The sequence below is a fragment of the Diplotaxodon limnothrissa genome, linkage group LG19 (assembly GCF_057381915.1).
Source record: "Diplotaxodon limnothrissa isolate DT_005_m linkage group LG19, D_limnothrissa_male_GT1.1, whole genome shotgun sequence".
Classification (NCBI taxonomy): Eukaryota; Metazoa; Chordata; class Actinopteri; order Cichliformes; family Cichlidae; genus Diplotaxodon; species Diplotaxodon limnothrissa.
Genome location: NC_140614.1, coordinates 22,747,898 through 22,892,076, shown reverse-complemented (window position 1 = coordinate 22,892,076; position 144,179 = coordinate 22,747,898). Strand labels below are relative to the sequence as shown.

Below are 144,179 nucleotides of genomic sequence, written 5' to 3'. Positions count from 1 at the left end.
CATCAGAGCTATGGGATTTATGTGCTTGGTACAATCAAAGCTCATTACTGATCGCCTGAGCTGTACTCTGGGTGTAGTGCTTATTAGCATGCATGCTAATGTGCTAAATTAGAGTGGGAAAATAATAAAAAGGCTTCTGCCCGAACACAGAATAAAGGCGCTACAGAATCGTCGCCCTTTTGGTTTGGGGGTGGGAAAAAATGGTTTTCATTGGATTTGTTTTGGAAACATTATCAAATATTATGGTAGAAACCTAAAAGAAACACAACCACATCATCTTTTGTGGCTAAGGCGAAGGACTGGAAAAAATACATTAATATGGGATATTCCTCACTGCCATATTTTTCACTTTGAGTTTGTTTTCCTCTGAATTTCCTTCCTCACAATTGGTGGCTGACATGACAACAGGATTCCTTGCAATCAGCATTACCACTTAGCCTCGCTGGTTTCCCAGTCATTGTCTAGACCTGGTAATCTTGGCTCCATGTGATCCTGACCATGTTGTTTTCCAGGGAAATTAAGGGAATGAGGTCAGTGATGAACTCACAAACAATGAGACAGACCTGGTTACTCACTCTGCCTTTGCACAGCCATTCACACAGCACACTGCTACTGCAGAAAACCCCCAAACCTGTAATTCCAGTTCTCCTAACCTATTTTCCATCTAGTTCACTCGAAAGGTCTGTGTATGTGTGCGTGCCTCTTTGCTCGTTTGATTGACAAGTCAGAACAGCCTGAGCAAACATTAAAAGATCCCTGTGAGCGGTAATGAAAGGTTGAAGGGTGTGTGTGTGTGTGTGTGCTTGTGTGATATCAATCACTAGCGTAAAGCATGCTGACTCACAAAGGTCAAAAACAGCTCAGTAGAAACAAAAAAGGAGCCTCAGGTAAAGTTCCCACTGTTACATCACAACGACCGTCTACTGTCTGGCCACTGGATCTGAGCCAGTGAGCTTGATGGAGGGTAGGGCATGCCAAGATGATGGATGAGAATTAAAGACTATTAGGAACTGGCATCAGTCTAGGAAAGAAAAAGACGCGTGCTCAATAACAGGTCAGATCATGCCTCAGTTGTTTCTGTCTCCTGTGAGCTTGGAGATTTAGTGGTGCTTTATAGTCATGTAAAAAAGAACGTTTTTTCACAGGACTGTAAAAAACCTCCACCCCAGGATTTAAGAACCACCTTTAGCAGCAGTAACTTGAAGTAATCATTTTCTATATGAATTCATCAGTCTCTCACATTCTTGTGGAGGAATTTTGGCTGATTCTTCTTTACAACACTGCTGAATTCATTGAGAGTTGTAGGCATTCGTTTATGCGCAGCTCTCTTATGGTTCCACCACAGCATTTCAGTTAGAATGAGGTCTGGACTTTGACTGGGACATTGCAACACCTCAATCCTTTTTGTTTTATTGTGCTTCACAGTTGGTTTGAGGCATTTTTGCTGATATGCTGTGTTTGTTTTTCTCTTTAATTATGGGGCTGTTCAATGGCTAAACATTTCCACTTTGGCCTTATCTGTCCAAAGTACATTGTTTCAGAAGTCTCTTGTTTTTTTGTTGGTTTTTTTGGTGGGGTGGGGGGGGGTTCAGATGCATCTTTGCAAACATAAACAATGCTGGCATGATCTTTTTAGAGAGACCTTTTCCAAACATGAAATACTTATCCATTATTTTCCGATCGTGCTATAAATGTTAATGGTAACTACTATTTTTTGCATTTTCTCTGAGCATTGCATGGTATGACCTTGCAAAGGGCCAGTTTGCTGGGACTGCCTCTCCTGGTAAGACTGAGCCATTCGGGTGTGTTTCAGGCTAGCAAAACATCTGCCTTCATGACGGAGGTCACGCTTGCTGATGTTCAGTAGCTCTAGCAGCTGACTGCTACCTACTCTCTTATTTCCTATGGAAGCAATAAGAGAGTGCTCAGTTTTTACAGGACTGCAAAGAATCCTGGGAAAACTTTGTTTTTCACGACTGTATAATAGATGAAATATCAATCCTAAAATAAGGTCAATATTTTTTTCAAGTACATTTGAAAGGTTTTTGCGGTATTACAGCTTTTTTTCTTCTTTTAAAGTTCTGAGCACTAGATATGCATTTCAGTTAACCTGCCAAAGGCTGTAACTCTCCCAAAACTTTTAATTCGTATGTCAAACTGAACACTTCGTGTTAGTGAATAAGGAAAATAAGCATGTATAATATGTAAAAAATATATTATGATCTAATAACATATAGCCCTATGACCACATCAGCCTTAAACCTAATGCAATCCTTTGCAATGGAACAGGAGAAGACCGGGGAAGAGCCAGCACGTATGCCACAGCCATCTTCCGCACTCTTCTGCATCTTGTGTGTATCAGTGCAGGCTGGTGACTCATAAAACTGAACAGGAGGAAAGCCAAGCCACAACGTTATGTTATTTCCATTAGTTGGCTACGTATCTACACTCCTTATGTTCAAATGAAAACTTGGAAAAAGCAGCATGACGTTTTAAAAAATATATATATTAATATGGGTTGTGGAGAGGAATGAACTCCATGAGAGGTTTTTGTGTCACTAGAAGCCTGGCAGCCTTATAAACTTAATAGTCGGCGCTAAAATTTAGAGAACCTGGCCCTTTAAATAGCCGAGATGAAGAGATATCACTCTGTATTTGAGAGTAAACATCACTTTTATAAAGCCAGAAGTGCCCAATTTTAGGTAATACGTAATGATAAGCAGACATGACTGCTATATATATATAACTATAATGACACCATATTAACAACTATATATACTAACTTTGGATTAAAGAGGGAAAAAATGGGGGGAAAAGTTAAAAGTCATTACAGCAGTGGAGAAATTGGGGCTTACTCTAAAGATGCATGCTGTGGACCAAAGTATTAATGTGCTGCACAGCAGATCTACACATCTAAGGTGCTCACATAACCTGTATATAAATGATGGATGTAGCCACAGTTGCATCACCAGTAGGTTAAGGAAGTGCCAGTTTTGGTGCCAGTGCCAAGTGCTTGTATTTTTTTTTTTTAATCATGGTCTGTAAGTTTGTTGTTGTGAACGTACTTCAGGTTTATCCTGTAGTTTATTATTTCCTGTTAGGATTCCAATGCTTAGTTATAGTTTGTTTTTAGCATGTGTCCTCTTTGTCTCCCTTAGTGTTGAGCTTCTGTGTGCATGTACGTATGGCCTCTCATTACTTAGTCTTACTTACTTACTTGTCTCTAGCGTCTTGTGTTTAGTTTTACTTCCCTTATCATCTCATTATATTGGATTATTATCACTTGTATCGTGTTACTCTGCTGTGTCCGCTTCTCCAAATTACCTTCATGTGTACAAACAGTCCTATTTTCAATGTTCATCCTCCTGATGTGTTTCTCAGCATTACTCTTGCATGTATCTTCTTTTTTTCATGAACATTGATTTTTGGACTGGCTTCTCATCCACCAATAAAGGTGTGCTTTTTGTTCACTCTGCCTGCAGAGTCTGCATTTGGGTCCTAGTTACACACTTTGTGAGTGTTTTCACTGTTATACGGGAACTCTGTGTGCTCATTGGCTGATATCTTGTGATGAAACATTAGTCAATGAGCATACCCTGTTTTTTCTTACCCTGTTGTTGTTGTTTTTTGTCACAAACAACTACAAATTACAAGTTAATTTCATGTTGTAGTTGGTGTAAGCTGCAGCTTGTGACTGAGTCATTAGTAAATATGGAAACAGGTCTCTGTCACTGAGAAAAAATTTTTGTCCATCCATAAGTCAATAAGAGGGGGTTGGGCTATCTCAAAATGTAATTGTCGGGCTATAAGCCGCTACTTTTTGCACAAGCTTTGAACCCTGCGGCTTTTAGTCAGGTGCGGCTTTTCTATGGATTGTCCATGATTTTTGTCATATCGTAAGACAATTTGTTTTGTTTGTTCTGCTGTTGTACGGCACTACGTTGCCTGGCGGAAGGATCGGGGTTCAAGAGTGGTATGTTGGTCACATGTCCATCCACCAGGCAACATAGTGCCGTACAAGTAGCGCGAAAAACAAACTTCAAAGTAGCGCTACGCGTTCAGCGGGAGTCGTGGATGACCAGCGGCGATAAACTTGCGAAAAGCAAGTTATGCTCAACACCACCAGTGGATTCTGACAGCGTGGAAAAGTGTGAAAACATCCACGATCACCAACGGATTTCGAAGGGCTGGACTGCTGCATGATGAAGAGGAGGACACCGCCACGGCCCTTCAGAGGGTGTTCGACTCTGACACTGACAATGAGGATTTCTTTGGTTTTGAAAGTGACAACGAAGGAAAGAAGCTGAGAGTGGATGACGAAGCCATCCTGAGCCTGTTCGTTTCCGACACTGGAGAAGAGGACTTTGGTGGTTTTAGTGCGCAGGAAGATGGTGGTGAATGACTGACTTTTCTTCTTGTTAAAGCCGTGTCACTGCACCTGAGCCTAAAAGGTTTTTCTGGTGTGCTGTAGGTTACTGTTATGTACTACATTTGTTACTCATTTATGAAGCACAGCACATGTGCAAATATGTACCCATAACTTGTTTTTCAAAATATTAATAAAAGGGGTGTGTCTCCAAACAGCCATCTCTTTCCTGACAATTCGCTTTGTGCATATTCTCTTACATATGATAAGTCAACATTGAAACACCTGCGGCTTTTGGTCAGGTGCGGCTAATGTATGTACAAAACAGGATTTTCCCCTGATTTTAGCTTGTGCGGCTAATATTCAGGTGCGCTTTGTAGTCCGGGAAATACGGTAATTTTTTTAAAGAACTTGAAATTTTCAAAAATTTTTGTTATTTTCTCTTATATTTGTCTTATATTTTGAGACAAAACCTCCAAATTTTGACTTATACAGGGTGTTTTTTTCTGTGTCAGAAAAACTTTTCTTTACATGAGGACACAGGGCAAGGGCGCCAAGGGAAGTTTTATCATACTCCTCTTTCCGGTCTTTAAGCGATGACATGAAGAACCCTGCTTCTGGGCCCAAACTACTCTGCGTTTAATAAGGCTGTTGTGTTTTTAACATGTTTTAATGCTTTGTATCTTGTCCTACGTAATCTCAACAAGCCCCTAAAAACAGTCAGTGATCACTGTTGGCCTCTCTCGGTTTTTATTACCACTGTTCATTTTAAAGCTCAGTTTTTAAAACCTTACGATGTAACTACAGCCCAGCCCATGCAGCAGTATATTAATGATTAATCTTATATTGCAGTTGTTTTCCTGACTGAAGTTTGGTCCATTTACAGCATCCTGCCATGCAACTGCATTTGTCCCTAACCATCAGGAACCCTCCCGTTAACTTTTATCGAGTGGAAAAAAGTCAGCATTCATCCTCCAGCTTCACTGTTTATATTATGTTAACACAGCTATGTCGCTAGCGATCACGTAGCACATCATTATATACCAGCTAGCCAAACTTCAGTAACCCCACAAACATCACTGCTGTTTACTTTGCTGTCTTCATTTATGTCGGAAATGGAAGCTAACTCTCTGCTAACTTCTAACTCCGTTAAATTTCATAAATTCTGTTTTCATGGATGCCTGGATGTTAAACTTGAGTGTTACACCTGGTAGAGCAGCCACACTGATCATTTTATTAGAGATGAAAGAATTTAGACAGGTTTTCTACTTTCAGTAACGCCACAGTGATCATTTGACTTTGGGACCTGCAGTGGAGTTTGGGACCAGACACGTCTAATGACATCAGACTAAAAGACCAGATACAAGTGGAAATCATCTGGTAACTAGAAGAGATCAGAAAGAATTTGATTTGGTCTTTTTTGTTTTTCCTCAAAAAGAAGTGGAGGATCAGCCTGTCTGTGGAGCAAATGTTACCATACTCACAGGAGCATTAAGTCCATTAACATAGCTATAGAATTGTCGTGCAATAAAACTATATTTGAGAAGCAGCTGAACAACAGCTGCTATCATTTATTATAGTTGTGTTTAGGCTGCTGTCATATGAATTTAGGAGACTTAAGCAGAACGATTTTAGTGTCAGTGGATGGGACTTTCTGCCGCTAACTATGTGACAAGCACGTCTCACGAAGCCCACTCAGTCATGCTGAGCTTTCCCTTTGACTGGATTTCCAATCTTACTATAATAATGTGTAGTTTGCCTTCTTTGAAAATGTAATCATAATAAAAAATGTGTTTAATTTGATTTTGTATTTTTCATTATGCTTTCATTCACTTGTTTATTCTTCTGAGTTTTATTTTGCAATTTTCTTAAGGTGTCTGTATAATAACTGTGTTGTTTAAATTTGTTCTTAATGTCTGTGATGCAAAGCAAAGTAAAAGTAGCTTTATAAAATGACAGCGAAATGTAGCTTTTTGAATGCTGATCTTTACAGATGTGACTGGAAGGCATGTGTAACATCTGTTTTTTTTTTCTTTCCTAATGCTGAATAGTTCCCGCATGAAGCTTTCAAAAGGACATCTGAGCTGTGACCTCGGCCATTTGTCATAATTACACCCGACACTGGAAACTTCACCTGTCACCCTGAAAACGGCTTCTATCGAGCACTTTGTACAGCAGTCACCTGCGAGCAATCACTCATCCACCTTCTCCTGTTCCTTCAAAAATCACACTTCTGCACACACTCGCAGCCATACAGTACCCAAGTCGTGGCCCACAGAGGGCCATTCTATTGCCAGATGCTGGCGTGCAAAGCTTCAGCTTAGGACTATTTTCATAATGACAAGAGAGATTTGTAGAAAGGGGGAGAGTTGTTTGGGAGAGTAGACATGATGTAAAATAACTTAACTGCTTCATAAAATGCATTAGGGGAGGTGGGAGGCAAGTGAGGAGCATGCAAGAAGAAGGAGAAGCTCCCATGAGAGGAACATGCGAGCTGAGGACCACATTAAGACTACAAAAACCAAGCTGCAGTTTGGGCCAAAATCAACACGAGTAAACTGACCAGATGGCGTTTTTGCTTTGGCCAAATTAAACTTTTTTGGTGCTTGATGTTTTTGGTAGCTGGGTAAACATGTACGACCATTTTTCACCCTCTACTTTAACCCCCTGTTACTCATTTACAGGAGGTATAAAAATAATTGATAAATGTTTTTTAATTCTAATTAAGCTGAAAACATAACTTTTTTACTGTATTAATTGCTATCCTAGTGCATACTGCCAACCTATTAATAGTTAATTAAGTAAATATTGAAGTTATCATAAAGAGTTCTACAACAAAGTTTAAAACCATATAGGGTGCTAATTACATTAAGCCCTGCAGCGCTACAGCAAAGTGTGTCAGGGATAGCTCAGTAGGTAAAGTGGTCGCCCCATGATCGGAAGGTCGGCGGTTCGAATCCACTTAACGGCTACCCTGAGGTACCCCTGAGCAAGGTACCGTCCCTACACACTGCTCCCCGGGCGCCTGCTTAGTGGGCTGCCCACTGCTTCACTGAGTGAATGGGTCAAATGCAGAGAAAAACAAGTAATTTCCCCATGGGGATCAATAAAGTATCCATTATTATTATTATTATTATAAAGTTGTCTTCTCCTGTGATGAACATTTGTTCTGACAGCTCAACTGTGGCCTGATGCCAGCAGTACAGTACAAGCTTCCTCCCCACATCGCCACGGCCGCGAGAGGAGGAATAACCAAGCAGCATAGCTCACAGGTGGCTCTCCGCAGAGTTCAGCGGGTCGCCCACAGTTTAACATTGTACCTTGGAAATATCAGCTGTCAGTCTGCACACCAAAGCAGCTCCATAAATAAACGCTGACTGTGCCCCTCTGCGTTCCCCTTCCCCAACTTGAGAAGGTGAAGGGGGGTTCTGGCGGTGCAGGAGTGGTTGGAGGCTAAACCACAAAATTGACCCATGCCGGAAATCACACTGTTTTCCTTTACTCTCAAATGGGGGCTTTTCTGATCACAGTAAATGGTTGAACAAACAAGGGCAATGAATGTCCAGCATATTTCATAATCACACGTCATACTGCAGCACACCTGCATAAACAGCGGCCGCACTGTAGCCTCCTGCAGAGCAGCTCCAATGCCAGTGGCTCATATACACAACATACAGTAATAGCCGTATTTGGGCCTCAGGCATGCTCCTATATAGTTTCAATACTGAGTGAAAACAGAGCAGAGCTGCAGCGCTCACTCCTACATATCCCAATCAGTGCCATGTTAAGACTTTAGAGCAGAAATAAATATGCTTACACACTGGAATATAAGCAGCTTTGGTCTCCATAGGTAACTGTGCCGTTCATGTACAACGTTTGCAACGGTGAATTTTTGTTTTTGTTTTTTTGATCATAGACTGTACATAAAAGATGGGCACAGTCACTGTAGCATTAGATTTTCAAAGGCAGTAAAAGACAAGCTTGCTTAGCAACGTAAATATCTGCTAATTAATGCTAAAACAAAACAAAACAATTTCATTCACGAAACTTGGAGCAAAGACATCTTGGATGGGTTTTAGTGCAGTTAATGAGAGCAGGTTATATTATTTGTAAAATGTTTCATTTAAAAATGCTACCAAAAAGCACCAACACCGCACACAAGGTCGAGTGATCCAGTTCAGTGACTTAAACTAGCTGAGTTGACCCACTAACTTTAGGCCTTCATGAGGTTTAAAGGTGCGAGTTAATCTTTACTAATAATAAAATCATTCTTTTATTTTTACCAGAAGACAAAAAGCCAGAATTAAGGTTCTAGTGTCAGATAAGAATCAGCTACCATAATTAGTATCACAAAGAGCACTATCTGTCAAGTTCTTCTTATCCAAATATGGTCACATGCTTAAAAAACAAAAAGCTTTGCCATTGTCATATGAAACACCAGACCACAAACCAGTGGATGATGTCACGGTGGCTACATCTATTCTTTACGTACAGCCTGTGATCTTTACTCATGCTCTTCCTGTTGGTCACATGAAAAAAATCTAAGAGAGATTTTTTTTTCTTTTTCTTTGATGATTCTGTTTATCAGGCTTCAAAAGACATTATTTTTATATTTTCATGTAAAATCTGGATTTAAGAAAATACAAACTTATTAAGATTTTCATAAGGCAAGTGTGATTTCTATGTGATTTCTATAAAACACAGCTTCACCTTTTAAAAGTAGCTCAAAGAAAAAAGGTTTGACATTTCTCAGACGTTTCCACTACATTATAATGTAATGCAGTGGAAACCTAAAGTAGCATAAAAAAAAACATAAAAGTCAAATTTTCATGCAGAGTTTAAGTGTCTCGACATGAAACTTAAGAGCAGTACTTTAAATGCAGGTAGCTGCCCTCGTGCTGTGCATATAATGTACCCACAGCTGCAGTAACAAATATATTTGTACAGTATATCAAAAGCTAGTTAGTTGTTTCTACACCTGGGTGACAAAAATAAAATCAGGTCATGGGTGCCGAGTGGTGCAGCGGCAATGATCCAACATAGCAGAGACCCAAACACACACATACATACAAATAGACACACAGTTATAGCCACAGTCACTCAGCCTAATAGTATCCTGGAGTTCCTCAAGAGGCCTGTGTCAAACTTTGCCAAAACCACTGCCAGCGGCTTGGAAGCGCCACATGGAAAACACAAACGCTTGCCTCTACGGGCGAGTCATTCCACAGTTGGAAAACATGAGAGGAGGAGTATGACCCAAGAGGCTTATGCAACAAAAAGCATCTGCATCACCTCTGTGGGGGATAAGTAATACTGTTAGATTCTTATCTTAGATTGTTTGAATAAGAAAATAATGTGCACGGCCACATACGCGTATCTGCACCCCAGCTGTAATTAGTGTAAACAGACAGGGGAGAAGATAGTGTTGCCGTTAAATACAGTTAAGTTGTAATGTCGAAGTGGCAGTTTGCTTGTACCTGTATGCGTGCACGTTCACGGTGCTGCTGTTGGTCTTTCAAGTCAAGTCAAGTCAAGTTGGCTTTATTGTCACTTCAACCATATACAGTTTAACAGCACACAGTGAAGTGAAACAACGTTCCTCCAGGAACCAAGGTGCTACATGCAACATAAATTTACAACATAAATTAACAGAAAACACTAAACTAGCTAACTAAGAGGCCTAGTTAGCTGGCTAGCAGAGACAAGACAGACTGACCGAACATAAATTACAACGTAAATTAACAAAAAAAAAAAAAAAACTTTCATAACATAAAGGGAGAAAAGTGAGTGGGATGTTTGTGCAAGTGCACAGAAACCTGTTCCACCACATCCCAAAGCTGCTCTACTGAACTGAAATCTCGTGGCTGTTTTAGTACAGTGAACCCATCCGTCATATTAAAGAAACCAGTTTGAGGTGGTCTGAGCTTTGTGATGTGGCGTCTTATCCTGCTGGAAGCAGGCATCAGAAGATGGATCCACCGCCAATAGCCTGAACCTTGAACCTGAAACATGATGGATCCATGCTTTCATGCTGTTTATGCCAAACACTAACTCTAACATCTGAATGTTTCAGTGGAAATCAAACTCATCAAACCAAGCGACATTTTTCCAATCTTCAATTCCCCAATTTTTGGTGATCCCATCTAAACTGCAGCCTTTGCTGAAAGGAGTAGCATCCACTGTGGTCTTCTGCTGCTGGAACCCACCTTCGTTAAGGTTTGGCTTGCCGTGCATTCAGAGATGCTTTACTTTATATCTTAGTTGTACACATTGTTTACAGTTGTTTTTCTCTCACTTTGCAGTTATCCCAGCAGATCAGCAGTTTCTGAAAGACTAAAACCAGCCTGTGTGATAACATCATCCATGCCACATTCAAATTTGCTAGAGTTTGCTCAAATTTGCTTCTTCCTCATTCCCCATGATAAAGGATTCACAATAAATATATTATTCATCAGTGATAGAGGAACTGGTTAAAGAGTAATTGGTTGTAACATTGTTTGTTTTTTTACCCTTTGTAACTGTTAAAACTCATCTGAGCTTCGGGGAAACAGTCAAGGAGAACAGTAGACTAAGAGGACACATCAGCTACATAAGCTAACTTAAAAAACAAATCTAATATGACAGAATTCCTGGAAGGTCTCACATTTTCATAGGACTGCCAAATTCTGTGGCAGTTCATCCAGTACATCCTGAAATATTTCACTTTAAGCTGCATGTTACACCGACACAAAGCAAAAATGACACAAAAGCCTTTTTAGTCACCATATTTTTGTAGTTATTTGTTGAGATGAAAATGAAAAATGTCACTGCTAACTGGCATAGCGAGAGCGAGCCATCTCTACTCCATCTTAGGTGGCCAAATGAGTGTCGAAGGTCATGTTTGGTAGGTGGAAAACTGTAGTGTAGTTCAAAAGGAGCAAACACAACAGAGCCAGACTCTCCAGTTGGATGCCATCAAAACCAAACTATGATGGTACGACGTCCTAAGTGCAAGAATTCCCACTTCAAAGTCGAGAGCAAGGAAGAACCCGGGCTCCAGCACAATGTGGCGTCTGTTTGAAACTTAGCGGAACATACTAAGACACAACGCAGACTGGGGCCCTTGGGCCTGCTGGTGTGGGGGAAATTGGCATCGGTTGTGTTGGACAGCTAAGACACTCTGATCGGTGCCCAAAAAGCTGGATTTGAAAAGGCCAAGTGGAAACAAAGTTAGACTTGAGATTAAGCAGGGATGACACATGTAAGTGCAAAATAAAGAAGCATACACACCAAAGCTTCTGAAGTAGAGGAGGGGATATATGTTGAATGTGCATCCAAACACAGCCACATCCTCGGCCCAAATGAGAAGCAACAGCATTCATTTTAATAACTGCTCCCATTTTCCTTCTTGCCAGCAGCTATTACCATAATTCATGCTCCGCTTCGTACCTGGAGAGCAGAGCTGCTGTTAATTGTCCCGGACATAGAGAAACTACACAAACAGAGAGCAGGAAAATTAAGGTAGGGTGGTTTTAATATCTTTCACAGTATATAATTAAAACAATGCAACAATGTTTCGCTACACTATAGAAGACCCTGCAGTCATGTTTAAGAGTTTTAACAGAAAATTTGACTTACTTACAAAAGTCCCTATTCTGCAGAAAAACAAACATTAAAAATCAAGGAACAACCAACACTGAAACTGTAATTAGGTTCAGTAGTCAAATAAATGCTCTTTTTAAACAAAAGGCCTGAGTCCTTTTCAAACATGCACAGTCAGGGATTAATTCAAGAGGATTCATTGAAGACATATGAGAAAAATTTGACATTATTTTCCTCTGGTGCTTGCTTTGTTGTGGGATTATGATTAATGACATCTCTTTTCTGAAGGTATTTGAGAAGTTTACAAGGAAAAGCACTCAACACTCAACAACATCCGATCTCTTTTGTAAAGGATTATAAGCTCAAAGAACTGGGAAACCGATGGTTTAAACATTAACAATCCATTGTGTTTTAAGATTATTGGTCTTTCAAAATGAAAAGTAACCAGAGTTAATAATAAATGTGATTTCTGACCTCCATAATATAGTAGTGGAAGTGTTCGAAACGAACTAAAAGTAAAGGAAAAGAAAATCCTTCACCGCTTGTTTCAAACATGTATTTACTATCTGATATACTAAAATACAGGATGTTATAAATTGCTTATTTATAGTGCAAACAATGTGAGTTTGAATATGGAAAACAGTTTGCGCAAAAATAAGCAGGGCGTTGGAACATTTCTTCATCTTGGCAGCTTCTCCTTTGACCCCGGGCCTAGATCCGTTGTGCTTGAATGTTGCCTGGTTATGAAAGCACGTTTCACCCGTGCTTACACTGACACAGTACATTGCTTAAATCGGATTGCCTGCGAGTTCACAAGAAGGCTTTGTAGCTGTGAGGTTGTTTATGTTGTTTGTATCCCTCCTACCACCTCTGAATCAGAGTTTCACACACTGTAATAATTCAATAATAGCTCACTTAAGTGTTTGGTAATAACACCTTATCTTCAGTGGTTAACTCTGCACTTTTAACTACATTACAGGGACTCATGATAGCTCCTCCACACTTTCATTTCAAACAATTACCTTTGATATAAATACATGTAAAGCAGCGTGGGAAAGCGCTGTTCCATCTCATTATGCAAAGCCTCGTAGTAGATAAGCTGTGACCGTTAACAAAACGGCAGGTTTCTAGAGCGCTGCAGATGGAAGTTCAAACCGTCAACATCAAGTATGCACAAACCCCTGTTGTGGTTTTACACAGGAGCTTTGCCAGGTACTAACTGGCAGGCTCAGAGGCAAGCTGATTATCCTGACAATCCGAAATACAGATAGTTTTTATTCAGGATGTGTCATCACACAGCTCTGGGACACAGCTCTCAAAGTGTCTCATTTCACATGCCTTAAGATGGGATATAAATAATGAGTGCATCTGTTTTAAAAGGGACCTCAGGGAGCACAGCACACCTGGGAAGGAGGAAAGGTAATCAAGACAATCTCCGAGGTGATTAAAACTATGCTGGAGCACTTTTTAGACCAAAATATAAATACGTCTATTTGTTTCTATTTATTACAAAGCTCCCCCAAATAACTGTATATCAGTGGCTGTGCCTTTTAGTTATAGTGAGGAATCTGCAGCCTGGCATGCCATGCATTACTAAACCAGATTGCATAATAAATGTTAAATCTGGGTTTTTCCTGGATTAAAGTAGGCCTTTGGGGCTGTGCATGTGTGCACAATTCAGCTGCATATTAGTAAAATAATAGCCTATATATTAATTTTTTTGAAAGAAAAATTAAATTAAATTTGATGTTGTGATTGAAATCCATCATCCTGTTCAACTTGAAAACATTCAAGACAGCTGTCAGTCTTCCCAGGAATGGACATCCAGGGAACTTCACAATAAGGTCATATGATGTAAAAAAGAGCTACATGTCAGAATCTACAGGCTTTAGTTAGCATGTTAAATGTTAAAATTCATGACATACAACTGGAAAAACACTGCTCTTATGATAGCACAGTTTAGGTTTGCAAAATTGCATCTGAACAAACCACAGGAGTCCTTTTGATAGGAAGTGGAGATTTTTGGACATAATGCATAGGTGAAAACTAAACACAGCATATCAGCACAAAACCATGTGTCAAGCACAATAGTGGACGGTACTTATTTGGGCTTGTTTTGCAGGCAGGACCTGGGCAGTCGAATATGAACTGTCTGACAGCTAAAGTCTGGCAAAAACTGTGTCATGCCACAGGACAATGATCCTAAGCACACCAACAAATATCCAACAAGCCAACTGAATGGCTGAAAAAGATATGAATGATTGTGTTGCAATGAACTAGACAAAGTCCAGACGTCAACCTTATTGAAATCCCCTGTGACAGACTGACCGGTATGTCAAACAGAACATCATTATTGCTGCTAAAGGTGGTTCTACAAGGTGTATTTTTACACACAGCTTCTGCATTTTGGGTTAGTTTTTGCTAAATAAACAATGACATGGTGTAATACGGCATGTGTTGTTACTGTTTATCAAATTTTTAGGCCTACTAAAGACTAGATTTTTAAATTTCTTTATATGTATACTTTAGAATCAGCACTATATATATATATATATATATATATATATATATATATATATATATATAAAACATAATTTTGGCAACCTGGTGGCACTAGAGGCTTAACAAAGTCAATAGTGTCCATCTAGTACTTGATAATACTAAATAAATAACAAAATAAAATTGAATTGAACATTGAAAATTGAATTAAATTGATACATAAATGCAACTACAGCAGTGGCCCACTTTTTAGCTTATTAAATGGAAAAGAGAAACATATGATTAGATGACAAAACTTTATGTTCCCAGTTGCTCTTGGTCACTGGTGTTAACTTGTATCCTAATATGTGGACCAAAGGATTGAAGTTTCCATATTGCATATGGAAGCTGCATATTTAAATATGGTAGCCCTCCAAATTCCAGCATCTAGCCCAAGACCTCAGTCATCATGCCATGTGGATGCCATGGCAAAATCAAACATCCAAGTGAGCAGATTTATTTGGCCTCTCTATTGCAGCGTGAAGACACAGGAGTACAGTAAGGTCAAGGAAAAGAAAAGTGATGAACATGTAGCTCTTCATCCTGTGCTGGTCCAACCCTGACTGCAGGAGGGCCTGACTGCCAAGCAGCCTACATGAGAGGAAAAAGTGACTAAAAAGGTCTGCGATTTCCAGCAGGATCTGAGCAAAAGACCTAAACTCTGTCCAAAGCTGTGAAGGCATGAATGTGCTTTAGCAAAAGCCTGATGCATTCGCTCATTCACACGTCAAACAAGTTTCCCTTCAATGGAGAGCTCTTTCTTCACTGGCTCTGATTCAGTGGAAATGCAAATGTTAAGGCCTTGCCTTGATTTGATGGAACGATTCGTTTTGTCAGTCTGCCTTCCCAACCAAACCTCGGCCTCCGACCCCACCCCCAACACCCTTAATGACGCTCACTAAATGAACCATAGCGCTGTCATTCAGCCCAGTGCTTCTCAATGCCAACCTGACATTCAGCTGCCATCAGTCCCTTCCCTACATGTACACATAGTCAGTTTAGCAAATTCAGTATTGCAATTTAAAAAAATGTAACATCAGACTGCCAGCTATGCTTTGAGAAATGTGTTAAAAGACAGCAAGAAGGTTCTCAAAGTAAACTTACATTACTCTATCTTGATCATTTCATTTACTAATGTTAAACTACCTCATAGAGACCCAGCTTAGTACCCTAATATATTCTCTTAGGAGAGGACTGGGAGTGAAATCTTTTCCTCCTTCAGCCCCCAAAAAAGATGCTTGCCCAGAATCGGTGAGTGTATTTTAAAAGCTTGTTTAGCTATAAACACTGTAAGAATTTGGAATGGTACAAGCAAACAAAAATCAACCAAGAAGAGTTTTCGCCAAATCTTTGAGGAGGGCCTCAGTAGAGGTTGGAGAAACTTTAAGCCCATTTTCACATTCATACAAAATATAACTAATAAACAGAGCTAAGTCAGACTTCATAATTTGCACCTATAAAGACTACTAGCCTGCTTAAGAGTTCTGATTTCTCTCCGGCAATGTAGTTTCAGTGGAGTCGAGCTGTTGCGGATATTCTACATTAACGCTTGGACTTTAATCCACTTCCTGTTAAGCAAACTCTAGACCTGACACAGAGAACAATGAAGTCACACAAGAAAAGCCCGGTGAAACTTAAGCTTAACAAAGTGCGGGGCGCACGCACACGAGCAACACAACACACTCACAAGACAGGTCTTAAATTCCCGCCTTAGGCAGCACACTCACAGGTTCTGAATGTCCTTATTTGGAGTGCGAGAGAGTGATTGGAAGAAGGGTGATGAAGCCACTTGCCGACAGTGCCGATTGAGGCAGGGCCACAGCAGCTTTGTGCCAATTAGTGCATTCGGGCGTGTGAAGAAGACAAACCCTCTTACAGGTAGGTAGGCATGGCTCTGCTGAAGGGCCCCAGGGCCAATTGGAACTCAAAGCCAATTGATTTGACAAGGCATGTTAATGACCCATATTCTCAGTAGCTGGTGCAAGGTGTGGTAGCAAGGAGGGAGGAGATGGAAAATTTTTTCTCTACTTCTCTTCTACAAACACAAATCTGTCAGCGCACCATCATGTAACTAAACAAACTCCAGTTTTATTATGCTTACATAAAATGCTGAAGTCAGAGCCTGTCATAAATAAATTACAGGTTAAAAACAAAGATGAGTGAAACCTTCATATTTGATGGGCAACTCAACTGCTATAAAATCCTACGAGTGTGCATCATGAAAAGTTACATTTTAAACCCATCTTTGTCCCGTTGCTTGGAAAGCACAGCCATAAAAACTGCCTACTCGACAACCTAATCTTTCAGCAGACTGATGACTCAGGATCAACCTGTGTCCTCAAGCTGCCTGTCCGCTCGCCTGTCGTTGTTGGTGAAAAAGAGCCATCGTGTGGTTAAAGAAGTGAGCTGCAGCTTGCTGTGAACACATGAAAAGTACCTGCTATAATATAAACACCTATAGGCCAGGGGTTTACACTTTATAAAGGCAACAGTGAAGATTTTTGGCAGTAATTCAGAGGATTGCTTGCATAATTAACCATGATCCTGATAACTGTGATAGAGGCATGCACTCAGAAACACGGAGTGTATAATCTAGGTCACTGCAATTTACACTCTAAAAATAGGCTAAAAATATAGTATTAAAAACAATAATGCTATAAGACTAAGGTTCTGTGTTACATTACATTTACTACTGTGATTTAGATGGAAATTTGCCCTGAAAACAGGAAATAGGTGCAGTGATTCACTGAAAGCTGTGCAAATATAAATGTGTATAAAGTATATAAGGTCAAATCAAAAAGGTTTGTGGATTTCAAATCAGCTTGAAAGTCAATATCTGGTATGATCTGTGACCATTATTCTTCCACACAGCCTGAACTCTCGCATTGTCATTTCTTTTAGTAGTGTTCAGAAATAGTTCTCCAGGTGTCTTGTAGGACAATCAAAGTTGGCATTTTTCTAGATTCAACTAGAGAAATGTGAACAAATTGTATGTTTTTGCAACAGGCTGCAAGTACTAGTACTAGTTGGTTGCTATGTTCTTAGGTGTAGACACAACACTGCTTTATGGTCCTGTTTTTATGCTTAAATGAGTCATAGGTCAGTGTTAAGTGGCTCAACAAACAAAAGGCATTCCTCTGAAAATGGTCAAGTACAACGACTGGACTAAAAATGAGTGAAAAGGAGTCCAAAGAAAAACTTCAAAAAACCTTTGGACAGCCTGGAGTACCACTGAGTTGATGTGTGTTTAAGGTCTCTTAACTGTAGACTGTAGGCTTGTGCTCTGCCATGAAAAGTCGTTTTAATTTGAATGTTGTTTTTTTTTTAACTTTTCATCACCTCACCTGCTTAATCATAACAACCTTGAAAAATGAAGAAAACCATGACGAATACCGGTCTCAGTCGTACGTGTTTCTTTGTTGCTAATTTGCATATAGTTGGTGTTTGGGCATGTTAGCATGCTAAAGTTAGCATTCCGCTAACAAGCCAATCCGGTTGTTCAGTCTGACGTCACTAGCCGTGTCTGGACCTAAACTCTGCTGCAGGTCCATTTTGTTTATTTATGTTCCCCTTAATTTATTTTATTTTTTGTACTCACTTTTGTCTCACTGTCCTTGTCACTCTTTCTGTTCTTCATTGTACTACCACAATGTCATCTTTTATGTGATCCCTGTTTTACTTGACTGTATGTCTAAAATGTGATAAATAAAGTTAAAAAAAAAAAATCCGCTGCAGGTCCATATATCAAACGATCACTATGGCATTACTGAGAGTAGAAAAACTGTCTAAATTCTTTCATCTTTAATAAAATGATCAGCGTTCTGCTCTACCAGGTATAACAATTGAGTTTAACATCCAGGCATCCATGAAAACGGAATTTATGACATTTAACGGAGTTAGAAGTTAGCAGGGAGTTAGCTCGCTAGCTTCTATCTAAATACAATATAGCATGTCCTGACTGCAGGGTTTTGGAAACAAATTAAAACGTACAGCTCTGCTATCACTTCCAGCATAAATGAAGACAGAAAACTAAACAGCAGTGACGTTTGTAGGGTTACTGAAGTTGGGCTAGCTGGTATATAATGATGTGCTACGTGACCGCTAGTGATACAGCTATGTTATGGTAAATGGCCTGTATTTATATAGCGCTTTACTAGTCCCTAAGGACCCCAAAGCGCTTTACATATCCAGTCATCCACCCATTCACACACACTGGTGATGGCAAGCTACATTGTAGCCACCCTGGGGCGCACTGACAGAGGCGAGGCTGCCGGACACTGGCGCCACCGGACCCTCTGACCACCACCAGTAGGCAACGGGTGAAGTGTCTTGCCCAAGGACACAACGACCGAGACTGTCCAAGCCGGGGCTCGAACCGGCAACCTTCCGATTACAAGGCGAACTCCCAACTCTTGAGCCACAATCGCCCCTTTAGCATAATATAAACAAGCTAACTTTTTTCCCACTCGATAAAAGTTAACGTGAGTGTTCTCAGTGGTCAGGAACAAATGTAATCGCATGGCAGGATGCTGTAAAAGGACCAAACTTCAGCCAGGAGAACAACTGAGATAATCCATCCACAATACGAGGTTAGTCATTCATATACTGCTGCATGGGCTGGGCTGTAGTTACATCCTAAGGTTTTAAAAACTGAGCTTAAATAAATGATTAGCGGTAATAAAAGCCGAGGTAGGTCAACAGTGATCACTGACTGTTTTAGGAGCTTTTTGAGATTAAATAGAAGAAAATACATAACATTAAACATGTTAACAACACAAAAGCCATATTAAACGACTACTTTAGGCCCGGAAGTAGAATTCGTCACGTCATCACTTAACAATCGGATAGTCTTATTAAAGCATCCCTTTGCTGTCTCTCTATAGCAGGTACAAAACCAAGAAGGTTTTCCACAGAATACTCACCCTTATTCTACAGATTTTGAAGTATCCTGAAAAACTTTACTCATTCCCTGGATGGAAAATATTTCGCAAGATTAAAACTATATAAAAATAAAGACAATGACAGAGAGGAGGAGGGATAGCAGATAGTGAACCAGGAAGTGAAGAGGATTAGTAAGGAGGAAGTAGGGAAGCTATGAAGAGGATGAAAAACGGAAAGGTGGTTGACTCAAATGACATGCCTGTGGAGATATGGAGATTTCTGGGAGAGGGGGCAGTGGGCTTTCTAACCAGACTGTTTAAAAACAATCTTAGAAAGTGAGATAATGTTTGAGAAATAGAGAAATAGTGTACTGGTACAGAGTTTTTAAGAGTGAGATGATGTGCAGAGCTGCAATAACTACAGAGGGATAAAAGTGATGATACCATGAAGCTATGGGAAAGAGTTACTGATGCTGAGGATGTTGACGGTGAAGTATAGAGGTTAGAATAAATTACACTGTCTTTGTGGATCTAGAGAAAGAATGTGATTGTGTCTGCTACAGTTTCAGATGTGACCCTGTGAAAATCTTCCTGAAGGAAAGCACTAGAACATGTAGTGACCTAGAAGTTCTCACTCAGAGCACCAGTTACTCAATCACAGGGAAAGTTGCTCATCCCTTGAGGATATGAGCATTTTTGTAAAGCACGTTTGATGGCCTGCTCTGTGATTTCGCATAAGCAGCAATTAGCTCGATGTAAAGAAGTCAAATGTTCAAACAAAGACTTACACCTGCTTAATCTCAGACTGCAGATGTTTTCCAACGCTGAGGGGGGGTTTAATGTGTGCGCTGTTCCCCCCCAAAAAAACCTTTTATATAAGTTTGTTTTATGTTCAAACTGTATGGATGTAAAACAACTAATTTCATCGTCCTATTTACTTTTAATTCTGGGTCTTTAGCCAAGCAGGAGAAAAGATTTAGTTGTATTACTTTTCAGGAGTAGCCATGACCTGATCCAGAGGGAAATCTCTGCTGTGAGCTACTGTACAGATATTCATTGTACCCCGAGGATGAACCCTGAAGAATCCAGAGTTGTCTTTGAGTGAAATGTGGGTAAATGTATACATTTTGTTGACATAGATCATTAAAAAAAGGTTCCATACAAACAAATATCAAGATCCAATAAATATATTTAATCCCAGCAACTGATAAATCATACATGAACAAAAAACAAAATGATTGATATACAGTACAGTGATTTCACTAAAAACCTGTACATTTCTTTTTTTGTTTGTTTCTTTAAAGCAACTGTTACAGTGCATGGGGGGCTAATAATCAGCAGGTTAAAATCTGAGTTTGACGAGATAATTTTTGCACTTGCACATGCACACTGGAGGTAAAAATACCAGAGTATCAACTTTAACACACTTTACATGCACACACAGAGACAGTGTCTCTGTACAACACCCTATGCACACTCAGCACGCCTTCATTCACATATTGCGGAGAATACACTTGCATTTTCTTGTAATTTCTTCCATTAAAGCAGTAGTACTAATTAGCTGCATACCATATTGTAGTTCATTGGATTTTAAAGAGAAGTTAAACATAGCTGGGGCATAGATTATATTGCTTTTAAGCCTTTTGAGTCACATATGAAATAAACATGTTAAAGTTAGATAAAAATGCCATGGGGTTAAAACCACAACATGTTTTTTGTTTTTTTCACAAGTTTTTCTCTACACATTATAGTTTCCATTGTAGCATAATAAAAGTTGTTTTCAGTGTATCCACCGGGTGGCAGCACTTCATCCCAGCTTAGACAGTGAAGGGAAGCCACTGCATTTCAGTGACGCAACACAGATGAAGGTCACCGTTTTACAGAGTCCATCAGTTTCTAATAACTGCTCAAGTCTAAGTTGATCAAGCACAGTGTGTCTTTCCTGTAGAACATATACTTTTCAGCAATCATATTCTATATGACATGCTATCAGTATATGCTATCAGTCCTCCAGTACATTGAAATCAAAGTGAAGTGTTTTACCTCTTTTACATTTAAACAGTTAGCACCACATAGAAAGAATGCCATCGCTTCCTGCATATGGAGGCAAGTGTATGCACTTCTTGATCCTTCTACGTCTAGAACTACCATTATTCTGTGTGGGTTACCTGCTTTTAAGACATGAATGTTAAAAAGTGTCAGAGTTTTGAGCATTTTAACCTAGTTGCGCTGATAATACGGCTCCACTGATGCACTCTGCCTCACATGGAAACATCCAGCGTAATACCAAAGAGGTCAAATTACACATCATGAATTTATAAAACACATGAGCAACTAATTCCATTTTGGCTGAAAAGTGAGTGTTTCTTCAGTAAATTATTAACAAATTCTGCTGTGAACTTCCTCTCCTTCACTTAAGTCGGCAACAAAAACAACGGGGACAGAAATGGAAACCTAAAGACCAATAATTCGATGACTCTTTGTAAATAAAATAAAAAAGTTTTTTTCTTGGAATTCAATACTTCACCTTCGGTGTCCATCCATGAGATTCTCCATTCACAGGCTTCACTTGTTCAGCAAACATATTCATACGTGTGCACTGTAACTGGACAGGAAGGAGTATTGTGTTCCAGTGAATGACAGTTACATACATACATGAGGCATGTGTGGCCTCGACAACATTAAAGAAAACAAAATGCAGACAGCGAGCCGTGTGCACGTTTTTGAACAGCTGCAAAAAAAAAAAAGCACATTACCGAGAAGCTTTGTGCTTTATGCTGATGGTCGTGACTCGTAACCATGACAGCAGAAAGGCGTCCCTGCATTTATTTAGTGCTATCATATAAGCTTGCAGACACACACACCTACAGTCACACACAGTGGCGGAGAAGCTGCCATGCAAGGCCATGACCTCCTCAACGGGAGCAGTTTGGGTATCAACGTCTCACTCAAGGACACTTCATCATGCAGTAAGGAGACAACAGGCAATCAACCCTGATAGCTGGTGGACCAGCTCCACCTTCTGAGCTACTGTCATTAACACACAAGCAGCAGACTGATTGTGGAGACACACAGTATGGCTGCTGAATGAGCTCTGTAAAAAAAATGTCACATTATATTGGAAGACAATTTTTTCATGCATTGTTTTTGTTTTTTGTTTTTTAGGCATTGTGGGTATTCTCTAACTGCAGAGAAACATTCGTCGTGACATAAGCTGACAGATGGCGCATTGCTTCCTGGGTGGACAGTATACTCTTAAGGTGTTGAATACAAGTATTTTATTTTGAAAGTTCAGTCACTGCTAACCACCTCACTCAGGCAAGCACATATATAGTGGTATCATACCAGCAGGCTGTTTCCTGTCACACGCAAAAGCTCCTTATTTTTAGCCGTGAATGACCTTTCAAAATAAAATGCTGGTATACAGCACCTTTATGGATCCTTTTGTAGCTACATTACTACAGTACTTTGAATAATACTAAAGGACAATATGTACATTTTAAAAAAGGACATTTCACAACCAAGCTACTTTTTACTATGATTTCTACACAGCAAGCATTCTGCTTTAATATAGACTGATGTGCCCCTGAAAAACATTAATAATGTATTTGTTCGTGAATTAATTCTTCCACAGGACAATCACACATACTCTTTGCAACAGTAGTTCTTTTACCCAAACACTGTGGGACAGGAGAGAGAGCCCTGATCTCCTTAAGGTCAAGCCCACATGGAAATGGGTGGTGCGTTATGAAATGCAGCAAACACAGCAGCATGTAGTTAACGGTACCCCTGTGTTAACAGTGTGTGATTTGGGCATTTAAAGCCCCAGTTAGGTGTTTGTTGTCTGGCTGTCTGCATACCAGCCCAGTCTGCACAGCTGTGTGTCTTCATCTCACACAGCTGAGGGGTAGGACTGCTTATGAAAAGGAGGGTCGGATTGGGCTGGTTTGGATTGTGTCATTCTATCAATTCCTTGATTCATTCTGCTTTAAGGTAGCCATTAGAATTATTTCCCATCCCTCTGCTCCTCTCTCTCCTTCTCCCACCCCCCACAGTTCCTCCATTCCCTCGGCCACCCCCAGCATCAGATTGATGGTTTGACCAACCATCCTCGGGCCCTTCATGAAAGCGCAGCCTCAGCGTTTTGCGGATGACGAGGCGCTCCACAATGAAGGATGCGCAGAACCAGGGCACCGCGTACTCAGCCGTGATCAGTCCCTTAAAGTTGTAGCGGAACTCAGAGTAGTCCCAAGGGCAGGCGTTGAATTGGCGCAGCAGCAGCCCCGTACCAAACTCCCACAGGTAGGTCCATAAAGTGTAGATGATGCAGCGCAGCAGCACGGGGCAGCGACCGCGCAGCTTTAGGTACATCTGCTCCACAATGAGGATGCAGGTGCCATAGATGAAGAGCGCCCATACACTGGTCACGCCAGGGAACTTCCAGTTGCAGTTGACCACAAACTCCCAGGCTGCAGTAAACATCACCTCACAGAAGTAACCATGGATGGCGTACAGGTACCAGCGTGACAGCGCTGTCAGAGGAACGGGAGCCTCTGGGGTTTCCGATGTCACCATCCTTCCTCCTCTCGCCTTCACACAGACTTTACTGTAGCAAAAAAACAAAGATCTGAAGGAAAAGGAGAGAAAGAAAGAGGCAGAAAGATGACAAGCAGGCAGCAAGACACTGGTCAGGATACATATTAATTCTAACAATTTTCAAGTTGTACTCTTTAGATTCTATTTATAGTTGGCATTCGTTCTGCTATAGTTATTCAATGTATTAACATCCATTTCTCGTTTTTATTGTTAGTGTCTCTTTCCATCATATCAGAGCTGTACTGACTTTTTGATCATGCAAACGTCAAGGTACGCAGGTTTTTGTGTAGGAAGGAGATAAATCAGTCGACCGGAGCAGCGGAACTATTGAGGAGTGGAGATTTGGATATTAATTAAAACAAGAGCGAAATGTGAAAGTGCAAAATGTTCAGGACAGAAACAGCTGCATAAAACTGATAACACAACTTCAGCTCTGCACAGACAGCATGCTAACACAAAGGTAGCAAAGAAGCATGCAGACTCTGGTCCAGCATCCAGAGCCTGTTCTTCAGTTGGTAACAAGGCAGCGATATCAGGCGTGTGACCTTCATTTCTATCTGCACATATTTTGAAAGTAGAATCGCTTTGAAAACTCTTTAGGCTTGTTTTCAAATTTGCTTTGTTTTTGTCCGTTTTGCGTTTATATTTAAAAACTAAAAAAGATCTTGTGTGTCCTCTTTAGGATAGAGATGTAATGGTGTGTGGGGCTGTAGCCTCAGGTTTATGTTGCTAACTGATAATTATCTGATAATGTATTTCAAGTAATATAATAATCAGTGTAACACATTATTTTCTCCGGCAAGTAATTACATAGTAATTACAGTAATTTGTAATAAACTACAGGGTTTCTTTTTAGTGAAACTCCAACCCTGGGTGTGTTGAAAACTATTCACACATGTGTCTCCTGTACTGTTTGACTTTCTACATTCACACCTATTTTTCATTGCAACTTGACCACAGTGTGGAGGTAAGACAGCAGGGATTATATTGTTTTCCAGTTTCCTTTTCATTTGTTTATGAACTTGTCTGCACTCTTTATGAGTTTGGCCCCCAAAGAAACTCTATCAGTATCTTACTGGAGAGTCTGAAAACAACATACAACAACAAACATACATTACTTTTCCTGATTTTAAATATTACAGTTCCTGCCAACTTCTGAAGTAGTGATGACACAAGTGTAAGCTGTCTGGGGTCTACAGCTATTTGCTGTTATCTTTATTAACAACAGTTTGCCAGGACTGTAATCTTGGATTACAACTTTAATTGTAAATGGTACCAAGCCATAGTTCAATTAAGGACAAGGTGATGAAATAGTGTACTGACATCAGGAAGATTAAATTAGAGACTAGAGGGCTGCAGAGCACTTAAACTCTACGCCCTTCCCTCAGCTGATGCTATTTACTGAGTGACTGCGGGTGTTTCTTATGTAAGGTATAGCTTCATCATCTGACTACCTACATCATGTGCTCTTTTTCTAAATCCTGCAGCTTGACACACACACACAGGCTTTGGTATCAGGTATCAGAAGGCCCACGCAGGGCTAGATCCTTCCTCTATTTAAACACTGCACGTCCAATAAAAAAACACACAAAAGGAAAACAGCTCCATACTGGCAGGTTCAAGGACTACATAGTTTATAAGACCACTGTGTGTATATATCATCTGCTATACAATGTTTCCAGAGGAAACTGTGTCATAGTGGCAGTTATTATACAATAGCTCATAACCGGTCTGTTAAATACAAGCTCTGACAGAGGTTAGGAGTACAAAAGCTGGTTTGAAGAACAAAAGCTGATTTTTGGGGCTATTTATTCCTTCAAAGGTTTGCTGGGGCCCAGAGTGAGTCCCTGGGGATTAACACATTTCTCCCAAACAAGAAACAAGGGTTTCATGTGAGGAACTGGGCCACAGCGATGGACCAACTGACCTCCCTAAACCCTTTATACCATCTTTTTGTGGCTCCCTGGGAAATACTCTCCTTCTCATCCCTTCCAGCATGACTGGGTCAGCCAATAGTTGTCAAATATTGTGAGCACAAGCTTTAGCCTTTTGCAAGAACTGGTTCCCGTTAAAGGGTTTACTGCATCAGAACAGCTCCTTGTGACCTTTATGAAAATAATCAAGTAAATTTCCCTTTAGCGCCTGAAAGATAAGGACATTAATGAAATCTTAGCACTTATCCTTAAAGTGGAAAAAACACTGAAGATTCAACACATTCTCACGTTCAGGGTTCTGAAATGACACTGACCTATCGAACATGTAGCGAGTGAATGGTGCTGATGGGTATATGTTATTTGGATGGAGCCAGGCTAGCAGGTTCCACTTCTTTCCACTCTTTGTGCTGAGTATGCTGACTTGATTCAAGCTTAAGCCGTATAGCGGGGTGGGCAACTCCAGGCCTCGAGGGCTGGTGTCCTGCAGGTTTTAGATGTGTCCTTGATCCAACACAGCTGATTCAAACGGCTAAATGACCTCCTCATCATGTCCTGAAGTTCTCTAGAGGCCTGGTAAGGAACTGATCATGTGATTCAGATGTGCTGACCCAAGGTGATATCTAAAACCTGCAGTACACCGGCACTCGAGGCCTGGAGTTGCCCACCTCTGCCATATAGTCTGTGATCAGACATGAGTCGAATGGATCTTCTAATCTCACTCTCGACGTGATAGTGACTTTACCAAAATGTTAAATGTAAAGTGCTATGTTGCACTGTATTCACAGACTATGTGTGCAGGATTAGAGATGACCACTTGGTCTGAAAAAATGCACCATTGCCCAAGTGCACAAACTTGCATTATTTTTAATAACCAGCAGGGGGCAATACCTGCAGATGAAGCCTATGATAATAGGCTTCCTAATGCTATATTGACTTACTTTCTCAGTAGAGCAGACAGGGGTAAGGTGAGAGCAAGATGAGTATGCCTCCTATCTGTCTCCTTCCAAGAGAAACGAGACAGATAGTCCATGGCACCACCTATACCTGACACTTGACCCAGTTTACTTTCCATGTAATTTACAGCTTTTCCTTCTAAAACACTTCAAAACAAAAGTCATCCTTCAGGAGTGGGTTAAATACCTGTATACATACAGTGGTTAGCTTAATGCATTTTATTCATAGCATCACGTAGTGTAATCAGGCACTCATGAACCTATATCCAAAAAGGATTTAAAATCAATTCTGCGTGAGATGACCAAATCACAAAAGTATTGCATACTGTATATATATATATCCCACTGTGGCCAAAGCACATGCCCATGTTTTCTCTGTATTATTGTTGGGTCTTTAAACTAAAATGTAACACGCCTTGTTGCGATTTGGTGCTATATAAATAAAACTGAATTAAATTGAAATGAATTATTCTACTGTCAAGAGGATGAGGGAACATTCAGTAAAGATGCTGTTATTAAGAAACCTTGACTTTCTGGTCTGAATATATTAGAACTTATAAAAAAATATGATAGCACTAATCTTTACCACTGGTGACTGGTTTTTATTGGATTTAAGATTTGTGGCCACTGCTGATACCTTTAAAAAGAAGCTTAAGACCCACTTTTGCAGGCTTGCTTTTATTTAGTTTGATCTATTTATGCCATTTATACCACACATGGGGGAACCTGGATACTAAGGTTTATTGATGAATGCGGGTATAAGTAGCAGGATGAATTCTGTGTGTACAGGAATATACACTCTGCTCAGATTTAGCCAAATGCTGCAAAACTGATCAGACTGTGCTTCACTGGGCAAATAAATAATGACTCAAAGCAAAGTGCAAAAAGCAACATAAGTTTGCAACTTGTCCATTGGCTCTGGGCTTCAGGCAGGCATTGGCTGTGAAAGATTTGCATCCAAATTGAATCTTATTGAAGCTTCTGAAAATGAGGCACTATGCATGAAGATGGATGTAAATCTTTATACTTTTGTTAAAGCTCTTGAATAAAAGCTGAGATCATATTTTTATAGAATGTATGTAGAGGAAAATTTTTTACAAATGTGACATAAACACATGGACCTAAATGTAAATCGTGGTCCTATTTAAAATAAAATTCGCAGGATTTCTTTGAGATATTTTTACTTTCTCACTGAAAAGTCAGCATAATAAGACCACATCCTCAGTTTCTCAGTTGATCCCCCTCCCACTTATGGTAGAGGGGGAAATAAAGAACAAGGCTGTGGTGATGGTCAAAATGTTGAACTGAAAATGGCCTTAAAAGAGTTCACAAACTAATAAGCTTCCCATTCTCACTCGAGTATCACATGCCTTAATTCTATTCCCACACTTTCTTCTTTCAGTTCAGTTCCCCCTTCTCTCTTCTCTCTTTTTTTTTTTTTGCTTCACTGACAGCAGTCTCATGCCCACTAAGCCGCTAATGACGAAAAATATGTGAGACGACATTCAGCCGTCTAACCCTGGACTTTGTGCCAAAGGGCCTGTAGATATATTCGGGGGTGAAAGAAAAGGCTTAAAATGATTAGTAGAGTAGTGCAGCAAACATGACTTGCTCTTAGCTTTATATAAAAAGAAATCATTTTCATTGAAAGTACTGAAAATATGTGGGTTGTTTCTTTCTCTTCAGTAGGTTCCTGTCTCTTGGAAATATATAACAGGGACGTTAATATTATCAGACTCGCTGAAATATTCAGCCGCTCAACCCGTTCTTTACACTACATTTTAGAGAGTTATCACAAAGATAAGATTACAATGGAAATTCTCTGATTGTTTACTGTGCAATACTTGCTTATGCAGTTTCGTAATAGTGCAATCCTTTTTCTTTGTTTTTGTACCATATTGTGATGAACGTGGGGAACATCCTCATCCACCTTCACTACCTCTGCTCCATGTAGCCTCACTGTTACACCTGCCTACCGCTAATTCACACACAGCTTCTACTGAGCTTGATTTCTCACACTTGCACATACTTCTCTGCCACTCCTGACTTCCTCATGCAGTACCACAGTTTCTCTCTTGACATCCTATCTTATGCGTTCTCTAGGAAGCATATGATGGCGCCCTCTCACCAGTGTGTCATTTGGCACACCATGACAAAGAATACCCAGGACTTTTGAGTAGCTATAATGATATATCAGATGAGAATGGGACAACATTCCCTCCCAGACATCCTACAACTGGTCTCTTCAGTTCGCAGATGATTATGTTGAAACAAGAAAGAAACATGAGATGTTACACAGATATGGCCTAACCTTTGTGAGACATGTTGCTGTCATCAAATTCAAAATGAGCTAGTATTTTTTTTTTCCTCAAAAGCTTTTCTGGAATTGAAAACATTAAACTATGACATGAAAAAAAAACTTATTTGGTTCAATCTTTTGTTACTTTGTTCATTTGAATCAATTTTAAATTTGGTGTCTGGTATCCCTAAAATCGCAGGGAGGTTGTTTTATTATACGTTGAATGTTAACACTGGACACCACAGACATTGCTACCTGACCTTTTTGCTCCACTTTTGCTTTTTAAGGCAAACAGTGGGGGGGCTGATGGGAAATCGGGGGAGAGTTACTGGTGATGACACATACAAAGCTCCCTTGCTGGTTGATGTGATTACATTGTCAGCATCTTAAAAGCTGACAGGACACCTCTGCTCCCTCCTTTAAATGTGTGTGCGTGTAGGAATATCTATTGACTTGTTGCCTCAGCATGACACAGTTCACACACTGGGTGCTATTTGATTCTGCTGCTGTTGCAGTCGTTGTAGGATATCGCCCACCAACCCGCAACCCCAACGGTTCTCTCATCGGGCCAAAGTATTGACCAGCAGGACTCTTTCCAGCTCCTGCTGCTGGGACCCGCATCGCCGTTGCACTCTATTGAGCCCCGCGACGGGACATCACAGTCTGATGGTGATCAGAATGGCAGATGTGATGGAGCTGCCTGCTTTGTAAACCTCAGTATGACCATGGGGAGACACAACACAGGCAGGGTGCTCTCTGAACTGAAAGAGGGGGAAGTGTAACCACGGATTAAGAGGGGTTTGCCTGAGGACACGAGGGTAAACACCAGCCATGTGTGAGCTTTTAAATGAAAAAAAGCTGAGGGTCTGGTTGAAAACAAGGGTGTCAAGTCTCTGAGATGCATCTCTTGACAGCAGTGAAAAAACAGAAGAACGGCACAAATAAAACACACCAAATGAGAATTCAGCCAAAGTCAATTTGAAAAAGAAAAGATACACACAGATACCTTTACATTGCTAACAGTATGCTGACAGCTGTGAACTCTGACACCATATCAGAAACACACCACGTTGCAGCACAGGATAATCCCTTCATGCACTATATATCTCCCCGTGGCACGGATCCCAGGCCTATGCAGACTTTTAGAAGGTCACTTTTTGAAGGCTGCAGTGGAGTGTATAGAAACCAGCAATATCCATTGCAGCTAAGCGTCAGTCACCAAGGTGACCTAACCACTGCTTCATCTCCACTGATGGAAACAGCACTGCAGGCGACATGCCCTTGATGTAATCAACTTGAAAATACTGACGCTTTAAAGCAAATGTATTTATGTTTTGTGCCTTCTTCTGCTGAAATACACCAGTCAGAATTGCAATGAGCACACATGATTAGCCACTGGTGCTAAAAATCCAAACAAGTTCCAGCTTCTTAAGTGAGATTTTCTAAATGATTATTAGCCCGTTAATTCCCCAAGAGTGTACAGAATGCTGCTAGTTCTATGACTGGGAATCTGTAGGACTGCTGTCCCTTCCTTGATCACCATTAGCTGATCCTGGTCAATACTGCTTTTTTAGAAGCACGATGAGCAAGCGGCAAGAAGTGTGTGTTTAACAGGGCCTACGTAAAAATGTCCGATAAGAGTTAGGGGTGAAAGAAGGGGGATGGGAAAACCTACTGAGGTATTGCAAAATAAACTGATCCCAAATGATTCCAGAAGGCAGGTCGATTACCCCTGAAACAACAAACTGTCACTCTCCTAAATATCACATCTACCTTTTCTGTAAGATGAAGCAAATAAAAGTTCCAAAACACGCTCAACAAGCCACATCTATGTGGACTGATCTATTTACAGCTGATACCAGTGCCTGCACTTAAAAGGCAGTGTATAAAACCTGGCATCAGTAAGACAAGTGCAGCCTCATCTGGAGCATCTTCAACAACTGTTGCTGCTAATGGTGAAAATCACAAACTTGTTTCACCACTTGAGGCAAAAAAGTACAAACAGGCTGCAGAGGAGATATTAACAGCTGGTGATGTAAAAATATGACTGATATATATTATATCATGATATATATTATATATATTGATATATATATATTGATATAATATAATTGACATGATTATATATATATATATATATATATATATATATATATATATATATATATATATATATATATATATATATATATATATATCATGATATATATTATAAACATATTATTTATTACATATTACATAACATATTATTTATATGTTTATATATAAACAAATAATAAACAAATAATATATAAACATATTATTTATATGTTTATATAAACATATTGTTTATAAATATTAGAAACAAATGAAAACAGATGGAATTACGAGACAATGATACCTCGATGCTAAAGACAAAGACACACTTCTCCCTCCTTCCTTCACAGCATCCCCCTAATTCCAGAGATTCCCCGGGGGCACGTAAAGTATCCGAGCTGCTGATAGAGCGGGAGAGACGCCACGAGGACTAAAAGCCTGGACACAGCAGTGCCAACAGAGGCTCATATAACTTTATAGTAGGCATTCTTTCTATATCTGCAAGGTGAAAGCCTGAACAAAACAAACAGAGCGGTGGGGGAGGAGTGCACTCAATAAACCGAGTGGTATGAACGCTGAAGGGTTCATTCTCACTGATAGAAACAAATATACCTGATTACCTCTCAATGACCTGATGAAGACTGCAATGAAGACTTTATTACACAAATCAGGTATTACTCAGATTTGTTGATAGAAAACTTTTTTTAAAGAAGAAAAGGTGTTTTTTTCTATATAAGGATGTTTGGTTGCTGCAGTGTTTAGATATGTCTCCAGGGTCGCCTCTTTAAGTTATAGTTCCTGAAATTCATTAAATTGACAGTTACATTCTCGATTATATAAGCTTACAGTTATTCTGAATGGCCACACATAAAACGGGAACACAGAGCGCAGACTCTCCTGTAAAAGCACTTGCAGTGTTTCATTCAGTTGTACTCCTGGAAAGTGACAGAAATAGCTGAGGAGCGTCATGAATGAAACAGGAGAGCCTGACAAGAGGAGTGACTTCAACTCTTTACTGCTTTCTCAGCTCATGCGGTGACGTGGGATTTCCAAAGTTATCTGGCAATCAACGCGCAGTGCAGAGGAAGCGTACTCTGTGCTGCTGGTAGGAATAACATTACGGAGAATGATGTCTAAAGATAAGTGTGTTCGGGTATCCCGGAGGATGGAAATGCACTGGGTTGTTTTCTGTATAGTTAAACTGCATGTCCTTCTGTCATTCTTCTTCTCTGCCAGCTTATATGTCAGTTTATCATCGTTCCTTATTACCCAATAAATATCTTAAGAATTACCCTTCACAATCCCGAAAATACTCTCATATTGTTTTCACAACCTTCCTCCAATCACATTCATTCCAGCTCTTGAGCTTTTTGCAATTTAGTAAGAGGCCCTGAGATATTGGAGCTAAGCCCTCTATCCAGGGTAGCATAGGGGTCATGGACCATAGATTAGAAATCGTGGAGCAGCTGTAAAGAAAGCAGGAGATTTACTGACATGGTCATCATGCTGCAATGGAGAGTAATGTCTATAATGGAGGGGTGCAGGCGCATGTTAATCTTCTATCAGACAGCTTCGTAATCAATCTTTGACAGCGCATAATTGAGATTGGTCTCGGTGCACAGGTTTTAGAAGGGAAGAGATCTTTGAAAAACAAAAGAAGCTGAGTGCTGGACTGGCACCTGCTCTGATCAGAGTTTAATACTTGAGTTTTTTTAAAACCTTAAACTCCGTAAATCAAGATGTATCCAATAATGATAAACATGACACTAATGTGCTTAGTCCAGAACACAAAGACAACTTAATGGAAACGCACGTTTTTCACCAGCATATACCAAAGTGCATAAGTGCAAATACAGAATGAACCCATGCCTTGCTCCTCTTTTGTGCATGTATTATAGATGCCTCTACGTGGATGTAATTTGCGATCAATATCTTCAGTTCTCTTGCTCAGTGGTGGTTCTTTTTAACTAATTGAAGAGTTTTAACGCAACCCTAAAAATATAAACTTACACTTAGCGGCCACATCATTAGGTATATCTGTTCAACCGTTCGTAAACACAAATATCCAATCAGCCATCACATGACAGCAATAATGGAAGTAGACATGGTCAAGATGATCTTTTGAAGTTCAAAGTGAGTATCAGAATGGTTGTTGATGCCAGTATTTCAGAAACTGTTCATCTATTTTTCTGCGCCACCATCTCTGGGGTTTACAGTGACAGTTGTATGAAAAAGAGAAAATGTCCAGTGAACAGCAGTTCTCAAATAACCCCTGTAGCAGAAGACCACCCCAGCGGCCACTTTGGCCAGCTAAGAACATTAAACGAAGGCTAAAGTTTGCACAGGCTCACCAAAACTGGACAACAGAAGGCTGGAAACTGCTGCCTGGTCTGATGAGTGTTCATTTCTGCTAAGACATTTACATGGTAGGCTCAGGATTCACGGAAACAACACGAAAGCATGGATCCATCCTGCTTCGTGGATGACCAGTGGAAAAAATATAAAGTGAAACTAGGTTAAATGAACTTTACTGAGTGGTGAAAATGACAACAACAACAAAAACACTGACACTGCTGTGCTGGTGTTGACTGAAATTCACTTTTTTTATTGTCTTTAAAAAATGTGGGGCTGTGACGTTTCCTTCACGCGTCTTAAAAAGCCTGATAACTCAAGAGGTTAGCAATTCATATATGTGTATGAAAACAGGTAACAGGTCCATTTGTACAGCTACGTTAATTTAGATGCCCACACGCTGATAAATGCAGTTTTTTCAAGCATTTGCATTTATATTAACGGGTCATTCGGGGAATCCTCACTGTGAAATCTAGTGAATGGCTTATAAATAGGTCCAAAATGTCAATAGAGTCAGTGTAAAAGGCTGAGGCGGGATATAGGCTACAGAGGCTGCAGCAGCAGGGATTATCTCACCCCAAATGATAGTGAACTGCAGGCCTTACATGGAATAAATCAATGAGGGATTTTGAAAATCCAAACCCCATATGGCACCGTGTTTCTGTAAAAACACATCCTACAGTGTGACCATGATCCAGAAGAGAAGTCATGACAGAAAAGAATCGCTTGTCTACTTGTAATTAGATGTCCAAAGTCATCTTATCCTGTCCCTGGAAAACTACGGGCCACTGCGCAGGCCGGGCTGCCGAGACTCCGCTGCAGCATCACGCCTCCTTCCTACTGAGCAGTGCGGTATGGTTATCCTTGACAAATAATAATTAAAAAGGCCAGATTCAAAACAGAGAGGGTTTGAAAACACTTGCTTTCCTCTGACAAAGCCTCCGCGTAATGAAAAAGACACACTTATACGCGCAGGCTGCTTTTATAATGCGCTCGTGTACGCTTACATATCCTTATTTTAACAGGTGCAACAGCCTAACTGTGCACAAAACATGTTAAGTGATGACCGGTTCGACCAGTTTTGACACAGGATGTCCAGCTGTTTTTTCCAGCCTCGGTGTACTAAATTTGCGGCACGGTTAACAGAAACGCGGCTGCACAACTATCAACTTGCAAGGAAACACTCATTAGTAACAAGCGGGTGAAATTCCCACGGTTGGATACATTACAAAAACCTGCAAAATAATAACTAGGGAGCCTCACGAATACTTGTTTTGATCATGGCTATTTCTACTAAATCCTAACATGTTGGCTACATGTCGCTGAGCTCCAGCACACCGACGTGAATCATCGTCTGTGCATTTCGTTTACCTTTCGGCTGAGCTCTGCGGTGTCCCTCAGCACACAAGCCGGACGATCAAATGCATCTCCCCCGGAGAGATTGTCCTGGTTGACTCGGTGTCCGCTTCCTGCCGCTCATCTGCTGTCCCCGGCTTCTCCTCCACGGTGTCTCTACTGTCCGATGAAAATTGACACATTTTACTTCACTGCAGCAGCAGCGGCACCAGCAGCACATGCTCAGACAGACTCACGCAGTTCTTGCATCTTTTGGTTAACCGTTTCTGCACCGGAGCTCAGCGTGTGCGTGGCTTCAGGTTGTTTATTATTGGGCTGGAAGTCAGGTGGAAGCCCTCTCATTCAGGTAATGTAGTGTGAAGTCACAGGACGGAAGAAAACCATACACACACGCCCAGTTGGACAATGAATGGCCTACTTTAACAATTTAACTGTGTTAACCTATATGTAAACAACACAGGTAAAGACTTTTATGAAGGAATAGTTCTGCAAACACTGACTTGGAATAATAGATCGACATTTCCGAGGTTTAGTCCTGACTTTCACTGAAGTTGGATTAAAAGTTTTAAATGCAGTTTTGTTCTTGATATCCATACCCTGGCAAAATACTTGAAGAGTCACGCTTTTATGCTTGCCCACCATTTTCAAATCCTACATTATAGCAGGTCTCACTATTATCTTATAAAAACCTTCCATTTCACTGTTGCTGCTATCTGTCTGTCACAAATTAGGCTTGACAGTAGTCTCCACCCTGTCTGCACTCACTTCTACACCTCTCTTCTGCATCCTCCATTGCTTATTTAAACCCAGTTATTTAAACTCATCTACCTTCACCGCCTCCTTCATTGTCTCCTTCTCATTCACACACATATATTCTGTCTTGCTTCTACTTCTACTTTTTCCACTTTTCTCTAGAGCATACCTCCACCTCTCCAGGATTTCCTCCAGCTGCTTCCTATTCTCAATACAGATGACAAAGTCATCTGCAAACACCATAGTCCACAGAGACTCCTGCTTTCCCTCCATTTGTCCATCATCACTGCAAACTGGAACCGAAGCAGATCTTTGATATAAACCCCACCTTGAACCCACTGAACTGTCTTGCTGTCCTCATACGTGTCCTGCACCACCCTCACATACTTCTTCTCTGTCACTCTGGACTTCCTCATGCAATATCACAGTTCCTGTCTTGGCCCCCTATCATATGCTTTATCTAGATCCACAAAATGCACACTGATTCTGACCTTTTCTCTACTTCTCCATCAACACTCTTAATGCAAACATTGCATTAAAGGTTGCAAATTGTACTTCTTATGCCCTCTTGTCCTGCTAGATCTCAGTGCATTGCTCAGTAGCATTTACCATAATATTTCATTGCACATGAAATATTATGGTGCAGTATAGTGCAGTATCTTTAATGTTGTAGGAATTAAAGATACTGCACTACCCTTTGAATCTTAATTATCTAATAGACTCCAATTTGTTCATGTAAATGGAAAGTCCTCATTACACACTAATGTTAATTATGGAGTGCCACAGGGTTCTGTGCGAGGACCAATTCTGTTTACATTATGCCTGCTTCCCATACCATGCATTTTCATTCCTATGCAGATGATACACAGCTCTATCTATCAATGAAGCCTGATAACGTACGCAAATTAGTTAAACTGCAGAAATGTCTTGAAGACATAAAGACCTGGATGACCTTAGTGAAAAGACTTTTTTCCCATTTTAGACCAGAATCTGTTATTCAGTGTCCATATTAAACAAATATGTAAAACTGCTTTTTTGCATTTGCGCAAAATCTTTAAAGATTAAAAACATCCTGTCTCAGAGTGATGCTAAAAAACTAGTTCATGAATTTATTATTTATAGGACTATTGTAATTTATTACTAGTGGGCTGTCCCAAAAACTACCCGAAAAGCATTCAGCTGGTCCAGAATGCTAAAAAAGGGGGCTAAAAAGAGAGAATATTTCTCCCGTATTGGCTTCCTGTTGAATCTAGAATCAAATATAAAGTCCTTATTTGATTAATCAGGCCCATCTTATCTTAGAGACCTCATAGAGAACTTTGCTCTCAGACTGCTGGCTTACTTGTGGTTCCTAGGATATTTTAAAGTGGAATGGGAGGCAGAGCCTTCAGCTTTCAGGTCTCTCTTCACAGTTTGGATTTGGGGAACAGAACACCTCTCTACTTCAAAGATTAGGCTTAAAACCTTCCCTTTTTTTAAAAAACATATCCCTTAATTATGCTGTAATAGTCCTAGACTGCTGTGGTTCCCTATGAGTGTTTCTTCTTTAACCCTTTTCAGTCACTATGTGTTTATAGATCACTCCGCATTTCATTTAGTTAATTAGTTATTATGAAGTGCTTGACATGACTGTTGTTATGATTTAGCTCTATATAAACAAAACTGAATTCGATTGAATTATTACAGCTCACCCTTGTTCTTCACACTCAGTACAAGTACAAATGTTCTCCATTACATTCTCTTAATCTCCAGGATGGTGTAAAACAATCTTGTCGATCCCTGTCCTCTCTTCTAAACATCTCCATACCATCACAGGTATGTCATCCAGACCTACCACCTTTCCACTCTTCAAAACTAATCCTCTGCACTTTCTGATTTACTCAATGTCCTCCATCCATTCTCCTCTCTCTCATTTTCTTCATTCGTGAACTTCTAAAAGTATTCCTTGCATCTTCTCAACACACTCTCTTCACTTGTTAGCACATTTCGATCTCTGTCCTTTAATCACCCTAAGCTGCTGCACATCCCTTCCCACTCAGTCTCCCTGTCTAGCCAGCCAATACAAGTCTTCTTCTCTTTCCTGAGTGTCCAGCCTGACATATAATTCACTTTAAGCTTTTTCCTTTGCCATCTGTCTTTTTGTTATACACCTAGTCCTAATTTCTTTATGCTCCTGGCCTTACTTCCCTTCCACCTGCACGCACAATATATCTATCTATCGCTCCTTTATATCAGCCAGCTCTCCCCCTTTAGTCCCTAGTCTCACTTCTACCTGATCTCTCACTGCCTCCTAACATTCCTTACCCCGTCCTCTTTTTCTCTTGCTTCTTTGTCTTCAGCCAACAGTAGCACAGTTTCCATTGGCACCCAGTTGGCCAACACCACTAGAGGTGGTCATTGTTAATGCAGACCTCGATTGATCCAGTACGGAAATCTTATTCTTGATGATCCAAATGGCTTGGTTGTATTTATTTACAAACAGTATATAAAAAGAAACATATTTGGCTCATTTGTGCTTTGTTTTCCCGCTCCCTGAAACACAGACAGGAAGCATTATGTTAAAAGTGGATAATATAAAAGTTGCATCCAAAGAAAAATCACCTGTTTTTATTTTAGTTCTGTAGTTAAAAAATTTTCACAACAAAAGTGAATTACTTTAAGTAATTGCTGCTGCAATATGATGTAAACTGTGGCGCTGACCTCCGTTTCAGCCTAAAACATATTTAATTCTCAGAAAACACATGCAGTACATAAACATAATTTCCAAACATCCATTGTTACTCGTTCCTGTTTAGACCTTTGATCTTAAACTAATGGACATGAGAGGATTTTCCCACAGGCTTCCAGCTGAATGAATATTTTAGGAGTTTGCTGAGGTATGAACCCTCACACATATCCAGTGACATCTGCATGTCTTTCTCTTTCAGTTAAAAGAAACCAGTCACAGTGTTTAGGGGCATGTGGTAACTTGAGTCTTATTGCCAAACAATTTACTTCAGCAGAAGAAAAGGTGCTCCAGGCACATGATGAAGCTGCTGTGTAGTCACAATCCAAGACATACATATAGTTCACAAACAAGAGCTTAAGTAAGGACTTTCCATGAGTCATTATAGGATTTATGAAAACTAATTTAATTCAATGTGCTGGCCAAGAAATATATGAGTCGGGGAGTGTGAATTGTACTGGAAAAATACAGTATGTAAAGTAGATGATACAGTCTAAACAACAGATAATGCACTGCCTGACCCCACGCAGTAACAACAGTAATATTATGTACAATCATTAAACCTGACATGATGCACTACAGGACATAATTGAAATATTAATACGAACTCTAAGTGGTCTTCAAAGTACCTATAACAAGATTTGAAAGGCCATTCAGTGTTTTGAAAAACTTTATTATATGATTATGGTAATCTTATCTGTATGCTTGGGCACATCACTAACCAGGTATGATTTCAACTGGACATTAACGGCAGAGGCTAAAATACCACATAGACGGGATTTTCCATGAGGCCACATAAAGTAAGGAGGGATGCTCTTGCAGAATCGTTATGTTGGCAATCAGCATCGATCTCATCATCCAGATGAGCAGACTGGACCAGACTACGCCTTTGTGATATGTAGGAATTGTAGCTGCAGGTACCTTAAACATCGAGTCCAGACAGAGGTGATGATGCCCCAAAGCTTTTAACAAAACATGCTGATCATCTTCCTCTTATCAGATAAGGAAAGCTAGGTGAAATAGCTTGAATAAAGCTGTAAAGGTGTCACAATATGGCTAGCAAAGAGCTGTTTGATTTGCTTTAGCGACAAGTTCTTTACCTCAATATTGTGATTTATTAGCGATTTCTCCCTGTTAACATGTTCCTCCTGTTATTACTAAACAAGTTTTTATTACAACGTACCAACTTGAAATCAGTGATCTCCTTTCCCAGATTTTAAATACTTCATTTTTTTTACTGTGTAGATTATTGCATGGATTTGATTTTGAGTCTGTAACATCAACATGGATTTTAACATATCAGTATTAAAAATACATCAGTACCACTTCTCAGTTTCTCTGCTGATTGGGTGTCCTCCCTGAGGAGCTACTTTAGTTAAATATGTAGTTTTCATTCAACTTTGGCTTTACACTAAGAACAGTTGAAAGTATATAGGGGTATTGTGCTTTTTATTATTGACATTTTTGAGTCTTCATAACTTTGAACCTGGATGTCAGTAAAAAGGAGAGCTGTCATATTCTTACACTTAGTTAGATCAGCCATCAACCCTACATGGCGATGGCTTTCAAATGTTTACCCAAAATGCCAAATTTATTTTAGTTTTCACCTGTGAATGCTCAAAAATCAGATAAAACAGCCAGGTGTACCAAACCCTGTTTCTGCTAATACCCTGTACTTCACTTAATGACTTCTTTTACTACAGAAAGTTGACAGTCTTGTTTCCCCTTATTAGTCCTATAATTTAAATTTTTTACCAATTAGACTGGAATAGTGCAGCAGATAAATCTACATTTCCAGGTGAATACAAGTTGCAAAATTTGTACACATACTCTTTTATTGCTTTTTTGATGAAGCCAACTTTCTATTAGCTAACTGAAAATTCAAGATGAATGTCAACAAAGGCAAAAAGTTCCTCTTTTTTAAAGATTATGTAAACTACACTTCCCTTTTTGAATGATCTTTGTGTCAAATGATACACATTCAACTTTGTAGAAGTCAACTTTAAAAGTCATTTTGTGATTTTTTATATATATATATATTTTTTTTTTTTAGTTTTTTACATTTTCAAACAGGGTGTGGTGTGCAATAGTATAAATGTGATTTGTCTCAGTTGCATTTCCTGAATGGATTCAGCCTTGAACCCCCAAATCTCGTTTATTTCTCTTATTTATATTTAGAGCAGATTGTCTCCTTGAAGGTCTGCAATTCAAACCCCAGATTCTGCATCCATGTATTGCTTGTCAGGTAAACTGGTGGTTCTAAAATTGTTTTTGGAGTGACTGTTTAAGCCTTCAAAAAAAAAAAAAAAAAAAAAAAAAAAAAAAAAAAAAGGAAGGAAGGAAGAGGCCGATAGCATGCCGTGCCAGCACAGGAGAGATGAGCCAAGTGTGTGCATCAAATATGTAAAATTCAAATGAACTACACAGAAATATAATGACATGAATATTAAAGGTGTGCTTTCAGTGGTGTAAAGGGGTTTTAAGTTATAAATTTTGATTTGCTTGAAGTCAAAAATGTAAAAATCAAGAGTAACATTTCTTAAATGTATCCAGTGGTTGAAATTCTGTAGTTGTTTCTAAGGTTGAAATGACGGTCAAGATGGAAAATGCAGAAGTTCAAGTAGCTAATAGGATTTTTCACACTTCTCCAAGTGGACAAACCTGCAAATTCTGCTGCTTGTATCCACTTTTGAAAGATTGTTTCAGTTATCTGCTGCACTACAATACTGTAAACTGTACATGTGCTGTGTCCAACTTTCTAAAGCATTTCATTGTTAGCATCATTACTAAAAAGTGAGTTCAGCCCACCATCACCTAAAGACAATGATGCAAATTCACTAAATTGGTCAGCAAAACCACCAGCTTTACCCAGCCACTTGATTAGAGACTTTAAGGCTCAGATATGTTCTGATATAAGGCTAAAAAGCCAGCACAGGTTGTCAGGCGTCTACAGAGCCTAGGATGTTACCCCAAAGTGAAAAATGTTTGCAGGAGAAGAGATGTAATCTGCAAAGCTGCTAGCAAACATACAATAAACACACAAAGGACAGGACATGAAAGCAGAGCACACTCCTGCTTTTTTTTTTTTTTTAGTTTTCAGATGTTTGCTTACAAAACATGTTTCTGGTTGTGCATGAAATCTTTTCTAATACTAATCATATAACATATAAAGCAATTAGGAATGAAAAATTCTCCATTATTTTTTGCATATACCCTGTTTGCATACCTGCAGGAGTAAGAAAGACGGGTAAACACCAGCTTGAAAACAGAACATTCAGTGCAACTTTCACCTCCGTGCACAGACACCAAAGGAAGAGGGGGGAAAAAATCAATTACCTCTTTTTTTCCTTTTTTAATTACACTTTAGAAGCATAGATGCATTACTTATGAAAAAGGTAGAAAAAACACCAAGTCTTTCTCAATAAGTTAAACCTCTCTGGGCGAAGAGCAGGGCCGACTCACACAACAGAAAATTTCCTAGAAAGCATTCAAATTCAGAAAAACAAAAGACATTTTGAACTCGTGTCACTGAAATCAAAGTGCGTCTCTCTTTTTTTTTTTTTTTTTTTTTTTAAACTTGAGAAAAAGAAAAACACAGAAGATGCAAGTGGCTTTTGTTACGTTCCTTCCACCCTTTTCCACAGGGTTTTTTGCAAGCATTTTTCTTGAAACTTCAAGTTTCAACGTTTGATCGACAAACAAATAAGCTGAGTTATAACTGGTAAAAAAAGAAAAAAGAAAAACATTAAAATAACAATAACAATAATTACAAAGACAGTAATAACGAGAAATGTAAGTAATAAACACAGTCCTGTACAGTCAGGCTCATTTTCTGATTGACCACAGCCAAACTGATCGATTAGTCTTCAGAAGTCTGATAGACTCATACTGATTGAAGAAAAGTAGCCAATGCTGTCGTCTCCTTTCAGCTGCCCTCGGCTATGGTTATAGTGGGAAAAGCCTCATCCAATTCATATCCCCCGCTGCTGTGGAAGAAACACACGAGGGAAAGGTTTTACACACAGTTAATGACAGCTGACAGCAAAAACTCTCAAAACTGGGCAAAAACCATAATGTTTTACCTCTCATTAAAACGTTAAAGTTTTCATACCCCTTAAACTCTTCTTGGCTTTAAAAATAATACTGAGTATTTAGTTTAACTGCTCCTTACCTTTAATGAAAGCACAAATTGTTTTTGATCTAATGCAACATCAAAACCAGTGTTAATTTTGACAACAAAGCTTAATTAGGTTTTATTCATCATTTAGGCATCTAGATTCTTTTAGCTTTAGATTATAGTTGACTGAATCGAAAGTTTATTTAGTTGACCAAAATATAAAGTGTAACAGTTTACAAAGCACCTTATTTTCATTGACATCAAATTCAAAAGGAGTCTACATTTCAACTCTTCTCTCCCTCCAACCCTGTTTATCGGGGGCAGACGTGACAACCTTCCTATGCAAGGAGATCAATTCTGATTGACTGAACGTAATTAGTTCTGATTGGAGTAAACTTATTTTCAAAAAATAAAAAAAATACAAAAATTAACACAGGTCAGAACATTTATTTCCATCTGGAATTGCATAAATTCCCCCCCCCCCCCCCCCCCCCCAGCTGCCGATTGTTTTGAAGATGGGAGAGTCATTCCCCCCCCTCCCCCCCCAGCTGCCGATTGTTTTGAAGATGGGAGAGTCAGACCACTGTATGAGGTCTTCTCCAGCACATCCAAAACATTCTCAAAGGCCTTAAGGTCCGGATTTAGTTGTGGCTAGTCCTATTCCCTGAACTACTAATCATAATTTGAGTCTGATGAATCCTAACATTGGTATCTTCCAATATCCCTGAAAGAAAAAAAATCCACTGCTGGGAAAAATCTGGTCACTCAGTATATGGTAGTCAGCTGATATTGACCTGACCACATGGAGCAACCCCTGATCATAGCACTGCTTTCACAGGTTTGTAGGGTAGGCACCAAGCATGATGGGTGCATTCGCCTCTCTTCTTACCCTGATGCACTCATTACAGACCACATGACCTTCCTCCATTGCTCCATAGTCTAATCTCTGTTACCTAACAAACTGAACCCTTATTAGCCCAAGTTTAAGGCTACACAGCCACTTAGTCTCAATGCCTCTCTCTTCACACTGTGTTTGTGGAAATGCTCTTACTTTCATCATTAAAACACAGCTGTGACTTCTACTGTTGCCTTTTTTTAGGATTTAAATTCACCAAACATTGAAGTGATGCAACACAGTCATTAACAAAGATTTCCTGATCATATTTCTCCCTCAGTGAGAAGTTCACCACTATTCTTCAAAGCAATGTATCTGTAGGTTTGTATCCTAGTTGTAATAGATACAAGCGCCTTAGATGCTTTCTTTGCTTTGATTTTTTTGATTTGTATTTTACTTTCGTAGCGTCTCAGGTTATAGGGGTAGCTGGATAGGCGTATGTTTTTCCTTTCCTCGTTTTTGGCGAAACAACATTGTTAGACAGAACAGCAAAACTATTAACACAAAGGCAATTAAAAATAAGCATCCTCACGGGTAAGTGGGGATTTCTCACCTCACTGAGGTTCGCAGTGAAGGTTGTCCCGCAGAGTGCTCAGTCCAGTTCATGTACCTCGTCCTGGAGGGACGATGAGGGCCGCACTGCTTCACTCATTCGTTTGGCCATAATGTCCCACTGTGGAGCCAATACTTTGGATTTGGCACCTAAAAAAAAAAAAAAAAAAAAAAAAAAAAAGAAGACCATGAGAGATGTCACGGGAGAAAACTAAAATAAATACAGCTCTAGTTTTTTAGTCTACAGGCAAACAACAGTATTTTCAGATGCTCCCTTATTAGTAAGGGGCTGCACAAAATTATTGCTTTCTTCTGCCCTCTGCTGGCTTCCTAAAGTACTTCAGCACAGAGGAAAAACAACACCAAACCTTATTTTTGCTGCGCTTTAGAAAACAACGTGTGCCTCCACATCTTCCACTTCACTACTTTTTATACGCTTCAATCAAAGCCCATCAGGCCAACACCATTAACATTCACATTTAGTTGGCAGCAACACAAAGTAGCAATAAAATGATGTAATATTCAAGTTAATTGATGTTCTAAATTGAAATTAAAAACTCTAAATGCACTCATGCTTGCTAGAGAAGCAACAAAGGCTATTTTGCAAATACTTGTTAGTGAGATTTCATGGCAGACTGTCATTCAGACACAAAGTTTTGTAAGAAGTTATATTTCTGCATTGAGGTCTGAGCGCCTCTCCTCAGCATTTACATGCTACTATTACATAATATTGTTCCTATGCTGTTTTGTGGTCTCAGTTTCTTCTTTTCTTTCTACTTTTCTACTCCTCAAACGATTTCAGCAAATCATCGCAATTCTTGACGCTAGAAGGAGACTTTACTCGTCCCTTTCACCAGCTTTTTACTCACAGTAGAAGCTTCTATTCACAATGATGCAGCATATCTCCAACTTCATACATATAGAAACATACTAAAGAATTTAATTGGCTGTTCCATATGTATAGTGTTGTCTGGGTTAAGCAAACAAGACAAAACGTAGCAAATTTTATAAGTAGCAAAGTTGGATGAAAGAAGTTTCTTTTACCACTTGGGGGCAGCAAACACAAACTTGCCATTTAGACAGACAACAAATACAAAAGTCAAGATTTAAGCCTCTTTTGGTCCCCTTTGTGGTCTCTACCAGCTCCTAAGGGAAATACAGCCCTTAGGTTGTTAACGCCTCGCTACTTTCATCAGCTCCTCACTGTGCCTGCTCGCAGCCAAAAAGATGCTGTGAGAGCGTGACAGTAAACCAAAACAGTAAACCTGCAGGCGAAACAGCTGAACAACGAGCTGAAACTCATTACGACGCTCCATAAACTCAATTTGAGCAGCAGACTTGGGTCACAATTTCGTGTGCGTTCTGACCACAAATGATCCCTTTCACTCTGCCACAAAACACAGTCATTTAATAAGACAAATAAATAACGATGTTTAAAAGTAATGAAAATAAACATGCAACAGAAACCCTTTCTGTCCTCTGATATGATTGAGTCAGCTAGTTGGAAGTGAAACAAATGAAAACTAATCCCTAATCCTCGAACCTGGACGATTTCCAACTCCGATCTCCTCCTGGTGTGTTATCCCAGCATGGGCCTGAGGTGGGCTCATAGAGCAGTGGAGATACTCTCCCTCAGGATACACTTACCGAACCCTCCTGATCCTCCTTTCTCCCGTTACCATGACAACATAGACCGTAGCCTCCAGCTAAAGAAGCAAGGCCGATCGGATCCTGTTGCAATCTCCCTCTTGCTCTCTCCTCTTTCCATCCTTCCCTGGCATTCTCTCCCTCTCTTCATTTCCCAGTCTGTCTCCACCCATCTCCCATTTCACAGGGGAGAAAGAAAGTGGGACATAACGCCCCAAAAAATAAATAAATAACATATAACAACATAAGAGCCCCACTCAAACTGTTAACCCTTCGGCAGTGGATCGTAACTATGTGCTGTAGCCGCAGAGGTCGCAGGTGTAGATTTATATTCTGCTTAAATAATCTGTGTTAAATGATTCACAATAATGAGATAATAAATGTAAATGTGACATAATTGCAATAATTTAAAAACTGAATTTTAAAAATAAAAAGGCAAATACATTAAGTATTATTTAATTCAACTTCAAAACATGAGAACTGCCTCTTTAATGGTCCAAATTTGATCAAATGAGACAAGCAAACTACACCAAGGCAAATTCAAGTTGCCTGTAAACCTTTCAAAACCCTTTGAATGTTTTTTAAAGGATATTTTCATTTTGAGAAACAAAGGGGATTTTGATTAAAATGCATATTGATGGTACAAGTCTTTAACAACCAAAAAACAAAACAATGTTCAACATATCAAGCATAACTTGGGCATGTGCTGAATTCAAGCTTACAGACTTAAATGCTGATATATTTCTGCCTGCCCACAGATGCTGCACATCTGCAAGCCACATTGCAACCCACCCCCATCCCAGCCTGCTCTGTTCTATACGAAAGCCTTGATGCCGCTGCTGCTCTCCCTGCTTTTGGTTTTCCACATATCAGTGAGGAAGGGTGGAGAGGTGCAAGAACAAAGACATGCTGCCAAATATATACCACTGCAGATGGAAATAATCTTCTATGGTGGTTGTGACAAATAGGAGTTCGGTGAAGATGACATTCTTTGACGCTGACGAGGCAAACACATGCAGATTGTATATGTGCTTCAAAGTTTCTAGTCTGTCTGGCTCACCATCCAGTCCATTGTGCTGCTCATAGGTACGCTTGCCCAGGATGGTGGGAGAGCCGTTGTTGAGGATGGGAGAGGACTTTATAGGTGTCAGACTGCCTGTAGAGATTGACCCTCCGCGAGTCGGTGGATTGGGCTTGGATGGACGGGGATGTGCTTCTGAAACATGATCAGAGACACATGAAGAAAATGACAGAGGAAATAAATTCATTTTGTCATAATACCTAGCTCAAGGTATCACACCCAGTTAAAAGTGACCTGAAAAACTAGAAACTGAAAAATGAACATGTAGTGGCGAATTGATCTCACCTAAATACCGAACAACAGACTCCAGAGGTTTACGTTCCACAGGTTTCAGTGGCAAAGGCTTTTTTGGCCTGTCTGGTAATCGCAGAGCACCTGCACACATTCAGTGAAACAACACTGTCATTAGAAATATGAGGACGTGTACAGAGCGCCCAAATGTTATAACATGTCATAGTTATGCATGAGGGAAACGGTTCCTTACATTCTGCTTTGATGGCTGCTGTGTTGACTGGGAGGTAGGGGTGCCTGGCCATATATCGAGGTCTGATGATGTCCTGGCAGGTGCGACGTGCCATCCGTGTTAGGCTGGTGGTCTGCAGGTAAAAAGCCTGCCGGGTCTTTACAGCAAACTTGGGGCTGCCGCTGTGGCGAAGGGGCAGGCCATGGGGGCTCTAGAGAAGGTTTAGAGGATGAGAAACTTCTTTTGTAACCAAAATGTTGAACAGCCTGTACTAGTAGAAATGTGTATTTACAGTTGAATGCTAAATGATGGATTAGGGAGAGATCAATTTATCACAGGACTAAAGACAAGGAAAACATCTGGACTACAATCATTGCCTGATAGGAATTTAATGGCTACCAAAGGGAAAGACAGATGCCTAGAGTGCTTTTTAACTCCCCCCATAAAGTACCCGTGAAAGACAGTTAAGTTCTGACACGTCAGTATATGTCCGTAAAGTTGCGGTCCAATGACCATTAGAATAGGTCCTGTTTTTTCCCAGGGTAGCTGCACAGACAGAGATCACCCTCATTTAATTTCTGATGCAAACCCAGTCATTTTGTTCTATAAGCAGACCTGAAATATGCCAGAAAGTCCCTCAGTTCAGAAGAGAGCTCTCAGGGTTACTCCTAGTAGGCTTTCAAAGGGTATAGATTTAAAATGCACAACACATTTAAATGACTGGGCATGCTGAATGCTCTGTGCTGTAGGGATTTTACTGAAAACTCAACAGGATTGTAATAAAAAATATTTAAAATAAAATAGGATACACTGCTCTTTATTAAAAAGGACAAAAACCACAAGAAGAGAAATGCATAGATGTATGGTGTGTTTGGCATCTGTAGACCCCAAATTAGGACACTGTGGTACTTTCTCTCTTGAAGTAATAAATATTACTTTTTCACAGGTTGTGGTTGCCGCACTCAAAGATGGAAAGACCTACTTTCCACCTTTGATTCATTCTCGAGGCTTACTGGGACACTTAATGGAACTGGGCTGTGATTAACTCCACCTTTGCTTTTCCTACTGTCATAAGACAAAATGTTTGCTTTAAAAGAGCATCATTTGGACCATTTTCCCCCAAACAATAATATCATACTGATTCAAGCGTCTCAGATGTCATTTTCATTTTATACAATGACTGGGTTAATTTAAAAAGGCTAAATTAACTTAACTAATAACCAACATTAGATTTTTCTCTGGAAGATGAACTTTTGGTGAACTGCAAGGTTTCCGGCAGACAGTAAGGCTGTTATTTGTGGAAAGGAAACAAAGTCAATATCTACTGGAGTGTGTGTGAGCTTGTACCATGTTGTTACGGTTGGGTCCGGGCCTCTCGCCATCCAACCTCGTGGGCATCTTCAGCCCTCCGTATTTCTTCCAGTAGGTCCAGCATGAGGCGCACAGGCGACATTGCATGTTGGGAGGTCCCCACGAGTACCACTGGTAGGAGCTGCTGGCTATACACACAAACACACAGCACAAAATCACATGGCTAAGCAGAGATGATCACAAAAAAACCAAAAATGGGTGTAGTAAGCCCTAGCTTTAATCATTCATCGTTAAATTAAGTACAGCCTCTAAAATAATTCAAACAATACTTTGCTGCAGGGCACATAAGGCCATTTTCTCTTCTCTCTATTATGGAAATCCAATATCAAATGTGTGCCGCATACAAAGAGCACAGAACAGATCTTTAAATTATCTGTATTAGATTGAAAATACACCGATCTGAAGACAAGGATGATGGAGATCAACATAGGCTGATGATCTTGGATGCTAGCTAAATAAAAATTAGGAAAATCAGTACAAAAGGATGTTGTCATCACGTATACTAAAACTACAGACGCAGCACCCAAGATCCATACCAGGTTAATTATCGAGCGCAATTAAAGAAGCAAATAGATTTTCACACCGAGACTGAAAGATGTTTAATTGTCGCATCAAAACTGATTAGGAACTGTATATCTATCACGACAATCTCATTTCCTCTAAGGAGGAGAAAGAACTCTTACATCAGGACAGTAGCTACTGCATTTGCGCAATAACAGGACACAACAGAATGACTTACTGTAGCAGCTTTCACAGGCTCTACCCAAGCCTGGGGTCGGCACTGAGCCTGGAGGTCCTGGGACCGCTGTACCCGCTGTACCCACTGTACCCGCTGCTCCATTTACCAGAGCTGGCTTTACATTGTTACTCAGCTGGTTAGGGTTTGGCTTGTTACTGATATAAGAAGAGATACAGAGACAAGACATTCACCAAGAGAACAAATAATATTCATCAGCCTGCAACCAGAGACAGTAGTTCCACTGATCCAGTACTGAGAGCGTTTGTGAATAATAAAAAGAAGAGTTTGTACTGTATAATGAGCGACAAGTGCTGAACTTTAAAATACCAGAGTTGTTGCTGTGACCTTCTCCGCAGCATCGACTGATTTAATACTTGATAATATGTAGGAAAATGAAAGCAGGCTGATAAAATGCTGCATCAAAGTACTCACTAGTTGGGGATGTAGACCTGCTTCAACTTGCTTTCTGCCTCGGCTGCTTTTAATCGTTTCTGGAGCAGAAAAGGAGGTTGTTGACGAGAAGTGCAGTTAGACCTAGTGAATTTCTAACCTTTAGGTACCAACAACAGATTTGTGAATCGCATGCAAATATAAAATTAATTAATATGGGTCACTTAGTTTTCTTTTTTCCTTAAGAAATATATAAAGGAAGTTGTTACCTGCTGTACATATCTATCTGTGGTCTTCCACATGTAGTAATACTCAATAATACTCGTCAGGGATTTCCAGGGCAACTACACAGGGACAGAAGAGGAAAATAATTATGGTTTTAGTTGAGGTGATGTTATGGGAACAGATAGAAAGAGAGGAAATCTTGCTGAAGGCAGGGAATGTAAAATTAAAGCTGAAACTCTTGATTACATGATCATTAACGACTTTAACTAACTGAGAAATTAAGATTGGTACTCAAATAAGATGATTCTCCCTTTCGTGACATTTATAATTATGAATGCTAAAATATCTGTGTATTTCTTTCACATTTTAAGGAACACACACGCATTCAACCTGATGTAGTACTCGCTCATTAAAAAGGTAAAGATACGATTAAAAAACTGAAGCTAAATCGTTACATTGCCTCTATGAAGTTTGAAAGAATATGAGCCTTTAAGTGGTGGCCCCACCCATACTGATGGTGTAGTCTTGTTGTTGGAAAAAAACCTCAAGTAGAAACAAAAGTCTGCAGCACTGACAGCAGATGGCCACCAGGTGGCGGACTGATGCACACAGTGAGAGAACACTAAAGGCAGCGCCACTCTTCTCAGCACTGAAGAACATGAGGCGCTTCAGCAGAGAAGAGGCAGCTTTCACTGGATGTTTGTTTAAAAATGCTCACTATTCATTCTTACCATGGGGCTGGACACAGTGCTTCTTTACAAGACTACTGTTATGCTTGAAAGTTGCATAAAAGGAAAATCAGCTGAACACCTAAACGAAGTCTAAAATGGGGAGAATCATAGGACTGGTTTGAGCTGTAAAGGTGTTGGCAAGTTAACTTCTAGAGGGTACGTATTACAGCCAGAGCTCTCTCCAGGATATTCCTTTATGTTTTCTGTACATAAAATTCACAATTTAATTTCAGTGCAAATTGCTGCATAAGTTGATAATTATAAAGCTTGATGAGCTGAGAAAAATCTGTAAAATGAAATGAATTCAAGTGGCTGTATTTGCAGCTCTTAAATAAACCAAGGACACTTTGCAATACATTTTGTTATTCCATTTGAAACCCAAAGTGGAAAACAGCACTTCTATGTCTGTCTGCCCGGTTCTCAGCTTACAGTCTTTATGTAGTTTCATATACTGCACACAAATATGACAGAACAAAAGCATGTTTCCTAAAATCAAATCCTACTGTTTTCCCACTTACAAAATCCTGCTGGATGTCGGTAAAGTCTTTGCCGTATTTCTCGAGGGCCTCCTCAAAGAGGTTGGCCTCCGAGGCGCTCCACTCCTCCATTTCATCCCTGCAGAGGACGGGTCCACCCTGAGGAACCAGTGCTGCGATGGCTCGAGTCATGTCGTAGCCTGTAGCATGGAGGGTGTCCATGGCATGAAACTAAATGCAAGACAAATCCATGTCAGTGCATGAGTTGAACCAATCATGCATTTCATTGCAGCTATATGATTATAGTTTACCAGTTTAGAGTGTGTAGACACAGCCTCCATGAGAGTATCTGAGCTGTTTCTGTGTGTCTGCATGTGTGTTTGTGTACATGTGGGTAGCTAGGGCTCTCATCCATGTTTTATATATGAGGAAAGGATCTAGGGCAGAATAGACCCACACTAGGCTGGCTAGGTTTTGGGGCCAAATGCTTGTTAAGGATAACCAGACACAGGCTTCAACAATCACTAACAGACTCACGCGCAAGGATTTTCTGATTAACAGTCCTCCTTCTCCACAACACCTTTCACATGTCATGTGTTAACAGTTTAAATCAAATCATATATATGTCTATCTCACCAAGGTGATGTCCCTGGAGGCTGCAGCAGCACTCATATGTAGGCTGGGCTGTCGGACAGAGCTACTGCAGTCCAAAGCTCTGGCAAAGGTACCTACTGACCTGTGGGACACATGAGAAACTACTGATATAGTTCCCTTTACAGAACAAACATGGAAGTCATATCAGCAAAGTCCTAACTTTGGTTCTTCCAAATAAAATATTCAAGTCTGTAGTGTGGTCAGACAGATAATGCACCTCAAGCAAATTTAGACCTCAACAGGCTAAAACTGCTTAGCAACCAAATATGGCTTGAAAACTAGATATTCACAGATTTTAGGAAAGGTTTGTAGTACTTATTAGTTTTAGTGAATTCATGTATTTTCTCTCACGCTGAGAATTAAATAACTGCAGCATCTTTACCAGGTGCAATCATAGCGTTTCACAACAAATCAAAAGTTCTACCACATTTAAATCTTCAATCTTCCTGAGCAGCAGTGCGCCGCTTTCAGTGCGGCGGCTATTTTATTTTCTATTTCTCATTCCCTGCAAGTCCCACTCAGATTACTTGCACTTGTGTGTCCATAATGTGCACTGGATCTGCTCAGCTGTGTAAAAACAATGACTCCTCAACTTGAATTACATAAAGGGGAATAGAATGAAGTCTCAGGGAGCCGTAGTTGAGACCATTTGTTGTAAATCTTCTCCCTCAACCACCTCAGGACAGAAAATACAACAACAACAACAAGCATGCTTCTGGTGCCACTCCTCGCTGATGTGCCCTCGCTCTCTCCACCAGTTATGGGGGTTGGGCTGGGTCAGCTTGACAGAGAAATTGATGTTTGCTCTCTGGCAAGTCAGAGCTCCACGGTAAAATAATGTGCCCATACAAGTAGTCAGAAACGGACTTCCAGGAAGCGATGTAAAAATAGCAGCTGAGCTGGAACCGGTCCAGATGTGCACAAAGACATGATGTCAAAGAGAAAATTGGAACAATTTAAAGAGGTGAGGTTTTTAAATTTAATGACTCAAAAAACGTCTTTATGGCACCCCATAATGCCCGTTCAGCATGATGGGTGTTTTTATTTTTTTTTAACCTTGCCTTGACCTTTCTAGTGACCTTTAGGAAGTTTTAGACTAGCTCTTGGATTCACTTCGGATTCAAGTACACCTGATTAAATGTAGTGCACTCCCTGAAAAAAAAAAAAAAGTATGCATGTGTTTTATAATAACTGTCATAATTGTTTTTAGATGCACACAAATAAAAGCCAGACATCACGGCTCTAAGACTGGATGGATTAAGTTTACTTGACACAGTTTTTTAATAAGTGAGGCAAATTTACCTTAGCATAACTAACTTTACAACTAACTCTCTCTGAAATTGAAAGAAATTACAAAAATCAGATTTGTTTTTGTTATTGTTATACATTTCATGTCTGAGCTGACTTACCGTGCTACTACTAAAAACTGATCAATCTGTTTCTCTGTCAGTGAGCTGTTGGGGTCCCAGATCTTCTCCTCCATTTTCTCCAGGTCCCTGCCATCATCCTCACCTAAATGCACCACAAGACAAACAAATGTGGATGCAAGTCCATTTTTAATGCTCTCCAAGATTGCCATGGGTCTTTATCGGGGGGGAAAAAACAACAGCAAACACAAAAAACTCAAGTTCAATTGTCTGCAATTTTCCTTTTAGATTAAAATAATAAATAAATCCTGCTTTGTGTGGGGCTTTAATGAATCCCAGAGTTGAAGAGGTGGGCTCTGTCAAGTTGCCAGCCTTCAACCAACGAGCCAGCCTGCCTGAGATTCTAACACATGTAGAAGAATTTCATTAACATGGGTTTAATTAGCAAGCCTAGTGTCCCATGGTGCTTTAATTGCAATTTCAGATGCATCCCACCTGCTAAGAATAAAATTCTGGCAAAACACAGGATGCCAGCAAAACACCATAATCTGGCAGAAAAACAGTCACATTTGAAAATGATTACCTGATTAATGATTACCTTACAAACTATTGGCAGAGAATGCCCGGAAAATATCCTTCTGCTCATCTAAATGGAAATAATAGTGGATTTGTGTTACTAACAAGTTGGATTTAAAAACATTACAGTTTGTACAAAACTGTCAAGTCCCAGTTATTAAAATGAATGCTTACAAATATTTTGCTACACTTTACGACCTATTATATTTCATCGTGGGTGTATACCTCAATGACAGCTTTTTTGATGTCAGATTTGGGATGCGTTATGAACAGTTGTCTTCTCTGCGGGTGACTGTAAAGTCATCAATTGTGCAACACGAATGCAATAAACTGTTATTTCAAATGCTGTGATTATGTATAATCATTGTTAGTCCACAGTGTGATTGCCATGGAAACCCAACTTGGTTGTTCTCTCAACTTTACTCGTAACAGAAAAGAGGAAAAAAAAGTGGTGTATTAAGGCAGAAAAGTCATAAAAGTTCATGACATGTTCCTGAAATTTGAGCAGTTGCACAAATATTAAAAAGTTTGACAGTCGTGGCTCAGACTGTTAAACTTTTCCCATTAATGCAGACATATTGCTAAAAAAATAATCAGTCCACTGCAGGGTAAAAAGTGCCCTGCAGAAAATGGATACAGTGCTTCTAAGCGAATAAGTCATTTTTAAAAAGCAGCCAAAAATTTTAAGCACAACGTACCTTCCTTCAGGAGGTCGGTGATGTCGGCCTGGTACTTGTTCCCAACACGGATCTCCCCCTTATCAGCCAGCAGGGTCTTCTGCTGAGGGTCGTATACCAGCGAGTAGAAGAAGGCATCCTGGGAAATACAGATGACAGGAAGGTGTGAGGATGCAATGAAAGGAACAGGAAGCGGGATGGGCGAGCGGAGAGGCGAAAGAGTGGGGTGTATCAGTTGGTCTGCGTGCGTGTGTGTTTGTGTCTGTGTATTTCCCCCCTCTCCTAGTCTCTCGTCTCCTCATTACAGTACGTGAAAAGAACATTCTAGGTCAACACCTTGAATAATTCATCTGGAAACAAGAATCTTTAAACTCATAAGATTCTTACTCTCCTCTTCTCTCTCTCTCACTCACACACACACACACACACACACACACACACACACACACACACACACACACACACACACACACACACACACACACACACACACACACACACACACACACACACACACACACACACACACACACACACACACAGAAATCTAAAACCTAATTACAGTTGAGACTCCATCATGACCACGTACCTCTCTGTCCAGGTAGGACTTCAGGGCTTCTGTCTCGTTCAGCAGCGTCACACAGCACTTTCCCCTGAAGGATGTAAGAAACACAGTTAAGGAAGAAGTGAGAGAAAAAGAAAGAAGAAAAAAATTAAGAAAGACACAGGAGGAAGTCATAGAGGAGAAAAGTATGAGCCAATATTTGACATGTGAAACATTGAAAAGCAGACGGGGCTTAAAGTCCATGGGATACTCTGCAAGAGAAATGTAGGATACAGCTCAGAATCTCCAATGATGGTATTGATTCAGGTCCAGTTTGCCCAGCTTGGTTTTTTGGAGTTTTTTTGGGATAAATTCTGGTCCCGTGTGTTGACACCAACAGCACTCATCCCTGTCCCCAAACTGCTACAGTCTGAACTGGGATTATTTACCAGCTAATTAGTCATACCTCTCTAGCCTGAAGCAAATACGATTTGGCAGGGTAATAAACTCAAGCACACTGTGTAACCTCGCCACACACTGTTAAGTTAGAAAACTTAATCAAGCTTGAATTCTCACTAAACAAACTGCTCATCAGAGCATTTTTATTCGAGCAGATGTCAGTTTGCTCTTCTTGTGATTTCAGGAATGTCAAGTAATAATATGCTAATGATTAGGTAGGTTTGCCTCGAGCTTACTGATGAGCAGAGGTAGGTTTATATCTAGAAACAGCTTTCTGTTGACATTTACTGCTCAGCGTGTACCCTGCATATGAGTGGATTACTTTGTGTCTGTCTTTCTCGCCAGCACAGCTTCACGTATAGCAGGCAATGTGACATCAAGGAAATTGCAGTATTTGCATCAAAAAGCATGAATACACATTATAACAGTATAAATGAGTCCATGCAATGCATGTAAATAAAAAATTGCAACATGGAAATGGGAATAATCAGAAGAAATTTGCAAATATTTGTTATACTGTAGGTCTTAACATTATGATGCCATCAAGATTCGCTTTTTAGTATTCGAAAATTATCTTATTAATCAATGCAAACAACGTAAACTGCATTAGTGATGTGATTAAGTCCACCTTTCCTACACTTGATCTAAATTTCCTACTTAAGCAAAAGGTGATTCACAGTCAATAATGCTGCAATCCATCTAAATTTTAGGGTCGAGTTACACAGGCCCAGAGACCAGTTACCAATCATCTGGCAAATCACTCGACATGGGGGGAAAACAAATGTTCCTCAATCTGGTCCAAGTGGTTGCTGACCTACACTGGCTGCAAAAAGGTGCTGCACCAAAAACCTCCGTGTGATTTCTGCGGTCGCTAGCAGACTGCTGCAGTCGCACAAGAGCAGTCTCCGGCAATCACTTGCAGCCACTGGAGGTATACACATTTTTTATCCCCCTCACAACTGGTGGTTGCCAGATGGTTACTAACCGGTCTCTAGGCCTGCGTAACTGAGGTGTTAATCAGCCTAAATTTTTACTCATTTACAGTATCAATGCTACATTAAGCCACTGCTCATTAGCTGAAAATTTCTAACCACTACCAATTTTTATTAACCCCCTATTGGCTTGAAGCCAACACAGAAAAACGACAAAGCATTCATCCCTGATAGTATTCATAAAAAAAAGACAACAAAACAAAAAATGAGCTGCCATTTTTTCCATCTTGTTATTACCATAAATTTATAACTACTTTTTCTAAAAACAAGTCGGTTCTGTCTGTCTTGTTTTCTCTTCACCGACCCCGTACCGTCTAGGAAAATTTCATCAGAAATGTTCTGTTTGGAGAAAAAGTTGGGTTTGTTGAATCAACTGTAACCCAAAAGATTTGGATGAAAAGATGAAGAAACATTTAGTGAACAGAACTTCAGTCACAGCATGAGATGGGTATTTGAAACCAAAATAGAATGTCAAGTAGGTGGGTGGGTTTAGAAGTTGCACAAGCAAGTCCCACAAAAAGAAGGTAAATAAAGCATCTAGTCCTGTGACACAAATGAAGTGTACCTGATGTGTGTGGCTGGTAAAGACTCCAGCTGGCGAGAAAGGAAGAGCTCTCTGTGTCTGAGCTGGTGTTTCTGTTTCTCCGGGAGATCCCGCATCTCTGGATTCTCCATCTCCTCCTCCAGCTCCCCTAGGTGAAGAAAAAGAAAAGAAAAAAGGAGGAGGAGTGTCAAACATAAGTACTTTAGATGAGGCAGAACGATGAAGTCCATAAGCGGGGGGGAAAAAAAGTGAGAATGGCAAGTGAATCGGCTGAAGCCACACACTCCACACAGAGGATGCACATTTGATGAGCTGCAACGATGGAGCCCCCAAGGACAGGGAGAGCTGTGCATATATACAGATATTTTACATAAAGTGGTATGAATCAAACAGGATGTCAAGTGGACTGAGATCACTTGGCTCAGCTCTACAAAAAGTGAAGTAAAAGGCCCAATCCAGCCTTTGAGGGTGTAAGGTAGCACAGAGTGACACAGTTTAATGTGCTATTGTTGGTAGTTATTCCTGCTATAATACAATCAGAAATCTAATCAAAATATAATCAAGAATCAATAAAATCCAATAAGAAAATAATCACTACAATGATAAATATTTAAATCTTTCAACCCAGACTTTCTTTGTGTGTGTGCACTCGTTCTGTGCAGCCGCGACCTTGAGCTCTGTTTGTGTGCGTAAGGAGTTAGCCTAAACAATCGTCTGAGTGACAGAAAAGTGGAGCAGGCAGAGAGACAGATGCAGAAAAGGGTTTGGATTTTATTGTGCACGAATAGCAGAAGAAGTAATTTTTAAGTCTATTTCACCTCAAATCCTGCAACATCCCAGGTATCGCTGTTACCTTAGGACTGTTCATGCTTTTAATGCCCTTCTGATATGCTGTTTGTTATGTCCTGTATTTTTAAGCAAAAAAATGTAATTCAAAAGTTAAGAGCATGAGAAAAATTACAGAAAATATACACCTGTAAAGAGATTCTGATGTTAAATCTTTGATGTCAATATAGAACAGAAACACAAAAGGGTTTTTTGTTTGTTTTGAAATTTGAAGCCATCCATAAATGATCAATAAAACAGTCCAAACATATGCAGTTAGTGGGGTTGGGTTAACAGGTGATACTAAGCTGGCCATAGGTGTGAATGTGAGCGTGAATGGTTTCGTAATCTCCGTGTTAGCCCTGTGAGACTGGCAACCTGTCCAAGGTGTACACCCTGCCTCTTGCCCTATGGCAGCTGGATAGGCTCCAGCCCTCCTGCAACTCTGAACTGGATAAGTGGAAGAAGACTGGTGGATGCATACATGGATGGACATTGTTTCAATTGCATTTTTGAATATTAAGATAAGTTTCCAAAACAATTTGTTGGGTTTAAAAATCTTCAAAAAAAAATTTGTACTGCAACTTTTGTACTACACTTGCAAAAAGATAAAGTATTCCAGGATATATATATATATATATATATATATATATATATATATATATATATATATACACACACACACACACACACACAAAAAATACATAATTTTTAAAATTCCCTCTCCCACTAAAAACACAAGGTCCAGATAAGCAAAATCAATGCTTTGGAATGTTTCTGGGTTCAAACCTGCTGGGCAACTGGTGTCTGCCTGTTTGGGATTCTAAATTGGCCATAGGTGTGAGCTAGGGGTGGGCGATAGAAACGATATACGATAGAAACGATATCGTATACCGGTGGCGCCAGTGTCCGGCAGCCTCGCCTCTGTCAGTGCACCCCAGGGTGGCTGTGGCTACAATGTAGCTTGCCGTAATGCTCTGACAATCCATCAAGCAGTGCGGCTAACCAAAGTTGTACTAAAACATTTTTTAACAGATTTCTGCACGCCCAAATCGGTTCGAGGTCAGTAAGCACAACCAGAATTCATACATAAGGCACACTCTAGATTTTTGAGAAAATTCAAGGATTTTAAGTGTGCTTTATAGTGTGGAAAATACGTTATACAGAAGAAAAGAATATATCGTGATATATATCGTTACCGCACATGCTTCAAATTATATTGCGATATGAATTTTAGGCCATATCGCCCAGCCCTAGTGTGAGCATGATCATAAATGATTGTCTGTCTCTCTGTGTTAGCCTGCTATCCTCCCCAGGGTAAACCTTGTCTCTAACCAAATGTCAAATAGGACATGCTCCAGCCTCTCCCATGACCCTGAATTAGATAATAGGTTAAGAAACTGACTGAATGGATGGCTGACTGGATAAAAGAACGGCTGGGTTGTATATTTCCCAGAACACAACCAATAAAATCTTTCTGTTAGTCTCTCTCACCTTGTTACCGTTATTTTTAAGACTTGATAAAAGCCCTTTTTTTTTTTTCTTTTTTTTTTTTTTTAAATCACAGAAGACATTTATTTAACTGTTCTCACAAATTGGATAGTATATTGACTGACTAATAAGCTGAACTTGAGGTGTACAATTCAGGAGTTTCCCTTTAGTTGCGTGCTGCTGATTGAGCTAATTTCTCTTGAGTCAGAAGCTGAGCTCAAAGATTTGTCTTCTATTAGTTGTTATCTCTCTCCCCCTCGCTCTCACTCTCTCCCTCATGTTTGCATGTAGAAAAAGCAAAAATCAAAGGGCACCAGGTGAGATGAAGGGGAAGGAAAAAAAAAGAGAAAAGAATAGTTCTAGTAAAGAGGTCCAAGAATGACTGGACAGAGAGATTGCTGAAGAGATGTCTGCCTGTTTAAGTGAGCCATGTATCTGAGTCATCCTTTAGTAAAAGATTGAGCCATGGCTAGTGGGTTAGTACATTTCCAATATTAATTCCTATTCCCATGGATGTGGATGAATGAGGGAAACGCAGAGGGAAAAGGAGACGAGATGGATGGTAAAATAAACAGAGACAGAAAACAGTAGAGAAGAGCACAGGAGAAAAATGTGACAAAAGTGATAAAGAGAATGGGAGCTTAAGATGTAGGCCGAGCAACATAAACACATCGAGGAAACGAGAGAGGGGTAGAAGGGGAGCAATAGAGAAATCAGCAGGGAGAGCCGGAGTGAGAGAGTGAGGAAGGAGGCCGATGAGAGAGCAGAAGTGAAACGAAGAGCGGGAGAGCAGTCAGTACGTGCTCCAATTCATTTGGAGTTTCATTAGAGGAAGCGAGACAGAAAGAGGGAGACAGGGAGCAAAACAAAAGCAATCAAGGGATTTTCAGGAGAAGAGATGTGTGGCCAAAATCAATAAGTACTCCATCTCTCCCTCACTCTGCCCAGCACTCAGCACCCAGCAGACACACTATCAATGCCCAGGCAGAGCAACGCAGAGGCACGCACACACACTCACACACAGCGTTCACCATCTTCTTCCATGTGAAGGCAGGAAAATATGGACCAAGATCCAAACAGGAAAAGTACCAGAGATTAACCTGAGAGATGTTTTGTGAATCTCATTTCTATAAAGATATTGTACTGATGTTCCCAGCAGTTACCATGAATCAGATGTTAAAAACTGGAAGTACACGTCGGTTGTCCTTTACAAGACATTGCTCTGGCAATTAAAAAATAAATAAATAAATCAAACTTATATTGTGCAAATAAAGTTGTGTTGAATATCAGTGAAACTGGCTTTACTGTGATGCAAAAGTATGCATAGAAAATATTTAAGAGTAAATCAATGTTTTGGGTATTTTTTTTTGGACAGTAAATACATTTAAAACTAGTAATTAGACTCAGTGTTACCTCTGATTGAATATAGCAATAAAGTACTGTTACTAGAATGCTTTCTTTCTTTCTTCATCCAAAGTGAGGAAACAGAGGAATTATATACAATAAGATCCAAAGCTGGAGTACTTTAATTAACCCCTGATCCTCCAGGATATATTACTGCTCATTTTATCTGTCTCTCAATAATATCCCATTATATAAACAAATATAGCCACAATTAGTCCCAGTTGACCTAAAAAACATACATGTGAAGTATATAAGAGGATTTCTTACACTAAAGAATATCTGGAGTTGTGGGGTATTATTCTAATGTCAAAATAGGCCTTATTAGAAGAAAAGGAATAAGGATGCAGAATAAGAGATTAGATTTGAGGTTTGAGTTGGTAGGGGGAAAAAAATGTGAAGCCCTGTCAAAGACCAGGAGTTCTGTTGGAGACTAAAAACCTGAAACTTTGTATGCCTTTAAATAAGAAAAAAAAAAGCCTAAATAAATTAAATTTATTAAAAAAAAAAAAAAAAAAAATAAATAAATAAATTAAATTTGGCTGTTGTCCCCTTTGAGGTCGTCTCCTTTTGCACTCTTGAACCACTTCGAGCATTCCTGCCAATTTAGGATCACAGTGGACTCACAAAGCCTGCCTGTATTTAATGCCTACCTCCCTGTTTGTGTTTTGTGAAACTGTTCCCTGTAATAGATTACTGGTGAATTTACCGATGGTGACCTTCATGTTATCCAGATTGACCTTGAAGAAAATGTATGTTTCTTGATTTTACAATATAAAGAGTATTTGCTTGACTTCAAAGCTAAGTCTCAATATGTGGGTGTGAGTGTTTGGATGTGTGTTACTCTGCTTCTGCATCCCCATATCTATTACTTCATACACACACACACTCTAGCAGGATTATGTAGGGCTGGTCCTTCCAGCTGGCCCCTGGCTGTGAGTCCTTGAGAAGCAATTCAACTCCCCAACCTCAGTCCTCCTCCTCGGAGCCAATCTCCTGGCAGTGCACCCACACCATACTCTACAAATTGCCTCTCCATCTCACCTGTCCCAGCCAATTATCAATTATTGATGAATGGGTCGCCTTACTGTGTTGAGATGGTGAGAGGAGAGGAGAGAGCAGGCTTCAGGGCAAGTTGAGGAGGTGAGGAAAGCATAGCTGATTGGTGTTAACTTAACCAACTGACTACATCTTTATGAAACAGACCACTTTTTATGATATACTGAACTGCAAACAGCTGCAGAGAGGCTCATGTAATTACTAAAATACCACTGGTAAACCTCTTATAACCAACCCATCATATCCATGACTATTAAGTTTAAAAAATGAAACTTTATTTAATTAACTGAATTTAAATTTCAGTCATAATCCAAATTTCAAAGGTTGGAGGCTGTCTAAAATAACAGACATCAATGACTTGCAGAGCTATTAAATCCGTATTGACAGCAGAAAAAAGAAAATTAAGAAAATGTAACATGTTCGGAACAAAATGCTTCTGGGGGCGGGGCAACAAAAGAATGGAAAAGTGGTACTCAAAAGGAATGTGTGGTGGAGTATTTTGCAAATAAGTAGGTTTGTTGGGAAAAGGTCAGTAAGACTGGTTATAAAAAGTCTTATTGAGGGACAGACTTTCGTAGAGGTAAAGGTGAACAAAGGTTCCTTAATCTGCCAAAAAGGAAAAAAATTGATCTGCAAAATTGTGGAAGAAATTTCTGAGCTATGTTCCTCCATGCAATACTGTGAAAACTTGGAATATCTCATCATCAACAATACATAATGTCATCAAAGGTTTCCAGGAATCTGGAGAAATCTCTGTGCACAAGGCTGATAATCATTACTGGATACTCGTGACCTTCGGGCCCTAAGACAGCACTGCATTAAAAAACAGCCATGATTCTGTCACAGAAATCCCTGCATGGGCTCAGAAACACTTCCTGAAATCATGGTCTGTGAACACAGTTTGGCATGTCATTCACAAATGCAGTTTAAAGTTCTATCAATGCTAAAAAGGAACCATGTGTGAACACGATCCAGAAATGCTGTGGTGTTCTGTGGCCCAAAGCTCACTTACAATGGACTGACGCAAAGTGAAAAACTATGAAGCAGAATCCAGGTGCTGAACTAAGAACTCTCTCTGAGCCTTAAGATACCTCCACACACATACCTTTGCAGACATCCAACAGTGGCCTGGTACAAGGTACACTAATCTTAGCCCAACTCCATCATTCTTCACATCACATCACCCTTATCCTGCCTCATGTCCTCCTCTGCCTCCTCATTAACTCAAATGACTAATAAAGTTCTATTTACAGTTACAGTAAAAGTTCAACAAAGGCCTGTTTTGATCAATATAATATATATAACAATTACTCACCAAAACTCACCAAAATAATTCTGATTATGGTTTTGGCAATGAACCAAATGCCCAACATTAAACTGAGATGATATTTTCTACACTTATCTAACTGCCCTGTCCTCCATTAGCCGTTTACTTTTAAAATGTGATATTAATTAACTTGGGCTGCGGCTGTTGATTATTTCAATAATCACTGGATATAACGTCTGTCAAAATAACAAAATCCTTTCATTTCATTTACATACCATCCTAAAACCAGATTTATTTTTTTTCTTAAATAAAATAAGGTATACATATATTCTAAACTAAGGCATTGGGGGGGGGAGAGCCTTTGTCTTCTTAAAAGACTTTCTAACATTAAAATAAGGCAAAAAGGCAACTCACAATATTGTATTTTGGTGTGTGTTCATGAGTATTTGTGTCTTCATGTTTAAGTGTACCAGTGAGTGACTTTGTGTGTCTATAAGCCTTTAAGCATGTGGTAGCTTCATCTGACCGTTCTCAGAACTGAGGACTGCCATGTGCTCTTAAGAAGCGCCTCCTGCTGCAGAAAGCAGAGGTTGTGATGGTGTAGATGTTAATAATTAATGTTAATAATAATTCAGTGTCCTGAGTAACAGCACCAGGTCATTGGCTCAGAGTTTTACTGTGAAATTCAGTTTAATTCAATTCAATTTTATTTATATAGCGCCAAATCACAACAAAAGTCGCCTCAAGGCGCTTCATAGATACAGAGAAAAACCCAACAATCATATGACCCCCTATGAGCAAACACTTTGGCGACAGTGGGAAGGAAAAACTCCCTTTTAACAAGAAGAAACCTCCGGCAGAACCAGGCTCAGGGAGGGGCGGTCATCTGCTGCGACCAGTTGGGGTGAGAGAAGGAAGACAGGATAAAAGACATGCTGTGGAAGAGAGACAGAGGTTAATAAAAGATATGATTCAATGCAGAGAGGTCTGTTAACACATAGTGAGTGAGAAAGGTGACTGGAAAGGAAAAACTCAATGCATCATGGGAATCCCCGGCAGCCTACGTCTATTGCAGCATAACTAAGGGAGGATTCAGGGTCACCTGGTCCAGCCCTAACTATATGCTTTAGCAAAAAGGAAAGTTTTAAGCCTAATCTTAAAAGTAGAGATAGTGTCTGTCTCCCAAATCCAAACTGGAAGCTGGTTCCACAGAAGAGGGGCCTGAAAACTGAAGGCTGTCCCTCCCATTCTACTTTTAAATACTCTAGGAACAACAAGTAAGCCTGCAGAGCGAGAGCGAAGTGCTCTAATAGGGTGATATGGTACTACAAGGTCATTAAGATAAGATGGGGCCTGATTATTTAAGACCTTGTATGTGAGGAGCAGGGTTTTGAATTCAATTCTGGATTTAACAGGAAGCCAATGAAGGGAAGCCAAAACAGGAGAAATCTGCTCTCTCTTTCTAGTCCCTGTCAGTACTCTTGCTGCAGCATTTTGGATTAGTTGAAGGCTTTTCAGGGAGTTTTTTGGACATCCTGATAATAACGAATTACAGTAGTCCAGCCTGGAAGTAATAAATGCATGAACTAGTTTTTCAGCGTCACTCTGAGACAGGATATTTCTAACTTTAGAGATGTTGCGCAAATGGAAGAGAGCAGTCTTACATATTTGTTTAATATGTGCGTTGAAGGACATATCCTGGTCAAAAATGACTCCAAGGTTCCTCACAGCGTTACTGGAGGCCAAGGTAATGCCATCCAGAGTAAGAATCTGGTTAGATACCATATTTCTAAGCTTTTCAGGGCCGAGCACAGTAACCTCAGTTTTATCTGAATTAAGAAGCAGAAAGTTAGCAGCCATCCAGGTCTTTATGTCTTCAAGACATTCCTGCAGTTTAACTAATTGGTGTGTGTTATCTGGCTTCATGGATAGATAGAGCTGGTTGTCATCTGCATAGCAGTGAAAATTTATTCTATGTCTTCTAATGATGCTGCCAAAGGGAAGCATGTATAATGTAAACAGTATTGGTCCTAGCACCAAACCCTGTGGAACTCCATAATTAACCTCAGTGTGTGAAGAGGACTCTCCATTTACATGTACAAATTGTAGTCTATTAGATAGATATGATACAAACCACTGGAGTGCAGTACCTGTAATACCTACAGCATGTTCTAATCGCTCTAATAGGATATTATGGTCGACAGTATCGAACGCTGCACTAAGGTCTAGCAGGACAAGCACAGAGATGAGTCCACTGTCAGAGGCCATATAAAGGTCGTTTGTAACCTTCACTAAAGCTGTTTCTGTGCTGTGATGAGTTCTGAAAGCTGACTGAAACTCTTCAAATAACCCATTCCTCTGCAGATGATCTGTTAGCTGTTTGACAACTACTCTTTCAAGGATGTTTGATATGAAAGGAAGGTTGGAGATTGGCCTATAAGTAGCTAAGACTGCTGGGTCTAGAGATGGCTTTTTGAGTAAAGGTTTAACTACAGCCAGCTTGAAGGCCTGTGGTACATAGCCGATTATTAGAGATAGGTTGATCATATTTAAGATCGAAGAATTAATGAAAGGATTTCTTTGAGCAGTTTTGTAGGAATGGGGTGTAAAAGACACGTTGATGGTTTGGAGGAAGTAATTATTGAAGTTAACTCAGAAAGATCAATTGGAGAAAATGAGTCTAACTTAACATCAGTGGTACTAAGAGTAGCTGTAGATAATATTACATCTGTGGGATGATTATTGGTAATTTTTCCTCTAATTATAAAAATTTTATTGGTGAAGAAGTTCATGAAGTCATTACTAGTTAACATTAAAGGGATGGTTGGCTCAAAAGTGCTCTGACTTTTTGTCAGCCTGGCTACAGTGCTGAAGAGAAACCTGGGGTTGTTCTTATTGTCTTCAATCAGTGATGAATAGTAAGATGTTCGGGCTTTGCGGAGGGCTTTCTTATAAAGCAGCAAACTATTTCTCCAGGCTAAATGATGATCCTCTAAATTTGTGACACGCCATTTCCTCTCCAGCTTACGAGTCATCTGCTTTAGGGTACGTGTTTGAGAATTATACCACGGAGTCAGGTACTTCTGATTAGAGACCTTAGTTTTCACAGGAGCTACAGTATCCAGAGTCGTACGTAGTGAGGAAGTAAAATTATTAACAAGATGATCGACCTCTGTTGGAGTAGCGTTCAGATAGCTGCTCTGCTCTGTGTTGGTACAGGGCATTGAAGATGATAACAGTGGGTGGATTATATTCTTAAACTTAGTTACAGCGCTTTCAGAAAGACATCTACTGTGACAAAGTCTACTCTCCACTGCTGTGTAATCAATTATTGTAAAATGTAAATGTTATCAGGAAATGATCAGACGGGAGAGGGTTTTCAGGAAACACTGTTAAAAGTTCAGTTTCTATGCCATATGTTAAAACAAGGTCTAGAGCAGACCATCCCAAAGTGTGGGGCCCGCAGGGGGGGGCGCGGGATGAAAGGGGGGGGGGGGGGGAGAGACAAAACGCTTGGACACTGCTAGCATGGGCGTATACAGAAACGCAAAGCAGGAGATGAAGCATAGCTGAATATGTTTCCAAACCAACTTCATTCTAAGCCAAAGACTAGAAAATATGGTGAAGCATATCTTCCCTTTGGCTTCACCTGCACAAGTGCCAAGGTAGGTCTCCCCTGCAGGATTGCTTTTCCCTTCGTCGGGAGCAGCGCTGGTCTGTTTAAATCACGGACAAACAGTATGCCACATCTGTCATTTTTAGTTCACAAACACTTCTTGTAATGACTAACGACTCCTGACATTTTGGAGATGTTAGCTCTTTATACAGTAAAGTTACAGCGGGATACAAATAATGTCAGGCTGATCCTGCCACGATTTGTGATCTGAAAAATGTATTGATAGCAATGTTGAATATTTTTACACAGGAAAAAAAACAACTACACGTAAAATAATCACATCGTGACACCTCTGCCTTTGTAAATGAAGGGACATTAACTTCGTGTGTATGTAAGCGTGTAAAACCTGCAGATAGTCAGATTAACAGTATTTTGTCTCCATCTGCCATTCTGCAATTCATCTCATGTAAACAATAACGTGGCGCACAGCGTGCCATGAAAAAAGGCACATACCTTTGACGTTGCGTGGCGAACTCTGTATTCCTCGTCCACATGTAAACTCAAAAAAGGAGTTTTTTAAAAAAAATCTCAGTTTTCGGTGAGTCCAAACACCGTTTACTTGTGGACGAAACAGCTGCGTTTTCAAAAATACGTCTGAAAAGTCTGAGAAATCAGACAGAAACTCTGTGTAAGGCCAAGGTGGACGATAGAAACCAGTCTTACTTGTTATCATCTGAGTTTTACAGCTGGGGTGGGCAAGGCTAAGCATCAGGCTTTCAAATGAATTAAAAGTCTGTCTTTGTCTTTCATTAATTAATAGGCTGGTGTGAAAAATTGCTGCCACACCGCCCCCTCGGCCTGTGCTTCGAGATTTCTGGTAGTTAGAATGACTCGGGGGTGTTGATTCATTTAAACTAACATAATCATCCTGCTGCAACCAGGTTTCTGTAAGGCAGAGTAAATTGATTTGTTGATCAATTATTAAGTCATGTACTAACAGAGACTTGGAGGAGAGAGAGACCTAATATTTAACCCTCTGGGGTCCAGGGTATAATTGGCCGTTTTTGACTACTTTTGATTTTACCTCTATATTTCACCTTTAAAATATGTTTTTCTTGCCTTGTTTGGTATCATTATTTTCTGCACAATCTCAAATATCTGAAATTTGAGTTATTTTTTCATTTTGGTATACTATATTATCACAGTTGATCTAAATTAGGACAAAAAATTCAAAATTTGAGTAGAAAAAAGTTAGATTTTTTACTGTAAAACCCACAAACATGTTTAACGAATCAATTTCATAACTTGAAATGCAAATAGAAATTGTACATTTCTAAAAATCTAAAAAGTTTTGCAAACAAAGTTATATGGTACTATTTACCTAAAAATGCAGCCAAGGCCTCAGGCATTTTTTATATAACCATTTAAATCTATTTACAGAACAATCAGGTGTGCTGCATCAAATAAGAAGGCACACAAATTATTTGTGCCAGTCCAAAAAATGTAGTTTGTGTTCAGTATAAGACAGAGTAGAACACCAAAGGCCTAAACCCTACAGGTCTGACAGCAGGAGGTGGATCAGTCCTGTTTTCCATGTGGGAACAGCGTTTACACTGGAATCTGCCTTTGACGGCTTTTTTAGAGCAAATATGAAATTCAGCAGTATAACTGACACACAATACAAAACAATAACTACACAGCACACTAACTACAGCCTCCAAACACGCTAAACGTCACTAATGTCTCGCTCACCTGCTTTCCGTCAGGGGTGTCACTCCTAAAAATCTTCCCCTTCTTCCTAAACCACCAAGTGTCACATGTTGCCAAATCATTTTTTTGATTGGCTGACATGGTAAACTAACACCAATAGGGAAGGGGTATTTTTTTCTTTTTTCACACACAAGTAGAGAGTGTTTGCTAGCGATGTCTGTAGAAAACAGCATCGTCCTTCCCGCTGTAAACACCACTGTTTTGTTCAGAAAAAAAACGTGTATTTTTCATCATAACTGGTTTTACGTAGCCCATCGACACAATTCAAAAACTGGTATATAGTTTGAAGTCCGCACTTTCGACCCAAGTTGAAACGGAGACTCTGACTCGCTGCATCTTGTAGTTGTGTCGTCTTAAATTGGTCATGTGATTTTGACGCGCCAGCGCGTCTGGCGACCCCAGAGGGTTAATAATCCACATTTCACTGTTTCACTCTTTGGTTCAGATGTGGATACTGTATTGTTCTTTCTTTGTGATTTTTTATGTTTAAGTTGTTTGTTGCTGGTTTTTAGTTTGTTTTTTGTATTTTTGGGAGCTGACACAGTCTCTATGGAGATGGGTTTTTTTGGGGGGGGGGTAGCAGGATGACAGAAGCTGCAGAGAGGCGTGTAAAACTGCAACTCTGCTTCCTGGTCCCAACTCTGGATAGTCATATTTTGGTGGGTTTAATAAATTTGTCCATATTTCTAGAAATGAGAGTTGCTCCATCCAAAGTGGGATGGATGCCGTCTCTCCTAACAAGACCAGGTTTCCTCCAGAAGGTTTGCCAATTATCTATGAAGCCCACATCGTTTCCGGGACACCACTCAGACAGCCAGCAATTTAAGGAGAACATGCAGCTGAACATGTCACTCCTGGTCTGATTGGGGAGGGGACCAGAGAAAACTACAGAGTCCGACATTGTTTTGACAAAGTTGCACACCGATTCAATATTGATTTTAGTGACCTCCGATTGGCGTAACCGGGTGTCATTACTGCCGAAGTGAATTATGATTCACGTTGTCATTACTGCCGTAATATATTAGTATATATTAAAAATATATACTTTCAATGGCCTGTGGAAAAAAACATTATTTAACTTTATTATCTTTATATAATAGGTCTGCTGAATAATGTTACAAAACCCTTGAAATAAAAGTGTACACCCCATATCCCCCTTTAGATTTTGCTTTTCTTCTTTGCTTTTCTTCACTTTGGAGCTTTTTGAACAGTTGTTTTTTTCCCAGTAAAGATTTTAAAGTTGATTCCAATTGCAAGTGCTGTTTTTTCCCTCCACCTGAGCTCACTGTCTCAGTAACAGCTCCGCCTCTTTAGTCTACACTATTTGTGTGTAGACAGACTCCACATTAAACAATAACAGCATTGTCACTGCTGTTGCTGTATTTCAGTTTTTTGTTGAGAAACCTGGGGCCTACTTGTGCTCAATGTTGTACTACTTTATGTTCATACATGTGTTCCCAAAAAAAAATCTATTTTTATTTGCAAATGTGGGTGAAACCCTCACGCTTACATGGTGAGCTGCTCTACAACATCTTTTTGCAATCTAGTCATTCAAGTTACTTGAATTTTTGCTATTGTTGTTAACTGCTACTACAAAAATAGCAGTAACCACACCTAAACTCCCACCACATGATCAATGACTAGACACAGCATTTTATGTGCTGCGTAACACCCATTTCAAATAAATCTTGAGATAGACATCTTTAGATCTGCCTCGTCATAGGTTAAGATGAACAAGAAAAAGTACTGTGATTTTGAACGCCTTTCCCACTCACTCAAGCGCACGATCAAGATGATGTTCCCACCCCCCGTTTTACAGCACAGTCCAAGTAAGAGTAACAACAACAACACAGTCAGCTGAAGAAAAAAAAAAAAAAAAAAAGAAAGAAAGAAAGGAAGAAGACGACATCGCAGTGTTGGAGTGCCGATCATTTTTTTGTGCCGGTTGCATAACGGTTACAATGGGACTTCAGCTCCAGAATGCATTCACTCAAGTTCTGCTTGTGCATTGTTTTGTTTTTTCCCCCTCAAACCACAAAAATCATCCTGGATGTTGTTCAGTCGTTGCAGCAGACCACATTTTATCCCTATAGCTCAAGGAAAGGGTTAAGGATACAACAGACAAGTGTTCTACAGTGAATGAAGAGATTCAGAAATTCAAGCACATGTAACTACCAAGAGACATAAGAAGCAAATCCCCATGTACATTGTTTTAAATTATGTGGTTTGACTGGTTAATGTTCATTTGACTCTGGCTGGAAGGAAAAACCACAAAAGTGCCTTTATAGTCACAAAATAATAAATCATGTCTTCTAGAGATTCAAGCCATGACTGCAACATGGAGGCCCCCCCCTTCTCACATTTCAAAGGCTTAGGAACAAGTGATGCATGTATGTGAGCTTAAGATGTACCATTTGAATAAGGTATGTACAGCGCTGCATATAGATTGACCTTCTTCCAGTAAAATAAACTATTAAAATGACTGGAATAACTTATTCAATCAGATGTTGAGAAAGAAAAATATGCCATCAACAATACATCGATCCACTTTAGGGTCACAAGGGGTTGGAGACTATTTCACCTGACTCTAGGTTAGAGGTCAAGTAAACCATGTACAGCACACCAGCCCATCACAAAGCTAATATAGAGAAACATGCAATCATTCAAGCTTATATCCACACCTAAAGCCAATACAGAATTAGCAGTTCACCTAACAAGGATGTCTTTAGACTGTGTGCCCAAATACAGTACACCTAGCCAATAGGTTCCAACCCAGAATCTTCTCACTGCGCCACCCGTTTAAACGTGGTCACATGTTTAAGATCATTTCTACAGCAGTGCAGTAGACACGGTGAACAGTGTCTTTCAAACTGCTATGCAGTGTCAATAGCATATCTAAAGACTACCAGCTTTTGTAGGAAACATAAGGAAGTAGGAAACAGAATTAGAATAATCTGGCTGTTGCTGTGTGTGCAAAAGTTTGAATAGCTGACGAAATGCAGTTTTGGCAGATATTTCTTTTCGTGCGTGCTTGTAAATACATGCAGAAAACAAGGTCATTAAAAATAAAAAGCAGTTATGTTCATTCCAGAGGCATATCTTTCAGCAACAAACAGTAAACCACTTGAACCAGGTTGAAGAAAAAGGAGATACGAATTTAATTTCATAGGTTTTCATTTATTTGTTTACAGCATATTGAAAATGACTGCTACCTGCATTATTCTGCAAAATCCATATGGTATACAACCATCTGTACAGCTACATGTCAGCATTTCACGAAGGCAAAAAGAATAAATATTCCTATAGACTATACACTTTTTCATAAAATATACATTTCTTTTGTTTATTATTTGCTTACAGTAGGTAACGTGCGAGTCCTGCAGTGGGTTAAGTCACTGCTGTACAAAGAAACAAGCCAAAAACAGTCTGAATAGCTACAGTTGATCAGGCTATTACTCACAGTAAAAGCTTATGACTTTCTAACTGTGTAAGTGACGATGTGCAAACTCCTATACCATGCACTTAGTTATTCGACATTAAAACATAATAAAAAGAATATTCCATTGTTTTTGAACATTATTTTAGCCTTAAAAAAAAAAAAAAAAAGGGGGGGGGGGGAGGTTGATGTAACATAACGTTAGCCGAAGACCTGCTTGATTTTAGTCAAGCTGATTCAACTTTCTGTGCATCATTTCACTGGCAACAGTGTTTCCTATTGTTTATAGAAGCAAGGAGCGACATCTCCAAAATAGAAAAAAAGGTTTGAGTCATGGCAAATTCAAATGTGTGGAAGGAGGGGCCGTGGAGGTAAAATGCCAAATCTGCCACAGAGTCTGACCACTCAGGAGCCTGCTTCACTCACAGGGGAGGGGCTACCACTGGATTCGGAGGCCCCATTGAGGGAGTGCTCTGAATCTTTGCAAGCAAAATATTTGATCAATGACTCACAGCAGACACACATTAAAAGCACACACACACCACCGCCATCCTCCGCTGGTCCACAACGAAACTGAATTAAATGCACCCCTTCAGCAATTCCTCCGACAGGGCCCAGAGCTAAAAACTCAAGTACATCATGCACGTATAACACGCGGACCCACACAAGCATGCAGACGCACATATACACTCAGCCAAAGTGGGGCTGCAGCTACATAAATGCAGACAGGATGCAGCCCACACCCATGGGGTGCACAGCAATTCCTTACATGCATTTTTTTTTTTACATATTGAAAATGTCTAGAAGCCCCCTCACTGAACTGCAGCTGGTAGAGAGCTCTATATAGGAACAGTCCACTGATGCAACATTCATAATGCAATATCCATCAGCACAGTGCAACTTCCATATAACGCTAGCTTTATTGGAGTATTGTTTTTAACACTGCAACCCTGATTATACATTCATATTTATTTATCAAGAAACCAGAGAGAGGATACAAGCGATCCACAAAAATACCGAAATAGCAATATTTAATGACTCTTTCCAATATACAATAAGAGCATATTTCCTTTTCAATCAACACCAGAGCAAGAACAAAAACATCAAAAATAATCAGACCTTCTTAAGAGAATGCCACACTAAGAAGCTGATGCTGTGTGGTCCAGCAGAATAAACAATCCCCTTCTGCCATGGTTACAACCCCCAGGCCTCCTCAGTAGACGCTGTGGTTAAGACACAGACACGCACACACACGCACACACACTTTCACACCCGAAGAGCTAACATTTATCCTGCCACACCCAGACAAAGTCTGGTGGCTGGTTTTGCTGGTCTCGACTAAAGGATGTCAGTGTTTCCACTGCTGGTTATCACAAGAAAAAATGGATGTCAAATAACATGCAAAGATTTTTTCTATTTGCTTTAGCCGGATCTGTTTTACGAGTGCTTTCTAGAGCAGGGCGATATGACCAAAAATATTTATCATGATATACATTTGAAAATTTGCGATAACGATATAATTGACACTAGACAAAATACTTTATAACTCCACAACTTTATTAGTGCAAAAAAAAAAAAAAAAAAAAAAACCATCAAGCATCTGTTTTTTATGTGTTATGTCAAAAATTTAACAGTGCAAATGCAAATTGCTGACAGTTTAACCAAAAGGCATTTCCAGTGGAAACTGGCCAACAGATCCTCAGCATAAACATGTATAATATCTACAAAACTTAAAAAAAAAAAAGAGGTTATACACACACAATACGGTAATATTATGTTGAAGCACAGTACGTATCACTCCACGAGGCTCCTGCCTACGATAGCCGTAATGCTCCGATAATCCATCAAGCGGTGCGGGTTCGTAGCTTAGCAAAGTCGTACTAAAACATTTGACAGATTTTCGAGCGCCGTGTACGACATAAAATCGTTTCGAGGTCAGTAAACACAACCAGAATTCATACATAAGGCACACGGGATTATAAGGGGCACTGTCGATTTTCAGAAAAATCAAAGGATTGATTTTAAGTGTGCCGTATTTTCCAAAGAACACGGTAATAACGACGGCCTCTAGCATGCTCTACCAAAAATAGTGCTTTGTTGTGTGTCTGACAGACGAAAGCTAAACCAGTTCCACACCACTGAAGTTGCAGCATTTTTACAAACCAATTCTGGTTCATCCGTTTCATTCAACAATCCGCTTTCGCCCTTCTCATTCTCCGTCGCCGCCATCCTTTTTCGGCCATGTGCGTATGAAAACAAAGGCACTGCGTATGCACGTTTTACCCATCTTATCGTTGCCCAACATTATACCGGTATTACCGTGAACGGTATGATATGGCCCAGCCCTAGTGCTTTCATATTAATGTTAAGTCTACCTGATAAAACTGGCCACACTGCTCTGGACACCAAGTGTACCTGCTTTAGCCAAAAGTCTTTTTGAGCCTCCAAAAGAACCTGAGTATGTCAGGAGTGTGGACCGTTGTTAATGAAACACTCCATTACATAGAGAAAGCAAGTGCTAATGTGTTATTCTACTTAGCTATATCTGCTCTTTTGTATAACAGGTATAGTAGAAACCAGCTGAGTATGTTGCCTTCTGTCAGTCACCTTGGAAAGTACATCAGTAATTCAGGATTACAAGCGGGTCAAAAACACATGCAATAAAAATGGAGTGACGTCAGAGAAATTACTTGTTCGAAGAAACGGAAAAAAAAAATAAAACTGTAACTGATGAGTACAGAATGAACCATTTGATTTGCTTGATTCTTTTACATTGCTGCCACATGACCACTGACATAGGAGAATGTCATATTCCTGATGAGAGACGATATGAAAAATAACTGTTCATAGATCTATTTAGCCTCTATTTAACCAGTGAGAACCCATGAGATTAAGAACCTCTTACATTGGCTGCATTAGCCTTCCTGGGTTTGAACCCAGGTCCATCTTGTTGCGAGGCAACCAAATGCTCCGCTGTGGCAGCATGGATACAGATTGCTAACTTAAGTAGTGGGTAGTAGTGGGCGATTATATTTTCCCACAAGACTAAACACACAATAGATAGACAACAGTTTCAAATGAGGATGAACTCAGGTCTTTTCAAGTTACATTTAAAATAGATATAACCTTCCAAGGCAAGGTTGGCTTGCAGACAAGGTTTACAACCGTATTCAACTAACAAGCAAACTGCACAGGTTTTTATTCAGTTAAAATATGTCTAGAAAATTACAATAAAATAAGAAGAAAATGCAAAGATTAAAGGAAAACAGACTAAGTGCCTTAAATATATGTAGCCAAACTGCATAGTTACCTCATAAAAGGCCCATAGTGGGACCTCGATGTACCTCCATGAGCCAAAAAAAAGGCACCTTTTACATGGTCAAACAGGTAATATGGAAGAAGAGGTGGTCATGCCAAAAGCAATATCTCTAAGTGGCAATAAATCCTGTATCCTTCTCTTCTTCTTTGGAGCACTCTGGAGCAGTGCCCTGAAGGCGTAATTTCCAACTGACCACGAGGGACGTGACCTAGTAGTCTCAATAGTTTGGCCTTTAAATGACATACTTGTGTTACCTGTTAACAGTTTTCATTTACACTACTTTCTTTTACTGTTATCAAAGCTACCATCACATTCTATGTCTCTCTGACGGAGCTTCTATATTTCCTGTTCCCTATTTTTAAAACCACCGCTTGAAGGCGCTTCTCTCAGACTAAACTTCCTGGTAGCCAGAACTTAAAAAGAAAAAAATAATAATAAAAACATACGAAAGGCACCTGAGATGGAGCCCAAGCAGCAATGCTCCAAGCTCTGAAGGACAGGAGCATATTCAAGCACAAACTAAACTCACCCAAACACTCAGACGTTACCATATTGATATACATAACTTATCGAATGCTTTCTGCAAGTAGGTCTATCAGAGGAGGGGCTAAAGTCTGGACCAGCTTTGTAAAAGAAAACAAACTTCAATTTTGTATCACCCCTTGATAAAATCTGAAGTGCAAACAAGCTTACAATCAAGCCAAACAACAAGCAGAGCTGTATTTTTCTGTTCAGGGAAATCTTGTTCGATTGGATGTGAAAGTACCACAAGTTTGCAGTGGAATATGACTGCAGAGGGTTGTCAGAAAGAAATGTTTCATGTCCTGGTTGGCAGTTTTGTTTGTTGCATGATTTTGGCTGGCTGGGTTATGGTCGGTCACTCACTTGCATGTTTGTCTGCCAGAGCGATGAGTGTGCTGGAGATGTCCCTGCGCCGGTAAAAACACACCACTTTGGCCTCCACATTCCCATTGGCTGTCTGCAAACCAGAGACAATCAGCGTTACCATGGCAACAAGTGGTGCCTCACACAGAGAACCAACACGCGCATGCACGGGCACGCGCACACAGATGAAAAACCCATAACTGAGGCTAGCTTTTTAACTTTGCCTGAAAACAAAGTGGCCACAGCAATCCTCCAAAAAAAGAAAAAAGAAAAAAAAAAAATCACGTGTTGCAGTGATGAGGACTGTCTGTGCAAGCCCAGCTCTTTTCCCTTTACATTAATTCCTACATAGATGTTTTCACACAGAACTGTTTTTAAATTAAAATCTGCATGACAATATTTTATTGAATACTACCTAAAAACAGAAACGAATACTCCTAGTAAGATTATTTAAAGTGTAAAAGATACTAAGTATAATTTAGACACCAAGTTATAGCTTTTACCTTTTTTCAAATCACTATGCATTAAGTTTTGAGCACTGACTAACTTTTTTATGAGTTTATTGTGTACTGTATCAGGAACGAAGGGATGACAAACAAAGTGAACACCTAACATAGATTTACATTCTGTAGACACTTCAGCTCTGCAGACTTTCTACTTTCCCAATCATCAAATAATTAAAATCCAATTTTCCAGTTCCATTTTTGAAAAAAGGCCATAGAACAGAGGAGAGATAAATGGCCCATTTATGGCTACAAAATAAAACATTTTCTTTGAAAATGAAGAAAGTTTTGAAAAAAATAAAACTCCCACAGCACCCTGTGACAGCACATACCACAGTGAACCACATGAACCACAGTTAATCTTAACATTTCCAGTATCACTTCATAAATGATGTATGTGCACATTTAAGCTGTAAGAGCTGTATTTAGTGTACTACAGCCATTTATGGTCAGCACTATCATTGGAGTTTGTGTGTAAGAAACGAAAAACAAGGCCTATCTAGGATTTTTTTTTTTTTAATGGATCAGAGTTTAAATATAGGACAGCAGAATGAGGAGTGTTTTATACTGAATTAGATATTCTTGGGGGTGCATGTGCCCCATTGCAAATATTCTACTTGCTAAGTACTTTGCAACCAACAAATAATTAAGCAACACAATCAGCTGCTTCTCTTGTCTCTGGTCTTGCTGGGAGACTCCAAATCCACCAACTTGCAGCTAGCTCATAGCAGTCATTGTTCTGCTCTGTAGCCTCCATGAGGTGGCACAAGAACCAGCACTTCACCTGATGCAGGTTTTGGGTAGAGTGGCCCTGGAGCTCACACAGTACCTCAAGAGCAGAACAAGAAATACTGGTGTATACAGAATGATGGAGCATCCTGGAGAGTAGGTTGGGAAAAACGATGAGGCTTCAAATATAATTTGGTTGCTGTTAATATACCTGAGCAACACGCCCAAGTAAGATCTGTGATTTTAACAGTGAAATATACAGTTTCCTTTCACAATAGTATCATAAATAGACACAGAGAAATGTGCATGCAAGTTACATGAAAGCTATACACTGCATATTTATTTCACATTTTAATCAGCAGGCAAACCAACTGATTTGCAGCTTGTTGGGGCACAAAGATTTTCAGACTAAACTGTTAACTTGATCAGTTATCAGTTTTGATCAATGGAAATGTTTTCCCTCAGACACTGTATTTTCTAAACCAGCATCTCAGGCCGTATGGAAGAGAAACCCAAAGATCCCCGAGGAGCAGAGAGACTGACAGTGACAGACAGAATAGAAGGCCGACTCTGAGCTCTGTGTCAATCACATTAAACACTCTCCATATTATTCAGCGCAGGCCTGGAACAGGGGACAGACAGCCGGCACCTGTAACTAGTCTACAGAGACATCTCTTTTTCTGCTTCTTTAACTGAACAACGTACCAAATAGCAGGCTGGGATTTACCCAACACCTTAACAGCAACATCATCATTAATGTGACACTACAACGCAATACTGCTTTCACTACTGCATTATGCTGAATAAAAACATACCATTTACTATATGAACCACATAAATCATACATTTAAAAGTATAATAAAAATCTGTCTACTAACATTTGGTTTCTCTTTTCATTAAGATCTAGTTTGTAGAATTTGTCAAGACTAGCATCCCATATTCAAGTAGTGCATTGTCTAAAAACACACTAACAGTAAAAAATAAAAGTACACCCATTGTTAATTCTAAGGCTTTACATATCTGGGCATTAAAAAAAAAAACCAATGTAGTCCATAACAAGGCTTAAGAACCAGGTAAATTTAACCTCAGATGAAAAACAGCACAAGGCATTTACAATGTGTCATTATTTAATTAAGCCAAAATGCAGAAGCAGTGTGTGAAAAACTAATTGCACACCATGATTCAATAGCTTTAAGAACCACTTTTAGCAATAATAACTTGAAGAAATCATTTTAAGTACGCCTTAATCAGTCTGTCACATTGTTGTGGTGGAACTTGGGCTCACTCTTCGTACAGTGTTACTTCAGTTCATTGAGGTTTGTGGGCATTAATTTATGCACAGCTCTTTTAAGGTCCCACCACAGCATTTTAATCAGGCTGAGGTCTGGACTTTGTCTGGATCATTGAATCACTTGGATTTTTTCACTTTTCAGCCACTCTGGAAGAGATTTGCTAGTGTGCTTGGGATCACTGTCCTGGTGACACAATTTTAGCCAAGCTTTAGATGACCTCACATTTAACTCTAGAATACTTTGGTATACAAAAGGAGTTGACTCAATGACTGCAAAGCATGCCAAAATCACTACCCTTCTACCACCGTGCTTGACAGTTTGTCTCACTATAGTCTCATCTGTCCAAATGATATTGTTCCTGAAGTCCTGGCGATTTGTTCAGATGTGACTTTCCTTCTCCAAGCCATGCTGCCATGTTCTCTCTTCAAGATAAGAGGCTAATTTCCAAACAAGCCATACTTGTCCAGTCAATTACTGAAGCCTATATAGTGTCTTAAATGTGCCTCTTGGGTTGTCTGCAATTCCTCCAAGCGTTACATGGTCTGACCTTGAAGTGAGTTTATTGGGATGTCCACTTTAGTGTAGACTGGCAACTGTGAATAATCTTTCTCGCTGTCGCACGATGGACTTCAAAGTGTTTGGAAATTGACTTTTAACCCTACTCAGATTGATGGACAGCAACATTTGATTCATTAAGATCATTGCTGACATCTTTCTTCCTTGGCACTGTGTTAACACACACACCTGAATCCTTCAGACCAAAAAACTGACAAAGCTTCTGCTTTTATAGAGGTGACCATACTTGATGATGATCAAGTGAATTTGATTAGGAGCACCTGGCTGATACTTCCCCTTTTAATCCCCGTGGACACAGTTAGCACATACTTAGTCTTTCCACATGCTGCTCCCGCATTTTGGCTTAATATTTGCTAAATAATGACATGGTGTAATATGTTTTGTTTTTCTTCTGGGGTTACATTTACCTAATTTTAAGACCCGTAAAAGACCAAGTTTTTCTGATGCCCTGATATATAAAACTTATAATTTTAAGAGGCTGTATTTTCTTTTTTTAATGACTGTAAGTCTGAAGCCGAATGAAAGCCTATTTGCTGTCGCATACGCAATAAAAATCTGCAAATCATCACACTTCAGAAGCTGGGACACTTCAGCACAGATAATGATTTTGTTTCTCTCAATAAATAAATCAGCCTATCATTACATGCCTCTTTTCAACATTCCCCAAATCAAAATTTGCATTGTAATCAAAGTGCAATTTGTTCAGATGTTATGTTCACTCTAATAAATTATGAAGTGAAATGACACATGTACAGTGAAAGAAATAATTAGGCAGTTTAATATATTCCCCTCCTACCTAAGAGGAGTTTTGCACTGAACAAGCTGTAGAAAGTATAAAGTAGCTTCAGATATCAAAAAAGCTAATGAAAATAGATTTTAATGGCAAAACTATTCTACATTACAAGATACATTTATTTATTTTTACTTAAATATACAAAAAAGCACCTAATATTAGTTAAAATGTGCCTTCATTAAAGTGTATTTGAATGTTTGAGATAGAGACATTAATATCCGATTTGCAGTGCTGGGATATGTGCTGCATTCAAGGGTATAAATTCAACCTCAGACACCCACTCACACTCACCTTGTTCAGCTCCTCTATCCTCCTGATCAGCAGTGGGTTACTGGACGAGTTCTCAAAATAAACATAATCTGCAGAGGAACAGCAAGAAGGAGAAGGAGGAACAGAAAGAAACAGAGTGGGGAATGGAAAGAGAAAGACAAAGAAGTGTCAGTTAGCAATGTGAGGTCAGTCAAACGTTCAGGGCAATTTCCAATTGGACCACACAACGACAGCTTGATTAGTCAAGAGGAAAGTGCAGCAGAGACATACACAAAATGTTGATTTAACTCGATTAGGCTAATTTCATACACAGCAGTTGCTGTTGTAGTTGGGAAGTCTGACAGAATGAGATGTTGACGTGCTAATGCACACTCGCACATAAACAACAAAACTGGCTCTCCAACCCTTCCATTCAAATAGCAAACCTTGTATTTCCCCAGCCCTCATGCTTTCTTTGTCTTATTGCTCCATTCATTCTCCCCATGTGTGGTGGTGTTTGTATGCGCAGTGTGTCTGCATTTGTGTGTGGGTGTACGAGAGACACTGCACAGGCTTTACCACGCGTGTGTGGATTTACTATGCATTCGTGTTAACGTGTATGCGTGTGTGTGTGTGTTGCTCCTGGCACCACTCCAGGCCCATTGGAGGCTTAGCTCTCACCAGGATGTCCCCACAGGCCCCAGTCTTGGTAGGGTGCCTGGTCTTAGCCCTGCATGTGTCTTGGCTGAGTGCTGTCAGATTATACCCCACACTTGGTATGTTGCCTGGAGCTGGAGCTATCCTCCCTTCACCCTAAATCTGCCCCCTCCCATCCCCCCACGCTCCCCTAAGACCCGTCTTCTTGACCGACTAGGCCAGAGATCGCCCAAAATTCCACCAGCACAACCGCAACATACACTGACTCTTGCCTTCATTTCTTACTCCTCCTGTGTCCAACACTTAACTGGTTTAGGCATGCACCCATCCTGTTAGCACACCCATAATCTGCAACGACATCCAAGTCTAACCCGCACAATAATAAGTGCCACAGTTAAAGGAAAAATCCTCATACAAAACATTGTAAACACAATTAAAACAATTATCTAAGACGCATTTATCAAGCCGTTCTGTTCCAGCTTCCTTTTAAAACCCAAAGGTGGCTTTCAAACAGTTTTGTGGTTGGTCAAATGGTTTTGCCCAACCAAACAGTTCAACCAATATGGAAGATATTCCATTTTTGACTCTAAAGTTGTTAGCCATCATCTTTGAAAACCAACTGAATAAATTATTCAGACATTAATAAAGTTTTTTTCTGCTGAAATCGTAAATGTAGTCTCAGTGCATTAGTCTCAGTCTTGCCTCTCCCTCCCCGTCCTCAGTCCAGAGGACTCATTTGGCTTTTTTTTTTTTTTTAAACTAATGACAAGTATGACTAGAAAGGCATTTTGTAACTTTGTGTAAGATGATATCATGTTTCCATCTACATAACAACCTATAGATGGTTTACACAACACACATTATCCAAGCAGGAAATGAAGCTTTCACTACTGGATATAAGATCTCTTCAAAGCTTTGCAACAGAAAAAGCTGCAGCGCTTATATGCTGGAACTTCCAACACTGAATTCTTTGAGGTTTCATTGATCATTTATGCAACTACTTATCTGGGGTCCTTATTGGGTGAAGGTAGGGGTGCTCAGAGAGACCGCAAGACACACAGTCAGCTGAAGAATTGGTTTTGCTAAAGAATTATTTTTGCAATTCATTTTCTCTGCATTGCATTTTCTTTTCTGTCTTGAGCTTTATTTTCATACGTATGCCTGGCATGCATAAATTGCAGTATTTAATGTGTTTCTGCAAACATACTGTATGCTTTCAGTACTCCCCATGCAACGGCCAGGATGCATTTATGTCATAGGGCACCGAGGATACAAAACAAACTTTTGCCTGTTGAATACCAGAGGAGCATACTGAGAGCTCCTTCCCATGAACGACAGTATGAACAAAGTTTAGTGTTTTTTTATGTTTTTTTTCTCTTTACTCAGTTTTCAAACTAATCTGTACCAATTCACAGAATTTCTTTGTCTCGTCTTGGGTGTTCTTAACTGCAACTCTGTTGAGGAAAAAACGGCATGTAAAGACACTGTCTTTGGCGCAGAGGAACCCGAGTGAAAACAGTTTCCTAACAATTCACAAACAACCAAAATAAACTGAACTACCAATGACATCACATCTGACATGTATATATTTAATATGTCTGCTGACTGTAACATTTCCAATAATCAACAGTCAAACGTTGAAAGTTTATCTCAGAGACAGTCTCGCCCACGCTAATCTTTAACACATAATAATGCAAAGCAACCACTGCATCTGCTTAGGGGGCACACCTTGACTTCTCCACTGGAAAACCTTTTGCTCCACTATGCTCATTGGTATTCTTCTCTCCACCCACACTTATAACTGAATACAAGAGGTTCACGCCCAGTCTGAAGTTTTGTAATGCAAGATAACTCTAATTTCCAGAGCTACGGTTGGCAGATAACGTTTATTTTATTTAAACCCTTGAAAAAATTTTCTATGCATTAAGCCACTGAACAATCATCATTTGCATGAAGATGTAAAACTTTAGCACTTCCTCCAAGTAGCAAAAGCAATTCAGAAGGCATACACAGTGCAAATTTTATGACTTGCGTCTTCCAGCAACCCTCTTTTTACTGTTGAACATTGCTACAAGATGGGAAAAGATCGTCACATCATGCCTGTCTACTCTTCACCCTGTAACAGCTTGTTACTAGACTCCGCTGCCACTGTGACATCTCCGTCCCGCTGCTGAATATCAAATAGGCCAAGCTGAAATTGAGCGGCACACAGAGAAAGAAAATGAAGACGAGATATCCGACTTGCTCGCTTTCAGACACACATGTGAGTCAGCAGCACGGAGGTCAGGGGTTGAAGAAACTGGCTTGTGACTAGTTGTGATCACCAGATTGGCTGTGAAACTGCGAGAAAGTGACCAAGACACTATCCTTTTATTAAGCACGGTCAAGTCATCCTTGAACAAAAAAAAAAACTTGTTCAGCATGAACAGAAACTGAATAGCTAATTAAACTACCGGTAATCAGAAACAGTTTTTTGATTTAATACTGCTTGAAACTTATTTTAGCTTCTGAAACGTGACTTACGCCTTTCACATGTAGTCTTACATCACAAAAAGTGAAATATCTATTTCGGTTTTAATCTCTTTAAAGACATATTTTCCCATTTTAAGTTTGAAATCATTTAATGTTCAATGAAAGAATTTTCAGAATATAATGAAAGTAATCCTTGACTGCTGCGGCCATTATTCCTACCTGCCTGTAACAGAACAAGCTGTACTGTAGTGCAGCCATGAATCAATTAGTTATTTCATACACATTTAGAAACAGTTATTTAGATTCAATTATAAGCTTTGGCTCTTTTTTTCTCAGGGAAATTGGCAAGAAAGGATTTTAAATTTATTTACATAAACAAACAAAACCTTTCCCTTTTGGACTATTGATTAGGAAACAAAACATTCCAGGACACCAACTTGCTGTGGGACGCTGTGATAGCCATGCTGTAAATAATCAATCAACTAATCATCACATGAATTACTACTGAGAACGGAAAATCCCTTTGTTGCAAAAAAATGAAAAGGAAAAAAAGTCCATGTTTACAAGAAGAATCCTAATTTACCAAAAAAAAATAAAAAAATAGGGACAAGTCTCTTGGCAAAGCGTGGGGAGAAATGATGACGTGTAGCTGCGGCCCTCAAACGCTCACCAGCTCAGAGGGACCCATTAATCAGGAGCCAAAATGCGTCATAACCATTTTAGAAAATGAAGCAGAACCACATGTTGAACATTCGGTTTGATGTGGTGTTGGGTGTGAATCGCCACTACATGCTAAGATTTTTTTTTCCCCCCTTGGTTGGTGACAGCACGTCTCCCGCTACATTTAGAGAAGGTCGGACTTTGGGCAAAGCTCAACGTGTTCTTTTTTTTCCTGGCACGGAAATTTAAGTTACCAAGAATGGAAACACTTAAGTTCAACCCGTGTCCCTTCCTGCCACCTCCAGAAGAAGAAAAAAAATTGTAATAAAATAACCATGGGAGGAAAATGGCTCAGTGACTGTCCAGAACAGCCTGGTTGAATGTTGGAGTTTCTACATGTGAGGAGCTGAAGCCTGTTGGAGAGCAAGCTGGAGAGGAACTCAAAATGAGAGCAACAGAAAGAGAGAGCCTGTAGGCAATGAGCAGCATCAGTCTCTCGGTTTCCCATCAGCCCTCCCGTCACATCAGCCCGCGTACAACCACCCCGCTCTCCATCCCCCACTTTCAGCGTCAGCCAATCGGCAGGCTCCGGCGGCCATGATGTCATAGTGCAGTCAAATTTTCTGTGAGCCAATCAAGGCACGTTATTGAGCCCCGAAAGAGAGAGTCTGCTGGGCTGATTCAAACCAGGCCAGAGAGACAGACTGGCAGAGACGCAATGATGAGAGAGACAGAGAGAAAGAAAACATGAGATAAATAATCAACCAGAAAGAGATAAAATCTAATATAAGTGGAACAGGTGTGCGAATTACAATCAAAATAACCTGTATCCAAACATTCACTGTAAACTTCGGTTAAGGTGACCAGGATAATCCAAGATGCACATTGTAAGGGCCTAAAGTCCAAATCCCACAGCTCTGGCTGAAAACTATACTGTATTGGTGGTCTCATCGAGACACACTTTACATAGTCGTAGTGGTTTATTATGTTAAATATGCCCTCCAGAAAGTACAATTCACCAACACTATGCTCATCTTATTACCTAAATCTCTGTTTTCAAACAACTTTGTCATTGAGAGTTTCTTAAAGCAATTTAAATTAAGCAATCCCAGAGGGAACATCACTTGTCGAACAGCTCAGAGACACACCCTGCAACACACTCCTAGTTAAAGGCATTTGAGTAGGCACAGTCATGAGACAAACAGCTGGGAATCTGTGTATTAGCGTATTATAACTTATGTAGTACATTAAAGCTGCAGTGATTAGCCATTTGAATTATTAGATTAGTTAACAAAAAGCAAATTAACATGTGAAATTCATTACATTTCTGATTGTAGCTTCTACAGATCGCAGACATCACAAAGAGGATACAAGAATGCTGAACCGAAATCTGTGACCAACACCAAGAGACAGCAGTTCCCCACAGCCAATCATCTACTTTATAACAGCTGAAGTGGGAAACATAATAAGAAAACCACACTGTTGCAATGATGCAAGAGGTTCAAAACAATTTTAACAGGGATCATTACTGTAGTGAAGATGTAGACAAGTACAGCTGCAGTTTCCTTTTTTGCCTTAGTGTATCCAGAACATAAATTGGCTCAGCAATCGTTCGAGTACTCTAACCCTGACTCGCTGATCCTGTCGGCACTTTTAAGCAGAGTCTAAAATTAAGCGGTCATAAAACTTTGTTCATACCTAGTAAAGGGTATGAACCTTTTTTTTTTTTTTAACAAATTTGACTGTTGATTCTGTGTATGTGTTTTCTTGTACGTCTCACTGACTACTGAAATCAAAGTTACACCTCTCTCCTCATGTATCCATGACTTGGGATGGGACTATTTTCTGAACTTCTACAGACTACGTGGTGAATCATCAAATTCGTAGACATTTCAAACGATAGCTGGAAGTCTGCCTGTACATCCCTAAAAGACAGCTCTACCAACACTGTGATTATGTGACAGAAAAACCAACAACGCAGTGACCAACTGATCTTTGCTTCCATTTAGTCTGCAATATGCTAGCCCCAATAAAGCTGCACCATGGCATATCCAAATATTTCAACTTAATGAAATTATGCAATTTATTTCAAATTCAAAAAGTGCTCCAGCTTCAAACTCATCTCTAGAGAACTCAATGTCTACACGTAGTACAGCATACTTTAGTCATATTTCTCTTTTTTTTCAAAGGCTGGGCTAGAGCTAGAAAGGGAGCTGGAGAGGCAGCAGAGGAAGAGCATGAACATCTGCCCACGTTAGTCCAAGCAAACACATGCCCTCCACAGCTCACACCCCATCCGATGCTTACTCATGCAGTCACACGGACAGGTGTGTCTGTTGTCAGAAGCAGCAACCGCAGACAAGATAGACTGCCATAGTATGGATGAAGGTTTCTATGGTAATAGAAGCTAATTTAATATCCTAAAGTCAAACTCGCACCTTATTTTCACACTTTGATATCACTCACAATCAAGTACGATCTGCTGTATGCACAGATGCATACACCTCTGTACAGTCTATACAATCTACCTGGCCTGCTAGTATCTGCTAGGATTCCTGGCAAAAGCAGGAAAGAGACAAAAATATGTCTTTCATATCCCGTCCCGCTCACTTTTCTGACATATTATAATATTTTACACAGAGGAATAAAAAAATGTTTAAAAAGCAGTTTTGCATAAAGTCAGCAGTGGTGTTAAGGCTGAGATGGATTTGATCTTATAATAATTAGATCACAACTCCCATGACACCTTGCAATCATACTGCAGCAGCCACTGCAGCTTGCACTTAACAAATGCGATAAATCAGCAAATTTTTCCACTCTTTTCTCAAACATTCATTCTAGTGAAGTTTATACAACCAGACCCTTAAGTCCATAGGAAACACAAGGAAGCTAGCAAACAGGGGTTATTGTGATTGGCGTTCGGGCAGTTTGACCCCCTCAGAAACACAATGATACTTTGCTGAATGGACGACTTCACCCACGACTTCACCCACGACTGCAGACCTGCTGATGGTTCCAACACCATCATTAAGTTTGCAGATGACACCACGGTAATTGGCCTCATCAGTGACAACGATGAGGCCGCCTACAGGGAGGAGGTGGATCGTCTGGCTGAGTGGTGCGACAGAAACAACCTGCTGCTTAACACCGAGAAGACCAAGGAGCTCATCGTGGACTACAGGAGGAATGCTGACCCACATCCACCCATCCACATTAAGGGGACGGCTGTGGAGCGTGTGAGCAGCTTCAAGTTCCTGGGAGTCCACATCTCCGAGGATCTCACCTGGACGACCAACTGCTCCAAGCTGGTCAAGAAGGCTCACCAGCGCCTCTTCTTCTTGAGGACTCTGAGGAAGAACCACCTGTCCTCAGACATCCTGGTGAACTTCTATCGCTGCACCATCGAGAGCATCCTGACCAACTGTATAACAGTCTGGTACGGGAACTGCTCTGCCTCGGACCGGAAGGCGTTGCAGAGGGTCGTGAAAACTGCCCAGCGCATCGCCGGAGCACCACTTCCTGCCATAAAAGACATCTACAGGAAGCGGTGTCTGAAAAGGGCTGGGAAAATCATCAAAGACCCCAGTCACCCATCACATGGACTCTTCACCCTCCTGCCCTCTGGGAGGCGCCACAGGAGCCTCCGGACTAAGACCACCAGGTACCGGAACAGCTTCTTCCCCACAGCTGTCAGACTCCTGAACTCTGCCTCCTGACATCTGACCCACGTTAAACTCATGGACTGAACATACACACACCCACAATGGACAACTGTACCCTCAAACACAATAATAACATGGACTGAACCACCACTCACAACCACTAGCACTTTATATAGCCTCTGTAGAAACTATCTACACCCTCACTTATCTTAACTGCACTACTGTATAGCTCTGTGTAAATAATCATTCTGTACATTCGATAATCTTTAATCCTACAACTGTTTACAACTTGCATAGTTCCCATTTCTGTATAGCTGTATATCCCAGATTCTGTAAAGTTATTTATTTCATATTCTGTATAGTTTTTCATATTTATATCCTGTTCATATCCTGTACATAGCTTGTACTCACTACAGCCTGTACATACTTATAGTTATAGAATATTCACAACATACTTCATACCGTGTACATTATAACATACCATAATAGACCCATTTCTGTAATATACTCACATATCTATATTATTGCTAATACATATTGTAATATATCTATATCACTAAAGCACTTCTGGATGGATGCAAACTGCATTTCGTTGCCCTGTACCTGTGCATGTGCAATGACAATAAAGTTGAATTCTATTCTATTCTATTCTAAAAAGGTTGTCATGCATCTGTCCAACTAGTTGTCCTGAACTTGGCAGGATTGAAGCAAAGAAGCCTCAGCTCGCCACTCAGCGAGTACACCCACCAGACCCTGCAAGAGACACAACTGCCAGCGTGGGAGATTAACACCAGCCATGAGCCAAACAAAGTGTGGGCACTGTCAAAGTTTGTAATTTAGTCAGTTTGTAGATTAGTAAACAGTGCAACACCTTCAGGCACATTCTGAATAATTACTGTAGAAAATCCTCACCATCCAAAGGAAATGTGGGCATTAACACCCAAGTTTCTCACTTTTTAAGTTAGTAAACAATGCAACACATTTTGCAAACTCTGTGCAAGAGCTGTCACAATCCAAACATTTCAATACAAGTTCTTATTTAAAGGATGGATCCCGTATTTTCCAATTATTTCTTTAAATAACAGACCTCTACCCATATGACGACCGAAGAAGTGTTTGCATCCTGTAATCATTCCTCGTGATCATAACATCCTCGGATATGGCCTCATACTGCAGTTCCGATGCAGGTGATGGGGGAATAAAACCCACACTCCTCATTCTAGGTAGAAATATATTTTGACCAGAGCAACACAGTTTCAGAAAATACAAACAGGACATCTTTTACTATATTTTGGAACATCTCTATCACAGTAGGTCCTCATTCAGAAGCCTGTTGTACAAATTCATTTTAAAAGAAACAAACAGAGGATGACCTGGCCAAAAACTGAACCTGGCTTAACACCACCAAGCAACTTACTGTAATATTAACTACAAAATCAAAGCTCCACAGTTTTAAAAGCCTGTCCGCTTTTTTCAATGATAGGTCTGAATACCCACTAGCAAAAATTGTAGTAAACTTTCTAAACAACTTGACAACCAAATTTAGAACATCATGATCTCAGGAAAGCGTTGTTTTCACTTGGGGAAAACAAGTCGTCAGCAAGTCTTAGAGGCTTTTTTAAAATTTCACTGCATTCATAAAAACGTCTTCCAACCGCTGAAATGGTTAAAAGTTATCGTGTAGCCTACACTTAGTCACCAACACTTTCCTGCACATGAGGGAAAGCACTAGGAAGAAGTGCTGCAGGCACCGGAAGAGTGGCTTGTGGCCTGGATGGTGAAAACAAAGACATCAAGACCTTTTGTCTTTTGTCCACTGCTCATTCAAGGGGACTCATTGCTTTCCCAAGATGATCCTGCATTGTCTTGCAAAGCAGCAGCCATCTTTGTGTGGGCTTCTGCTTTGTTCTGGTGTTGGCCTGGAGAAGCTTCAGTCAATTATGAGGCCTATTTTTAGGCCAAACTAGAACTGTGATTTTATTTTTTTAAACTAGAAGTGTGGTTGTAGGACGAATTAAGACTATGCTTATTAAATTGTATTTTGTAGTTTTAAATTGAATTGTGAAGGTTGAGCTTACTTTTTACTTTTTCACTTTTCCAAAAAAGTAATCAACTTTGCTTTGATGACTGAGCATTAAATGTTTAAGCCATTCTGATTGATTAGATTTCACAAATTAGTCAAACTACACAACCTTAAAGCTGCGAGGTAGATATGAAATAAATGAAACAATCTTTTTTACTGCAAATTAGTGTGCTACAAACAAGACATAGCTTAACTGGTTGGTATGTCAGTGTAAGAGACTGACAGCGTAAACAGAAATACTAAACTAAGTAACATCTGGCTGGTAAAGTGTTAACTTTTTACCCTGCTCCAACATAATCCAGCTCTCACTCAGGTAGGCTTTGTTTCATTTGACTAAATAACAATGCCATTATCTTCAGCATAGGCTATTTTTGATTCATGCTCCAAGCCAACTGCAATCACATCAGTCATATTTCAAATGACATTAGTACTTAATAATCTTAAAAACATAATCAGTTTGCTTTCCCTCCCTTTTCTACTGACAAATGGCCACAGAGTCCAAAAAGACATTAAAGTGGATGAATATAGAAAGAATAAAGAAACTGTCCTGCAAATGCTTAGGACTGCCATCTCCATTACAGTCGTCACATCAAACCTCTGTGTGGTGACACTTTTTGACAGCTAAATTTGAAGTTTTTTGAAGACACATCTAAAAAGCTCTCCATTTTTTATGCATCTCCACTGCAAACCCCCTCAAAACAGCACATTCTATTTAAAATACAGTGCAGCTATAGTGGTTATCGTGTTTTCATTTTCACACAGTACCTACGGGATGTAAATCAGTGGGAGGGGAAATCAGGATTTTTAATTTGGTATTAAGTTGAATTGCCTGCACAAAAGAAGCGAAGACACACTGGTTATAAATGTGTAAAACGGATCTCTACGCATGCTTTGAGAATTTTAGTGGTTCCTGCATGTAAAGTGTTGTCTTTAACTTTTTGTTCCACTCCTTCCCTGCATTTTAAAAGCATGCACTCCTTGCTGCTGTCTTGTGAGCACTGAGAGGTTTCTGCAGGACACTTAAAGCACTTACGACGTTACTTATGGCTGTGAGCGTATAGTCCGGGCTGTAGCTGAATGGCACGCAAAACTTTTAGAATATATCCACTACGTTACATCAAAATATATAGAAGCGCAATGCATGTTACTCAGAGTGCATCGTTGCACTAAAGTACTTGTTTGCTAAGTTGCAAGAAAAACGCAAAAAGAAGCGAGGAAATCCGGGGAGCAGTTTTGTAAAGAGAACCACTACTCTTCATCACCATCCTCCTCTTCACAGTCACCATCATCATCATCTGTGAAGCACAAGGCTCTTTAGCTTTAGGGAAATAAAAGAAGGGAAGCAAAAGACGGACCACGCGCTGTAAATACATAAAAGAACCGACGTTAATCATGGCGAGTCCGCCATAAAAAATTACAGGAAGGTCTTAAAATACTACCCCCTCCACCTTACCTCCAACCCGGTACATGTTCGCTGCCATGACTGCCCCCGGTCCCTGGCTTCCTCTCCAGGTAGAGGGGTGGCTCTCTTCTCTCTCGCGCTGCCGGAGCTGTGTTAGCACTGCCGCCGCTCTGTGTTGGAAAATGGTGGATTGATCAATACGAAGAGACTGGCTGGCTGCCTTAAAGAGACAGTACGCCTTTTTTCTTTTAGCCCACAACTTTGGCGCTGGTAAATGGGAATCAGCACTGTAACAAATTAACGATTTAATTAAACAAATTTCTTTAACTTAAAATAAAATTTAATAAATAAATAAATAAATATTTGCCTTTTTAAACTGTACCTACGTCACTGTTAGCAACCAAGCACGCGCTCGTCCGAAAAGAAGCGTTTTCCTATTAACTTTGCTTAACTTTACTACTCGGTTAACCTTACATAAGTAGTTCATTTACCTTTTACTTGCCAGTTTAGATTATAAACGGAAGGGTACATTTCTTGGAAATGGACCTGTATTTATTATTAAGACATGAAACTTGGATACTAGCTTAAAGTTTTATTTATTTATGATAATTATACAGCTCTTTAATCAACTAATCGACAAGTATCGCGATAACTTACGGTGGAAAGCAAGTCTCTAAGTAAGAGCTCGATGTGAAAACTTCCAGGGCCTACCAGGCCTACTTCGGACTGTATAAACTCCCACATTGGATGACTCATGAATTGTGGACAGGTTCCAGAGCTGGTTTTAAAATAAGCCTTTTACCTGGAACTGTATAGCTGTGTAAAAATGCATCAGCCCTAAAAATAAACCAGTGCTGTGATCCTAAATCCCTCAATGCTCACAGTGTCAGTGAGGGTCAGAGGTCAGTGGACCGGCAGGGGAGGGATGCACGGGCTTAAATGTAAAAATAACAAAGTATGTTAAATATAATTCATGTATATTAGAAAGACACCGGGTCATCCCTGTGGTCTAATTTTTAGGGTGGTTTATAGTGGTGGTTTTGGGGCTGTCATGATAGGGCACACTGTCGTGTAGCTATATAGTTTTGTCTTTTAATGTTAAACATTTATTTAACATTTGTCCTTAAATACATAATTTTATTAACAAAAGAAAGGAAAACATATGCAAATTCTTCCAATCTAAAAAGGTGTATTAAAGTTAGGATTGGTGGTTTATGTATAAGATAGCATAGCTCTTTTTTGTCTCACTGTATAGGACTACATTATAACCACAGCATGCAGTGAAGGCAGAAACATGCAGTGAATTATGGTATGATAATATGAGATATATTTTGGATTCTGGAAATACTATGGAGATTTAGGATTATTAAGCTTATTACAATGACATGGTTAGTCCACAGTACAACTCTATGTGCACGTGGTTAGGAGAACAAGCTAATAATCTGCCATTAAAATAGGATGTTGGTTCTGCAACATGGACTAGCAGCAGTGTTTCTGTTCTTATCAGTAGCCTGTGTGTGAGTGTGTTTATATTATTCTTTCAATCTTACCAAAAACAAACCATACAGTACCATATCACCTTGGATAAGGCACAATAAATTGTCAATCAAACCACAGAATGCTTTAAAAAAACCTCACATGAGCATAGCTTTTTTTCTACATGGCTACCCGTCTTTTATGGAAAGGTATCTACAATGTGTGATTCTGAGTGACCAGATATTTGTTTGATTGGCTCACTTTTTTTGTAGGTAGCATAGGGCCTCTGTGACAGAGGAATGCGTGGTGAAGGCTACGTCTGATCTATACCATATGGAAGCGTCAATTACTGTGACCTAACACAGGGGATCACAGTCTGCAGTCACATGACTGTTATAGGCCAATCATGTGTACTTAGAGTATGCACTCCTACTCAAGTGTGCAGTTGGAACTGTGCTGCATTGGAGGGATTCTGTATTATGTCCCGGGGCTCTTTTATGAAAAGGAACGAGAGACAAGGAGTGTGTGCTTTGTGTGTTTTTTGTGCATGTGTGTGTTTATGTATGGATGTGTACAAGGATTTACATCTACACTGTGTCATTCAAATTTAATTACATTGAATTTGCGATGTTTTTCAATGCCAGTGAATGGTACACTGCACAATATTTTGATTTGTAGTATAGTTGCATGCTCACTGATGAAAGAGCATCACTATACTGTACATTTATTTTTAAGTATACACTGCTATGTGCAACAAACAGTGCATTTCTGCATAAATGCTTATTTTTGTGCATATTATATTGCTGTCTTGTGGAATATTTCAAGTGTAAAGCATAATCCAGCATATCCCTGCACATTATGTGTTATTTGTTAAGCATATGGAGACACACGTGAACAGTCTTTTGAGCTGTTGTAATTTTCCCCAATGGGCTCAGAAGAAAACACTGCCAGTGCTTAATATGCCTTTAATTAAAGGAAAATAGGTGGTCGACAATGCACCCTTGTATTTGGGAACTGTTACCACTTTCATTAGGGCTGTTTGTTTACTTGGCTGCTTGATGCTGTGCAGATGTTCCTTTTTTTTAATACACTTGCTCCTCTGCCAGATGTTGCTGCATTCGGGAAGACAAGCATGCAGGCAGAGCTCTGTACAGAGCAGTGCAGTGCAGGTGTTCTCCCTGATGACTCTCAGTCTGTGGAGATGGATTGGCTCAAGACGCAGAGCGTCTGCAGAACCTCCCTTCACTTTGGAAGAAGACCTCTGATGGCCTCTCTTCCTACTTCTCTTCCTCCCTCGTCCTCTTTCTTTCCTCCGCTCCTCCATGGAGCAGGTGATTGCACAGGAGAGACAAAGACACAGAGGAAATCAGTTAGACCTGTTTTCTTGCAGAAACTATTTCATATATTTTTAATTCTCTTTCTGAAACCTATGCTTGGATCTAGACACACTATGGGTGGTGCATGAATAAAGGGAATAATGTTAGAGCTCTCGCTCCTCCACACCTAACTTTGTATGGGTGTATTCCTTATTAAAAGTGAATTACCTATACTTTGGAACAGTCTGTAACACTGCTCTCTAGAGGATGCTTGAATATATTCCCTTACCAGAAGGTTAGTGCCAGTGACCTTCTGCTGTGAGTCCTGCTATAGATATAAGACATATGTATAAGTATATAAAGCAGGATAAATATTACCGATAATAATCCAGTGAGCTACTGTACAACATCACAGATGCCTAGATTCCTGTATGGAGACTGCTCTGCACATCCATCTAAAACACATTCACCACCACTGCTGTTGATTTTAAAGACAATATTCTTTTTTTTCCTTTAGTCTATGAAGTCATGTTCTCAGTCCTCTGAGAGCTGTGGGAGGAGATAGCGCTGACTTATTGCAAGTAAAAGAAAATACTAGGAGTTTGTATTTATTTTCAGTCACCATTAGGGGGAGCTATTGTCTAGCTTTTTATAAAAATGACCACTTAAGACAAAGGCTTGCCTGCCTTAAACCGATGCAAATTCAGACATACTGTTATCCATTATCTTTAGCTCATACAAAACACAAAATTGAGCTCTGAAACCATTCCTTAACAATGCCTGATCTTTCCAATACTCACTGAAAAAAAAATGCTCCAAGTTGCACTAAACATAGTCTGCCAGTAGGGGACATCATGTGCACAGCTATTTCTATTGTCCCCATTTGCTCCATGAAAAACAGTCATGCTGTGGGAAGAAAAAAGAACCGTGATGTGGCCATCGCTAACAGCGAAAACGTCACTTCAGTGAGTTGTGATTTTTGGGTTGATGCCTGCTATTTGCATCTAAAGCTGCAACACAGAGCTGTAGATCAGAAGCATAAGATTATCAAATGTTGCCATTAAGTCAATATTATTGTGTCTTTTCTGGGTGTGTGTGTTTCTATTGGAAGACATCCCTCAGTCTGTCATCTGTCACACAGCTTTGAATGAAACACTCAGCCTCCCAAGAATGCTTTGCACTAATCCAGAGGGATTAAGAATATTGCAGTTGTGGGTTATTGATACTGACCCGTACGAATAGGGTGTTACTGCGAGACTGTCTCACACATGGAAATATGTGGCACTCCAAAAGTTATCCCTTGCATATTCTGAACCCCAACTTGCAAGACACTCCTGTCACTGAGTGTCCACCCTTAACCACAGAACCATTTGCCAAAATGCCAGGAGCTGCCAGACAAGTGCAACTGCCTTTTCTTTCTCTTTTTTTTCTTAGAGAAACAGCTGGTTGAACTGCTAAAAATGTCTCAATCTTCAGAGAGGCTCTGGCATTTGGTGACTGTGCCATGTGGGGAAAAACCCACAACAGTTAGACGGAAGGAAAAAAAATGAGTGACTGGAATGGCAAGCACTTGCTCAGCAACTTGAGATGCATGTTTTTTTATATATGTATCACATAAATTATCAAACAAATGTCAGGAAAAACAACGGGCACATAATAATAAAGCCATGGTCAGTGCAAGAGTAGACGGACATAATGGGCAATGATACCACCTTTGCAGCCTACATGACAAATTCAAGATTACACAACCTATCTAAAACCACATCATGAACCAATATGCATTTATAATAACCATAAATGCCCAGTATGCTCATAGCGAATATATTTTGCAAGTTTCAAGTGAGATCGCGCTTCCATGCTTCCAAGACAGCCTTATAAACTAATAATAGCTGTTTTTAGTTGGAAGGAGTTTGTGCAGACATGTTACAGTATGTTACTATTAACTGAATAATTAACATGATTGTTATTACAGTGTAATGTGGGTGTTTTAACATTTTTATTACCAAATCATAGGTCTTATTTTTTAAATTGTGTTGGAATTCAGCTGAGGGGTGATAGTAGCTTTTTGGATGAGCCTGAGCTACAGGGGCCTGTCCATGATGCTGACGCTGGCCATGGACAAACCTACGTGTCTAAAGTGATAATACGCTTAGCAGGTCAAGGCAGTCATATTGAAGAAACAGCTTTGCTGCTGGGTTAAATACTTGTTAACTATTTATTCATATGTCTGTGATGTTTAATTGTAACATTCAATATACCCCAAATAAAATATTAGTACATAAACAGTACTAATTGGCTAAATTAGCGTTATGGTTAGCAGTTTGCAGATAATATATGTGGCTTTATAGTGTCTAGGATGATTGATTGATGTGAAAATCCATTAAACACAAGATATATGAATTATGTACTTGTGACTGCACCTTGTGAGACAAATATCAAAGCATGTCTCTTAAGGCTCCATGGAATACCTAAAATCAGGGTGGGACCTGGTAGATCATGTTTTGTTTTCCATTGCAGCACCACCCATGTCGAGAGGGTCTAATTATACACCACAAAAGTGCACAGCAAAGTCTCTTTACATCGTCAGTTAGTTTGACTTGGCAAGAGAACTCCATCTGAAATGTCTGTGCTCATGTGGAGGAAACAGGCAGGCTTTGTTATATACTGAGGTAAAGAACATTTTCAAGTTATTGTTGTAAATATGGGCTGGGGAGGGTTAAGCAGGCAAGATCTTGTCACAGTGACTCTTTGGTAGGCCTGTTTTGTTTGTGAGCAAACTGGGAGATGAAAGAAAGGAAGATATAGATGGCTGCTCTGGGAGATTTCACCCATTTCAAAGATTTCTGCCTTTTGTGTGTTCACAACAACAATAAAGAGCTTATCTTGGAAAAACAATAATCCAATGATTGTTTTTGTGACCAAGAAACCAAATATTAGTCTTTAAAAAACATGCCCAAATAGTTGTTTGTGAACAGGAAGTGCATGCAGTGAACTTTCTGCACAGAGAAGAACAAGAAAATAAACTTTATGCATCTTTATGTAAACAGATGTTTAGATTAGCAGACCATGTTAACCTATAGACTTGAACTAAGTGAAAACAGCAAACATGGCTCAGTTCAAAGTGATAATAATGTCTACCACACTGTATTTGACTGTGCAAAATGTGCCTGTGTTTTGTTCATTTTTGTGTTTTTATATTTTCCCCTGCTTTCTGGCTTTATGCTAATCTCAGCTAATTATCTGCTGGCAGTAGCTGTATATTTAGTGTACAAACATCAAGCTCAATTGGTTTTCTCATTCAAAAGTCTGCAAGAAAGCACAAAAACACATTCTCACCATGTCAAACTATTGCTGTGGTGTTTCTATCAATAAGTGCAGATTACATGATTGAAACAGGTGTCCAGCTGTCAGTTTGTGCCTGTGACTAATGACTCCTCTGCTGACTGAAGCTTAATGAATGAAGCTCACACAGCACAGTTACCACTGTAATGCCACTAATCAGAGGGTTATTGATCACTATACTGTTACACTTTAACAACACAGCAGATCATCTTACTCCATCTCACCCTGTCCCTCACATTCTCTTCTGACACACCAACACTTTGCGTATTCTCAATCACTACATTCATGAATCTTCTCTGTGGTTCTCCTGTTTTCTTCCTGCCTGACAGCTCCTTATTTAGCACATTTTATCTAATTTATATCCACTATCTCTCCTCTCAAATGTCCAAACCATCTCAGCCTTGCCTCTCTAACATTGTCTCCAAAGCACTCCTGAGAGGCCCCTCTTGTTTTCCTTCTTATTTCTGATTTTATCTCTTCAATTACACCCCATGAAAATCTTAACATCCTCAGCTCTGCCACCTCCAGCTCGGCCTCCTGTGTTTTTGTCAGTGCCACCTTCTCCAAGTCATTGCAGATCTCACTACCATCTCGCAAACCTTCCCATTCACTCTTATTGATATCCTTCTGTCACAAATAACCCCTGACATCCGTCTCCACCCATTCTGCCAGCTCGCACTCTCTTCTTCACCTCTCTTGTCTACTGTTCTTTGCTTTGAAAGGTTGAATGCAGGTATTTAAACCCATCTGTCTTCACTATCTCTGCTTCTTGCATGTTTACCTTTCGAACTGGCCTCCCTCTCATTCATATACATGTATTCTATCTCTGCTTATTGCTCTTTTCTCCAGCACATACCTCCACCTCTTCAGACCCTCTTCCAGTTCCTCGCTTCATGCCCTATCATAGTCTTTCTCTAGATACACAAAGATACAGTGCAACTCCACAGAGGGTCACAAATCAGTGTACTTCTCATGCCAGAGTGGTGAAGATTGCATCAGGAAGAGCATCCGGTATAAGATTTTGGCTAAATTAAACGTCCAGCTTATAAAGAATGAAGCTATGCATGTAAAACTTTTAAAAGAAGGTTATTTATGCTAATTATTCTCTTCATGTCACCAGTCTGTTTATTTTCAGTACAATTTTCACATGTGACTCTCTTAGAGTGATTCTCTTGGAAATGATAGGGAGCTCTGTGAGAGGGAGGATCACAGAACTTAGCGATAGCAAGATCAAAACCTCCAAAACTGTCTGCCAGCTGCCTCCACAGCACACCCTTGCTACACAGGGGCCCTCACTGGGATTCAGCATGGCTGCCGCGCCTTTATTACAGCCGTTGAGACTGTACAGCACATGTGTCTGCAAAAAAAAATTATTTATACTGTAAACAAACACGAGGCAGAAAGTGGAATGACAAATGTTCTGAATATTTCCAGTGTGCATGGGCTAAAAATAGACTTTCAGATTAGACGAGGGAGCAGTGAAAGTGTATGGAATAGAACGTTGACCAGCAGTGGGCAATGTAGACATTTGCCAAGTAAAACAATACACCCACTTCACTAAAAATGGCATTCAATGGAGTCTACACCCTTTTCAGTCCCTCTGGGAGTAAAATACTTTAAAAGGACTGTCCCTGGATTAAGACACAGACCAACTGTTGTTTTGTCTGTAAGAGTATATGTGTGTGTGTCTATGTGATGGTTCAGCAGGAAAAAGCTCACTCAGAATCATACATCAAACATTATTATTTGATAAATGTTTTCTAATGGTTTCCAAAAAATATTATCTAGTTGTATGTTTTGAGAATCACAAAGTTTTAATAGTTGCCCAAATAACTCCTTACCAAAACTACCCAAAAAGGCCCAAAGCAATTAATTAGGCATCACTTAAAACCTACAAATATGACAGGTCTAAGCATTAATATTAAGTTGTTCCATTGATATAAACATCCGAATGTTCCTGAATGAATTATTAAAATGCACCATATTAAGATAGGACTTTGTTAAAGTACCTTTATTAAGCCTAGTTCTACCATGTAGCATCACTTTTTGCACCTTAGGGACCTTAGGGGTGACAATGGGGACATGCACATATATAGACAGAGGGCGATTATTAGTATGTGCTCCTAATGGTGAAAAAGTGGCATTAGAATTGGGAAAACCTTTTTTATTATCTCAAGAAGAAGAATCCTTAAATTGTAAGAAAAGTTCCCTTTTCTAATTGTTAACATCTTTTTTTCCCTTTGTGTTGTGAATAGCAATATAAAAATATTTGACTCCAATATTTGAATGGAACCTTTTGTAGCATCACAAGAAGGTTTCTGGCTCAAACCTCCTTGTCATCTTAATCCTTCCTGTTGGTTTCCTCCCACAGTCAAAATATGTCTGGTTCTCTGTTTTACTCCTATGATGGATTATTGACTTGTCCAGGGTGTATTCTGCTTTCACCCTATGTCAGCTTCTACCTATAGGCAAAAGCCCAGACCTTAAATTAGATAAATAGTTTTTTAAAAAAAAGGATGGTCCCTATGTCACCTTGTTTTTCAAGGTCAACCAATTTAAACTTGAAAATGTAATAATTATATTTATGTTTTTAGTAATTGAATAACTTGCAGTGGGAAATTTTGAAGGTGATTGCTATTGCTATGATCTTTTATTGTGGCTGAACAATGGGACAGGACAAAATGCTCATCACATTCCCAGACCCAAAAAAGGAACGAAGATAAGCCTTTCCCACTTGTCCTCTCAGTCTTATCAAGAAGATAAAGCATCTCTATTAAAACCTCACAGACCACTCAGTCTCTTCGAGCAACATAAAGCTTATCATCTACTGAGACTCTTCAGTCTTACCCCTGTCCCCTAGCAGAGCTAAACATAGGCTACTGTGTCTGAAATAATCACCACTCTGAAGCGTATGCTGTGGGAACGTTTCAATAATTAATTCAGGCTCAGGCTTTTTTTTCCTTCTTTCTTTACTCAAAGACGTGCACATGCACACCCGACAGATCACGTGCCGTCCCTAAGAACAGTCTGCACTCACATTTTCAGAAACTACACAGCTGTCTGACGTCCTTCAAATGATGTGCTTGTGTATTTAAAATAGCTTCAGAATGCCACGATCTAACCTAAAGGTCGTCTCTGTCACTTGTACTTGATGACAGAGATGGCCTATTGTGGTCTTTGGCTGTGCACGGTCTGGCTTTTCTGTGGGCTCCTTAGAGTAACAGATTCGGCACGTGTCTCGTGTGAAATTATGCGTGCAGTTGCATCTGTGGCGTTTTAATGTGTGAGTTTGTGTGGGGGCGTGGGACAGACAGGAAGGAAAAAGGAAGGATCTAAAGGCAGCACCTGCTATGTTGGGGCAAAGGGCTTGTATAATATGTCTTGCGTAGTGTTTAGGACAGGTGTTCTGCTGGAATTCATAAACACCTTCCTGCTGGAGGCTGGGTCACTGCTCTGTGCCTGCTAGTCCTGCTAGGAGAGTTTGTTTCCCACTGACACCAATGTTATGTTTTCCACATCCATGAGCTGCACAGATCTGCTAGGGGGTGAGTTACATAAATGTTATCATCAGAGGGTGTATGAGGTGACCATTACAATACAAGGGCACCAACTTGAAATGCTTCCTGCAAGCAAATCGGAAAGCACTATAAGAACATCAAATACAGGTCTCTTGTGTTAGTAGGAAGTTAGTGCGCACAAGGAAATATAATCCAAGCCCGAGACTGTGAGGCAAGGGTTTCACACAGTTCCCAGTCAACTGGTGATTGTTCACGACTTTTAATTCCTTATTTTGTGACTGACTTTGAGTTTTTAGAGAAATGAATGTTCTGTAGTTTCTGTTTCACTCAAGATCTGAAACAAAAATGTGATGACAACTGTGAAGATTCTTGCATTGTCTTTCTACAGGGAGTGCAGAATTATTAGGCAAATGAGTATTTTGTCCACATCATCCTCTTCATGCATGTTGTCTTACTCCAAGCTGTATAGGCTCGAAAGCCTACTACCAATTAAGCATATTAGGTGATGTGCATCTCTGTAATGAGAAGGGGTGTGGTCTAATGACATCAACACCCTATATTAGGTGTGCATAATTATTAGGCAACGTCCTTTCCTTTGGCAAAATGGGTCAAAAGAAGGACTTGACAGGCTCAGAAAAGTCAAAAATAGTGAGATATCTTGCAGAGGGATGCAGCAGTCTCAAAATTGCAAAGCTTCTGAAGCGTGATCATCGAACAATCAAGCGTTTCATTCAAAATAGTCAACAGGGTCGCAAGAAGTGTGTGGAAAAACCAAGGCGCAAAATAACTGCCCATGAACTGAGAAAAGTCAAGCGTGCAGCTGCCAAGATGCCACTTGCCACCAGTTTGGCCATATTTCAGAGCTGCAACATCACTGGAGTGCCCAAAAGCACAAGGTGTGCAATACTCAGAGACATGGCCAAGGTAAGAAAGGCTGAAAGACGACCACCACTGAACAAGACACACAAGCTGAAACGTCAAGACTGGGCCAAGAAATATCTCAAGACTGGTTTTTCTAAGGTTTTATGGACTGATGAAATGAGAGTGAGTCTTGATGGGCCAGATGGATGGGCCCGTGGTTGGATTGGTAAAGGGCAGAGAGCTCCAGTCCGACTCAGACGCCAGCAAGGTGGAGGTGGAGTACTGGTTTGGGCTGGTATCATCAAAGATGAGCTTGTGGAGCCTTTTCGGGTTGAGGATGGAGTCAAGCTCAACTCCCAGTCCTACTGCCAGTTTCTGGAAGACACCTTCTTCAAGCAGTGGTACAGGAAGAAGTCTGCATCCTTCAAGAAAAACGTGATTTTCATGCAGGACAATGCTCCATCACACGCGTCCAAGTACTCCACAGCGTGGCTGGCAAGAAAGGGTATAAAAGAAGAAAAACTAATGACATGGCCTCCTTGTTCACCTGATCTGAACCCCATTGAGAACCTGTGGTCCATCATCAAATGTGAGATTTACAAGGAGGGAAAACAGTACACCTCTCTGAACAGTGTCTGGGAGGCTGTGGTTGCTGCTGCACGCAATGTTGATGGTGAACAGATCAAAACACTGACAGAATCCATGGATGGCAGGCTTTTGAGTGTCCTTGCAAAGAAAGGTGGCTATATTGGTCGCTGATTTGTTTTTGTTTTTGAATGTCAGAAATGTATATTTGTGAATGTGGAGATGTTATATTGGTGTCACTGGTAAAAATAAATGATTGAAATGGGTATATATTTGTTTTTTGTTAAGTTGCCTAATAATTATGCACAGTAATAGTCACCTGCACACAGATATCCCCCTAAAATAGCCAAAACTAAAAACAAACTAAAAACTACTTCCAAAAACATTCAGCTTTGATATTAATGAGTTTTTTGGGTTCATTGAGAACATGGTTGTTGTTCAATAATAACATTATTCCTCAAAAATACAACTTGCCTAATAATTCTGCACTCCCTGTAATCTGCTATAATTATATCCACACAGTCTTAATGAAGCAGAATAGCTGGGATTTGACATAAACCTTTTTTTTTTTTTTTTTGCCTGTCCCGTTTGGCTCTTTTGCCATCAGAATTATTGTCTAAAGGCAAAGAAAGATGCCCAACGGATTTACTTTACCAAATTGACCATCCCAGCCTTGCCGTTATGGTCCATTTGATTCACCTTTTATTGTTTATTTTATTTTCATTTGCTGAATACGGGACAGACTTGACTGGAGGAAAGAAGGGGAGAAAGAAAGAAAAAAAAACACAACAGAATAGGCAGAGAGAAAGAAGAAGAAAAAAATGCATATATCGATCACCTGGATCACCTGTTGAGAAAGAAAAAAAGAAAACAAGCAGAAGAAAACGAGAGCAATAGAATAAACAACATCACAATGATTTATGGGAATACGACAGTAAATACCAAATACTAAACATTACCGTTCAGCACGCAAGATCGACAGCACACAGTGCGCTTCGAAGTAGGAGCCAAAAAGGGTGTAGTTTGTGTGTGTGATCACCCGTGTGTACACCTGTGAGCATGGACGCGCTTGTTTTTAAAAGGTTCCTTCATGTAATGATCTGCTAGAGGGTGTGGGGAGCCACTGCCCCGTCCTCCAGGGCATGAAGCAAGTATGGAGGAGATCAAAACTCCAGACATCCAGAGGCCCTCAGAACATAAGAGACCAAGAAAGACCATCAGAGGGGCAGCCGCGCCACTGTCCCAGAAAGAGCTGAGGAGAGTCCCCGATGAGGGGTCACTCAGCAGCCGCGGAGCAGAAACCAGGGGGGGTTGCAGTGACGCGCCCGTGAGCTCCGCCGGCAGCCAGCTGTGCCTGAGTGACCGAGCCCCAGGCCGAGAGACCGGGGGCGCTCCACCCCCGAAGTGGCCCGAGCGAGCCCCAGGTTCCAGGCCCTGATAAGCGGCTGCCAAGGAGTGAGCCGGTGTGTACCTGGACGCCCATCCCCGGACACAAAGAACCACCAACCTCCAGACCTTGGAGGGCTTGAGATGTCCCCAGGGAGGTGGCGTCTGATACCCAACCTGACATATAGACACAGACATACAGGCACACACATATACAAACATCCATTCCCACCCTCATGCTCTCATATGCACTTACTCCACACTCAACCAACGTGGAGACAGACATAAAGAGACGCTGTACACACAATCACACTCCCCAAGCGTACTCTACGAACCGGGTCTAGGTACCCTTTCCCCTGGAGGGGGGAACTGCACCCAGACCCAGGTGGTGTTACCCTTTTCCCTGCGGTGGGGAGAAGCAGACCACCCCGACTCCGCAGCAGCCGGGAGGCCCCACACTCCAGACCCCAGTCAGACGGCCAACTCTTCCTCCTAGCCCCCCGCTCCAGTAGGCCGCAGAGAATGGGGGTGGGAGAAGACTCCAAACCTCCCTCCACCCGCTCATTATAGTGTTGATGCATGTGTGTTCTAAGGTGCATTTAAAACCCAGGAGGGCATGGAGCTACCTGCCAGAGAGCAGCAGGTAAGCGCATAGGCCCTCCTGCTAGCCCTCAATGTCTACGTGTATTTAAAATTGAGAGGTGGGCAACGACGCCGGGGGTGAGGTGTACACCCTGATGGTAATTTGGATTCCGCCAGCTCCCCCGCTGACCCCAGTAGGCACCCCCATACTCCGCGACCCGCCAGGGAAAGGGGGCCCAGGCCCATCCGGACCGGGGCCCAGTGCAGCAGCGCCGCCCGGCCCCACAGAGCCCGGGACAGTCCACCCAACCCCACCACAGAGAAAACTCCACCCACCCAGTCATCCACTCATCTTCCAGACTACACAAGACAATAGACGCCCAGGTTGAGATCTTCCTCCACCTCTCCTGTATCTCCCCCTCCTGCAGAGAGAGTTCCCGAAGAGAGGAGAGCTCCTGCAAGATGTGACAACCCCCCCCACCAGTTGAAGAGCCCCCCAGGTGGCTCGACGCACCGGCGGCACCCTGCGCCAAGGCCGGGCCCCCACACACCCACCCGCCCACAACCCCGGCAACACACCAACCAGGACCCAAGCCCCCGAGGCCCAGCCAGGCCCCCCCCCAGAGCCGGAGCGCCCCCAGAACCTCATGCCCATCCCGGACCCACCCAGGGGCAGCCAGGCTACCAGGTCAGTAACCCACGTCCGTCAGCACAGACCCTCCCCTAGCCCCGCTACACGCAGCCACGAGGAAACTGTCACATAAGAGCCCCTAATTGGCTACCCCGAGTTGAGCCCCCCGAGGAAGATGCCTCCGGGGAACCCCCCGACGCCCTAAGCCTGTCCCTACCCCCACACCAATCACAACAGTGAAGTGACATAAACCTTGATGATAAAACCTTACTCTAAAGTGCTGTACGGAAGTCTTCATTCACCCATTATTTCTTTATAATTAGATAAGAAGATAAATGGGAATTAGAGACATCTGCAAACACAAATTTCTCCAGGTTTTTTGAAGGACATTGAAGATTCATTGGATGTTGGCCTTCCTTTTATTACGCTCTCTGTCAACACACTACTGTATTGAAGTTTGTGGAGGCGAGTCCTTGACAGATAGTGTTCCATCGTGTGTTTTTACTGCATTTGTACTGTGTTTGGTTCATTGTTATGCTAAAAAACTGAATGCTAGTCAGCAATGATCGAGATGGTATTGCATGGTGGATCAAAATCATTCTGTGCTTTTTGTGTTCACAACTCCAACACCACCAACTAAATGCAGCCTCAACCATGTTTTACAGATGGCTGTAGACACTCACGTTTGTAGCTCTCTCCTGACCTCCACCATACATATTGATGGCAAAATTTCAACTTTAAGACTTGCTGCCACTGATTTTTCTTGCATGATGTGGCATGCCTCACCTTTTTCACCCTTTTTCCTCTTCCTTAAGATTGGCTTCTTCACACCCACCCTTCCACTGAGACCATTTCTGATGAGGCTGTTGATTTATCAACAGAAGGGCCAGATGGTTACTTAAGGACTTTACTTTTGGATAGTCTTCAATATTTTTAGTCTTGTTGTGCAGACACAACACTGGCTCATCCGTTTTAGAAGCTTTGATGATTCAGAAGTCAGTGGCAAGTGTTGATCTGAAAATAATCAGGTATGAGGACAGGAATGAAAATGAGTGAAAAAGCATCCAATTATCCAAAGAAAAACATTGACCTACCCTTTAAGACCACATTAAGTAAAAAACAACAAAATCTGGCGCTTTGAAAATAAACAAAGCAAAATAAAGCAAAAATAAATCAATAACGGGTGGCTCAAGACGTTTGCACAGTACTTATCATTGTGCGATTTTTACTGCTATGAAGACTAAGTTTTGACTTGAAATGGCTTAATACTTAGTAGCTCTGCTATAAAGCTATTGATGCATTCCCTTCCAAAGGGTGTTTTTTTAATAAAGACACTTTACTGTGTTCTTGTTCAGTCTATACTAACATGCTTTAAGACCCTTAGGACCACCTCACCCTTCCCTCTCTAACTGTTGCTTTCTATTTCTGGCTATCCCTGTGGGGCTAGACTCTTGATCTGCTCGGAAAGAGCATTGCGGGTTTGAACCAAACACCAGATCAGAATCAAGTTAAAAGTAAAACTGGTGGCCTGAATACGTTCGCTCCGGTCTCTGTGGCATTACCCACTCCTCAAAATCATCAAATCACATCACACCACTGTCAGGGGCACCTGTTCCCTCACTTGTCATTCAGTTTTGGCTCCATATATTTTTTGACACTGAAATGAATAAAATCAAGTTCTCAAACTTTGGTTGTTTGTAGTGCATAGATGCAGGTAGTGGGGATAATACACCCCCTCTTTTATCTTTATCATGTGTTCAATGAGCCAAGGGTTTTGCAGAACACTGCCCTTCAGTTTCACTCTCTTAGTCCTCTTTGTCTCCAATTCACTCCATAGAAAACTTGACCTCTCCTCTCAGCAGCTTTGAGTGCATGCTGCAGCTGAACGGGCAGCAAACCTGCAACCACAGCACACAGCCGAAAGGTGAACTGTAACGAACTCATGTTCTCTGTGAAACCCCACCAGATGATCAACTGTTTAACTGCAGAGTGCACAATTTTGCTACCATTGAGAAGCCTTTCCAACCGTTAGTCTAAGGTCTTTTAAAAACAGTGAACTCATAGATAAGGAGGGACCGGTTACAGGCATGCTGACGGGTGCTAATCAGCTGGGACACAGATGTGGGAAATTTCAGTGTGTCTGTTCCTAGATCAGGACCTGTTCTGTGTCACTAAGCAGATAGACCAGGCAATAGCAATGTGTGAATGTGATGATCTCAGTTACTCCCAAGATTGGAAAGAGGCAGACACTCTGCCGGAGGAAGTGATAATCTCTTGAGTGTTTTAATAAGTCATCATAAGTGAGGGCAACAGCTACATGTCATCCTGGGCTGTGTGAACTTCTGCTACTGCTTTCCAGCTCAGCCTATCACTCTCAGTGGGCCTAATTTGTCATGAAGCCAGGAAGCCTTCTAAAGGGAAAGCTGATCCACCCAAGCCACGTTTCAGCAGCATCTTCCTTTGCCTAACAAATTCCTACGAGTCACTCACTCTGAAAGAAAGCATTGTGATTCATCCAACCACTGCCTACTCCTCCTGTGGAAATAGGGAAAAGGAAGTGGGAGTGCGTTTGCCCCAGTGGACTGGCCCACCACTTGCCCAAAAGCATTCCCGCCTGAACATGACTGACTATGGCAGACAGGCTGGCCCATAGAGAAGGCGGTTGCCTTTAAGGACAGCTCGTAAGACTTAAAACTCAAAATCAAGCTTGAAAGATTCTGAAGCTGAAGCATGTTTTAAAGAAAGCAGATTATACAGCATGTCATTTAGCCGTGTTTAAAGTTAAAGTGTGCATGAGAGACAACAACCCCCCTTATCTTAATTAAATACAAGTTAATTAAGATATGATAACTGGGTAAAAATGAGAAGAAACAGAAAGCATATGAAGGGAAGCAGCTGAAACAAATAAAAATATAAAAAAAATTAAGGGAGATTCAGCAAGGCTGATTTCCGCAGGCAGGTTCTTATAAGGGATCAGAGCTGTGATCCCTAAAGCATGGATCACCTTTTGTCTTTGCTTTGGCTACAGGGACGTCCAGGAGACCCAGAGGATTCCAGATTGTGCAAAGCTAGAAGCTGGGTTACTGCCTCTTTAGTAAGATAAAGGTAATCAAGAAAATAAAGCTCCTTAAAAGCATCCGCATAGTTTTTCAGTAAGCAACTAGGTAGCTAAACTCAATAGTTAAAGTAGGATTTTCAGATTTCTAAAGTAACAAAGCCTCATCCCAATCCTGACATCAGCAAGAGACAAACTTTTCAACACTCACACATTAAACAGACACATTGTTTGGAACACAATTTAAAATCAATGGATTTTACTTACCATGGGAAAAGCTTCCCCAGACATTCAATCCATATTCATGTGACTAAACAGGATAAAGATGTTGACTAGTTGCTGTTTTGTTTTGTTTTATGAAGAATTATGTTGCCAGAAATTGTAATACAAAAGCACACAAGCATCAAAGTGCACTTTCAGTGACGAACAAGTAACATTTGTCTAATTGTCTAAGCTCATATAGTGTAGGATGCAACGTATAAGTTCTGCAAATTACACAATCAATTTTCAGTAGAGCTTTTCGGAAAATTCACTGAAAACTTCGGTGTTTTTACCAGTCTGTCGTGAAATTGTGACATTTCCCACCATTCTTGAAGGGGGCATTAGGAGTGTTTTCATCGCGTGGGGGGCGGAGCTATGTAAATGACGAGCCGTTAGCTGAATAGATGCTCCAGCTTCTGTGAGCGGAGCGGGGCACTTGCTGTTGAGAGCAGAGCTAGAGGACGATTAGAGAGTAGAAACCGCTGCGGACAACCAAAACACATCACTTTCACTCGAACCACCACACTCAAAAATGGCCTCAAAGTGTCCTAAGTGTGAGAAGACGGTGTATTTCGGTAAGTGATTCCCGGTTTAAGGGATCCAGCGTGTTTAAATTACTTTTTGGCTCGTTAGCTAAATATACTCATCACAGCAATCAATGTAATTTTTATTTTTACATTAATCCTCTTAATTTAGAAATCCCATGAGCGGTGCTTTGAATGGGATATAAACTATTTTTGATATTTTTCAAAGTCCATTCATTGGAAATAAACAAACATTTGACCTAGCACTAGCATTTACACTCATTTGCTAAAAATGGCTGATTTTTAAATGAGGTTCTGAATGTAAACACGAACTGGGTGTATTTTGTTTGAAGAATTTGTGAAACTGTAGCTAACTGTATAACTTAATGTATAATGATGTGTAAAGGAATATCTCCTTCAGCTAAACCTCCTAACATGTCTTATTAGACTAAAGGTTGCTGACAAAGTAAATGATTCACAGAGAAATACTTTGATAAACCTAGAAGCTGACGTGAAAGTGGGGTTAGTGTAAACAAAAGACCCAATAAGTGCAAACAAAGTGCAAACATTTAATAGATTTTATTTTTGTACACTAAACGCTTCTAACTTATGTGAATGGAAACATGCCCTGTTTACACTTGTCTACACAAGACTGGATGAATGATTTATCTTATTTCAACACTGATCTGTGGCATTTTTAATTTGTTGTGTTTGGTAAACATCCAAGCCTGGCAGTTGGCTTTGGAGAGTTGGCTGATGCAGGCCGTTGCCAAGAGTGCAGAAATGCCATATGCTGAGATTGCCCACTCAAGAGAGGAGCGGAGCAACATCATGCTGCGTCAGTGGGATGAAAACCTGAAAAAATGCATCTTTCACATCTTTGTAAATAAAAATATGAAAACAAGACACCCACTTGAGCCGTGAGCTTCGACTCGGTCACAGTGAGAGTGATCGCACCTTATATTCATTGCAATAGATGTTTACAGTGCAAAGTAATCTACGCGCAGAGCGCTGGATTAAAGGAGAGCATTTACATCTGAAAGCTGCACTTGGCATGCTCACTCCTCAGTTTGTTTTTATTGCTGTTATGCAGTTGAACTTCTGAGTATTTCTGTGTTTGTGTTTGACTGCATGCTGGGGGAAAAAAAATCTTGGGTACCGATCTGTTGTACACTTCACAGCACACATCTGAGCTGTTACGGGGGTCAAAACCAATTATGTTAGTGGATGGAAGTCCTCTTATGTAACACGGGTGGCAGTGAATATCCCAGCTGCTGCTCATCCTATGGGTCCCGAGAGTCATCGGCATGGAATAAAATCAGCACAAATAAGATTTATTTTCCTCCAATACAAATTTTATGCACCGTACCCGTAATGCGCTGCAGTGGGTGAGTCACAGCTCCTTAGTGATGTGTGATGTTTTTTTATGTAACATGTTGAGATCCAGGCTAGCGGAGTTATTTTTGGTTGGGGTGTGTTATTGGGTGGAGAGCAATGAAGATGACGGCGTAGGCCTACTGGAAGCCAGTGCGTACTAAATTAACTGCACTCATCCAGCGAAGGAGATCAGGGGAGGTGTGAATGGAGGTATTATTAAAGTTTTAGCCATTTCAAGGGAGGCTGTGAAAACTATGACGAGACAAGGGAGAGGTCAGGGAGGGAGAAGAGTTTAGCTGCCCACAGGCTGAGCGTCAACGTGTCAGTGATGAAGTTCAGATATTGTAGATGAGCTCAGTGGCTCCACCTACACACGCCCTCCTCTCAGCCATTTGGTTTTGCAGAGTGATGAAAAATGCAGAGCAGAGATCAATTTTCAGCTCTGCAAAACTGTTAAAGTCAGAGGGAAAGGCATGAATGGGGGTGTAAAGTGGAAAATAAAAACTCTGTGCTTTAGAAATGCACCGTGACATGTGTTGTTGATGGAGAAAATTGTCTATTTTCCATCTTATTTTGCTCTACCCCTTTTCTTCTTTTGGTGATGGTTTGTGGTGTGCTGTATAGATGGGCCCACCCTGCTGTTCCCCACCTGGTCTTCTTGCTGATTGGCTGAGTCCCACTGTAGGACTTTGGGGGTTGGGAACATTATTTCAAGTGGCCTCGGTGAGCCGCAGTCTGGGATGGAAATTCTTTCGGTTTGGGGAAAAGGAGATTTTTTTTATTATTATTTTCCTTTCAGTTTTAAAGGACAGCTGTCTTCCGGTGGTGACAGTTCAATTTCATTGCCACTCGATGCACATGTTGGAACGTTTTCTCTACTTTTAAAGCTTCTGCAGCCTAAAAGCGAAGGCTTATTTTTAAGAAACCCAAATAAGCAGTAGCAGAAAAAGGAAGCTGCTCTTGATGCTGGTATTAAAAGAATGCAAACATCTCAGAGATGGTCACTTCTTAATTGCAGGGCTTGCTTACTAAAATTCTCAGCGTCCACATTGCGGTGACGCGTCTGTTAGTTCCTGTGGTATGGAGATGCTCATAATACACGGGGCACTATTTGCTGACACTGTTGGCGTGTGAAGGAGGACAAAACGGCTCGCTGAGCTTGTTTCGAGCACCCAAGTTCAGCCGAGTGATGCAATTCTTGTTCATAACAAACGGGAGCAATGCATCTTTGTGCAGCTAACTGAACAAATGAGAGCTTAATGGGAACTAATGGTGTTCTGCTGCGAGTTTCCCTTTTCTCTCTTTCATTCAGTAGTCTTTCTCACTCTGGCTCTCTTTCCTCTTTTTTGGTCAGCAATGCCTCAGGCCCTGAATTCCTCTTCCCGGTTTATTTTTTTCTTTAAACTACAAGGACCGGGGGAAATGGGGTGAGATGGCTCGCCTTTATTTAAACTGAGACTCTCAAAGTGCTTCATGCATTATAATGAGAAAGGACATCTCTATTCACACAGGGCTCTTTCTGTCTCTCCGTACATTTGTCCTTCTAGTGAGACCGAATACTTTCGTCTCCTCAGTCTGACCACAGAGACCAGGGCACTGTTTCCCACACACCATCTTTTTTTTAAACCCCGCTTTTACCCCAAACAGCTACACAATACCCCTATTTTTTCCCCCTCACCTCTTCTCTGTCGACGCTAGAGTACCCTGTTTTCCACTTGGCTGCCCAGTGGGCTGTGTGAATGTGCCTTTTCAGTTATGTAACATCATTTCTTGAGTTGTTGCCTCTTGTTCAGTGCCATTGCATAACCTATCAGCTCCTGTGTGCCACTCAATGAGAGTCCCTTTTCTCTGCCTTTTTGAGGCACAAATATGATCCCCTAATGGAGATGGCATTAAGCTGGGTGCTGACAATTGAGCTCCCCACTACCCCACCTCCCCACACAGGTCAAGCCTTCCAGCAGTGCGACCTGTTACATAACGGCACAGAGGAAACAAAGGTGGATGTGTGCATTTCACCCAAATAGCTTGCTCATTACATTAGTTCTAGAGATTGCATTATTACAACACACCTTCTTTATATTTTTTTACAAATAGATTTTGTTCAGCAAGCACAATTTGTTGTATTTATGTTCTAAACGTATCGCTATGTTGAAGCCCTCTATACATAGAGAGTACATGTGCAGTCACGTGGCAGGTTTCCAGTAAAAACTGGAGGCTGATAAAACACAGAACACTAGGTGATAGATTGTAAATCATATAGATATGAGGTATAGTTGGATAACAGGTTTTGTTTGTGTGAGATGGAAAAACTGTTAGAAGTTCAGAAGCAAAATATGATAGAGTGCAAGAGAAACAGGCATGACGTACATGAACCATGTGACTTATTTGTCACTCAAGGTTAATATATCAGAAAATCCAAGTTTGTCTGAGAAATTCAACAGTTTTCAGTAGATTGAGTTTTATTTGGAGCTGTTTGAAAATAATCTTTTTGCCCTGTCTGCAACCAGCTACCAAAACACCCACTGTTTCTATGACAACAGTGGATCGAAACATGAAAGTTAGCTTTCGATAGCAAATCGGTAAGTGGGCTAGACTTGTAGCTGCTTAGTCTTACCTAGTTAGACCATCACTAACACACTAGACTGTATATAAAAGATGGCGATAACCCCATGATGTCACCCATTGTTTTAAGGCTCTTTTGAAGCCATTAGCATTTTGCTCGTTTTAGTGTTTTTGGTCATCTCAGGTTTATCTGGAGCCAAAAGTGATGATATTTACTAATTTATATGCTTGTTAGGTAACAGGATGTGTTCACACTGCCTATTGGTGCTAAATATAAAAGACCAAAGATATAAAACATTAGAATTTTAGCCTGTGTAACAGGAGTACAGATTTCTTGGATGGGCTGTTATTACAATTAACCATAGAGGAAGCCATATTTGCCATATTTGAAATGCTCTAAAAGCCTGGCACACAGCTAGCATCAACCTCCCAGACAAAGTGTCCGTGCCCCGATCATGCTTAAGTTTAGCCCTAATATAATTGAAAGAAGTCATTTTAACATGGGTTTATATGGATTGGCTTGATTTAAATCGCTGTAGGAACTGCACATTTTGCCAGTGGATATCAAATTTCTTTTTTTCTGTTCGTGTTAACCAAAAAGTAGCCACTACAGATACATTTGCTGCCCCAAATGGCTAATGCTGGTGTTATTGTGGATGTTACCACTGGGTCCTTGTTATTAAAAATCACATGTCAATTTAAAAGTGTTGTGCACTTTTAAATCGAGGCACTCCAGTACACCACACTCTTCTGTTTTAATACTCCACTTTACACAGCTCAGATGATTTCACTTAGCTGCTACATTTTCTGCCTCCGTCATATGATGTCTCTTTCCCTCAGGGCTTCATTATCAAAATTACCTCTGGCTGGAGCTAAAGAAATTTCAGTGATCCTGCCTACACTTCTGAATGCATTGCCCGCTACTCTAAGCTGTACATGCAGAATAGATCTTTTAGAAAACCCTGAAGCTGGGCTAAGTGTCCTGACTGGTTAGAGAAGAAATGTGGTGTAGGGGTAAGCATGCGTAGGGGTTTGGGGAGGGTGAGCATGTCACTGAGACGGACTGCGGTGAGGGTGCTTTGCCTGCGGCTCCTTTGACCAGCCCAGACAGGATGCGAGTCAACTGCAGTCCATTTACGTCAGTCAACAGGATTCACGCGGTCTGCCTTTTTTTTATTCACAAAGGGAGGGGAGAAAGGGAGAAAGCCTGGGGAGGAAACCTCGCCTTGGCTGAGGCGACAGACGACCTCCAGAGTTAAGTTTTGCTATGGGGTTGCATCAGCCAACAGGAGACTCGTCCAAAAAAGTGTTTCCTACCCTCTCTTTAGCATGGCTCTCCACCCTGCGCTGTCACTGAGCACCACAGGGAACTGCAGACACACATTCATCCTGAACAGATCAATTATGATGTTCGACACAGCAGTGCCAGGGTCAGCTTAGTTTTAGTTTAAACAGATATAGCACTGGACAGTCTTAAAACTATTTTCTTGTCAAGTGGGGATGGATTTTTTTTTAACAAATTATCCCTCAGAGCTTCCTTCCTTAACATGATTGTAAATTTTAAAGAAAACTTGCTGATGGCCACAGCTCTATCAAGTTAATAGAACAATTTGATTCCACTTAGGCAGGATAAAGATGCCACAAATGAACACATTCCTTACTTTAAAACGCCCCCAAAGTCACTTGTGAGGCTTAGTTCCCCTGTGGGTGCAAATGAATGGCCATTGTCTTTAAGTTGAGTAAAAGGTCACAAGTCCTTGAGGGTATTTGTACTTTAGAGAGCTGAACAGTAAGAGGATGCAGAGGAGGAAACACAGGCTGCTTATTTTTTTCCTTTCTTACATCCCTCTGTGTACCCTTCACGCTTGAGTCCAACGTTGCCTTTGGGGCCCTTTACTCTGCCAGTCAGGTGTGTGGTGCTTATTAGGACATGCAGTCATCGTGCTGCTGCGACAAAAGCCAAAAAAGCGAAACACCCGCGTGGACTCAGCTGTCACTGATGGATGAAAGGAATGAGAAAAAGGATGGAGAGGGAGTATGTGTGTCTGTGTGTGTCTCTGCGTGCACACGCGCACGTGTGTGTGTGTGTGTGTTTTGGTTTGTGTGTTTAATAGGGCTTTATTGTGGGAAAAGCTGAACAGATGGGTCCACATTACCAGAAGGTGCAACAGAACAGAAGCCAGGCAGCCATGAGTTCAAGATATTTACAATAACATCGGTTACATCATGACCATTACGAAAGACTTGATCGCTTAATCACTTGCAAAAATGTAAATAAGCTACTAATTTGATGTCTGCACGCTGCGTCAAGCTAATTCAGAGCACTTTCAAACCGCCGATTTTTATATACCTTTGGCTTTGATGCTGTAGAGTTCTCTTAAACATACAAACCAGGACCCGGTACAGTCATTTTTTTTAATTTTTTTTAAATCTCATTGCAGAAATGAGCTCCAGCTGCATGCAGAGCTGTGGCCCTGTTGTCTTCCTCTTTGTCAAACACATTAGATTTTCCCCCCACTGCACCCTGATTGAATTATTGAGTGATAAGAGAGCACCCATATGCGATTCCAGAGCCTGCCCCCCCCCCCGGCTGACATTCCTCCCGCACTGCATGGTGGGAGATCAGCTGGGTAAATGTTTTTCAGTACGTCGAGCCCCTTTATCTGTTATGACTCCGAGTTAGGCAGCAGACAAATTTCCTCCTGACCCGGGGTGAGTACATCAGGCTGTCGTCAGCTCTGGTGTCTCGATGCAGCTCCTTCATTACTGTTGACAATCAAGCAACTGTGATTAAGTCATTTGGAGAAATGGCCCCTTAATGCTTATTTCTTCTGAAGACCCCTTGTTAAAGTCCTGTTGCTTAATGTTCTGTGCAATTACCCGATGTTTGTAGACCATTTGCTGCAGGCCTTCTCCGGTGCCTCTCCCTTTATAGGCTGAGGAACTTTGTCTGAGCATAACAGCGTTCGGCCTTAATGCAGTCTGGTGCATAATGGCATCTTGTAGCTGAACAAACAAGGTAAATCAAGTTATAACCTGCTTAAAGTTCTCTGAGGTACTACTGTGTTTGCAAGTGGAGCAGATATTCTTACCAGCTGAAACTCAATCACACAAGTAATTTGTTTTCAGACATCCTGAATCTACTTGATGTTGAATTGCTGTTTTTATCCTCTGCATTAGACGTCTTATGATTTCAATTTCCCGGGGAAAAGTTAGACACAAAGTTAGAATAATGATGCTGTGACTCCTAATAAAACAATAAGACCAGATTATTGGGTTGGGGATCTACTGGAGAGGATGTTAGTGCTGTAATTTCTTTATAAATGGGTCATGGGTTGTGCAGTACTGTATCTCGAGTTTTGTCTCCTTTACTTTGACTAATGCATAAATCAGTGAGAAGAGGGATCAGCAGCAGGCTCACTCGGTGATTTAAACCATATTGACAATGCAATCAGGGCAACCGAGCGCGGACTGAAGAGCTTAGACCAGGAATTTACAAATGAAGTTAAGCAGCTTACAGTGGTGCAGGTATCATATGGTTATAGTGATGACCTCCGTCCAGCACTTTTTCTCATTTAAAGCTCGGTGTTCCCGCAGTAGCATCATCTCTGTCAGGACTGCATCTGCATGGAGAAATTTATTTTCACTTCTAAGTTCAACAAATTAAGAGATTTTGTTTTTTATGCTTGAATGCAAATACTTTGCAGTAAATAACTGACGTCTGGGACACGAGGTCGTTGCCAAATACCGAGTTCCCACCCTTGAGATATTTTGCCAGGCTATTATTGCAGCTGTCTTTGGTTGATGCTTGTTTGTGGGCCTTTCTGTTTTTATTTTCCTTCTTCAACATAAAAGAGTAACCCAGTTCCACTGGCAGCCTTATGTTACAGTCGCACTGGGGAAAGCGACCAAATTATTGTGACCATGTGCAATGAACTTGTTGCCTTTGAACTGGTTGTTTCAAAGATGGAGACAAGGTCTGCGACCGTTCAGTCAGTTGGTGTCTTCAAAATGATGTTGGTGTGCCGAGATGGCAGTAAAATGGCAATAGCACGGAGCCAGTGTGCTATCAGTTTGGGTCACAATAACTACTTACAGAGTTCAGAGGTCATCCAGAACGTCAGTTAAAAAACAAATTCAGAAATTCAGGCTACGTCCACACTAGCCCGGATAGATTTGAAAATGGCGTTTTCGTCTGAAAACGCTCCGCGTCCACACTAGCGTTTTCAGTCGTTTTCACAGAGTTGCACGTCCACATTGAAATGGTCGAAAACGCTTACGTTCCAGTACTGCGCATGCGTGAAACGCAAGAAGATTCGACCTGCCTCATTTCTGTTTGCCGCTTATTTACTTTCCGGCTCTTTGAAACGTCGCGGCAGAATGTTGAAGAAAAGCACCGAGTTTTTTAAATGGACTAACAATGAGGTGGAGTTGTTGCTGCGAGTAACACAAAAGTACAAAGTTGCAAAAGCGAGTGAGAGTTAAAGAATTTGAAGAAAAGCTATCTGGAGCATGTACATACTGATATTAAGCTTTAATAGGGCTGTCAAAACTGAACGCAAACAAAACTGCTGTATGATGCCCTCCGCTATCTTAGTTTTATTGGTCACACGACTGGATCATATGACTAACACGTGTCATCGTTTTCAAAAGTCTGCATTTTCGCTGTCCACTCTGCAACGCGAAAGCTTCGTTTTTGAGAGCGTTTTCAAAACGGTGCGTTTTCCTTGTGCGAAAACGGCATCTCAGTGTGGACTGTCAGTGTGGAGGCCAAAACGGAGAGAAAACGATGCGTTTTCAAACGAAAACACATCAGTGGTCAGCATGTTGAATGCCATTGTTTAAAGACAGGTTGCCTTCCACCAGGCAGCATGTCCACTGTAATTAAAAGCGGTCGCCCAGTGGTTGAGGGTGTTGCTCAAGGTAAATCTCTTATATATGCATTCATAAAGCTGTTATTGAAGCCTGTTGGTGTCGGTGTTTAACTCGCCAATGAAATCTTTCTTGCACCAAAGGCTGATTTTTGGCACTCCTAAAGGTCTCTTGCCGATGGCCTCATTTCTTTGGACCACGTATTAAGTTTCTTAGATCAGCTATCAAATGCAAGCTCAAGACTTGGTGTCATGTCACTATATCTTATGTCACATTTAATTTAGTTGCTGTGTTTTGGGTTAGGCAGCAGTCACACTCATTAATATTTGCAATCTACTGTGTGACAGTGGTGTTTCTTCACCCCGCTGTTTTCAGCCCCCGGCTATTTCAACGCAGTTAGAAGCCATGAATTGTTGGCATTACTTCAGCTATAAAGCAAAAGCAGAAAGGAATGTCAGGTGAGGTGCTCCACCACTGTTCAGCAGTGATTTCCTTAAGGACTTCCATTGTTTACATCAAGTCATGGTGGAATCCTTTTTTTGTGTGTGCTTTTGAGTGAAGCAAATCGCATGTTGTCGTGAGAGAAGACAGTCTGGCTAAAAGGATTTGGCACATTCTCGTCGGTGTTGACAGTGTAAATGTGAGTATCCGGAGAGGAGCCTGCTTGTTTACACAAGTGGGTGCATTTACCCTAATGTTGTTGCCGTAACCAGGTAGAGGAAAATGCGATGGCATTTTATTTGCTTTATTTGCACCCACACTGTTACTATTTTGGGATACTGAGACCATCTATCGTCCCTTGGCGCAGTCATTATGTAACTTTTATTTATTTATTTTAAATGTGGGGTTTTTTTTCTCCTTTTCTTTTTGACATGCTTGTCAAATGACATACCCAAATCCAAATGATCTAGCTTTATTTTAGTGTTCGGGGGATGTAGATCCCCTCTACCTCCCCCCACTCTATAACTCCCCCACTCTATATTCCCCCATCACATAACAGAGAGAGACAAGCTCACTCCTCTTACAACAGCAGCCGGCTTTTAAATCAGGGAGCCTTCAAACAGTGGACAGTCACTCATAGAGGAACAAGGACATGCTGGCGAGGCTCTGACGTCCGTTTCCATTCATACACTGACTTCAGATCTGTCTGGAGGTGTGTCTGTATTCATGAATCTGCCCTGGCAGGCTACCTGTAGCCCATTTATGCAGCTTATTTTAACACTGAATTACGTGTCAAGAAGTAGATTCGTGTCCTCAGATTTATGATGAAACAAATCAAACGCTCATACAGACAAGGCAGAACCCTTATTGGTTGTATTTGCACTCTCTTCAAACATCATCTCAAGATACTGTAAAGATGTGAAAGAAACCTGAAAATGCATGCGCTAATCCTGCAAACAGGTTAAAACAGGTTAAAAGGTCTTTCCTGTGAAGTATTGCTAGAGTTAAAGCTGAAACATCAAAAGGAGCTACAGTGTCCATGCAAATCTTTCTGTCACATGTATGTGCAGCAGCTACACATGTATCATTCTGCATCCCCCTCTTTCCACTATTCTCCAGGGCCTTGTTGTTGCCCTTTTTGTCTCATTGTTGTAACGGCCAGTGAAACTGTTTGTAAGTGGAAACCTCAGCAGGGTGTAATCAGATCTCCCAAAGCGATCCTTTCCACACCAAAGTCCAAATCTAATTTTTGTCATTCGCATCAAATCAAATCAAATTTAACTTGGTTATCCAAAGAACAAAGTTGATTTAATCAGACGAGCCCAAAATATAAAGACGCTGTAGAAAAATTAACAGAAGACGGTCGGTTCAAACAGCATTTCCAGAAGAAAGGCAGTGCATCATGACCTGAGGTGTGCTATTGCTTCCAAAATGAGTAGGACGCACAGATACACAAGGCTCAGAACTTACTCTTTTGTCATATGGAAGTTTGCAATCATTGCAAATACTAATAAATTTTAGTGATATAAAATTTGTGTGTGCTCACAGCTGCAGACTTTTTTAGAGAGTCAAAACATTTTTGAGGTATTTCAATCTGGTTTTAAAGCACTTCACAGCACAGAGACTGCACTTTTGAGAGTTTTTAATGATATCTTATTAACTGCTGACTCTGGGAAGTCTGTCTTACTTGTGCTTTTGGATCTCACAGCAGCTTTTGATACAGTAGATCACAATATTTTGATTTATCGTCTAGAACATCATGTTGGAATTAGAGGCACTGCCTTGGAGTGGTTTAAGTCATACCTCTCTGATAGAAGTTTTTCAGTCTCACTTGGTAAATTTCATTCATCTTCCGTCCCCCTCCCATGTGGTGTACCTCAAGGATCCATCCTTGGGCCCCTTCTTTTTAGTATTTATTTACTTCCCCTTGGCCATATTATTAAAAAACATAAAGTCTCATTTCATTTTTATGCAGATGATTGTCAAATTTATCTACCGATGAAACACAATGACCTTAACCCCCTCAGGCCTATTTTAGAATGTCTTAAGGATATCAGAGCATGGTTGGCTCTGAATTTTTTAAACTTTAACGAAAAGAAGACTGAAGTCATTATATTTGGGCCGAATGGACCTGGTGTCCCTCCATCTGACTTGGGTCCTCTTACATCGTGTGTCAAATCAATTGTCACCAACCTTGGAGTAAAATTTGACACAGCTCTTAAAATGGACAAACAAGTAAATACAGTGGTGAGAAAAAGCTTTTTTCAGTTGAGGCAGCTCTCTAAAGTAAAACCTTTTATTTCTTTTTGTGACTTGGAGAGAGTTTTGCACGCATTTGTGACCACTCGCCTTGATTATTGTAATGGACTTTATATTGGTATTGATCAGGCTTCACTATCACGCTTGCAAATGGTCCAGAATGCTGCTGCTCGCCTGTTGACAGGGACACGCAAACGTGAGCACATTACCCCTGTTCTTGCCTCCTTACACTGGTTGCCTGTCCATTTTAGAATTCATTTTAAAATTTTATTGCTTGCTTTTAAAGTTTTAAATGGCCTGGCTCCGTCTTACCTGTCAGACCTTTTACACCAATACACTCCACAAAGGTCTCTCAGATCATCTGACCAGTCACTCCTTGCTGTCCCCATGTCGAGACTGAAACACCGAGGAGACCGAGCTTTCGCTGTTGTGGCCCCCAAACTATGGAACAAACTGCCCCTCCATATTAGGCAGGCCCCAACACTTGAAATGTTTAAATCACTTTTAAAAACACACTTTTTTTCAAAGGCCTTCTAGGAGTGTTATCAGAGCCAGTTTGTAGTCAGTTTTTAGTCAGCTGTTGGTCATTCTTAATCTTTTTACTTTGTTAATCTTATTCATTGTATATCTTATTGTTTATTCTACTCATGTTGATTTATTTTTATCTTCTTTTTCAATTATATATTTGTTTTGTTTATTGATTTCATTGTATGCTTAAAGTATGGTTTTAACTGCTATCTCTGTTTTATTATTGGAAAGCACTTTGGTCAACTTTGTTGTTTTTAAAAGTGCTATATAAATAAAGTTGGATTGGATTGGATATAAAAATAGACAAGTGCTTTCAGTACTTTCCTTGTTTTTTTTTTCTCAAAGTCGAGAGTCTTCGTATCTGAAGTCTAGTTTTTATTATTGTTCAAATTGTTGCTGACACGTGACCACAGTGCTCTTCTGATTTCAATTAGATGTAATAAAGAAATGCCTTCATAAAGCAAAAACTTATAACTTTAATGAGGTTTGGTCAGAAGACAATCTGTTCCAGCCTGAGACAGTGCTGCTATTGTGATTGTCATTAAATGCACACAACCCGGTAAAATCATGCGTTACACTAGTAAGCAGGGCTTCCATATCAAAGTATCCTAGTGGAAGTTTGCGAATTCAGACAGATGTTTTGTCAGTGAGCTTCACCTAGCTAGCCAAGCTAACTCCTGTAGTAGTTCATCATATGTAGCAAAAGGACTGTTTCACGACTCAACATCTCAAATTTCTTAAGTCCTAAAACAACTTGAATTCCTGGTTTTATAGCACAGGAAGAAAACAACATCAGAAGGAATGAATGCATGCCCGATGTGCATATGTTTGTGTTTTTTCCAGTCTTGGGTATGTAAGGAAGCAGATTCCCGTATCCGGCTATTTGTGCCCTGCCTTGATAAGGGAAGGTGTTTCCTCTGCTGCCTCTGTGACTCCTTAGGGCTCATTGTGTTGAAGCAGTGGTGATTTATTATTGGAAAGTGTATAATAAGGCTCCCTGGCTTGTCTACAGGGCCAGTTCGACTGGATGACTCGGGGGAGGGGGTGGGGGGGTAATGGAAATGCAGTTGGAGGACCGCATCCAGCAGGATGGGTATACTGTAAATCGGGGGATGGGTGTTTGTGTGTTTGTGGGTGTAACACAAAAGAATTGGGTTAGATGTTGGCAACCCCCTGCTGCTAACGCTGGTCTGGGACTAACACAGCTGTCCGTCTATCCTTCGGTGACATCATCACAGCATCCTGTGCGGTACACAGGCATTCCCACTCTCCCCACCTCCTATACCAACCCCCCACTCTCCCCTCATCCCCAGTTGGCATGTTGACAGGTTTTCAATCGGGCCACAGAGATACAGTACGAGGTTATTGTGGAGAGTGAAGCAATGAGGGACGTCATTCCTCCAGGCGATGACTGATTGAACAGCACGCACAAAGCCCAACACAGCTGATGGGGAAAATAAAAGGCTGTTGTTTCAAGTAATCTATATAAATGTTGTTTTATGCCCGTGGTTGCACTCATGCACTTCTTCTTTCTTTGTTTTTTGTCTTTCTTGTGCAGCTGAAAAGGTGTCATCACTGGGGAAGGACTGGCACAAACTGTGCCTCAAATGCGACCGCTGCAACAAGCTGCTGAACGCCGGGGGCCACGCTGAGGTCAGTAAGAGCTAACGGTGCTGCTGTGTGCTGCTGATCTACATGCGTGCAAATTCTTATCTGGTTCTTCAGCTAAGCATTTTCCCCCATCGTCTGTTAATCTCTTCTGTTTAGTTTTCCATTAAGTGTTTTGCTCTAATGGCTCACAGAAATTCATGAAGTGCCACAGTAAAGTGGCCAATTTTGGCATGTTAGAAGTTTAAATCAGAGGACTGTTTTTGCTTGATGAATAACAAACGTGGGGTTATTATTGCCAAACAGCTTACAGGAATAATCTGGTTTTCAAACTGATTAATATGGAAGAAAGATTATTTTGTAGTTTGCTTCACATTTGTGACACTTTTGCTTTTATTTTTATTTGTTGCTAAAATATAACTTTCTGCTGGCAATGTAATTGAATTGGGGGGGGCTCTGTATCTGCAGGCGGGACAGTGATATGGCACTCAGCACTGATGTGAATTACTCTAATTAAAGTTGTCCTCTTAATAGCGACCGATAAGCTATTTATGAACTAGTTTTCTGTTAATGCAAGTTCCATTTCCAGTAGTTAAGCCTTTTTTTCTGCAAATAATAATGGCAGCACAGTACAGGTGGCCAGAAAGAATCAAGTCTGCAACATTACTAATTGACACAAGACGTTTGGCTTTTCCACAGGGAGTTTTTGCATTTTGAGGGAAACTTAAAAAAGGTGTCTTAACCTCAAATATTTAAAATCTCGTTAAACTTAAAGAATACAGTCTTTTCAAATAGAAGCTTTGTATTTGGGGGAGTTTATTTCACTGACCTTTTGTAATTTTTGCAGGAAACTGCTGAGGGGATGTCCCTTTTCCTTCCTTGTTTTATGTCTGGTTGCATCTGTCAATATGTTTTGTCCCCATGGGAATTTGACCCTCTTTAGTCCTGCAGGATGAGTCGCTTTCAGATCCTTCCTCTCAGTCTTGTGTAACCAAACCACTCTATCATGTCTCAGCATACTGTAGTTTCCCCTGACTATTCACGATCTGGCACCTTCACCCTGGGGGTTTTCTTATCTCGCCCTTTTTATTTGCCTTTCATAGGCCGGCCAACAATTCAATTTCACCTTCTTGGATGTCACTCAGACACCTTTTTGAGTCTCTCGCTTTGGTTAAGGAGGATATGATCTCAGCCTCTTTGTACACAAAACCAATTTCCCTGCAGACCGCAAAGGATGCAGCTCTGCTGTTTTAATCTCTTTGTGATTACAGTAATGTAGTAGTCACACAGTCTCTCTGAGGCCTGCACTCTCTCTGCCCACCATCCTCTCCGTCCTCCCTCTCTCTCCATGGACGGCATCCAAACCCGAACCAGTCCATGTGACAGTTCATATTTTTTTTTAAAAAATGTAAAGGGACTGTGGGATTGCCTGGGAGAGGGTTTGATGTCATCTAAAACCTGGTATGCAGAGGGTTGTGAACTTCTTCTTTAAAAGGAGTTAAAGGGACAGGATGAAGCCCAGTGCGGTCAGTTGTCTGTGGGCTAAAGGAAGGAAGCAGCTCTCTCTGGTTCATGCAGTGACCAGCAATCAAAGAGTTAATGGGAAAAGTCTCCACATTGGACCTTGAATGTGTGTAAATGTGGCAAATTTAGGCGCTGATGAAATGAATGAGGGTTAACCGAATGGAAATTAAGCAACTTGCAGTAAAGAAGGTGAAACTGTCTGGGGGAAAATGCTGAAATGCTGGAAACCTGTCATCCTAAAACACCTACAGTGCAACATGTGCTGTGTATAAAATGAGGGGAAATAAAGGAATGTGAGAAGTCTGAAGTTAATCCACCTTCCTTTTACTGTTTCACATGGCACCTCCAGTCCAGCGCAACAGTGAGAAGTTGTTGAGGTACAGAGCATAACAGGAGGATTAAAAAAAAGGTCAGGAAAGAATAGAAATTTGAGAAGAATAGATGGAAAAGACAGATTTAAACTTCAGGATGTAGGAGTTGAACTGCTGGGAACAGAGTGGGTCGTTCTGCTATGGATAATCCAGTTTCAGGGTCTCTTTGGCTCTGGATGGGTAATGTCTGGTGCCATAGGAGGACTCTGTACATGAGGCTGTTAACAGTACACTCTTGACAGAGGAGCCCTTTGTTTTCTGAGAAAGTCACTTACTCATAGCCCGGCATCGGCACCCCTACCTTCATGGATCTCGTAAGTGTTTAACAGGAAGCGTGAAAGGAGTGTGTGGCTGCTTTAACAGTAGCTGATCCTGTCCCGGTTGATACATTATTAAAGCTGAAAGAGCAGGCTTTTTTTTTTTTTTTTGCTCTTAGAAAAGGAGCTCATGTGGCCAAAGCAGAGGGGATTGTGGGTATGTGCGTTGTTTAACGGCAAATGCCTGTTTTTGTGGGGTCTTGTTTTTTTCACCTCTACCACTCTGAGCCTGGCACCTAGCCTGCTGAATTACTTGATTCTTCTCATCTATGGGCATTGAGCTCTGGACCAGTGGCCACCCTGGCTCTCAGCCCTGATCCCCTACCCAGGCTGGTCACATGCTCCTGCATTGACCGCCACATTCCCAGCATGCATCAGCAACAGGCCATTTTTGACTAGATTTTTTTTTTTTTCTCCCCTTCCTCAAGTGGAAACTCACAGCGCTCCCGCATATGCAGACACATGGCTCACTGTGAAGTGTGGCGTGAATTTATCAACACAGGCCTGTTGCTTGGATACGGCCACTGTCATCAAAGTAACCTGTGACAGTGACATCATCATTAGGAAGAAGTGAGGTGAAGGGGGGAAATGAACAGGAGTCAGCTCCATTTTTGGATATAGTCACTCCATCTTTTCATACACCTAAATAAAAGACCAAAATTAAAAATGTGACATCAGAAAGGAGTGTCAGAAATATGACTTCTCAGAAATGTCACGCCCAGTTTTCCCTTTTGCGTCAGTATATATTTATATGGATGTTGTATCAGTTTGTTTCATCCATAAGTCATGGTGTTTTTCTCTTTCTCCTGCAGCATGACGGAAGGCCCTACTGCCACAAACCATGCTATGCTGCCCTCTTTGGGCCAAAAGGTGAAGTGCAAGTCAACTTCACCTACTTGAGTTCCTGTCAGGTCTTTGTACACCATGTTATCACGTCTTAATAAGCACATAAATAAGCAAAAAAATGAAATAAATAAATAAGATATATGGAAAATTGGTTGATTTATCAGGAAAAATAAATCTGTTTTGTTTTTCCACATTTCTTTGCATTTCTGTGTTGCTGTTACTGACCTCGCCACCAAAGTCCACCCCTCACTTCACTCTTATACATTTGCAGGTGTGAACATTGGTGGAGCAGGTTCGTATGTGTATGATACCCCTGCCAACAACAACGGGTCTCCCACCAGCGTGGATTCAGCCTCCAAAGCTGAAGAGAAGCGTGCTTACGCACCCAAGGCACCATCAAAAGGTAAACAGGAAAGTGTATTCATGCTGCAAATTTGTGGCTCTTTCAGCTGGTAGGATTTTTGGGTTTTTTTCTCCCCACCCGATGAAGATTTGGGTGTTTGCAAGAAGCGGCTGACTCAGTGATAAGAAAGTCGGTGTGCAAAGTCTCTTGAGGCCTGAAGGGGATTTTTTTTTTTTTTTTTAGATGTGTCAGACAAGAGCAGATGCAAAAGTATTTAAATAGTGTGGATTCAGTTGTTTGGCATTTCTGTAAACTTTCATTATGTGAGAGCTACGTTTGGGCAGTAGATGATATGAAGATGTGAACTCGTATCATTTCAAAATCAGGAAAGTTGAAAGAAGGTTTTAAAGTTTCTTGAAATATAAAGAGGAAAGTAGTTAAGGTCAGGTGTTGCATGTGGAACAAGGTGTTGCATGTTGTCTTTGCCTTTTGACTCCATCTGCTGTTTGCAGCAGACCAAATGATTGGCTCCTGCAGGAAGGTGTTTAAAACTGGCAACCAGAGTATCTAAATCAGCAGCATTAGTGTCTTTACTCAATATTGTTCCCTTGAAGTGTGTAAAAGCTGCTTAGCACTTGGTCCATTTTTATTTTTATTACCCCATGTTATTAGTTGACTAAATTTTACACCTGGGAAAACAGGTGGTCATTTATTTAACCGTTCCCCTTTGCTTTGCCACTATTGTAATGTGCCTGTAATGTGTCAACAGCTGGCAGCATCACCACTTTTTCTGGGGAGGCCAACCTGTGCCCTCGGTGCAACAAGAAGGTGTATTTCGGTAAGTAGTTTCACGCTTCCAGGAAACGGGGTATTAAGAAACGTGTCTGAGCAAGAAGGTGTGAATCTGCGAAGTGGTTGCTACAGTGTGTCACCAGGGTTGTATACATTTGTGTGTGTTTTCCACCGTAGCCGAGAAGGTGACATCACTGGGCAAGGACTGGCATCGCCCCTGTCTGCGCTGCGAGAGGTGCAGCAAGACTCTTGCTGCTGGCAGCCACGCAGAGGTGAGAAAAACGGGTGTTTTGGCGGAAGGAATTCAGAACAGAAAAGTGGAAAAACTGAAGAGTTGAGAAAAGAAGTGTCGAAAAGAAAATGAGGCAAAACATCTTGAATATGACAAGAACGTACTCTTTGTATTCCTAACCTAAAATCTCTTAAATTAGCAGGTTTGCTACATATAATCCAAATCTGAATTGTCAAGTTTGCCCTTAAAAAGCTTGTCTAACACTCACTGGTTTAAAAATATTAGACAGTCTTAACAGTATGGCAGTTAATGCTTTACACAAATAAAGAAGAAATGATTTGATATGGGGGCAGCACAGTGGTAGGCACCATCGCCTCACCGTGTGTGGTGCTTGCATGTGCCTGCGTGGGTTTTCCTCCCCCACTCCAAAGATGTGGGTGTCTGAACTGTCGGGTGTACCGACAACAAGTAGATCTGCTCATTTGCAGAAGTAAATTAACTAATCTTTCTAAAATAAAGCAGAAATGAGAGCTGTCACCCTTTTTCTTATTGCTATGGTCGTGTTAATCTTTCTTTTCTTTTCACATTACAGCATGATGGCCAGCCCTACTGCCACAAACCATGCTATGCTGTTCTCTTTGGGCCCAAAGGTAACCGCTAGGGGGTGCTGTCAACCCACCAGTTATCAGCTACACTTGAAGCAGAATGTCTGAGCTGCACATGTTACACATTTCAGTTGTTTCATCATAAGTTTGTATGCTTCACAGAAGCTTCCTCCACTCCGAGGTTAAAAATACAGGAAATGCGTCGCAACCTGTCCTGCTCATGTCGTAGCTTTGCCTCTCCCTCTTGATTAACCCCTGACTCCCGCTGCTGTGTCCCTGTGGTTTTTCCAGGTGTGAACACTGGTGGTGTGGGCAGCTACATCTATGACAAGGAGCCCAGTGCAGTGACCCAGCCTTGAGCCTTTTGTCCCCTCAGCCTCACCTCTTTTCTCCACTCGACACTGACCATCAACCACAGTATTATTTGTAGCCTCTTTTCTCTTCCCCACTTGTGTGTCCGTACCTGAGACAACCAGCCTTCTGCTCCAGATCTTCTCCTAAGTCTCTGCTTTTCCCCTTTGCGCTAGCTGGATCAGATTTAGCTACACAAGGAATGATTCATTGACTACAAATGCTGCCTAGACATGTGTTAAATGTATTTGCTGCAGGAGCACAAAACACATCAAGCATTCCCACATTAATGATATTGCACACCAGCAATGTTTACACATTTCTAAATGTATATGAACACGATAAATGTCAATAGATTAAAACATAAATGTCTTAAATGTTCTAATATTTTACCCACAAAACAGCCTGACCAACAAATGTTTTTGATCATGCATGCTCATTTTAAAGAAAAAAAACAATCAGAATGGGATTCTCAGGTGTGCAAAAAAGTGCATTGTGGGTAAGGGAGGTGCAGGTCTTTACTGTGACGTGCTGACAGCCTTAGGAATTTCACCCCGTGGGTACTGCAGACACAGGTGGTGCTCTGTAGCACGTTGCCAATAAATCTGTGTTTTACAAATGCCATATTTTTAGTTTGGCCACCTGACAACATTCCTCATGTGGAGGGGGAAAAATCTATTTTGTTTGGAGAAGAGGGGAAAAAAGTCCCGATATGATGTTTAGAAGGTGGGAATGTGGATGTCGGAGCCGATTGTTGATGATTTTTCAGAACTGAGCAAATAAACTGTATGTCAGAATCTGGATAATAATATATGATGTGCTAATACATAACAAATGTTCTGACCCAGTTATATACATGAAGTCTTAGTGAAGTTTAAGGAAGGTTGGGCTGCAGACAAACCTGTATTTATTCTTTTCATTCAAGTCCTTTGAGTTTCAAGCCACTGAAGCCCTCCTGGGACTGATTTTGTGTTTTCTTTTTTGAAGGAGGTCAAATGAGGCTGCATAAGCTGTATAAATCTCTACGATCAAGATTTTTATTATTATTATTTTCAAAGAAGTAACCCTGCTGTTATTTTTCCGAGAGATGACCCATTATTTGAAGTATTATATTTCTTGCCATTAATGAACAAAGTAGCGTAGCTTGTAGAAAGAATAAGACTTCAGACAAGTCATTCTGTAAGAATGTGCATCCTAGTATTACTGTATGACTGTTACTGTGTTTGTTTATTACCTGTTGTACATCGTAGGGCTTAACAGACCCTGCAGGGCTCGCTGTTCGTAGAGCCGAATCGCCCTGCCGCATTCATCTTTTTAATCCCTTGGATAAATATTGCAGAAAGTCTTCATTTGCGCGTGACAGATTCTCAACTCCCTCTTTCTGTTCATGAATTGCAATAAACAAAACACTACACATGGTGTGAGTTTGTGGTATTTTCGTCTCGTTTGTTCTCCTAAGATGGATTATGTAAGTTTTTGTGCTTTTGCTTCAGGGGAGAGTTATGTGTCTGCTTTTAAATAAGAGCCAGGGAGCGTCAGTACAGGAAAATGAATGCAAAACATTATTAAAGTAAATGAATCTGTTGATAACCTTCTCGTAAGTAGTGTGTAGAGTTTAAGTAGTGTGGTTAATGGCACAATAATTTAATGTGTTTTATATTAAGGAAAGACATATGAAGCACATCTGCTAGTTTAATTGGTGACATCTGTGTTACAGCTTAGTGTATGTATATGATACTGTCTGTATCACTTTACTTTCAAGTCTATTATTTAGCATGGATAAGCAGTATAAATGTGTACTGAATGGGTAAACCAGTGTAGCTGGAATTGATACAAAGCAATTTTAAGCATTATTAATGTACAGAAACAATTGTTTTTTACTGTTTTTACTGCACAGTCTGAAAGGCCTCGAGTATTATCATCACCGTGCATGGCAGGGGGCGTGACCGCCCATTTTTGTGCGTGTGATAACTTGAGAGAGATGTCACCTGGGCTTGCCCTCTAATAGGTCAAGTTCAGAGGGCAAGTCTTTTGAAAAGCTCGTGAATGAGATAACTCAAAAAGAAAGTCGGGAATTTCAAATTAATACCATAGGTGCAGCTACTGGGAGGCTGAGCAGTAGCACTGGTACGGGCCAGTATTTTTTCCATTTGTTTCAATTTGGCCTTTAAGGCCATGACAAAAGGATTTTTGTCAGTTTAAGAACATAATTTATTAAACTAACGTAGACATATACAAAATTAATGAGCTGTGCAAATCAGTGAGATCAGTGGTGCAGGGTGTGTATGGGTGTAGATGAACATGAGGCAGAATGAAGTGCCAGCCACAGCTTTAATGTCCGGGAGCAGGGAGCAGGTGTTCCCAGTTCATACCGATGAGCTTTTGCTCAGGAGGAAGCTGGAACACGTGCAGTGCAGAAGATATTTCTATGCATCAGCATGCCTGCAGAGGGAACGAGTTAACAGCTTTTCACATTTGAATATGTAGTTTTCAGCATGTCGAAACACTGTAACTATTATTCTTCCCATATTTACTTGATATTGGAGTCATTGTCCATGATGCAAATCTCCTGTTTTGCTACATCCCACGGGTGCTCTACTGGACTGGGATCTGGCCCTTTGACATCATTTCAGCTTCGTGACATGATGTGTTATCCGGCTATAAGCTGTGCTAATGCAGGGACGGACATGGTCGGCAACGATGCTCAGGTAGGCTGGGGCATTTAAAGTACGCCTAACTAAGGGGCCCAAAGTATGTAACTACAATTCCTTTCGCCACCAGCTACCTGAACTTGAACCTGAATTCTAGCCTCAGTTTCCTGTTCTTAGACACGAGCGGCACCTCGTGTCTGCGCAATGTTTATTACAAGTGTGTTCAGAGATGCTCTTCTGCATACCTGGGTAAAAAGAGTCATCATTTTTTGAATTTGCATTTAACCAGACAATTTTCTGCAAATTGAAAAAATGGTTGTGTGGGATAATCCCAGAACCGCTGCCCTGATGAACGGCTACCCTGAGGGACGGACACCTGAGCAAGGTAGCGTACCCACCCACTGCTCCCCGGGCGCTGCACTGGTGGCTGCCCACTGCTTCACTGGGTGAATGGGTTAAATGCAGAGGAGTAATTTCCCTACGGGGACTAACACATACACATTATTATTACATTATTATTATTAGAAGATCAGCAGTTTCTCAAACTGTTCAAACCTTTCATGGTAACTTTGACTATGCTACAGTCAAAATTACTTAAATTACCTTTCTTGAACTTCAGCAAATCATCTTCACTGCGTCTGTGCCTAATTGCATTGAGTTGCCATGTGATTGGTTGATATGTTCTGCATTAGCAATCAGTTGCAGAGATATACTTAATAAACTGGCCACGAGAGTATGAAGAGGATTTGGTTTTCTTTATATTGTTAGGTATTGTAGTTAGTTTGCCCCTGTTCTGAAGGCTAGAAAGTGTGAACCCAGCACCATGCTGCAATTATGAATGAGTGAGCTATGAGATACGCTACATTGCTGGAGGCTAATACTGAAACTAGTCACAGTATCTAGATACCTTGCTGAAGAAAAACAACATGCTTGAAATGACTGGAAGATGTCAGTTATATCTATCACACACACACATTTCCAAACTTGGTGAGTGAAAGCAGCAGGAATGTCTTCACCCTGCTGCACGGTTTCAGCCTTACATCACTTTTTAACAAGTTTCACAGTATTATAGGTGTGGTTGCATTGCTGCTGCATGGACACGCATGGCAGCACAGTTGCAGCTTATGTTTCAGTTTCTTCCCAGCATTCAGTCACATCTACTAACACTGTGAAAACATCTTTGTATCGTTGGGCTGAACCGCACCCTGAAACCTGTGTGGTTTCCTGGATACCAAACACATTTCTGTATGTACAGAGTCACTGAGCCACCTACACTGTTTCACATCACTGACTACAAGGTCACATGCACCTCGGATGGACTGCCACCTTGTGATGGAGACTGCCAAATAAAACCATCTGCTGCAGGCAAAATTAGACACTCAGGAATTAGAGAGAATACAGTTGTCACCACTCATACAATATACTAGCTTCAGAAATACGGATTGTGATCTTCACCTCCGGTTTTGAACTCGCTAAATGTGAAAGATCCACCGTAGAGTGTCTCATTCAGTGCGCGTAAGTCGTGAGCCAGCACAAAGACTTGCCAAAAATCCACACCCATGTTTTTTTCTGATTTGATATTATCACCAGGATCACAAAAATGAAAGAGGAGCGCCCTATGAACATGTTTAGTTATAGAAAAGCCGACAAACCGGGCAGCGCTAAAATAGAGTCTAACCTTAAACCCTGAGAGAATTGGCAAGTAAAGAGATTTCTTGTGAGAGGTGTCAGATATGGGAGTATTATCTGTTAAAGTAATGTGTCTCATAACTGCTTTTCCAATAAGGTGATTTCAATTCCTCCTTCTCTCTTTTCCTTTTGGACCATTTCCTTTTCATTGAGGGGAGCGAGCTTTGTCTCACATCATAAAACAATATTTCCAGCAGTTATTCCCTAAATAGATATTGCATACTTCCACAGGCCGAACCCATCCACCAGATGTCCAAAAGTTCCAGTAAAGTGACCAAAGCAGCCATACTGTACAAGTATGTAGGCGTAGAGGTCACTCCAATGGATCAGGGACAAATCTGTGGAGACGTCTTTGTCACTTTCCGTGGACGCCCAGTCTTGCAAACGTAAAGCAACTGCTCTCCATGATCAAAATGTGTTTTTTAATTTAGCTTTGTTGCAAAAATACACAACCCTGAGAGTCATTTAAAACGGTAAATTGCTTCCTTTATAGCAGGTATTGTTTGTATTTTGACAGTGGCTCTATTTTTAGTGAACCCAAGCAAGACACATATAGACTGCATGTGAAAGATGCATGACATCTCCTGCTGGTTTAAGTATATTGGCTGCCTTTGCTATGAGGTGACAATTTTTAAATGAGAGGGTGGAGTGTTTAAGCACGGTTAACATGTAACACCCATATACTGTTTGGACACAACACACAGACACAGATACCTGCTACATGTGTCTAGTATCATTGACTGAGACTAATAAGGACTATTCCCAAAATGGGCCGCTCATAAAATACTTAAATTTAGCGCTCTGTCATTAAAGTACAAACTTCTTTGGATGGTCAGTACCTCACAGTGGAGTGGAGAATCTTATTCATGAGTGACAGGAAGATGGGACCAGTGGATTGGTGCAGTGATTTCCTGGTGTTTCTATGTCCCAACCCTTACCTGAGGTCATGAGATCTCTTTAGTGATCAAAAGAGTAAGGTAGTGAAAATAAGCTGCGAAAATGAGATAGGGTGAGGCCCATAGATATCTGAGGGATCTCAGAGTAGAGGATATGCTCCAAAAGAAGCCAGTTGAGGTAAGGATGCACAACTGGGACAAGACCCCAAGACACTGGAGAGCATTGCAGGGGAAAAGGCTGCTTGGAATAGCATGATGAGCCTGCTGATCTCACTTTAAATAAGCAAAGATAATACATGGCTGGATACTCTATTAACACCACAACCATAGCGGTTGAAGATGAGGCCAGGCAGAAAAAGGCTACAACTGTAACCACACCTGTCAACCACACCCTAACTTTAAACCTTTATGGTATCCTGATGGATATGTAATATAAAAAAATAAAACAAATCACCCTTGTACAGTAAGTATGGCAGAAACTATCCATGGAGACCAAAAATGTGTTTTGTATCCAGCTGTAAACATGCTGTTAAAGCTGTTAGGTTGGGCGTTTTAACATCAGAGTCTGTGGGGATTTGCCCTGTTTTGGAGCCAGCCTCAAGTGGTCGCTCCAGGAACTAAGTTTTTGGTTTTGGGCACTTTTCAGTTGTTCAGTGCAGCCCTGGAGATTTTTTGCTTTGCTGTGACCAAATCCAGAGCTAAGGATGGAAAACTCCAAATAAATAATAATCCTTTCAAGTCTGAATAAGTGTTTAATGAATCAAATATATATAATTTATATAGCAAGAAGCTGGTTAACAAAAGAGTTTTTCAGGATGTCTTCAGTGACTCTTAGGAGTCGTGTGTCAGTCTGACTCTGATGCCGTTAAACAGCTGTTCAGCGCTCCTCTGGCTCGCATCCACGTTAGATTAACTTCAGTCCCAGTGAAGTGGGTGACAGACTGCATGGGAGTCACAGCTTTGTTTCCCCTTCGGTCAGGCAGGCTGAATGAATTATTGAGGCGCCTTTTGGTAATTACGTTTCAAGTTTTTAAATGCCCTCTGATCTGCTGTGATATTACAGGGAGCAGTTACAAGATAAGACATGTTTACTTCAGTTCTGGTGTTTTTACCAAAAGACTTTGCTCCAACCAAAGAACATCTGATGGGAGGTGCGCAAAATAAGCATAAAGTCATATTAGAGGCCCTGGCTTTGCACCATGGGTTTGGTTTAACTGTACAGCTACATCAGATCCTCTGTATTAGTAAAAGGCGTCAGAGGTTTAATTAGCATTGTCCTTTTCATTACAGTGACGGTGCTATCTGTACACGCTTCCACTGCCTGTGACGGTTTTCAAAAGACGCTGCGAAAGCTTTTGTTTCAGTTTTCATGTTTGGCATCAGCATCGAGTGTGTTTGTGTGATGCTAATGCAGAGGAGCAGATGTCAGAGTTTAATCACAGCACAGCCATTCGGCCTCTCCCTTCTTCTGCTCATAACATCCTCCCTGTGGCTGCCACAGCTCAGGCCAGCCAGATGGACCCACATTGAAAGTGAGATGACACGATTGCATTCGATGGATAAAAACGAACCCCAGAACCTCCCTGCTACCCCGACAGACCAAAATGATATGCTGTTTCTCCATTGCTGCCCCCAAGCTACCTCACAAGAACAATCAGCGAGCACAGGTGGGCCGTCTGCTGTTTCAAACAGACGAGTACAGCAGCGCAGAGACACGAAACCATGGCGAGCTGCCACTGTCTGGGCCTAGAGCCAAGGCCTTCCCTCTCTCCCTCTTCTGTATTGTTCTCCCACTGTTCCCCCAGGGCCTAGCCCAGCCTGCGATGAAGGGATTTTTATCATGCTTTTGGTAAAGAGAGCTCTATTTTTCACAGATATCAGTGACTCAAAAAGACCAGCTGCCTTTCTAGGTCATATTACAGTTCGTGGCAGGGGTAATTGAAGGCTGGTGGCAAAGAAAATGAGGATAACCTTGGTTTTGGCTCACCTTTTGTTTACGCCATCAAAACATGACACAGATTAGTTAACGAGGTATGCAAAGACCAAAGTCCCTTTGGTTGCAAATCCAAGAGCAACAGCAGAGCCTTTGCTGGCATTTATCTCATGTGTCAGGTCGGAGAACAGATAAAACAGAAAGTGAGATTGGAAAAACAGACTCGGTGCTGATATTGGAGGGATGCTTTTGAAGCCCTGGCTGAACTTCCATGTACCACTCCCACTTTGACCTTCCCATCAGTCCTTTCTGCAATATCTTAAGCAAATAGAAACCCAGTGAAAAGCGTGCTTTTGTGTGTTTACTGATGTCAGTAAATGGGTTACATAATGTTCAGCCACACCCTTCAGACAACCAGGAAGCAGCTGCTAAACCGCTCACATGAAACGGCCGGCTCCTCATCACCACATCTGTCCAGAGTCTTTTCCCTCTTTTGTCCCCTTTTCCTGTTTTTCTTCTCTTTTCAGTTTTCCATTGTGCACATTTAATTGAACGTACATACCTGCATGAGCTACAGCAGGGTTATTAAAAGGATCTAATGAGCGATGAAAAGAATAAAAAGGATCTCGAGATAAATAGGGAAAGTTGGGTAGCCTCCTGCCATTAAAAGCAAGGTTGACACTCCCTTTGGCTTTTGGGTTTTTTGGCGTGGTTTTTTCATTGTTTTGTTTGTTTGTTTTTTTAAAATCCAGTTGGAAGCAGAAGTGAGATAAAACAGAAAGATCTGGTGGGTATAACAGGTTACAGGTGGACTTCTGAATTCAGACTCACTGAAAAGAAAGAAGAGCAATGGCTATAATTTCTATTTTAATAGCTGTACAGCTAACAAATGCAGTAGAATCAAACCAGATTGGGGGCCTCTGGATGTCTGGAGTTTTGATCTCCTCCATACCCGCTTCACACCCTGGAGGACGGGGCTGTGGCCCCCCCACACTCCCTAGCAGATCATTACATGGAGAAACCTTTGGAATGCAAGCATGCTGATCCACACAGGTATGCACACATGGGTATTCACAGACGCGGACTAAAGCTTTCTTGGCTGCTGCCTCAAAGCACACTGTGCGCTGTCTATCTTGCGTGCTGCACAATATCGTTTATTATTTAGTAAATATTGATATCTATGGCTAGCTAGTTTATTGTGATGGTGCTTTGTTTTCTCTATTATTATGTTACTCTTTGTTGTTTGCTGTCTCCTCTGTTTGTTTTTTTTGTTTGTTTGTTTGTTTTTTCTCCATACAGGTGACCCAGGAGTTCTTTTTTTTTTTTCTCTCTCTCTTCCCCCCCCTTCTCACCGTCTCTTCTCCCCTTTGGTTTTCTTTCTTTCTCTCCCCCTCTTTCTCTCATTCATTCCCCCTGTCCTATTTATTAAAAAAAAAAAAAAAAAAAAAATGACAAAGGATGAACTGAAGCTCTGCCATCACGTAATGTCGCATACTGCTGTTTCTGATGTCATTTAAAAAAAAAAGAAAAAAAAAAGAAAAAAGAATCAAACCAGATTCCCATAAAGTCTCTCAAGACATTTTGTCTTCGCTGGTTTTTTAGAAATGCATTAATTAACTGGAAACAACAGAGCTGCACTTTACAAAATTACTTTTATGCTTCTCAATTGAGAGTGGAGCGCTATTAAAGCTACACTAATCAACTCTTTTTTTAAAAATTTTAATTATGTGTATAGCAAAAAATGTTGCTGTCAGGGATGAAACCTCTTACGTCTCTGCCTCTTTTTATCTTATTGTTTGTTTTGAGGAGGTCCATCGGCCTTCATCTTCTTTATGATCTTGCCACAATTGTTTAAGCAAATACTTTGATAAAAAGCAGCCAGATGTAAGTCACAAAACTTCACAACACCATGATTGTTGGATCTGTAAATAAGTTTGTTGTATCCATCACAAAGAGAGCCACGGATGCGAAAAGTGTCTGAATCTTAAATATCTTGCTTTAGTCAATTAGTGCTGCATTCGCTGCATTAAATGGGAAGGCTGAACTTCCTGAAATGTGTGTGACTGAGTGTCTGTGAATGCATGAGCAGTCACATGTAATTCCCCTAATTCTTATCTCTAACCGAGCTCAGATAAAACAAAGTGCTGACAGTGGGCCCTGAGCCCCTCTGAGCACACTCACATGCTCATAAAAATCAGTAGCACATGTGGAACAAGAAGGCAAATATTTAACTGCCATGTTGATTTTGTTTTCATTCATCTTTCTGCACATGTTTACATTTTCATCATACGTGTCCTTAATAAATGTAAAATAAGCCACGCTGTAAAGGCGTCGGTCTGTGTCCAAGGCCGCGCCCGCTGACGTCACAGCGGCTTTCCTCATTGTTGAGTATATTGTAAATGGGGACAACCTCCTTGTGTACAATGGACTCAGTGTGCATGCTGCCAGACTGAGCTGGAAAACAAACGAGGAGGGGTGCTTAGCTAAAGCGCTGCAGAGTTTGTGTCGCTCGTGGAGGAGGACGAGCGATGACTGGAATGTGAATGAGGGGAGATGATAGGACAACAAAGACACTGAGGACAGGAAGAAACAGGAAGAAAGCTCCAAAACTAGAATAACTTCTCGAAGTAAAAACTGAATTTAAAAAATAAAATGCATAAAATAAACAGCTATCATTTTCTTTTTTTTTTAAGCTTTTGTTCTTTGTTGCTAAAAAATTAATTACAAAGAAGTATTTTTCTGCTGTGAGGTTACTGCCACTATTTTTTCATTGATCGAGTAGCTGTGATGTTTGAACTATTGATTCAAAGTCTACACAGGAAGTGAGCCAGCTAATACGCCTTCAGGGTTAGTCATGAATCTTTAACATTATCTGTGATCTTATGACCTGCACCTTGTGTTGAACACACACACAGAGACCAAAAATCTGGGTGGGGAACCACGGCAGAAGCTAGCTGGTCTACTTTCTGAGCATAATTATTAGCATATAGAGCAACCCAATTATTAAAAGAGGAATTAAAAAATGTTATACACAAAAAACTGATTTTTAACATTTTATTATTGCTTTAGACACTCGCACGAACACCAACACTAGGCTGGACCCTCTTGTGCCTTTAGAACTAGCTGAATTCTTTGTTTTTGTACACAGATCCAACAAGGTGCTGGAAATATTCCAGATTTTCTGGTCAATGTTGACATGATAGCATCACAGATTTGCTGCTGCAGATTTGTCAACTACATTCCACGATGAGAATGTCTTCCACAACATCCCAAAAGTGTTCTAATAGTTTAAGATCTGTGGACCGTGGAGGTCATTGGACTACAGTGAACACAATTTCATGTTTAAGAAACCAGTTTGTGACGTTGTGGATTATCCTGCAGGACGCAGCCATCAGACTGTGGCACACTGTGGTCATAAATGCAACTCAGTTAAAGCGATGTGTTTGAACGATGCCCGGTTGGTATTAAAGGGCCCAGAGTGTGCAAAGAAAATATCTCCCCCCACCAATGATGATCCATGCTTTCGTGTTGTTTACAGTACATTCTAGCCCTGCTATCAGAATGTAACTGCAAGAAATTGACACTCATCAAACCAGTCAATGGTTTTCCAGTCTTTGATTGAACATTTTAGTGGGAGTTCTTGCCTCAGTTTCCTGTTCTTAGCTGACAAGTGCAGCACCAAATATGGTCTTCTGCTGCTGTAGCTCACTGCTTTGAAGTTCAGCCATGCTCTTCTGTGTACCTTGGTTGACTTCCGCTATCTACATGGCATTTTCACCCAGACTAACTGCATCGCACTGGATGTTTTCAACCATTCTCTGTTAACAGTGAGGTTTGTGGGAAAATCCCAGCAGATCGGTAAGTATTCAGACCAGCCCATGTGAAACCAACAACTATGCCACATTTAAAGTCACTTATGGCGCTATTCCCTACTTTAATGCTTGGGTTAAACTCGGGTTGTCTTCATCACGTCTATCTGCCTAAATGCATTGAGTTGCTGTTGATGGGCTGTACAAAGTCTACTAAAATGCCTTAAGTGGTGGAATTACAAAGAACTGAGCACACCACACCTCTGTAGCCTACGTCCAGGCTTTTAGCTCTTGCTTGTATAATACACCCACATCTGCATCCCGAGCTGTAGGCATAGACTTACACTGCGGGTAATGTAGGTGCCAGGTTTCAACAAGAAGGAAGAATGTAGGAAATAAAAATGACATCCATGATGTGTCTCACAGCTTCACCAGAGTGCAAAATCAGTGGAAAGCTCTCAGTGTTATGAAGTGTTTTGAATCCTTGTACAAAGCACATAACAAAAAAAGTTATGTTTCCACACAAATGTGGAAGGAATTCATATTTCAGCATCCTAGCAGTTTCATGCTGTTTTAATTTAGAAGTCTGTTGTTTTCCATCCAACTGTACTCCCGTCTCGCTGAAAACAAAAGCGCAAGATGCCAGATGAAACAAAAACCAGAGCAAATAACGTGGGCACTGACAGGATATGAATTGTGCACGCTCAGCCTGCAAAAACCCCAGCTGTTGCTCTCATATTATCTCACAGACTTCTTCAGTGGTCACAAAGTGTTCCCACATAATCAAAGTCCACCACTGGGACCCTCCACAGACCATCACTTGGGAAAACATTCTCTCCGCTTTCGCCCTTTATTTGCCTGGAGCAGGAATCGAGGTCTGTTTGTGTTATCGGGAGGCGGTTGCCAAGGAGACCTATGTTTCTCAGACGAGCAGCATTCCAAGTTATTTTGAACATCTCTTACTTTTGCACCGTGTCCTTTCTGATAAAGCATGTCTTCATGCAAAAATATGCATTCAGAAATTGCTCCGTTTTCTCTTCGGTGGTGGACACCACTTAGGAAAACATAATCCAGATGCAAGCATGTCTGATGATTGATACGTATTTGGACTAACATGCTATTAGTGCTTGATTATTCACCAGTGTGTGGCTGCACAAGCTTCTTAGCACTGCCAGAAATGTGGCTTAAATATCCCCCGACCAAAGGAACCTTTATTTGATTTGGCCCAAGCAGAAATTGGTTAGGGAAAACCAACAGATTTTATTCTTCCCTCCAGGCAGCGAGAAAGCAGCTCGCCTTAAAAATAGTCTTTGTTTTGGAAAATGTCTTTTGGTTGAGCATGGCTAATCAGTTTTGCTATAAATGAATTTTGGTACACTGTATACTGTATATACTGCTGTACTGACAATAAAGCTCTAAATGCTCAGTTTCAAATGTTGTAATCATGTAATGTAATAATCTGTCTAATTAAATATGCAGATCCAGCTGAAATAAGATAGCTAGGTCATATGGCACACAGCTCTGGCTGACCACACAGAAGCCACACCCACCTGCTGTTCAAATGTTCTCCTTGTGAGGGGCAGCCAATTGGAAGGAAGCTGGCTTAAAAGGGAACTGCAGTGATTTAACTGGAAGGATGCATGAGGGCCCGTCACATAAATGAGGATTATTTTGAGAGTAATTGTAGCTATTCGAAGTTTAAAGTCCTACATTATCTGATATGACAATAAATCTGCCCTCAACCTAAAAGCCTTCTTCCTAAAAACAACACTATTTTTTTTTATTAAACTTAAGCCATAGCTTCCTAACCCCTGCATTAACATTTCCAGAAACCATTTTTCACATCGAGTGATTGAGTAATGCAGTTGTTTGGAGACCTCAAACTTCGAAATCCTCTGTTTTCATTATGGAAGCGATAAAGTGGTCCAATGTTTACCAGCCCTGCTTCAAAGCTAAACTCTAAACTCACGCTCAGATTTTCTCCTACAGCCCAACGAGATGCTTGCTATTAAGTCACTGCTTACTGTAGATGTGATTTTAAGCATGAATGACACTGCTGGTTGGAGATTTAAAGCAGAAGCTTGGATGCATTGATTACATTTTTTTTTATTTTCCTCTTTATCATATATAAAACCTTTCCAGCTCCTAGAAAAGGAAAACACACATGGAAATTTGAACAACTGAACAACAGATTTGAACATTTATAATGAGCTAGATAGTAAATATTTGGTAAGACCACCTTTATTCTTTAGCATAGCCTGAACTCTTTTTGACCAGCTTCTTGTCATTTCTTTAAGTATCTTGCAGGAATATTTCTCCAGGCTTCTTAAAGGACATTGAAAGCTCTTCTTTGGCTCTTGGCTGCTCAAAATAATCCCACACTGCTTCAATAATGTTGAGGTCTAGACTCTGGAGATGCCAATCCATGGCTGACACTGTTCCATTGTATGTTTTTTTGCACTGGTGGTGTGTTTTTGATTATTGTCAAGCATTAAAAAAAATGAAGCTGACGTTATTTTTCTGTAATCATAATTCTAACAATTTTGACGAGCTCTCCACTTTTAAAATGCAGTCCCAAATCATTACAGAGATTCCACCGTGTTTTACAGGTAGCTGTGGACATTCACTGTTCTACCTCTCTACTGAGCTCCTGCTTACATACTGATGACAGTTTGAATCAAAAGCTTTCTATTTGGATTCATTACTCTGTGAGACCTGTTTTTGGTGCCTGTATGATCCTTGAATGATTCATAGATTAGTGTTAAGTGGCTTAACAAACAAAAAAATACCTCTGAAATTCCAAAGTACAAGGACTGGACTAAAAATGGGTGAAATAGAAAGTCTGGCTCCTTGGAAACAAAACATAAATAAATGACGGGTTGAGATTTTTGCACAGTACTGTATCTGTGATATCTACACAAAGCTATGGGCCAAGTAGGAATCTGCAAGTGCAAGTTCCCCCATGTGACTGATGGGGTAAGGGGGGGGGACTGCCATTTACAGTACAATCTCTCAGTAAGAAAGTAATCCTTTGACTCTGTGTCATGCCCTCAAGCAATGCAAAGTAGTACCACCCTTCCAATACAGCAGTCAAAATACAAAACAGCAATGCGAGAGAGTTCCCAGATTCAAATGTGTGCGACAATGTCGCTGATGAACACACGCACAGTCAAACTTTCCTGAATGCAAACCATCATGAATCTATTTGCATGTTAAGCTTCTTCAGAATCCATTTACATCTACATCCACTTCAAAAAAACACCTCATTATCTGGTGCTCTGTTCAATGCAACATCCAGATCTCTCCCCAAAAGAGGCCCCTTCCTAAAGTGGACCACATCACACAGGGGAATTGCAAAGTCCGCAGCACAACTTTGTAAACGGGGTTATCTTTATCCCGATGGAGCCGAATGAAAGGAACGGTTCGCTGGAGGTGAGCTATACTGCTCCGTGTGCGGTCAGCCTAAAAGCTGAAAATCGAGGCCTTAATGGCAAACACACTGAGAAAAAGGTATTTGCCAGGAGCATATGAGGATTTCTGCTTTAAATCACATAGTTCAGACCCGCCCTTGATTTACAGCCATGTGCAATGGGCTGAAGACAACAACAGCAGTTATAAACAGAAGACCGCAAAGATGGCCGCCCGCCTTACTCGTGGAAATAAATCTTGCAGCAGGGAGAGCAAACAGTATACACAGAGTCAAGTTTCACGTTTCTATAAATTCTGTCACATTGAGTACATTTCTAAGGATTGCAGCTACACAGAATCACTGTGTTTGGAGATGGTTGTGCTCAGGATAAAAAAAAAAAAAAGAAACAAAAAGAAACAAAATGTCATATTAAAATAATCCCAATGTTTCCATTATTGCTCTGCAGCCTGTTTTTGATACACTCAAATCTTTACCTTCCACTGAGTTGCACATAAACTCTCATCAGCTCTCCGTAGTATAACATTTCACAGTTGCTGAACCAGATTTATGAGAGTTTATGGAAACACAGACAAAGACATGAGCGCTGGATGATTAATGGCTTTCTGACTACAAGTCGACGTCCGCTGGCATTCACGGATTCTTTCTCGAGGAAAGCCTGATTAGTTTTCCGGTGCAGAGGTATAAATATCATGAGATCTTGTTGTTTTAGTTTTCCACTGGCTTGGTGAACTCTCCAGTCACACGGAGCATACTGTACAGTGGTTGTAATACCAGCATTCAGTCATTTTTGGCCTACTGCTATTCTAAAAACGGCACATGGGAAAGTGTTGCCTACTGGTGGTGGTCATTCGCTGGGCCCGGTGGCGCCAGTGTCCGGCAGCCTCGCCTCTGTCAGTGCGACCCAGTGTGTGAATGGGTGGATGACTGGATGTGTAAAGCGCTTTGGGGTCCTTAGGGACTAGTAAAGCGCTATACAAATACAGACCATTTAATAGGTTTAATCTTTCCTCCAGGGTGACATTTGATTACTTTAAGTACCACTTATGGCCTTAATGATGGCGATCGCTGATTGCACAGCTGGTTCATTGGGTCATAAATACATTAACGTTGCTTCATTATTGTTCGCAGACTTTTAAATATCTAAATACGCTTCGTACTATTACAGCTCTGATGCACTATGAGCTTAATAAAGTATCGCACTAACTTTTTCATCATCCAAACCTCGGTTATTGATTGTCCGTGAAGTGAGACTGTGTAAAATTTATAGCTTGTCACCAGTCACGACAGCCTCTCCTTAACATGAAGTGCAGATAGATGGACAGACATATAAGCACAGACATATAATTTAGTGCGCTTTGTGAATCATTAGTCCCATGATTGATCTGAAGTGGGATTTAAGTGGCATTTACGGGATGGAAGTGAAACCATTCAAAGTAGTTTGGTTGATGATTGCTTACAGTGTTCAGGGTTTAAGAGTACTTTCAGCCTGGGCCGAAACCAACCGTGAAGCTTTAAAAAGAATCAAAGGAAAACAGCTGTGTGAAGAAAACTCCGTGTTAGGAACGGTGGATGAGTGGCGCGACTTGGATTGAGCAAAACCTGCTAACCTTGCGTGGCATTATTCCTCCTTATTGAGGAAGCTTTGATGATTGATTGCTTTCTCTGTTAGTTCGCTGCCCTTGAATAAGATTTAGGGAACCACGCACTTTCACATTTGTGCAAATAGTTAAGACTGGGATCAAACTGAAGGCTAAAGAAAACCTAGACAAAGAAAGAAAGGTTTCAACTAATTGTGCTGACTGTTGGAAGGGAGAACAACCCCTATGATGAGTAAAACACACTAGAAAACACAGCACAACACAGCTCGACAAACTAGCAGCAAGTGTGTAGCAAAGTTCATTCTGAAATGGCAAAAAAGGAAAAAGATGCAGGACCAAGTCACTGACTTGACAGATATATTACTTAATTGCGGATATTTAATAATTTCCCACAAAATTAAGCACAGACATATCATATGTGTGTGTGTATAACTCTGTAACTTCTGTCGGTGCTGTGCTTTTTTGGAAATCGAATTCCCCAGAGGAACCCACCCGAGGGATTAATAAAGTTCTATCTTATCTTATCTTATCTTATCTTATCTTATCTTATCT

At 40.6% G+C, this 144,179-nt stretch overlaps 3 protein-coding genes across 3 annotated transcripts; 1 reads left to right on the top strand and 2 right to left on the bottom strand.

The window, feature by feature from the left end:
* Positions 1–23,343: 23,343 nt before the first annotated feature.
* Positions 23,344–23,940, bottom strand: tmem229b (transmembrane protein 229B). The gene has a single exon (XM_085343468.1). It carries the CDS (start codon positions 23,938–23,940, stop codon positions 23,344–23,346), a length of 597 nt encoding a protein of 198 aa, XP_085199594.1.
* An 18,399-nt stretch (positions 23,941–42,339) lies between these two features.
* On the bottom strand, positions 42,340–91,772 carry mta1 (metastasis associated 1). The gene is made up of 19 exons (XM_085343503.1): positions 91,714–91,772; positions 91,108–91,226; positions 80,163–80,230; positions 75,979–76,072; positions 56,931–57,057; positions 54,960–55,023; positions 54,392–54,509; positions 53,160–53,262; positions 51,733–51,832; positions 51,139–51,327; positions 49,934–50,008; positions 49,707–49,765; positions 49,275–49,429; positions 48,512–48,663; positions 47,186–47,375; positions 46,987–47,076; positions 46,681–46,836; positions 43,975–44,123; positions 42,340–42,392 (listed from the first exon to the last, which is right to left on the bottom strand). The coding sequence occupies exons 2-18, from the start codon at positions 91,133–91,135 to the stop codon at positions 44,014–44,016; spliced, it is 1,878 nt and encodes a 625-aa protein (XP_085199629.1). The 5' UTR covers positions 91,136–91,226; positions 91,714–91,772; the 3' UTR covers positions 42,340–42,392; positions 43,975–44,013.
* A 16,729-nt stretch (positions 91,773–108,501) lies between these two features.
* crip2 (cysteine-rich protein 2) lies at positions 108,502–129,033 on the top strand. The gene is made up of 8 exons (XM_085343551.1): positions 108,502–108,644; positions 122,191–122,285; positions 125,265–125,322; positions 125,570–125,701; positions 126,411–126,479; positions 126,611–126,705; positions 127,258–127,315; positions 127,562–129,033. The coding sequence occupies exons 1-8, from the start codon at positions 108,602–108,604 to the stop codon at positions 127,627–127,629; spliced, it is 618 nt and encodes a 205-aa protein (XP_085199677.1). The 5' UTR covers positions 108,502–108,601; the 3' UTR covers positions 127,630–129,033.
* Positions 129,034–144,179: the final 15,146 nt, after the last annotated feature.

Coding starts and splice junctions, on each gene's coding strand:
- mta1 (XM_085343503.1), bottom strand. CDS start 91,135: ATGGCAGCGAACATGTACCGGGTTGGAG. Junction 80,231..91,107: donor GAACATGTACCGGGTTGGAG/GTAAGGTGGAGG, acceptor GTTCCTCTGCAG/ATTATGTTTATTTTGAGAAC. Junction 51,833..53,159: donor CAGTTTTTAGTAGTAGCACG/GTAAGTCAGCTC, acceptor TGTGTCCCACAG/GTCAGTAGGTACCTTTGCCA.
- tmem229b (XM_085343468.1), bottom strand. CDS start 23,940: ATGGTGACATCGGAAACCCCAGAGGCTCCCGTTCCTCTGACAGCGCTG.
- crip2 (XM_085343551.1), top strand. CDS start 108,602: ATGGCCTCAAAGTGTCCTAAGTGTGAGAAGACGGTGTATTTCG. Junction 125,702..126,410: donor ACCCAAGGCACCATCAAAAG/GTAAACAGGAAA, acceptor ATGTGTCAACAG/CTGGCAGCATCACCACTTTT. Junction 127,316..127,561: donor TGTTCTCTTTGGGCCCAAAG/GTAACCGCTAGG, acceptor TGGTTTTTCCAG/GTGTGAACACTGGTGGTGTG.